The sequence below is a fragment of the Gavia stellata genome, chromosome 18, assembly GCF_030936135.1.
Source record: "Gavia stellata isolate bGavSte3 chromosome 18, bGavSte3.hap2, whole genome shotgun sequence".
In the NCBI taxonomy this organism is placed as follows: Eukaryota; Metazoa; Chordata; class Aves; order Gaviiformes; family Gaviidae; genus Gavia; species Gavia stellata.
This window is the reverse complement of record NC_082611.1, coordinates 424,326-568,504: the sequence shown is the minus strand read 5'-3', so window position 1 is coordinate 568,504 and position 144,179 is coordinate 424,326. Positions and strand designations below refer to the sequence as shown.

Here is a 144,179-nt window from a genome sequence, read left to right as displayed (position 1 = left end):
TCCAGGACGGGAAGGCAGAATGTTCCCCCACCCCCAGGAGATGATCACAGCTCCAGATCTGAGCCAAATCCAACACAGCAAAGCCTTTATATCTTGGCTCATATCACGCAGTGTGCTTTGAGAGGTGACTATACCCTGTGCTGTGCTTCTGTGGGTGTTTTCATCTGAAGGCCTTGCAGAACTTTGCAGCCATTCATTAGCAAAGAACTTCCTGGCACCATCAGCTAATGAGATAAGGGAGCCAGATGAAAAAGCTATTCCTGAAAACCTGGATCAATCCTGAATTCAGAGCAAAGCTTTTTTTGCTTGTTAGGGTTGGAACTAAAACAATCTGGCCAACTATTGTGCTACTTTGCACATCTAATAAAGAGATATTTGTCTATTTGGATACAATTACAAAATGAACCCTCGGTTGTACAGCGAGGAATCTGGAGTCTTTGCTTATTTAACTTTTCATTGAAATCCGTATAATATTGTGTGCCGTACTTTATCATGCGTTTAAACACCATAGTTAAAACCCCAGTATGACATTTTACACCTGACTTAACCAGCACTAGATTATCAGCTGTTGGCCTGAGAGTGCATTTTTTACAGCTTGCTTTTCTGTGAACTTGCATTAAAGGGCCCTGGAAACCTACCGGGACTGAGAAGGCTCAAGACAGTAGCAATGTAACCTTACAGCTCTCGGCGTGCTAGTACAGACCATTAGCTGCAGATGTCCTTCTGAAGATGAAGAGCACTTCAAAGCCTCCTAAATTCCTTCCTAAGCTCCAGAGGCTTGGAACATTTGCACTGCTTACGCCAGCTGACCTTGATTCATAAGGCAGCACTCAGATTCAGACTAAGACTTCTCCTGAAAGTAGTTTAAATGTCTCCCATCCTCTGCCATGAAATAATCAGTAGACCCATTTGCACAAATTTGCAAAGTTACATTTCCAGTAGTCTGTCTTGTAGCAAAAGCAAAGCCTTGATGCTCTATCTGTAAAACTGTATGTCTATAAAACACTGTGAGAGACAGAAAGTGCTATATGCAGTAAGAGTTAAGAATTGTAAAGATTAGGGGAATTTGTTGCGCACAGGCTAACTGAACAGCTGTAAGTGGCCCAAATGTGCCTGTCCCTCTGCATCTTTAATGCAGTAGCTGGTTGGAACACCCAGATCCCAGGACTGGAACGATTCCCCTTCTTGTCCCCAGTTCCAGCCATCCTTCCTCCTGCTGACGTACAGACCCTATGGCCCAACTCTCCAGCCTGTCCTACGCAAGCCCAGAGAAGGTCCTAGCAAAGGCAGAAGCTCGGCTGAGCTGCCAGTGGAGATCACACCAGTCGTTCAACACTTGCATGCCACAGGGTGGACTGTGGGACTGCAGAGGAACAGGGGCTGCTCTACATATCCTCAGGAAGAGGCACAGGTCAAGACTCAAGATAAGAATCAAGGCAGTAACACAATGGTCAAAGTAACAACGCAGCTGTTCTACTGATTTATCTTCCAGTGGGGAAATGACATTTCATTCCTGCACTGAAACACTTTTCAAGACAAAACAGATTCATCCAACTCTCAACCTATTGAATGACCAGGTTTTTCTAAGAGGAAAGCAGCAAGGTTGAAAATTCAAAGTTGCTGTTTGTTCTGCCATGAAAGCTTGAAAATTAATTTATCTGGTGAGAATTTTCTGTGTGCTGAAGGACTTTTTTTTAAACCTCTTACAGCCTAGAAAAAGTAATGACTGCTTCCTTTTGTGTTAAAGTTCCTTTGCATCTTCACGTGCAAAGACAGGAGAGGCGCAAGTGTGTTTCATGTGCCAGAACACTGCGCTGTAACAAAGGGATTCTTCTCTTCTACCACCAGTGCATTAATGCAAAGAACTCAGAAGACGAAAGCCATATGTCACAGCATTTAATGCCTCAGGCTTCTTCTGGACAGTTATCTTTACAATAAACTTGGGGGAGACTCCCCACTCATTCTGTCTGTAAGACAGCAGTGGAGATGTTTCTGTTCTTCCTGACACTCTTGGGACCAGACAGCAACTTACATTAGTATTTGTAAGTTCAAAAGAAACACTGAAAATAGTTACTGATTTCTGTGGGCTATCATTAGCTAGTTTGCAAATATTCCAGTGAGTGACAAGTGCTTTGGAATTTGAGCATCACTGACAGTTCCTTTTGTCAGTGCTCACTGTTGTAATACTGGTAGCAAAATACTTGTAATTCACATAATTTAAATGCTTCATGAAAGAAAACACAATCCCATTGCATCTGCATGGTCAAAGGTCCAGGGCTACTGACTTTCCCCAGGGAGGTAAACACTTAATCCATGCTTGTGAATTTGGAAGGACAGGAATCCCTGGCACACCAAGCTCATGCTACCTCTTTCCACCGTGGATCTCCTGATTTACTGGAGTGACAACAAGGATAATTCATTTCACTGTTTTTAAGCAAGTGAACCAGCCATTGCACAAACAGGACAGTCCAAAATCCAAGAAGCAAACACCAGAACAACAACAAATATCAGACGACTTGAGCAGCGCAAGTGGCACAATGGTGTTCTGTTCCAAAGATGGAAAACCAGCACAAATAGCAATGAGTTTTCATCCCCTGGACACTCCTGCCAGTTACAAGTTCATAGAAGGGCATCGGTCTAACATGAGTTTGTTCAGTGTCAGCTGTGATGGTGCTGTATGGGAAATTGATTTCTTCTTTAGTACATTCTCCTCCAATGGAAGCCAGCTCTCTCCATGGTGATGGGATGTGCTGATCAGTTTAACAAGCTGATTATAACAAGGGATTATGCAGAATCATTTCATCAGTTTTCAGTAGCTGTGTGAAATGGCATTTGCTGGAAACACAAGTCTGCGTGGACTGAACTGAAAAGGCAATGAGATCTGAGCCCCAAAGCCTTACGCTGAGGAGGAAAAGACACACAGAGCCTGAAGCTCTTCAGTATTTCAGAGTGGAAAAGTCCAGCTTCCACAGAAGGTGGGCATCCCTGGAGCAGCTAGGCTTTCTAGGACGGGGAGGGATTTTTAGCAGCATGCATAACAGAAACTAATAGCAACACACCAACAAGCAACTACTGCAGCAGCTCTGGAAAGGGGGTCAGTCCACCTGCACCAAACGCTGTGCTCTCTCCTGCAAAGACATGTGTCTGCACCGCACCACGCACAAGCAAAGGAAAGTTGCTTATTGACCTTCACTACTGTCAGGAGCCTAAGAAAAGAGCTCAGGCCCTCCTAGTGAAAGGTGAACAGCTCACCTAACTTCATTAAAAAATAGCAACATTAGTTATTTCAGCCTTCCAGGGCAGGCATAAAGATAGATGAAAGGTATAAGGCAAGCTGGGAACATCAATAAGTTACTGCAGCCTCTTATTGGCTGCAGTATTCAATAGTTTAAAATGTTTTCTAGTGCCTTAGGCAAGCAGAAGATTTGCAGAAATGCTGAGCCCGTCGCCTGTGATGTATCATTGTCACTCATCAGCTGCTAAGTTGCATTTCCTCTTCCTTTCCATGCAGTCGGTGTAACTCTGAACGGCTGCAGCAGTGAATTAGAGATGATATCTCTAGGCTAGCACGGGCTGCTTGTGACTAAATGTCAGGAGGACAGTCCCATTTCTCCTATTCAGACAGATGGGTGAAAGCAACAAAGACCTGGGTGCAAAGAAAGGGACATACTTCAACTGAAGAGTCACTGACTACCCAAAAAGGATTGGATGTCTTCACGTGTGAGATGACCCGCCTGCCCCCACACAGACCTCCCCAACCTGCCAGGGGACAAGAGGGTCCCTGCTCCCCCTGAAAACTCACACATCCCCAAGCAATGACGTGCCCTGCAGCCATGTCCAGAGTCCCCTTACTCTGCGACTGCATGGGAAAGCAGAGGTGAAGGCTCAGGTCTTCATTAGTAATGAGCAGCTGCTAGTGAGTCACAGATTGCATTTCCATGACTTGACTTGCCAAGCTCCGCAGCCCCCTGAGCAGTTTAGGGGTGGCTCAGATGAGGGCAGCGGGGCCGTGCTGCAGTCGGGGATGGCAACAGTTTCCAGGCGCTTCAGGAGCGCCAGGCTGGGAAGTACCTTCTATCCAGGGGATGGTATCTTCTGCCCGGTGCAGCGTCCCCAGCGACATCCAACACCAGGGGCCAAGGCATTGGCAGGGGGATGCTGGCCTGTCCCGCGGGTCCTCGCTCCAGAGGAGAGTGCAAGGCAGAGCAGGGATTGGGGGACGGCTCTCCAAGAGAGGGATCTGCCCCATGGGGCGTTATAAATGGGGTGACTGCTGTGGGCAGGATGGCTGAGCCCTTGCAGCAGGGCCAAGAGGGAACCGGGTCCTCGCTGCCCTGTGGCGTCAAAGTGGGGCTTATTTTTCCGGGGAAGAACTGGGCCTCCCTTTGTACATAAAGAGCCCATGGAAACCCCGCTCCTGGCGAGGATGGTTTCTGAAGGACTTGGTCTGGCCTCAGAAGGCATATGGGATGTGACAGACCTGTGAGCCCGCTAATACAGAAAGCGCTCGAAAGCATCCTTGCAGCAGCCCAGGGAGAACCTGATCCAATTAAAAATTATTTTGGCTGGCCTGCTCCTAGCGAGTGCCATATATCTGCACAGATGATTTTCACAAATGTAGTGAACTACTCCATGTGGCTTTGACTGCTGTTGAAAATATTTAATAAACTCTGGAATATGAATCACTATCAAGGACCCTGAACATTAATTATAGTCACAGTTGGCCACACTGTATCACCCTATAAACACCTCTCCAGTTTCAATTAACATTTCTCTATCTCCTGTCTCACTGAATATTATATTTAACTAATTTAAGAGGATTGGTAAAGATAGTTTTCACACTTCACAGGAAAGCATAATGAAATAATTATACCTGTACCTACAAAAAGCATGAGGATATTGCATAAAGAGCTTTAAAGTCATCTGAAGCAAAAACTTCTCCAGGAGACTTTCATTCTAGCTTGGGCTGCTGAGGCTACCGGGCAGGTGTCTGCCACTCCCTGCTCAGGGTCTGCTTCTGGACAGCCGCACCGCAGCACCCACTGCCGGCTCAACCAGCAGCTTCCCCTGCAAAACGGGGACCTCCCACCGGCCGTGAGGACATCTCTGCTCCTCCCCACCAGGCCATCAACAGAGGTGCGTTGCACCCCTCCGCAGTAGACACTCCTTCATAGGAGGGGGGGCCCTTGCTCGCAGACAGGCTTGTCTCATCTGACACACGGTTGTGGCTCTGTGGTGGTGGAAGCAGATGTCTCTGGAGATGACGAGCTGAGGGTTTTTTGGGCCGTGGCTCCAGAGCGGGGCACTGTGGGACAGCAGACAGGGGGTTGGAGGCTTGCTGCTCCTGGCTGCACCCTCTGCTCTAAGGCTATGAGATGCCCAAACACCTCTGCATCCTGTCATGTCCTCTTGGTCGTGTTTTGGAACTTGTTGATAGTAGCACCTTTTTGATGTCCTGTACCACTGCTTCCCACATCTCCTGCCTTAAGGCAAGCTCTGGACCATGCAGCACGAGTCAGTGTTTTCTCCAGCAAAAACTGGCCTGCAAAGCACAGGTCATGCTCCCCAGCCACCACGGAGGGACCTCAAATCTGCCCTGAAATGAGGGACAGCCCTGCAACCTGAACTGGCTGTAGACCTGCAAAGTAACATTTCCAAGACAAACCAGGCATTTTGGCCATCTGGGTCCAGAAACAAAGTCCCTCAGGGAGAATGCATATAGCAAAACCTTATTCAGTCAGAGAGCAGATCACCAGGATAGGAGTCTATCTGAAACCCCAAACACACCATTTGAGGAAAGGAGTTTGTCCTTGTGTCCCATGAAGGAGCTAAATAAACATTGTCTTAGTCAACAAGACCTAAGCAATGCTAGGCAAGGCAACCAAGCACAAGTACCATTTCCCAGACCTCTGTCTTTCATTCCAGGGCCAGGCTTTAACCTGTACATTCCCCTAGGAAAAATACTTAAAAAGCAGCGAAACCAAGTCATAGCACTGAACGTGCACATATAACTAAATATTCCTCCATACTCCACACATCACTAAGGCTTCTCCTGGAAGCAACACACAGGATGTGTTTTCCAGGACACAGAGGTAACAATAACAACAGCACAAGGTGACGAAGCAAATTGCAAACTGCAATTCCATGAAGCTCTCAGGAACAGACAGCATCACTCAGGAGCTTTGGAGAAAAGAATAGTGAAAATAACCTGGCTGCTAACAAGCAAGCAAAATTCATTACTAAAGCAGCTCCTCCTTCCTCAGGATGGGAGAGCAGCCAAGAATACAGCAGCCTTTAGCTACGTGGGTAAAGAGGGTGCCTGTGTCGATTACAAACTGCTAAGGTCCATCCTGACAACAAAGAACGGAGCTGGAGGAGGTCCACTAGCTGGAATCAGAGTTACAGGGGACCGAGCATGATGTCCCACAGGACATGCACCTTGTCAGTTCAAGGACAGTAATGTCTGCTCCCTGGGGCAGCGGCAGCAACCAGCTGCCTGCTCCGTCAGCATCACAGCCAGGCTGGGATCCGTGCCAGGGCAGGAGAAGGGGAAACAAACACCCACCCGCCCAACAGCAGTCAGGGAGCCAGGGAAGCACAGCTCCGGCCAACAGCTCTCTGGGTACCTCTGTTAACTCCCGCTGACCACCTTATGCACCTCTCGCTCACTTGATTCACAGGTGCACATCAGACATTTCCAACCCGTAACCAGGGCACAACGGACTGAACAAATCATTGGTCAGCTTCAAAATGCATGCCTGGCCAGGGCATGTTGGGGGCGGGAGGTGAGACTAAGTCTAGTCCCAAGTAAAACCTCCAGACTGCACACGCAGGAGGTGTAAGGGCCTTGGCAACAACTGCTTCAACCTACTGATCCACTCCTGTCATGCGCAGTAGTTTACTGGTGTAGACAGACCCCTGAACATGCCGAAGCCAAACCTACCTATCCAGCTGGCATCCCCAGGCACTTCGGATAAAGAGTCTCCTGGTAGTCACCTTAGCCTTCCCCCAAATCCAGCTGTAATTTCATCTTTCCCTTAGCCCTGCCGTGTATCTGACGGTGCTGTACAACCCTGTCTGGCTTTGGTCTGCTGATGTCATCCACAGATCTCCTAAGCTTCTTCCTTCTTGTTTCTCATGTTGTAACAAATGCCTTCAGAACAAACAGGTTTTTCCCATGGCAGACTCGGAGAAAAATTGATTATTGTTTGTCCTCACTTATAATCTCATTTGCAATAAACCAGTAGCCCAGTTTTTCAAAATCACAGAAATTTAAGACTGTAAAGGACAGAAGACAACTGAGTGTTGTCCTTCATGTAATAACCTTTCCTGTATTTGAAGACGATCACATTCACCCCTCTGGTTACCACATTTAAGACCAACAAGATTCAATTCTTTCAGCCTTTCCTTGTGAGACACATTTTTTGGATCTCTCAGATTTCTCTTGAAATTCTCCAGCACTTCACCAATTTCTCTATATTTTTCTTAGAACAAATGTATATTTATTATCTTTTAAAATAAAGTATTTTTATTCCCCAACATCACATACAAGGGGAACAATTATAGCCAGGCCCATACAGGCAACAATCATATTAATGCATCCTAAATTGATAACGCTCTGCTTTTTGGCAACAGCAGGGCATTATCACACCCACATCCTTTCCTGCAAAAATGTTGCCTTGCCAGATATTTCCTATATATGTATTTCTGCTTTTGATTTCTCCTTCCTGTACAGAATTTGGACTTTTCTATATTGACTTTCTTTCTGCTAGTGTAGGCCCCCCTTTCCGATTATAATTGTGCCCTGAGGACTGCTTAGACTCTCACCTACATGACATGGGCCAGAGTTACAAGATTTATAAGCATATAAGCTCTGCCCTCATCCACATCAGTGTTTGGCAGAGCTCCCAATTTCTTGTATTAAACAAACCAATTTTCCAGTAATTTGCTTTTCTTATCTTTGTCTCATCTCCACTTGCGTAAAGTAGTCCACCGAGCAGAAGTAGCATTATCTTTGCTGAGCACAACTTTATTTTGTCGCCATGTGGCCGAGTGCCATGGGAAACTCCATGACTGGAGGAAGCTGCGGAAGACGGCTTCACGCAGCAACACTCCAAAAACAGCATCCATCAGCCTCCTTGTTGCAACTGCCCACCCCGTTACTGCCGTGGCTTAGCACCTCTCCGAAATGCACACACACAGGATCATTAAGGTTGGAAAAGACCTGTAAGATCGTTAAGTCCAACCATCAACCCAACACCACCATGCCCATTAAACCATGTCCCACAAGTCATGCCCCCAGCTGCAGCTGGGCCAGACCGTGCTGGGAGGGGCCCTGCCTGGGCGATGAGGCAGAGCCCGCTCCAGCCCACATGGCCCGGGGATGCTCCACGCCCCGGGCAGTCACACCAGGGCTTTTGCTGCAGCAGGAATCAGACTCATGAGCACTTCTGTGGAGCTGAAAGACCTAGATGAGTCAAAAATTGTCACCGTGTCCCTTGTTTCTGCCACCAATAAGTCATACTTCCCCTTGCAAAGGTGGCAGTGGACGTACATTACATGCATCATCACTGCAGCTATTTTTACTGCACAGAAATTAGCCCAGCAGGAATTCAATTCCATTAAATTCCATTATTCTGAGAAGGGAAACTCAGTGCTGACTTCAGAGAACAGCAGCCACAAAACCTGCAGAAAGGCTCGGAAAGGACAGACGAGGAAACAGCCACTGGGGAGGGGTGGGAGGATGCTGGGCGCCAGCGGGCGAGCTGCCCCCAGCCACCCCAACACCATTGCCCGGGAAAGCAGCTCCCTGCAGTGGGGCTGGGCTGCATCCTTCCTGCTTACCTCACACAGCTCTTTACCCGCTGCGTCAATATCCAAGTGATTTGGAGGCGATCTGTGGGTCTGAGCTGCCAACGTTAATGGGTCTGTAACGGCACTGGAGAGGCCAGTGCCCAAGAGGGCGGGCAGCCTGGAGAACAGCGCCAGCACTTGGGGGGCCCCGAGCCCCTCCAGCAGCTGCTGGGCCAGGGACAGCCAGCTCCCTGTCCCTCCCACACAGACCCCAACCATCAAAACCTTGGACACCAGTCTTCCCACAGCACTTGCCAACATCCCCACCCTGGGCTCCAGCAGCAGCATGCTGGATCAGGCCAAGGAGGGCAGGCAGCTCCAGCAGCCGGGGCAGCTCCCAGCCCCAAGGCAAGGGGCAGCTCCAGCACCGCGGAGGAGCAGGCACCCGGGAGCCCTTCCTGCCTCATTCCTCCCACAAGGAAAGCAGTGCACAGGGCAGAGGGGCAACAGGTCCTCAACCCCCACTGAGGGATGTGGGCAGCACAGGGCTTGTGTAACACTGCCATACCCTGAACCTCTGGAGATGGGGATACATGGGGATCCGCGCCTCCACCCCCCATAGTCATCGTGCTGCACACTGAGAACTGGTGGTAGCTCCCCCATGTATTAGCAGCAGTGAGACTAATATACTGAGACATGCAGATCTGAGACCATCTGCATGCAGAATCACATGGGGAGGAAAGGCTCTTCTTGCTCAGCTTTTCAAAGGGCTGCAGCTTCTGCAGGGCTGTGGAGCTACCTGCATAAGCTAACAGCTCAGGGACCCTGGCAAGAGCCATCCCTTCCCAGCCTGACCTCAGTCTGGGTCAAGGCTGCAGCCCTGTGGATCCACAGAAGTTTGCTTAGTAATTCAGACACTACCAAAAAATAAAATTGTAGTCTGGCACTTTGCAGCAGCTCACTAATGGTAATGATCTGAACCTGAGGCACTGGCAGAACAAAATCATAAGGAGGAGGCTCAGCCGCAGCATTTTTCAGGCACACTTGACTTTGCTGGAGTCATGATATACTTGCGACTTCCTCCCCCAACAAAAACCCCAAAGAAGTGGAAGTCTTTGCTCTGGTGTTTACATTTCCTCATCCAGCATTGCTATGAATTTCCCAATTTAAAAACATCATCCTTGAATGAGGGTCATTGGATTTCCACTCTCCACTGCTTGACAGACTTTACTGTTGTCCTTAAAAACAGCTTCAGAGTGCCAGATAACAAGTACTAACCATATGTGGTCACCTAGGAGACAAGGGGGATTTCCAAAAATCAGTGCCAGAAAATGTGGTAATCCACAACTAATTAAGAAAAAAGGAAAAGAATTAGACAAGCCCTGTGTGTTTGCAATTGTGTTATTAATAGCACAGTCATCTGCTTGTGAGCTTTTGTAGGGGCAAAATGCACAGGATAATGGCACAGGATTCCCATAGCCCACAGGGACGGCCCTGCTGTCACCCTGGGCCCATACACCAAAGGAAACGGGTTCTCAACCACAGCCAAGCTTTAGGTTTAGTTCCTAATATGCAAGAGGCTATTCTTGTTGATGAATGTCAAATGAATCCAGTTACATGGAGCTACAGTTGTGGTTTCTGTGCACTACACAAAACATTGTTCACTGGGAGGAACTGCTGGAGTTGGAGATCATTAAAAGAGAGAAAGATTGCATCCATCCTACCCGAGACACTTCCATCCTTACACATTTCTGATTAGAAGCAAAAAGTTCAGAGGCAAAAGGCTACAGAGCCACGCTGGTCCACATGTCCAGCACACAGTGTCAAGAGCATCACTACGCCTGCGCTGCTCTGACCAGCACAGAAATGTTAGTACAGCTCCTTCTGCGAGGTGTAATGGCAAATGCCTGCAAGTCTCAGGGAAGATCTATTGCTTGGAGGCCCTGAGCAGCTCAGAGCACATGTGTTAAAGAGATAAATAGTATTTTCCTCATTAGCTCCAACGCTTTATTGAATAAGTTTAAAATCTTCACCCTGACTCAATCCATCTGCGCAGGTGTCATAATACCTTCTCATTTTTAGTTTGGAGAGGAAGAAAATGCAGGGTGAGCAGATAAAGCAGTTGCCTGATTTGAATTTCACTTGTATCGCGCAACTCTTCACAGAGGTCAAGGAGAAAATGACAGGTGGAAAAAGTGTATCTTGGAATCGCCAGCTGGAGGTTTAAGAAGATTCATTTCCAAAGCACATCACTGCAGACAGCGAGAGGAGAAGAGCAGGACTCACCAGCTGAATCGATAGCGCAGGATGCTAACAGCAAGCATAGCCTGCCAGGACAGGAGCGGGTGGCACAGCACTCCTATTGCCAGGCTGAAAATGCTGTGGTTTAAACCTGCTTTTTAACATCATGGAGAAAGTTCAGTTTCACTGTCCAAACAGACCATCCCAGTGAGCAGTGTCCAAGGCAAAACTCAGTCCTGTAGCAAGCCCAGGGCTCACCCATGGTCCCTACTGACAGCCTGTGCAGACCCATGCTGGGACCTGCTCACTGCCCCCAAGTATCCAGGCTGGAGGACATGCAGGCAGAGGTGGCTGGGGAGCTGTGCTGCAGGGCTGCTGCCTGGCACCCAGGTGACATTTGTTTTCTGTGTGAGCAGAGCAGTATTTTGCAGTTCAAGTTTTGGGAACTGTAAATAAACTTGAGTTTGAACTGTCAATAAACTTGAATTCACTTGTCATCTATCTCAGAGATTTACCAAGCTCATAAGTTTTAATTTCAGTAATTAGATAAAACTTCCTCCCTGCACAGGACTGTGGGCTGTGTTATTAATAGAACTTCTTCAAAACAAATGAGAAGTAACTGAAAGCATCACAAAACGAGGACAACAACAACCAATCATTCCCCCACACCAACAAGATTCATGATTTAACTATGCAAACATATTGTCGTTGCTCTGTAATCACAGTATCTCCAAATCAGTGATTTGTAAGGGGAGGAAGTGCAGGGAGCCAGCCCACACTGCCATCTCGGGAGCACACTGCCAGCCCTTTGATAATTTCAAGGAGGACATGGCACACTGACCTCCCGTGCAGATCTGTGGGAGGGAATCCTGAGGCACTGTGCCTCATGAACACCAGGCAGCACGCAGCATCCCCTGAGCACGCGGCAGACTCCTCTGTTACAGTGAAGATACATGAAAGGACCTGGCTTGCCAGGCCTGCAGACCACCCAGGGTAAATTCACATGGCCCCCAGGTCTGTCCCAGCCCCAGCACTCTGGAGCTGATACACTGCCGCTTTCATCTCGACACAACCCAAACCCTTTCCTGTGGCAGAAAGAGCAGAAGCCTTTGAAGCCACTGCACCACATATCTGCTGAACAGGTAGGTACACCCTTTGGGCATGTGGAGACAAATACAAGGAGGGAGCATGTCGCTGAGGCCATGGGGTTAGTGTGTCCTGAAGCCTTAACAGAGGCATCCTGACCCTGAAAAGAGCGGTGCCACCACTGGGATTGTCCAAAGGAGAGACGCTGGGGAGAACCATGCTAATGGTGCTTGCATGCATCAGGTGCTACATCCCCTCAGAGGTCCTGGGCTCCTCGCGGCCAAGAGTGCCTGCGGGCCTCATCCTCTCCTGTGCTGGTATGGCTCGGAGACATGCGGGCTCTTGGAAAGCAAGTGCATTTCTCTGCTCAGTTGGAAGCAGTTAGCAGCAGCAGCTCCCTTCTGCCTTTTGGAGACAGCAAATTTTCCCATTGGCTGTGACAGGTTTCAGAGCTGCAGCTCAGCACAAGGACAGAATTCCTCTCACATTTCAATACCATCGACCTGCTTATGCAGCCCTGTCACCAGCATGTCCCAGAGCCTCCCCAGGATTTAGAAATAGCAACCACAAGGCTTTTTTTTTCTTCTTCTTGTACAGGAGCTCCCTGAGACTGTGCATACAGATACACATACACCTTGCTGGGGGGAGGAAATTGTGCTAAGGATGTTTTGCATCTACTTTTGAGTGCAGCCCTGACACCAGTCCAGTGACAGCTCTGACCCCTGCATGCAGCAGAGTCCTGCTGGCTGCATTAGTGCTGCTGTTCTTAGGAAGATCACAGAATCACCAAGGTTGGAAAAGACCTGTAAGATCATCAAGTCCAACCATCAACTAACCCCACCATGCCCATTAAACCATGTCCCGCAGTGCCACGTCCACACGTTCCTTGAACACCTCCAGGGATGGTGACTCCACCACCTCCCTGGGCAGCCTCTGCCAGTGCTTCACCACTCTCTTTGCAAAGACATTTTTCCTAATATCCATTCTAAACCTCCCCTGGCGCAACTTGAGGCCATTTCCTCTTGTCCTGTCACTTGTCACTTGGGAGAAGAGACCAACACCCACCTCTCTGCAACGCCCTTTCAGGTAATTGTAGAGAGCGATAAGGTCTCCCCTCAGCCTCCTCTTCTCCAGACTGAACAACCCCAGCTCCCTCAGCCGCTCCTCATCAGACTTGTGCTCCAGACCCCTCACCAGCTCCGTCGCCCTTCTCTGGACACGCTCCAGCACCTCAATGTCCTTCTTGGAGTGAGGGGCCCAAAACTGAACACAGCATTTGAGGTGCAGCCTCACCAGCACCGAGTACAGGGGCGCGATCACCTCCCTACTCCCGCTGGCCACACTGTTTCTGATACAGGCCAGGATGCTGTTGGCCTTTGTGGCCACCTGGGCACACTGCTGGCTCATATCCAGCCAGCTGTCAACCAGCACCCCCAGGTCCTTTTCTGCAGGGCAGCTTTCCAGCCACTCGTCCCCAGGATGTAGCAGGTGAGCTGTTGGCAAGGTGGGGCCACTGCCACTGCTGTCTCGGAGCATCAGAAGGGAGCCCCGGAGGAGCTGCACAGATAAGCAGCTCTAGCAGAGGAGAGGGGCACTTCACACCCAGCCACCTGCCACCCCAGGTGCCATCGCACCTTTGAGATTTTCAGTCTGCTCTTGGACACTCCATGGCACTATTCAGTCCTTTCCTGGCAGCACATAACTATGTAACTACACCACTCACCATCACCTGTTTTAGTCAAATGCAGGAACTGTGGTGGCACATTTGTCTGCAGAGACAGGTCAGGCCTTCCCCGGCTTTTGCAGGGCTATAACACAGCACACGCTCAGATGCACACACTGGGCATTGCTCCATCAGCAGGCATCAGCCTCTCCAGTACAGCTCGGAGCGCCCCATCCCACCTCACCTGAGGCTCCTACTCAAACCTCCAGCAGCCCCATCCTTGTGCAAGTGCATGCACTGCCAGCGGTGTGCATCCGCATAGACACACCTCGCCGCCTGACTGTCACCCCGGTGCTCTTGGTCCTGGTCACCTCACCAGCACCGCCAGCTCCTCCCTCATTTCCACAGAACGCATTTAGCTTTGGTTTATTTGTGGTCACTGAGCCCTTATTTTGGGGTAAGTCACAACCATACCACTGTTAACAAATCCTAAGTGCTCCATTCCTGAAAGGTGCAATAGCTACACAGGTTTGGGTCCCTGCAGAAAGTCTCCCACTAGCATAGCTCAACCTGTGAGGGTTTTTGCCCTGTCCTTCCCTGAGCACTGACCATAGAGGCCAATGGTTTAATAATGTAATTTCTTTTAGATTATAATGCTCTCATTTTAGCACAGCAACTTATTTTTAATAGAGTTTGGAAAGATCTTTTGTATGTCTTCACTTCTACTCCAAGGATGTTTGCTCTCAATTTATTTCTACTCTTCTTATCGTCTCAACAACTGCATCTCTTGTTCCAAGTCCTGCTCATTTTCTGCTCCTTATTGTGATTTTTCTTTAATTTCATCTTGTTCCCACACTTCCCAATCACACATTTCATCACTTCTGCTTCCCTATTGCCAACAATATATGATTTCTTTATCTTAATTGTATCACCCAGTCATCTGGTTCCAGGATGGCATCTCTTTACCTCACAGTGCAGTCCCTTTAATCATTACTGCTTCTAGCATGTATAATAATAGCCAAGACAAGCTGTTAGCTGTCACCTCCCAGTTACAGTCACAAGTTTTTTTCATGTAAGTCCTAATGACAACACAAACTGAAAACCCTCCAGACATCACCTCATACAGACTGCAGAAGAAACCCACCACTCCATGAGCTCCTCTCCTCAGCTCCCAGCTGAGCAGCAGGGTGATGGGCAAGACCAGTCCTTGGGGAAGAGAAGCCTTCCTGAAGGATCACACCCAACTCCTTGCAAGGAGCCCGTGAGCAGAAGTCCCTGTGCACCACCCTGGCCAGCCACGCAGCTGATTTCTGCTGTCTGCTCCCCTAGTCGCTCGTGGGGGTGTCTCCTTCCCACAGAGCCTGGGCTTTACCCAGTCCCCTGCCACAGGGTCTGGCGATGGTCAGAGCTCTCCACGTGCCTTCCCCCACAGCAGCTGGGACACCCTTTTTCCTCCAATCCGCCAGGCTCTGCCTCTCTGATGCCCACCTACCCACAAAGAGACGAAGCTCCGCGTGCTTGGCAGCTAGCCCCTCACCCAGCAGAGAGGGCTCCTCACCACTGCTTCCCTTGTCTGGAGGGTCCTTCTCCCACCAGACTGTGGGACTTAGTGCCGAGTGTCGTTGCTCAGTGTGTGGCAGAAGTTAGTTACGGACTAGCTGCACCATCTGGGGCGATAGGTCTTCACCTGGCTGTCTCTGAATACACCAAGGTCCTGGCACCACCAGGTACTCTGGATAACTGGCTATGCAGACTGCTATGTGCAGTGCCTTCCATGTCTCAAGTCTCCATCCAGCTCCTCAGTTTATAGCAGCCAAAGCCCCCACACAAAGTTTTCAAATGGCTTATTCTGTTTAGAGCATCTTCAGCATTTGGGGGGTCCTGCTCAATGCAGGCAGTAACAGCTCCTCTCCAGGGAAGCAGGAGGAGGACCAGCCTCACCAGGCCAGGTTTGGAGGAGACACCTTTGCAGGGCTCCCCAACAGCCTAAGAGGGGACATAGTCACAGGAGTCTGATAGCTGTGTGCCCACTCCAACCCCTATACTAGCAGTTTTCTGGATGAAAACTTTGCTGTCTGGAACTACTAAGGCTGTAGAAGTAGATCCAGGAAAAGGCAAAGCGCTGTGAACGCATTGCAATTTATCAGCAATAAGAAGTTGTACATGTGGGTAGAAATAATACTGATACTAAGAACAGCTTAAATGCCACTGCAGAAGCTAGCACAGTGTAGACAGAGTTGCTGTATGTGTCAGACTCAGCACCTCTGTTTGTATTCTGATCTGCAAGCACTGTGCAGAAGGTTAGCAAGATCCTGGCTCATACAGAGAGGAGCATTTTACATATGTCAGAGGGTAATGTGGTGCCAGCTATGAATCAGCAGAGGAGAATATCTGGTCACCTGATTTGCACAATGGTGGAATTGAATTGGAGCTTGAATAATATAGGTCAAACAAAAAGAGAATGGAGTGTGGGGGATTATACAGCAGGAAAATCTGACAAAAGGAATTATTTAGTCTGGAGAAAAGCCATTTACACAAGGTACCATATTTTGTATTTGTCAATGTAAAGCAATCCTTGCTGATCTATCAGAGGTCTCTAGACAGGCCCATGCTAAAGGTCAGCAGCTCAAGTGGAGGAGGAACGTGCCCCATCAGCTCTCCAGGGTGAGGACTGTGCTCATGCTCTGTGCTCCTGTCCTACCCTGTGCAACAAGGCTGCGACCACAGCATTCAGGAATGATGGTGCTGCAGGTCAACAAAATTAACTGTATGTTACAGAAAGAAGTAGTCAGAAAAGAACCACTCTCTGTCCCTTGGCATTGCTATAGGGTTGATTTATCCTCTAGAGCAACTGTACTTTTAGGGTTCAAAAGTTTATCGTATCATAGGTGTAACCACTCAGAAACCTGGGCAGAGCCAGAGCATGGAGCAAGTGCCAAGCATTTCCAGAACTAACAAGTCTGTCAGCTGATTCAGGATGAAGAACTGCATGTAGGAGACAAAAAGAGAGGAAGTTTTTATTAAGTGGTAAGAAAACAAGCAGATGCTGTGCAGTAGCTGGAACAGAAGGACGGCACTGAGTGACCCAGATGTCTGTGCATTTATGAACAGGGAGGGAAAATGCACAAAGAACTAAACAAGGCTCTAGAGTAGTGGCACATTTGTTTAATGGCCCTGTAAGTCTCACTGCCTCTGCTCCTGCCAAAGCAAGAGGAGAAGAATGCACAGGATGCACAGTTTCGAAAGACAGTGCCACAAGCTGGTACTAAGCCTCTGTCTGAAAGGTTTTTACAAACCAAGGCAAGTATAATCTAACATGAGTGAAAAGGCAGAATGCGCAAATAGTAACAAAGAAGTACAAGAGGACTGTCAAAAGAGACTGTCAGCAACTGGCGCCAGCAGAGACAAGGGGAAGTTGCTGGACCAGTCCCCTGGGAAGCACTAGCTCTGCAGACACCCGGCCAAGTGCCAAACCCAACTCTCCACAGGTTGCTCTAGAGGGCTCAGCTTCATGGTGCTGAGACAGGGGAATCCTGGGTCAAGGCATGTCCTGACCCAGAGGGCAAGACCAGGGTGTAATTTATTTAGTATGCATGATCACAGCAAGCAGAAGGGTCATGCAAGCAGGAAAGTACTGCTTTCCAAAGCTTAAGACCAATGCTGAAATGATCATCCTTTGTGGTCTTTCTGATGCATCAAGGAACTGCCAGGAGAGACAGTAAGAGCCTGCAGGACTTTTGGGGGGCAAGGCACAACACAGCTGTTGATGTGACAGCCCCTGCTCCAGCATCCCCCCCCCTTGCGACCCTGGACTCTGCTTCCTACTGCATTAGAGAAAACCCCTGTGTTTCCTCTGCTGGGACCTGCAAAGGCAGGAGCAGCCGACAGGCCACTTGGAGCTCCAGCTGTTCCGGATAGCAGGCGAGAGGCAGCAGGCAGCAAGAACACATGGGAACCTTCCATTCAGAAGTCCCTGAGGCTTGACTCTGCTGAACGTGACTAAAAGAGCTGTGTGGCAATAACACTACTTTCATCGCTCCTTATTCCCACACATTGAACCTGCATACTCATGTTGTTTAAACCTTAAGCATTCAAGGCATGTTGATGTATTCAAATATATCCTCCATGCAAATAAGACTCTATAATCCATTCTAGGCAGCCATAACTTAAACTGACAACTACTCAAAACTGGGGGAGACTGCCATGGGCATGAGAAACACAGACAACAATACTTAAATGCAAAGTGAAATGCACCAGTAGTCAGCCATGGAAACAGATGGGGAAAGTTCTCCCGGGCACTCAAAGGTAAATGAAATGGCAATTCACCTGCACAGGTCTAGGGCTTAGTGAACAGGTCAGAGTGTTGGCACTTTAGTTTCTCCCCTTAAAAAGGAGTTGCCAGAGGAAAAACAAAATCAACAAGGATGCCGTCTGAAGCAAAGTTAGAGTCCTATCAGAGAGGAGCTCTTTAAGGGCACACTTTGCCTGAGGAAGAGCTGCCTTCCCAGCAGGCACCCCGCAGCCAGATGAGCTGTCCCCACGCATCGCCCCAAGAGCACACATGCTGCATCACCCCAGAGAGGCTGCATGGGCAGAGACCACCGCTCTCCCCCTCTTTGCACTGCTTGAAGACCCTCACACCTGGCTTTGACCTTGCGCTTGTCCTCTGCCCTCCCTGCTTCCCCAGACCCCCTGTCCCTGCCAAGCACACCACCAGCACTGGCGCGGCTCTCTGCTGTGGTCCCTGAGCCATTTCATTCTGACACAGCCCTACTCCAGCTGCCTATCCGGAGCTTCCCCTGTGCTCAGGCCTGGCCAAGCTGATTTTTTTAAACAACCATCTGTATCCTATCTGCATATACATTTGTGGGTAATAAGGCTAGGAGGGACCTGATGATCACCCAGCTTGACTTTGTGCCAAGCACAGGCCATCAGACTGCCCTGGATTAATTCCAGTTTGAACAACCACAAGTCTTTTTAGAAGGAAAACATTTGATCTTCACTGCAGCATTTCTAGTGAGGAAGAGATCCTAGGTGCATTGCTCCAGTGCTTAATTACACTCACAGTTTCCATTGTGTAGCTTCTTTCTAATCTGAACTTGTCTGTCTTCAGCTGCATCTAGTTAGACAGACCTTTGTCTGCCAGACAACAGAGCTGTCTGCTATCAGCACTCCATTCCCTGCATAAGTACTTATGGGCAGAAGTAAGTTGCTTCCACAGCCTGCCTCTGATAGAAAATAAGAGATCTCTGTCCTGCAGGCTCTCACCTTACAGCATGATTTCATTCTGTGTAATCATCTCGCAGCTCTTCCTAACTCTACTCTTACATGTCAGCTTCCATCTTAGCAGAGCTAGCAGAACTGGGCACGTTGCTCCAGCCACACCAGGAGGAGATAACCTCTGATTTCAACCTATTCTCTACTGCATCCATGAAAAGAGTTAGCTCTCCCAACCCAGCTGGAAGCATCCCTTCCTCCCTTGCAGGGTCACCAGTTCCCAGCAAAGCTTTCTCCTCCCTTTATCAACATCCTGTAATACTTGGCTTCTCATTTACATTCTCTTTACATTTACATTTTCATTTTCTTTCACTTGTTTACATCTTTCTCCTAAAAACCTTGCTCCCAATTGATATGCTTCATAATTATTTTCAACTTTGTGAAATTAGCCCTTTTAAAGCACCAGGTGTACATCTATACATGGATTTGGATTTTATTGTGTTCAGACATAAGAAACATAGTTGAGTCATGACCCCCTGCATCAAAGGTACCTTGAAGGTTTAGTTCAGTGACCAGTCCCTCTCTGTCCAAAGAAGGGCTAATGCAGAACTCTTGGATGCAACTCCTGAGTCAGGGAACTATCACATACGGTTTTTGGAAATGTCAAGGCCATTTTAGTTCTGGTAGCATGGGACCTCCAGCACACATCACTCCAAGCAAAATATCCCATGCAAACCCAGTCTTTTCTCCCTCTTTCTGTAGATTTGCATGGAGCTGATCCTCCTGCTCTATCACACATTCCGTCTTTCACAGCAAACACCCGCTAACATCCCACCTCATGCTCTGCATACCAAGACATCCATCGCCACTTATCTGAGAGCACTTGCTGCTGAGTTGTCAGCGGCAGGAGTGCCGCTTATGGTGGAGACTGACCTTCCACCACCTTTACCCCCAATCTCTCCCAGAGAGGTATAGTCCAACAGTTTCCTGCTTATAGGTTTTCCAGTGTTAACTTTCCAGTTAACTTTCCCAGCAGGTCTCAGCAACAACCAATAGTTCAAACAGGCTCTCATAAATGAGCAATTCTGAATCTTCTTGTTTAGTACCCAAGCTCCTGGCACTGATAAATAGCAATTAAATAACTTTGTTAATGTATCTTTCCTAATTCCTTACTGCACAGACAGGAACGCCTTGAGATCTTATCACCCCTGCTCACAGTCAGGGATTTATAAGCACAGGCAGTGACTCAGATAAAGATACTCCAACTGGTGCATGAAATCATACCAAAGCTCTCCCCAGTATCCCCACAACAGGCTACTGCAGCCTTTGGGATAGAAAACCGCTGCTTCAGAGAGAGACGTTGCCCCTAGCTAGATCTCTTTGAGAACCAAAGTTTCCTTCTAATCAAATTGTCATGCCAATGACTGTCTTTAACATCATTGTAATTAACCTTCTCACGCATAAAATGCAAATGATCAAAATGTTTCTCTTCTCCAGGGCTCTGTGTGACTCACGCATCTGTGAGGAGCTGTGGCTGGTCCATCCCTGCTGCTGGATGTTTCCATATCTTCTCCTAGTTCTAGCAGGACACTCTTCTTGCATTCATCTCCTCTCCATGTGCACTGGCTGATCACCAGCACCACCTAAGCCTGAACTCTCCAGCCCTCCCTTTTATCTCTTCTGATGGAAGGAAGAAAGGGGAAAAAAAAAAAGCAACCCCTGACAAACAGACTTGGTCACTGGTCCTAGGAAGGGCGGGGAGAGCACACTGGTGAGGCCACTGATGAGGACATCAGCAGCATCACCTGCCCCCAATGAAGCCTGCAGAGTGGGCACACGCCAGGTGAAGCCCAAGAGCTGCTCTGGGGCAGACCCAAGTGCAAGGGGACAGGCATGCACCCTGCCGATGGGTGCTACCCACACCTCGCTGTGGGCAGGGTTTGCCAGGGGGCAAAGCAGATCTCCCCTTCGGCCTCTGTGCTTTTGATAAAGCTCCCCTTTGGCATGATACCTCCTGAAGTTACTCTGAGCCTTGCTTATCCAGACAGCCCAAAGATTTTTTTCTGGCTGATGCTGCTTTGCTTTCCCCCAGGAACACTGTCCCTTGCCTGGGATGGTGGATAGCCCCAGAGAGAACTGCTGAGGAAAAGAGAGAGAAATGTGGTTTCTTTTTTTGAACCCAGACCAAGGCTCCAACACTGCCACATGAGGTAGAGAAAATTAACTCTGAATCTGCCTAGTGAAAGCTATTTGTTTCCAGGTGACATCTACCCAGAGATCAGCCTACATGGTCAGCTTTCAGTTTTGGTGTCTGGAAAAGAAAACATACAAAATACTCATGCTTTTCTCTAGCACCTAGCAACAGCACTCAGTGCTGCGAACAAAACCAGCCCGGAGCGCTGCAGGAAGTACAGGAGGAGGACAAGCCCTTGGGTTAATTTGCAAGGAATGAAAACACTTTCTACACAATGTCCTGACACTGTGGTAGCCATTTTCTCTACACAAAACAAATCCAGTATTTGTTTTTCTTTCAGCCAGGTCTTTCCTGCCCTAGAAACAGTTCTGAAGTGCTCTTAAACATCCCCTGTGCTGCTAAATTACTCATGGCTGCTGAAGCGTCCCCTCCACAGGGACATGTAGGTGGAGGTCCCTGCTGGGCCCCGAGCAGGGTGCTGGCCAGGCCGCGCAGGAGGTGCCAGCCTCACGGGGCCGCGTGGCACACATTTGCCTGCTGAGCCTCAACAGCCGCTCCTGGCGACCGCAAGCCCCAGCCAGCAGATTTCCCTGAGACGCCGCTTCAGCATCCCGGGCAGAGCCGCGACCGGGTGGACAAGGGGCACTGCTGGCTCTGACGAGGCAGACACGGGCTGCTGCTGGCTGCAGGGCGTGCGGCGAGGCAGCACCTCGCCTGCCCACCTCACCTGCCCACCGGGCACTGCCAGCTGCGCATTCCGCCCAGTCGGGGTCTCACAGGGTGGGTCCCGGCTGCGGAGGCAGCTCCCGGGAGCTCCAGCCTCCCCGTCCCAGCCCGACTTCTGGCCCTGCTCTCCTCTTCTGGCCAGGGCCCCGCAGGGACCGAGGAGGGCGTGAGGCCACATCTGCAGGAGGCAGCTGCCTCGCAAAGCCATGAGAGCCGCTGGAGTATCCGTTTAGCCTCGGTACTGGTGACCCATTAAGAGAGGATCAAAACAGCCCTTCCCTCACGCACCGGCTGGCAGCAGTTACCGTCTCTGCCCCGGGCTCAGAGCTGCAGCCCAGCGCACCCACCAGTCCAGCCTCACCAGCACCTTCCAGCATCCCCCCTCGCTCATGGCAGCTCGCAGCTCTTGTGCACATCCCTGAGGAGCCAGGCACCCCCTGTACACCAGCGCTTCTTGGACAAGGGACTGTCAGAGGCTGCGGGGCCCCGGCTCAGCGAGCTGACATCATGCGCCTGATGTTGCCAAACAAGGATGAGCTGTTGCTAGAACAATCAATTTTTAAATCTCTCTCTGCCTGTTACCCTCAGCCCTGCAGTAACTATAGTAACAGTGCTGCTGGCTTCCCCTCTTCAAAGGCGCCGCAGCTGCGCCCGGGGCTGGGGGGGCTCCGGGGGTTACGGGGGGCTGCTGCCTCCTGGGCTCTGCCCTGGGGTGCACTGTAGGTCACCTCAGAGCAGCTCACCTTCCCTGCCCCAGCAGCACTGTCCTGGGCTGCCGGCTGCCACCTCCGGGCCCCGGCACAGGGACTCTGCAGACACCAGGCAGCTCCGGCCTCTCTGACTGCAGGGGAAGCGTTCCCGTGCTGCCGGTGGCCTGCCCCAGCACCCTGGGAATACAGAATCCCCCGGGAGGGGCCATGCTGCCCACCCACGGGCTTTCACCCTACCCCGACAAGGGGGTCCAGCACGGCCCTGCAAAGCGGATTTCCTCTGGCACACATGGCTTTTGGCAGTAACTCCAACAGCCCTGGCACCCTGGCAGAGCCTGTGTGTCTCACTCCCCGAGCCTCAGAGGAGCGTTGGCAGGTGGGGGCTGCGCAGGTGCCCCACCCATCCTGAGCAGCGCTGCCTCCCGCGGGTGCTCACAGAGAGACTGCGCACGTCACAAGGTAAGACTGAAGAGTAAACCACACACCTTGTTTGCTGAGCTGAATTAAAGGCTCAAGCAATTGACACCAGGATCAGAAGCCCAAAAAGAAGGAACAGTGACATGCATTGCCAGTATCGGACACGCCGGTGGCTGCCAGATGAACTCTGGGCTCCCCTCTGACATGCACGGTGCTGCAGCAGCTGGCACCAGTGCAGCAGACCTCTCTTTCCAGAGTGGGTGCAGAGACACAACTCTCAGGGTGCAGTCCTGTCCGTTAAAAGCCTGGTTTGGATGGTGATCCCATCCTCAAAGCCCTGCTTGCACACAGCCTGGTCTGGAGCGCAGCCTCCCACCACCCGCACAGCAGGATCACGTTTCCCTGGCAGTGCGTGAGGGGGCCCGCTCCAGGAACCCCCTGCCCCCGCGTAGGAAAGCACGTCATGCTATGGTCCAGGTTACCTGGCACACACGGGAAAATACAGAAGATATCCTTAGGCTTCTGAGGGGATGTTGATCTTCTTTCTCGCCCTACCTCCATTCTGCTCAGTTAAAATGCAAATGAAGTGTTGTCATTAAGTTCACTCTTTCTGCAACGCAAATGATACGTGTGTTCCCCCTGTACCTGCCTGCCTCCCAGATTTAGGAGGTGGAGAACAAGGAGGGAGGTGGGTTGGCTGAATTGCAACCTTAATTGGACTCCTCCCCAGACAACAAACACTGTGAATTTTTCAAAATCATATAAATCATGTAATATCAATTATTCAATCATTCTGCTTATCTCAAGGCTTCCAGAAGACCTCTAGCTTTGTATAAAAGCTATACATGAAGTCTCAATTATTGACAGCCTTGTCATCAGAGGATTAACACCCAAGAACATGACCCTTCTGAACGCAAGTGGAGCATGCAGTGCTCCCCTGGGAGCTTTTACCTCTACTAGTCAACGTGCTCTTGGAGAGACTTCATCACACCAAATTCCATCACTGCATTTTATAAATCCTGTACTATTAGATGCATTTATCCTGCAAACAACTTTGTAGTATAATTCCTAGGTTTTTTTCCTGATATTACTGAGGTCTATATAACCAAGGTACATAAGACATTAACAGAGAGCACATTTGACAATTACATATGCAGACAATTCCTGGAGTGTCCCATGGGATTAGCCTCTCTATATACAAACGCCGTATCGAGAAGCATCACATCTTTTGCACACAGTGGAAGTTGAGAGGGGCAGCCCGTATCACACGTTAGGGTAACCCTGTGCTCTGCCAGCCTCTTGCTTCCCTTCCCCCAGCCCAAAAACGCACAGTTGCATCCTCCACCTGAGCAGAGCAGGTGTCAAACTTTAATCCTCTCCCATAAACCGGGTTTTCCCTGCACGACCCTTCCCACACACTGCTGGGCACCCTGCTCACAAAGGGCAGTTTGTCCAGCAGCCATTTCCCCAGACGGGAATGCTCTCCTGGCCCTCTGCTGCTGTCAGGACATTTGGCTGCGGAGGCAGCCCTGCAGCTGGGCAGGCACCTTCCCCAGCGCAGGGTGCACGGCAGAGAGGGGCTAAAGCAGAGGTTTTTCCCCTCGCAGTTCTGAAAGCATTTGATGCAGCTGCTGCAGGCTGCGAAAAGCTAGGAGCCTGCCAGCACCATGCAGAGGGTTTGGATGCCTCCCACAGGCAGGAGGGGCAGAGAGAGTTAATTAAAATGCACTGAGCAAGTGTAAAGTTTTATTACAAGACACAAAGGTAGGCTGGTTTCTTTCTCTGACAGACCCATCTGCATAATCCAGCCTGGGCTCCTGCAGCTGCACTGCGCTGTGCATGCTGCTGCCACCGATACCGTTTTCATCTATTTTATTGAAAAAACACAATCCAAGGTTTAAGCTGCATAACAAGCCCTGCTGCGCAGTAATGTCTTTGCTTTCTTTCTGCAGACAAATCTAACTGGGAACTCTCAGGTAGTAAGTGACCATCCTGCAGACAAGCATGCCCATCTTCTGCCACCACCTTTTCTGCAAAATGGGGAAGCCTCAGGAACAGGCAATGTGATGGCAGGAGGGGAATTCCAGCTCCATGGCAGGCTGCAGTTACACCCCATGCTCCCAAGCCATGCCAGCACTGTGTTTGCTGAGCATGGGAGAGTCGCCAGCAGAAGTGAGGTGGGTACAACTCTCCTGCACAGGTGACTGGGTGCATGTGCCCTGGGGACAGGCACCAATTCCTGCAGGGAAATGAGCGGCCCATGAGCTCCTGATGAGATGGAGCCAAGAAAATATGTCAGCACCAGCAGGCTGAGACCTGCTCCAGCCCAGCCAGGCACAGGAGCCGGTGTGTACCCGAGGGCTGTCTGGTAGCCCCATCAGCACTGCTGAGCGGGTGCCTGTCCCTCTGCCCCGGCCAGGGCAGATGGCAGGGGTGTTCTGCAGCAGGGGCAAATGCCAGCTGGGAGGATCAAAGGGCACTGGCATGAGCAAGGAGCAACTCAAGCTCTGGAAGCGTGAGCGGTGTGGAGTTTGGGGCAACACTCAGCCCTGAACTCCGCTCAAGCCTTTACTGCCAAGCAGGGAGGAGAGAACCAGTGGGAGGCAGGACCGTGGATCCCGCTCTGGCAGGACAGACATAAAGGGGGAAAGAGATGGTGCTGCCTCATTAATCATGATAAAGAACAGGCTTAAAGAGAACCTGGCTTTCAGCATAGTAATTAATGAGCTCTTTAATTTTAGGCTGTAACATCCAAACTACCCCATTAGGCAAAGAGCAGCTCAATGTGTCCTTCCCTGTGATGTCAGGGAGATGCATGGGGAGCTCTGGAGTGCAGAGCACAAGGGACTTCTCCTGCAGCACCAGAGGTGCCCTGGGCCACGGTCTCAGCACGATGGAGATTTAAAGCCCTCTTTACCAGGTCAGCCATTCTGCTGGCATGGAAGAAGCCAGGGATGCCCAGTGCCTTCCCACACTGAGCTGCCAGCCTGCCCTGTCCTTCTGCAGGGGCTCTGAGAGTCCGCACCTCAGGGGAGTGCCGGACTGCAGGGATCAAGATGGGAGTGCAGGAGTAAGGAGGCAACTGTTGTCTCTGCCTCTGGTCCCAAACAGAGCTTGGTGGCGTTGACACCGCTCTGAAGGGAGGATGCTAGCCCCGCGTCTGAAGGCAGCCCAGAAGACATGCGTACAGCACAGGGGACTGAGCATCTACAGGTACAACCTGCATGTAGGCTGGTGGCATGGCTGAGTCCAGCAAACCTCCGAAACCTCTAGTGGTGGCAGGGATTGCAGCAGACTGGAGAGCATCCAGGATCAATGCTCCCACTGTGGCTCGTTTCCCCAGGAAAGTATTTGCAAAAATATTTCTGGTTCCCTGGTTGAAACCCAGCCAGTCTGTCCTGTTCTGGAGTGTGAATATACTGTATGTGTGAACTGGAGATTTGTCCCACATATTTTCCTCAAAGACTGTATGTCTTGTCTTTTTTTTTCATAATGCCAGTCATAAATGTCACATGTTGGAGCCCAGATCTCATTATTGTGAGCAGAGGAATGTATGCCATGCAGTAAATTCTTTTGTGGAAAATAACCCTGGTAACTAGAGGAATTTATGAATTTATTACCCTTTCCTCCTATGACTTAAGGAGAGATCTATCATCCTACAGGATACCTTGCTGGTTCTCTGTTTGGAAACCTTTATAAGGCTCTATGTCATATTCCCTGCCTTCATCCCCTAAGGATTCATTCAACATGAATCACTCATAAACAAGGCGTTCTGAACCTGGGCATCAGCACGTCAGCACCGCCGGGGCCAGCTGTGCTGACACCGCTCCCGCACAGACTTCCCGCTGTGGCCATGGCGGCGCGACTCAGTTGTCAACTGAGGCTCTTCCCTTGGCGCCCACAACCACTGCGCTTGGAATGGCTGAAAGGGGGCAAGAGCCCTCAGCAGGGCAGAGCGCGCGCAGCCCCACCGCTGCAGAGGGAGCAATCCGGGCAGCACAGAATGGATTTCCCAGGTAAGCATGGCCCTGCGCGTCCAGGCCCTGCCATGCAGAGCTCGTGCGTGAGGCTCCCAGAAACTCACTTAGGAGATAAAAAAGGCAGAGAAAATCTCACTTCTTGCTGCAAGGAATCTTTGGCGGTGGCGATGGCCGTGGGCAAGGGTCACACAACCCCTGTCTTGTCTCACTGTGAGCTGAGGACAGGTAGACATGTCACACTTCACCATCCATCACCCTCGAGCAGCCTGAGGAGAGGAGCTCAGCTGCAGCCCCAGCAGTTCTTCAGGGCCTCGTTGGCTCCGGAGAGGAAGCCCCTGGAATAATGCAAACAGTATCATCTCTGCCCCCTTCTCCTAAAACCTCCCTGGCCTGCACCCTGCCTCTCCCTGTGCCCTCCTCCACTGCTGCACGCTGCCTCCCAGACCTGCTCGCCGGAGGAAAGCCAGACATACTCAGCTCTTCCGGCGCTGCACGACAGCATGTGCTGTGCAGACTCCTGGGCAGAGACCCCCCCAGCCCAAGAAGCACAATCCAGATCCTGAACTGGACCTACATGTGCTGCAAGGCACCCTGCCCGTGGTGGGGGCTGCCTCTGCCCAGCGCCATGGTCCTGCCTTGGCGTGGAGGGGTCCGGAGCTGCCAGTGCCGCACTTCGGAGCTGGGTCCCCGCAGCCCCTCCAGATGCCCAGGGACTGAGCTGTGCAGCTGGGACTGGGCTCAGGCTACCTCCCTCCACCCACCGAGGCGACACCATCCCAGAAAGACAGGACTCCTGGCAGAGATTTACGTCATTTTGATCTTCTGGGAAATCACCGGCTTCCCAGGGACACAGGGCTCACCTCCTGAGCAGGGACCAAAGCCACCGGCGCTGGCTCCACACCACAACCAGGGCAGGCGCTGGGCAGTCATGGCATGTGCTAATGAAGCTTTGCCCCAGTGCCGGCCCTCGGTAGTGCCGCAGCCTCCTCTCCCTCCCGAAGTCAACCGCTGCAGCACCGCAGGGCACGATGGAACTGGCTTCCCACCAGGGCTCAAGAGAGTGGGCTGCCACCCACGGCGCTGGGGCTGCACGGCTCACATGCTTTCTCTGGGGAGCTGCCCCACAGGGGCCTGCGGCCCCCTTGTCCCGCCCGAGCATTAGATATTCTGCCGACTTCGTGGCGAACGGGCGAGCATACCATGGCAGTGGCGAGATAGGGCTAGCAAATGTGGAACATCAGAGGAGTAAATTGCATCGGTTCGGCTCCAGATTGCGCATTAGAGAGATAACACTCCCAGCAGGACACCGCCCCAGCGCACAGGTATGGGTGCGTGATTGCTTAATGACAGAGCCGCTGTAAAATGATGCCTTGTTATCTCATTGCCAGTTTTATTTTAATATACGTTTGAAATACTCAGAATACAAACCCTTTCTGTACGATTACAAAACGCTCGAGCACTTCTGCAATTTGGATGGCAGGGGATCAATTATTCGGGCATGGTTTTGCATATAATGGCCTGCAACAGATTGTAAAGTTTCTCAGTTAGCGAAGCAATTATGAATACTGAATACAAACTAATGGCTAGAGAGTGGTGGAACGGGGCCATCTGGACTCGGAGTCACGCTTCTGGCTACGAGGGGAAGGAGCGCGGGGAGGGGACTCCTTCAGCTGAATGCCGTAAGCACTCGGTTAAGTGTGTGATCTTCACCGAGCCTGCTGTAGCAGAAAAGATGTGGTGTAAGAAATGGCATCCAAGAACAAAAATAAACATAAACACAAAAACAAATGTAAAAATAAGAAAGAGAGAGAAGTGTTGGAAATTGTTTTGCCAAGAAAGAAATTCAGACTTCACTTCCATGTGATGACTGTTTATTCCAGAAGACCAGATCACTTCGTTCGTTTAATGATTCAAAACAGAGTATTTTGAAAAATCCTTGAAAGCTTTCACAAACAGACTCTCATCCAGCCAAAACCCAGCTGGCAAAGCTCCTGGGTGTGACGACAGATTTATTTATCACTTCTCAGCAGTGAGTATTTGGGTTTATTTCATTGAAAAGGGAAATAAGTCAGGGTTTTGACCATGCAAAGTGGCAATCACCGCCCTAGAACAACAGAACTGAGAGTGATTGCCATGAAGTGCTCCAGAAACTGCCTCCTTTACAGCACGTTCCCAACACGGCTCCGGCGCGCACCTTCCCAGGCTGCCTCCTGCAGCTCCGGCTGTTAGCTGGTGGGTCCCAGGCTCCCCAGCACGTCCAGGCTCCCATCCTGCTCCCCGCCACGGTGCCCAGGGCTTCGTGCCACCTGCGCCCCTCCAGTGCCGTGCAGACCCACCGGTCTCGTGCTGCTCTGCAGCGTTTTACCACCATCACGCCTGCACCAGAACCTGGCACAGCTGGAAGCATCTCTGCATGACAGCCCCCTGCAAACCGGAGTGCCTCGTGCCCAGGGGCCTTGCCCCGCTCCCTGGGGCTGCCCGCGCTGGCTGAGCAGCCCTGCTCTGCACACAGCGACACGACTTGGAGCTACAGGCTTTATTTCTTGTGTTTTTCAATCCATTCATAAAAAATGCATGTGGGATGAAAGGTTTTACACAGCAAACTGAACCAAGATTTAGGGCCACAAATGTCAGATATCACAACGCTCCGTCCGTAAAACTGCTCGGAAGAAAGTCATGTCACCAGTGGCATGAAACGGGGAATGGGACGGCAGTTTTCCTGAAAGTAAATGAAAATGACACCAGGAGTTATTTTTCTCCTACTTTTAAAAATCAGCCTAGCAGGAACATCAAAGTAATCCATGAGTCTGGTCATTCCTGTAACACATTGGTATAAATCAAAACCAAAACGGTGGTCAGGTTAGGTAGAAAATCATCTTGCAGAGACATCCGACTGAGCTCAGCAAAGGAGAAAAGGCTGACGCAACATCTTTAAACATTTTTAATTACCCTGTCAAACTGACAATTATAGAGCTAATTGTTAGGAAGACAATACCAGTTATACTGAATAGCACATCAACAGTGTTTTTATGTAATTATGCAATTTAATGAATTGAAGGCTACAGTAATGGACTATATCTGGTTAATTAGGGACTCCCTTTCTGCTAATAATGCCATTTATTTTCAATTCTCCATATTTGTTTTTCTGTAAAACTGGGCATATTTCCACAGATAATGAAGGATTCTTCACAGCAGCTTGTCTGCCCCTTCCGTTATATATGGTATGCAGATTTTTTTCATGGGGTGGGCGATGAACTCCAGCTGGCTTCTCTTTCATTTCCACTTTGCCATATTCCCTAAGGGTTAATTACATCCCGGGGCTGAGCTCCTGCCGCTTTGCTGCTGTTGGCATCCAGCCTGCCCAAAGCCATGCAGCGCCCTGGGAATGGCACCCTCCTCCCCTGAGAGCCCAGGTCCGAGCCCGCGCTGCAAACCCAGCCCTGTGCCAAGGTGCGGGCAGAGGGACAGACGCCTCCCTGGGCCAGGACGTCCCCAGTGGCACGCGGGTGGGTCGAGGCCGCCCATCTCCAGAGCTCTTGCAGGACGTGTGGGGGGCCGGCGGGCAGATTCCCAGGTGAACCCTGCCCAGCAGCACCCTCCAGTCCCTGCAGCCACACCCGCGGCAGCATCACGCCTCGGCCAGCACCGCTCCCAGAGCCGCTGGGAAACGTGCACAGGCATGCAGGGCTGGCCGGTGGGGCTGCTCCCCTGGCATGAGCCACAGGTAGGAAAATAAATAATTTAAACATTTTCCCTTGCAGATAAAATTTTGGAGCATTTGAAGCCTCCTAATTCCTCATTGTTGAACAAAAATTGTCTGATAAATTATTGATTATATTTTAAAAGTACCCACAGAAACCATTTTAATTCTTTTCTCTTTTTTTGAAATAATTGACCTGTTTAAATTTTTTTAATCACTTGAAGATGTTTCCTGTTAATTGTTACCTGGAGGAGAGGGGCCCTGCCTGCCACACAAGCCCACCAGCTTTAGGAGACTCCGAACGAAGGAATGGGCTGCGGGAAACCTTGTGGCCGTACTCCACCACTGGGCCAGACCCTCACATCCCAGCTTCCCGCAGCATTCCCTGGGTGGGGTCTGCCGCGCCAGCCTGTCCCTGAAGAGAAGATGCTCTGAAGAACAGGACTGTTTCCCTTATTTGTACCTGTCAGCGTGTACTCACATCGCCTCCCTCCTTTCACAGGCCCTTATCACTGAGGCTGCTCCCCATTAGCTTGCATCCCGTTTTCCTCCCCCAAAGCAGGGCCGCCCGGCAGGAGAACAGAGGCCGGAGCGCTGTGGCTGGAGAGGTGCCAGCGGGAGCCGGGCAGGTCGGGCGGCCGTGCTGCCAGCGCGGCAGAAGCACCGGGGAGCAGCTGGCGGAGGGCAACCTGCCACCCCCCAGAGCCCCTGAGCACAGGCAGGTCGGGCGTGAAGGGCAGAGGGGCCCTCTGGGACCAAAGCAGAGTGGAAATGGGTCTCTTCTGCACTGAAGCAAACCCTCAGCCCCATTGCTGCTGGCTTGGCTCTGCTCCACCCGTCCCCAGGGCACGTTGTTCATTTACACCCAGCACAGGAACCAGGCAGCCTCTCTCTCTCTCACCCGCTCCTCCGCAGCTAGCTGGGAGATGCTGAGCAGACCCAGCCTGACTGTTCAGCAGTACAGATGAGAAGCACCGGGAACGTTATTCTTGCCATAAACGCGAGCTGGGATGTGCAGCCTGCAGTGTGTGATAACCCCTGGTAGCTGGCTCCGGTGGGGAGCACAATGCAGCAGTAAAGGAAAACACAAGAGGAAAATACTGCTATAAAAGCCCTGTAACATTTAAGAAGGAAAAAGGAAAACCACACTATCTTAGTAACCCTGTCCCTAATCAGAACAGCAACAGTAATGGCAGTGCAGGACCCCTCCCGAGTCCTGGCCCAGCTTCAGTCAAAGATTGTCGCCTGGCTGCCCCAAGGGAAGGGGGATTTGTGTGGAGAGATGTCCCCGGGCTGGGAGGGGGCCAGGTCGCCGCACGTCCTGTCAGCCGCTCCTCATTACCCAGGCACTGATGCTCAGACGCTCAGGACCGAGGGCAGGCCCCAGCCAGCTGCACCAGCCCATCGCAGCACCAACCACCAGCAGAAAGCAACACTTAGGATTAACAAGCAGCTCTACGGAGAGCCACCTCAGGGGACAGGACAAGTAGTCCTGAACACACACCACGGCAGGATGGACCACTACCCTTGGCTGCAGCGTGGGGAGGACACTGTGCATGCAAAGTGAGGCAGCCTGTGAAGGCACTAACTGTCCTTGCAGGCTTGTTGCAGAACATAGCATCTGACTGAGAGCACCACCGGGGATGGATGTGCTGTAAAAAAAGTGCTCCAGGAAAAGACAGCGGTGGTGGAGGAGGCCACGACCAGGAAAAAGTGAGGTCTGGAGAAGGTATTCCTTAAGGACAAGAAAAGGTAAATTAGACACTAAGAATGAAAAAGATGCATCTGGGACAGCAGCTCTTGATGGATAGAAAACAGCTTAAAAATTGCACTTGCCCCATCACTTTTGCAGAAAAAGTTGTTGAGCCGCATCTGCTGCCCCTTGCTCTCCTGCAGATGCACAGCAGCGGGAGCTGCAGCTGACACAATGCCCATGACCAAGGAGCAGCGGGGGCCGAGCAGTCTCCTTCAGGCTGTGCACAGGGGAGACCTACCATGGCTGAGGGGCCCCAGATGGGAACACAGACAAGCTAGATTTGGGCAGTATCATTGCCCACTTGACTAAGTGGGCAATAGAAAGAAACTCAGTTAAAGGCAGTGGGTAAAGCTTCTAGCAAAGGGCGTGCTTGGATCATAGGCGCAAAAGCGCAGTGCTGCTCACTGCAAGGGACAGAGCAACCCACCGAAGATGGGTTTGAAAACGTGGGTGGTGAAGCTCCTGCTGTCTCTCTGAGTCAGACAGAGCCGCTGTCACCACAGGTTACGGCAGGCACTGCTTTGTGTGCTGCCCACCTCTGAGGGGAAAGCTCAGCTCCTGGCTTTTAACCCCTCCTTAAGGCAGAGGTGCACCTGCACAGGCAGGGACTGTAATCCTGAGTGTCAGCCCACACACACCATCTGCCAGTCTAAACCACCCCTGCTCTTTTGCTTTGGTGTCAGTAGCTTATTTAACTCTTGTTACGGAATGGCTTGGCAGGTCCCAAAACATAGATAAAAATAGCAGTGTTTCACCCCAGAAGCAGTGGGAAATGTAGTAATGTATCAGCTTGCTCAGGTTCTGGGGACACCTGGGTCCTTTCAACGGAGGTGGCAGTATGTATTTGAAGCAGGTCATACTATTGAGTTGGAAAAGGTGAAGATGCCAAATTAACTTCTCTAGTGGCCAGAAACACAAAGAACTTAAAGAGAACGGGCTGAAGGAAGAGCCTCTTTTTGCACTAAGAGTTGGTGGAACCCAGGGCCGGGTCCTCCAGGGTGTGGGGGAGGCAGGCAGTCCCTCTTCTACAAAGCACTCCAAGACGTGGCAAATGAAAGCACCAAATCCGTCTCATCCCATTTGCTGTTGACTGGCATTAATGGCACAAATATTTGGCAGGTGACTTCCTTGAGGAGTTTTACTCACCCAATACTCACCCAAACACACTAAAGGAGTCCCCATCTAAGTGAAAACTGTTGTTAGGAAGGAAGAAATTCAATAATGTACTTGTAAATTAATAAAGTCCTGGCAATTGTGAAAACATCCTGGGCTTTTGTTGGCCTGGTGATTTATTCAGTCCTGCTGGCTTTCCAGCTGAGGCAGAAAAGATCATAAACTGCCAAGAGAAATGCCTGTGCAAAATGTTCCAGGCTGAGCTATAACATTCCTCTACCTGCTGGCACACCAGCCAAGGTGCCCCCAAAAGGCCAAGAGCTGAACTTGCAAACCCCATCCCCTTTGTCCTTGCCAGCGGCTGCTCAGTGGCATTAATGCTGGTGAGAGTTGACCGTTCCACGGTTTGGATTTGGTTCGGGGGGATCTCTCAAAGCATCATTCTTTCTAGGAATACAATAAGCCTCAAACTGTGTTATGTGCCCACCAAAATCAGCACGGTGCACGAGGGAGTGCTGGGACAGCTGTTATAGGGATCTGGGCTGTGCACCAGCTGCTGTTCGCAGCCAGTCCAGGTTCCTCGCTGTGCTAATTCACCATGCGCTCAGGCAGCAGGAGCTTTTGTCAAGCGCTTCCAGGATGCACCTACCTCGTCCCCAAGCTGCCATTTGGCTCCTGGTTTCACTTCATGTTGCACCTTCAGATGGCCAGAGGGCTGTGTGAGCTGGGACTGCTGGCAGTATCCCACTTCCCTATCATCAGCCCTGCATCAGAAACAAGGGAACTATGGAGACTTGGCCAAACAAAGCTTCTTCTCTGAGCTGCCCCGTCCCAGCTGTGTGTGAGAACCCTTCGTAAGTTTAGGTAGAATCAAAGCATTGTATCTCTGAAGACACATCAGCATGGAAGTCAGACCGTGAGGAGGGTAATGGTATCAGGCACCCGTGCCACTGCGGTGCACCGTTGTCTCCTTGGCAATGGGGTCCAGGAGCGAAAGCTGCACCCAGCTGCCTCTTGGAGGACCACTGGCAGCAATCGCAGCTTCGAGCTTCCCCGAGAGGAGCCTCTGCTGAGTCGCAGCGAAAGCAGCACAGGGATAAGCAACACCACATGCCCCGTTAAGAGCAGGGGCACACAGGGCAGGAAGACCAGACTCACGCCCGCAGCGCTGGGAGCTCACAGTCAGGGCAGGCGGGGAAGGGAATGGTTGCACTCTGCGAGAGCTCAGCAGCAGCAGGAGCGGCTGTATGAAGTGACATCCACGTCCCTGCTCCTGCCTGTTAAACGGGCCAGACACGGCTCTCTTGCCCTTGCTCCCCCAGTGCTGCTTTGAGACAGCAGGACATTTTGCTCCTGCAGAATGAGTCAAACACATTAACTCCAACCCTCCAGGGAGTCTCTGAGCACTGTACCTACCTCTGCCACTTCCCCAGGGGTCAGCAGCTGTTCCAACATCTTTCTGACTATCTGTCAAGGCAGCAGAATTCACAGCATTTTCCTTGGGTTTATAAACGCCCTGGAGCCCCCGAGCCCAGACACAGGAGATCAATGCTCTCTATGAGTAGCATCATTACAGGATGGACCACAGTCGAGATGAGAGGGCCGCTGACAGGATCTCTGCAGTGCAGACTTGCATCCCACATCCCAATGGACAACGAGAACCCTGCTGCCCTGCCCCATGCCAGGCTGGCTCTGCAGACTCCCCGCTTCGATGAAACAACACATAGCTCTGCCCCTGCAAAGCCAAACACATCCACCAGCACAAATTCAACTGCCCAGCTCTGGCAGCAAGAAAGATCAATCCATACCTGGTAGCACAAACCTCGAGCACGGGATGCTTTGCCTTCTAGGTGCAGGAACGAGGCTGCGTCCAGGCACTGGCCAGGGTGAGCCGTGAGAGGAGGACACTAAGACTGCAGTCAGACTTTGCCAAATATTTAAGAGACAAATGATCCAGAACCAGCACTTCTTCTGAGGAGCAGCAGCATTTCATTTTCATTGGGGAATGCTCAGCTAGCTGATTTTATGACAGTATGTCTTTTTTATATATATATAAAATTTGTGAGTGAATTTAGTGCTTGTGAAACCAAAGGAGTAATAGCACTGGCAAGAGCCAGGGATAAGGTGGAAAGATAGGCCAGTATCCTGTGGCCATGAGGCAGCACAGCACCATGTGCACTACCACCTGTACCACATTCAGGAAAGCAGCTGCCCTGCTCTTCCAGCTCTCCAGACCAGATACCAGTCATTTCCTGGGGCTCAAGTGCTCAGTCCCTCAGGAGGAAACTCTCCACCAGTCTCAGTGTGATATTCATGAAAGTAGAAGTTGCTTGTGCCAGTCCTTGTGTGGTGTAAGGGATACCAACGAAGCTTCGTGCAGCTCTGCCTGCTAGAGATTCATACCAGTAGTCTCCAGAGTGGTTACCCGAAATGTCCCAAGAGGCAATAAAAGAGAAAGGAGTAACTCATTTAATTTCCTTTCAAGCTAGGCATAAAAAGAAGAACCGAGCTTCTCCTTCTCCTGCACTGCAGAGCACCTTCCCTGCTGTGGTCTCTGTCCTCCCACTGCTTCTCATTTCCAGGGGGGGTCCGGTACTGGGGAGCCCTGGGAAGCGTCTGAGGCACACCACCCCTTCCCACAGCATCACTCCCTGCTTCCAACTCGGTCCTCAGCCTCCACTGTCTTTGTATGCATTAATGGCAAACTGTCTGCAAAACTGCCCAGGCCTTTTGTAATGTCTCGCTATCTGTACAACCAGTGATGACCATGTTGATGCAACATGTACTTTCCTCTGCAGTATGAAAATGCGCTGCCTCAGCCCTGGGCCCCCATCCCTCTTGCTTTACTCAGCTTCTCTCCTGCATTCTTTCACTACCTTATCAGCTGCGCTGACATTCGATCTTCATCTCTCTTCATCTCCCTTTCATGCAATGACACAGGCAGATTTTTTTTCCAGTCATTTACACATTTTTGCTATTACAGTCTAAGATTTTCTGGCTGATAATGGAAGAATCATCATGAGGGACATCCCCATCACTTTGCTCAACTGACTGCCTCTTGCATCTGCTGGGCTTTTGAATATCTAGGGTGCACTTGAAGAACCACCTGCACTTTCCTTTCTAGCTCTTTCTGCTGCAGACCCTCCTGGGCAGCTGCTTCCTCCTGCCCCTTCTGCTCTGGCAGGTCTTTGGCAGGAGGTCAGACTGGATAAGCAGAGCCATCCCCTCTGGTCTGCAACCTTTGAAATGCCAGATTTTGCATCTAAGCTCAGTTTCCATCTAGTGATCAACCATCCATTCGCTAGCGGTACAGACTGAGTGGGTCTGCACAGAGCCCGTGGGGGAAGGCAAGGAGCCAGTAGAGCTGTGAGGGCAGGAGAGATGGTCATGGGACAGCAAGGCAGAAACTGCTTAGGCACAAAAGCAGCACCAGTCTACAACAAATACCCGTTTTTCTTCTGACACCGTCATCCCATCGTCCCTGGAGCACAACCCCCTGATGCCAAAAAGAGACGGGTGTGCTGGAGGACACTCACAGAAAGGACGAGGGGGGATCCTGGTGTTGAGGAGCTGACAAAGCAAAAGGTGATCCCCCTGCTCATTCTGCAAGCCAAGGGGAGGGAGAGGGGAGGCAGAAAGCAGGGTGGCACCGTAGGCTTCAGGGAAACGGTGCTGGTATGCAGGAACTGCCCCAGAGTCCCCAGGGCCAGAGCAAGAGCTGGGAGGCATGGCCAGAGCAGGGAGCACAGCACTGGTCCCAGGGCTGCTCCGCTGGCAGAGCGCAGCCCAGTCCCAGCGGCTCCCAGCACCGGCTCCTCTGCCGACCCCGCTCAGCAGCAGGTGCCCCCCAGCCGTCACCCATGGGGCAGGCTGCCTCGCTGCGCCCAGCCGGCTCTCAGCCCTCCGAGGGGGCCTGGCTGCCCCATCCCACTCCTGCCTGCTGCCCCGGGGATTAGCTCCTTCCCAGCCCAGCACAAAGGTCAAACCCAAGATTTTTCTGCTGACGGGGCGAGGGGGCTGCAGGGCAAACGGAGACTTCTGCTTTCTTGCTTTCAAATGCTTTTACAGAGCTCCATCTAGGGGGGGATGTTGCTGGACAAGGCTGCAGAGCAAGATAGGTACCAGTAAACAAGTAAATGGCTCCTTCCCCTGCCCAAGGCCTCTTGTCACACACTTAGGGTGCTCATTAAAAAGGGAGGGAACAGCCCATAAATTTTACAGTTTATTCTAACTTCAGTTCCAGCTGGTTTTAAAAGAGCTGATGGAGGTAAGTGCGTCTGTAGAGATCACTGGTGCATCACAGACAGAGAGCCAGAGTGCTTAATTAAATGTTATTCTAGGAATAAAATTTAGCCCTCATTGGACAAGACAGAATATTAAAGCATCAGTTTCCTGAAGGAGACCGGCTGTAATCAGAGTCTTCTGCTATGGGAAAGCAAAAATAAACCAGCTACTGACACCAACATCCCTCAGACAATGGTGGAAAGATGTCGCATGGCCCTGGAGACACACAGAGCTCTGCAAAGGACAGAGCTGCCCCATGGAGACAGCAGCCTCCTTGCGCGGTCCCACGGGCACGCTCTGCGCGCGGCTGCCGGAGCAACAGGGAGGCCCAAGTCCTGCAGGAAACGGTGGCTCCAAAAGTGTTCCTCCTCCTGGCACCATGGAGCAGTCCCCCAGCGCAGCACGGGGGGCTCCCAGGAGCGGCTTTTCAGGCAATTGTACGTTTCAGGCAGTTCTGGGGCTCTTCACGGGCACGGGAAATCTCTGCCTACCCAGTGCTGAAGGAAGGGGCATCAGTCCCTCTTCTGCAACCATGCCAGCCTCAGGCTGGCAGAAATGCTGCTGCTGGGCTGTGTCCGCAGGCTGGTACCCATATGCAGACGTGAAGTAACGTGTACCTTCACTCTGATCTATCTGCTCTCTGCACCCATCCGGGCACCCTGAGCTTCTCCCACAGCCTTTCCAGCAATGGCTGACAGTTGCTCTTCCTTTCTGCTGGCACTCGAGGCACTGCTCCCTGCAGCTCCCCCCTGCCACCCTCCCTCCTTTGCTGGAGTCCCAGACCACCCTGAGACCTACAAGTGAGAGGAGCACAGGCTGCTAAAAGCAAATCAAGCACCTCCCCAGCCCTGCTGCACCCTGAGCTACCAGACACTGTGCTGGGCAAAGATCCCAGTGTCAGAGGTGCAGCAACAAACAGCAGTTCAGGTAGCTGGCGATCCCGCTGGGGAGGGGATACAACAGATCTACCCACATCCTCCATGTATTTTTATTTCCAAGTGTGTCGTGGTGTCTCATGTTATGGTGTCAGCCCCGGGATGAAAGAACAGTGTTAAACTTCACAAATCCTCTAATATTGTTGCGCCTACAGTTGGAGGCCTTCATATATGCAGATATTACTTCTCCTTTGCTCAGAGGTCTCTTTCTAATTTAATACTTCCCCAATATTGCAAAAGTCATAACATGGACTTCTCCAGAGGAACACAGCTTATCTCCCAGGAAAGGGCAGTCTATCATTGCAGCCGATTCTCCGCAATTCCGCCACATTCCCACATCAGGACAGCAAGGCAATGACCCCTGCCGCACTTGGGCCAGGAAGTCCGTGCCTGGTCCAGCCCCAAAGGAAGCCGCAGCAAGGACAGGGCAGAGGCTCTGCCTGCAGGTCCCTCCCCTCCTCTGACGGTGCCCACCATCTCCCCACCCAGAGCCTTGACAAATGTCAAATCTTAACGATATTAGCCAAGGGGGCTGGCAGCTGGGTCTGCCCTTTGCAGGTACTGTCAGATCCCATAGTTGCTAATTGACCAATGTGTCTCCTTTTGCTGAGCTATTAGCAACGGCAGCATGGCAGCTTTCTGACATTAATTATCTGTGAGTTAGCAGTATCTGAAAGAATAAATAATAGTTTGCCATGATGGCAGGGTGAGGTCACTGCTCTAGGCACGCCAGGGCAGGCTGACGTGGCCACCGTGCCCTGGTGCAGCCCAGCTCCTGAGCTGTGGATGCCATCGCTGGGCCCTGCAGCCAGGAAGGTGTCAGGCAGCACGCAGGAGCAGCCAGTTCTCCCCCAAAAGCACTCAGAGTTTGGTCGGACTGTCACAGCCCAGGGACGCCCTGTTTCTCGGGCTACTTTCATCAGTGACAACTGTGCAAGAGACAGCAGCACGCTGGCATGAGCTAGACTGGCTGGGCTTAGCCCTGGTTTTGAAGCATTGTCTTAAAGCCAACGCAAACACGACATGCAGCAAGAGAACAGCCTGTGCGAAGCCCACAAGGGATATTCCTCCAGCAGACCATCACCACAGAGAGAAAAGGATCAAACATAGCAAAACCTCAGTGCACATTCCCTTTCCTGGCAGCTCTAAGAGGTTCCTATTAACCCAATCACCCTTGGTTTGAGGGGCTGACTGTCCCCACAACAGCTACCTCTGAGATTAGCAGAGCTTAACAGTTAGCAAGTAAAGGAGCCACAGCAAAGCAAACAGGCTCCAGGCACTCCACACTGCTGAGAGGGCTGAGAGAGGTTTAATACACACTTATCTGCATTTCACACATGCATTTGCATCTAGCAAACAGTCATCTGAAAGACTCTGAACCCTTGTTGCCTCATTGTGACACAGCTCCTGCACAAATCCCTCAGGCTGCCCCTTCTGACTCCTCTCAAGGGCTCCGACACTTGCACGGCTGCCTCCCCCAGAGTCCAGGCACCCCTGGAAGAGGTTTCCTCCAGCCTGGCCATCTGAGGATGGAAGTGGCCCTGATCAGTGCTTCAGGATGCAGAATCCTGCGGTCTCAGGGAGGCAGACCAAGCCCCCTCATCTGGAGCCGCACCTACCTGCCCCTACATCCAGAAAGGGATCAACACGGGCGTTTGTGTTGATGAGAGATCAACACGGGGGTTCGTGTTGATGAGGGACAGGGGCTCTCTCTGAGGGCATCTCCCTGGGCCAGGAGGAGCCAGATTACCTCCCTCCCTCCAGAAGTGACTGATTTGAGACTATGTCATCATGCCCTTTTTGAATAATGTAATTGATACACAATACAAAGGCTGAGATTGTGAGGACTAATAAATTGATTTTCACGGGTTAATCCAAAGGCTGGGCCCCAAATTATCTGTCTGCAGTGACCATTGTGGACATTGCATGAGATCCAGCCAGAGGAGTACAGAAATGTGCCTAGTGAAGGCTCACTCTGTCACTCACCCGGGAGCTCGTTTGTATAACGCCAGCTCAGAATCAGCTGACATTTATGCCAAAGTCAATTTTTTATGTAATAAGACAGAGCCACGCAGGACACAATCATCTAAGTGAGGAGTGCACCGCCTGCCCTGGTGTCACCAGTGTGTTCCCACTGACCCGGGCGCCCGTACCTAAACCTCCCGTCCGGGACCATCAGCACCATCTCGCTGTGCCCCCTTTCCTCTGCCTCGAGCAGGCTCAGCCTCTTGGCACCAGCCAGCCCAGCCTGCGCCCGCCTGTGCTTCCAGCCTGGGGCTGCCAGTGCCCCTCACTTCTCCCATCTCGTCCCAGCTCTCTGTGCCAAGCCACATGGCAGGCACTTTGGGAAGTCACATCCAGGAGGAAATGCAAGCAGTCTCAAACCCACACTTCACTCCTGCCAGTGCCAAGCTCATACACGGAAAGGATCTGGCTGTCATCCATCCCCCTGCTCTTTGCCTGCATCTGCTCTGTCCCAGGGAGTCTAGAGACTCTGCAGCCTGCCGAGGACAGACAAGGCCTGCAGCATCCACAACTTTTCTCCTACTTCCCTGTGGGTTCTGACATCTTTGGTGTCCCCGAGCTTTGCCACGGTACCTGTCCCAGGCAGCTTTTCTCTAGCAGCTTTTTCTAATTCCTGTGGTGGTGAATCAGGCTGTCACAGCCCACGGGGCTGGCTCTGACCGTGGATGACACACAGGCAGGGAAGAACAGCCCCTTGCCATGTGCCCCCGTCACCCTGCCCACAGCTCCCCTCCTAGCCTGTTTCTGTGGGCTCCTCTCTCTTCCTGGCTTTTCTGCCAGCGGAGAAGAGTGTCCCCAGTCCACGGTTTCAGGCCTGCCATGAGCCTGCTCCGCCAGCTGTGGCTGTCCCACAGCTGTGGCTCTCCCGCAGCGTCGCAAGCAGGATCGCAGCACCGGCTCCCGGTGTGCTCACCCCTGCATTAGCAGAGGGTAAAGCGAGCAGCAGGAGCCAGTCCCTGGCACAGCTGTGCCCTCCACTGTGCGCGCGGCAAGCGTGCCACGGCATGAAGGTCACAGCTGGACCCAGTGACACTTGCTTTCCAGCCCGTCCATCTCTGTGATGCTTGTCAGCTCCTCTCCTCACGTCCGGGACATGTCACTGTGCCCAGTGGGTGCCACAGCTTGGGAAGGGTCGGTGGGCAGCGGAGTCCGCTGCCCCTGCTGCAGTGGTGCAGTGCTTTGACTGCAGCACCAGGCAGGCTCTGCAGCGATCGTCTCTGCCCAGAAAACGTGTGAGAGGCTCCAGCATCTGGGCTGGCACTGTGTTGCCACATGTATGTGTGCTACACGGTCACAAGGAGTGAGCAGTTCCTAAGGCTTTTTAACCGGGACTAACCTTGGATTTCTAACTGGGAACATACTGCCAAAAATACAACCAGCCAAAAGAGCATTTCCCTGGGAAAGAGACCGGTGCACCCACTTTCTGTCATGCTCAAGCCATGACAGAAGCAACCAGATCTCTTACAAAACCACTACCATGAACTGTTTGTATATCCGGTTTTCCCTAGTGCCACCACCCAGCTGCGTCCTGTGAGCGCTAGCAAGACAAGGATATTGCTAAAGAAGAGGGAGAAGTGGAGAAAAATCACCTTCCAACTACGAAAGAAGGTCCCAGGAAGCCCAGCTGGGCTGTGAAATCACAGTCTGAGCAGCTGCTCTGGGGCAGAGCGCAGCGGCACGGGGTGCAGAGCTGGGTGCTGGCCCCTGGGCAGCTGCAGGGATGAGGCGGGGGGACAGTCTGCAGGAGACTTCTGGAAGTTTCCACTAACATGGAGTGAATCATTCTGGCTGTGGGGACATGTGAGCTTCCTCTGTCCCCACTCTGCTTGTGTATTTAACCCTGTCCTTGGGAGCCGTTAAATTCCCGCTCTGTTGAAATAACCAGTGGGTTCAGATGTGAGAAAACGGAGCATGGTCGGTTTTTGTCCCCGCGGGGCAAGCTGATACCCACCAGCCAATGGCCAGTGCCATGAGACACAATATCCTCCCTGGTATTTCACCAATTACCCATCTGGGCAAGGTGTGCAGCAAGTTAAACCAGCTGGGCTCATCTCCCGCTGGATGGTGGTAGCTTTGAGGGAATTCAGACCTTTAGCCAAAGGTAAATGGATATGACCTTCTGGAGTGTAATTGTAACAATCTTGCCATTTTTATTCCCTAGTAGTTGAAATATTTCAAAAACTAAATGACCCAAGGTCATTAAACTTTGTAAAGAAACCGCTGCAGGTATTTCCAGGCATCTATCAAAAACTAAGTCACCATGACTGCCTATGACTAGAGGAGAGCACAGATCGGCAAACAGTAAATTGCCCTGTTTTATATCCCTTCGGAATTTTTGCTGAGGTTTCCTAATTTTTAATATCCAATTTGATGACCATATTAATTAAAATTAGGGTTGAATAAGAGGTACCTCTATCCTCTTACCACCCTATCTGATATGAAGAATGAGTCTAACTGTTGAAAAATAGCATGAAGAGAGATACCTATATAACGCAGGTTCTTTAAACCAGTTTCTGATTCAAGGCATGTTACTTTTGGGGACTACTTCTGTTCGCCTGTGATGTCTGAAAGAGACATGCAAAAAGTTGCCACGTTTTTGCTTTCTCTGTTCACAGCTGCGCAAGCTGTGCCTCTATAAATATGCAGAGATGCAGGTCTGGGATACCTTCATCTCATTTCTGGTGCTCTTAGTGTCTATCATAATATTCATTGTAAGAATAAAAGCAATGCAAACAATGAGATGCTTTTAAGCAAAGGTACTGAGGAAACTCCCTCGAGCTCGGAGAGCCAGTGGGCCCGCGGCCACCTGCCCCCCCGGGCGGGCCCGTCAGCGGCAGGTGAAGTGCAGTGCCCAGCTCCTGCCCCAGCGCCATGCCGCTCCACAGAGCTGGGCTCACCCTGCCCTGCCTCTAGCAGGGTCAGACCAGGCCACTCTCTGCGATTCAGTGATACGCCCACCTCGCCACAGGCGCCGGTTGTTGGCAGACGAAAGTCAAAATTGTTTAAAAAGTTGTACGTTGCACGAGTACATCATACATTACTTCATGCAAGGGCCACTACAGAGGATCCCTGCTACCTCCTTTGGACATCAGTAGCGTCACTGACATGCTCTGAGCAATGGACACAATGCAGGAAATAAAATCCTTGTTGGCCAGTGGCCCATGGGAGCTTCCCAAGCCAGCAGCTCATGTGGTGTGCAGGACGAGGCCAGCACATTCAATGCAGGAGTGAGCATCCGCTCCCAGGAGGACTCTGCAAAGGCGATAGAGCAGCACCAGGTACTCCACTGCTCATTTTAAAAGTGTGACACAAACTTTTATCGCAAGATTAGATTAGTTTTTCTTGCCATTCTTTTTGCTTTGTTTCAGGAGGGAGAGAAAAAAATAAATCAAGCCACAGCTAACATGATCAGGGTGTGCACGATGAGTAGCCCAGAATGCTGTGAAATCACATAAAAGACTTGATCAGAGTCAATATCAGCTGCTGAGCTATAATAGCTTTTGTGATTCTCCTAACAGGACTTTAATTTTATGTTTATTATTTGGGGATTAGCAAAGCACAGGAAATGCCTGTGTGGTGGTATGAGCCCCCTTCCCCTCTGTTCTCTGGAAGACTCAGAAGACGCCAATGCAAAGCAAGCTGACTTTCAGTGTTTTTAATTTTTGCTTGTGTTCCCCAGGCTTGGCAGGAGAGAGTGAACTTAATTAAAATCAATGGAGAAAAAGAATGGGATAACTCGCAATATGAATATTCTCAGTGTCTGTATGCAAGCGCAACACACAGCTCCTGCCGGCATTCAGTCAGTGACTCCTTCCAGGCACAAGCAGCCTCCCTGCCCTCCATTGTCTCCAACAACAACAGCTCTTCGGAGCATTGCAGCTCCACTTCGGAGGCTGCTCCCTCCCTCCCTTGCTCACTCTTTGCCAGAATGGGAGATGGAAAGCAGACGGGAAGACACTCCCGCAGAGTCTGCCGGCGTGCGCTGTGCAGGGCAAACAGTGCGTTCCCCTGGCAGTCCCTCGGGCCGGCAGAGCCAGTTGACCCTCGCTGGCCAGCACTGGCCCCATGCAGAGGGGGTACCGCTTCCTGCCCGACAGACCCCAGCTCTGCCGTGGAGGCAGTCTCACAAGCCATTTTTCCTTTTGTTCTGGTTTTGGCATTTTCCAGGGGTGAAGGGGAGTTGTCTGATTCTTTTTCTCAATCAGAAAACTTAGTTTGGAAGTGTGTGCTTCCCACAACAACATACAGCATCGTCCTTCGCTCCCCTGCAACGCCTGGGGCTCCCTTGCCGCGGAGCACGAGCTGGGGACAAGCCTGTGATACAACTGGCAGGGGCAGGAGAGGGGCTGCTCCCCATGACGGTTCAGCTTTTGTGAGACCCATCACGGACCATGAACCATCACAGGTCAGAAAATGGGAGCAAAAGAATAGGGGAGAGGAGCAGCAGAAGAGGGGATGCCAGGAGGGAAACTGCCAGACCCAGCACCCTGCTCATTCCCAAATGGGCTGTTAAGGGTAATCTCTGATTGCTTTTCTGAAGCAAATAACAGCTTTTTAGAGCCACCTGCCAGCTGACGTTGATGGACTTTAAAGCTTTTATCATGTCTGTCAGAATTTAATTGCCATTTGTAGTACGCTAAGCTCTCCAACAGGTTAATGCTGTGCCAGGAGTGCCTTACTCCAGACTTGCTGGGCTCCACAGCCCCGCATCGGTGGCCACAGCACCCACCAGCCCTCGCACCCTCCAGGGCCAGGGGGGTACCGGGCTGTGCCGGCAGTGCGGCTGCCCTGGAGCGTAGCAGGGACAGCCATCCTGGGCAGCCCCGATCCTGCGCCCAGTGGCAGCGCTGCGCAGGAGATTTGATGGGGGCACCCAGGTGTTCCTCCCCTGGAGAGCAGACACTGCACCACTGCTCTGCAGCCTCCTGAAGTGCCAATTTTTCAAGCCTCTTTGGACGTTACAAGCATTATATGGGGCCACAAGCAGAGGGATGACCTGTTGGCGACCGGAGCCCTGCAGGGCTGGCAGAGTCTCCGCAGCAGCTGGAGAGTGCGGAGGGCAGAGAGTGCCCGCAGCCGGTGGAGAGCCCTCATCTCGGCACCGACCTGCCGCAGGGAGCCCTGCAACACCACAGTGGGCCAGGGCAGCCCATCCTCCTCCCCAGCTTCTGCGGAGTCTCTGCTGTCCTGACGCACCTCCTTTGCTCCCTGTGAACCCATGACTGCACCGTACCGGGGCTCGGTCCTCCCACCACGTTGAGCTGCCACCATAGCCATCATGCAAGAGCTACAGGGCTTCCTCTCTCCATGCAGCCATTAAGGGTTCAGCCTTAATAAAAAAAAAAGCATTATCCCATTGTTTAGCACCGCATGCCAATCCCTTCCAGATGAATTAATTTCTTAATCACACTTTTAATGGGGGAGACTGTTAGAGCCCATGCGGGAGTGGTTAATATTAGTACTATTTAACTGTAGAAAGCTTTTCGTATCGTAAACCAGGCTCACGGTTGAACAATAAAACTCACGGTTTAATTGGTGGGTAACAGGCCTCCAGGCACTCGTAGCTTCTGATGGCTGACAGCAGCAGTGCCGCATGCCGGACCAGGGCAGCCGGCTGAGAGCAGCTCTGCCATGTCCCCCGTCCCACCAGCGCCCCAGCCCCGCTCCCGCCAGCGCAGCGCAGCGGGGCAGCCCCCAGAATGACTGCGGGGGGCATCCACCCTCCCCCAGGCTGGATCGCTGCCTGCAGCGGGTACGCATGAGTGGGTGTATGGCGCGAGCAAGCACTCAGCGTGTATGTGGGCTGTTCATGACTGCATTTTTCTTCCAGTCAATCTTTCACAGATTTATGCCAGAGAAATGGGAGCATTAAATATCCCCTTGCTGTAATTCAGCATGCAGCAAGAGATACAGATTTAAATATTTAGTAGCACATAACTGGCTAAAAGCCTCAGCAACATTTTTAAAAATCACTTCTTAATAAAACTGGACTGAAATATTCCCCACAGTTAGAATTTATGGTTGGTAATTGGTGTTCTTGTGATAAATAGGAGTGAATATATATTTATGAACAACAAATATTAATGAAGAAATAATACGGGAGCCCAACTTCAGGCTGTGCAGCTTGCTATTACTCTACAGTATTCTCCGAAGAATGCTGACATTAAGCAAACACAAAGGCCAGATCAACAGTGCTGTTTGACTGAAAAATCCAGGAGAAAGGGAGTGTAGTCCTGGGGCACAGGGGCCGGCTCCAGAGGTGGCTGGATTCAATGAGAGCCTCTGCATGCAGCCATATAGGCACGCTTGCATCCAGTGTGAACTCTGCTCCCTTGGCTATGTATCAGATACATTGAGTATCTGAGTTGCAGCCTGCAAACACTCCAGCACTATTGATTCTTATCATGGGTGAGCCATTAATTTGCATGTGTTCCCCCATGATTAAAAACCTGGAGGCAAAGCCCATAGTAACTGCTCCTCTTCTTCTGTGTGATGGCAGGAAGAGATTTGTTCTCCAGGTGATGATCTCGATTACTGCTTAGGCACAGCACAAGCGGGAGCAGCATGTTGATTTCTCTTTGCTTTTCACCCAGTAGGAGTGGTTTTTAATGCCTGCTGCCTTCTGCACCAGAATCTCAAATTAACGCATGAGCCAGACAGAGGAATCCCAGAGAACACCATCCACCAGCTGATGGGTCCTCACCTGAGCACAACATTGCTCCGAGCCAGCGAGAGGCTCTGCCTGAGCCCAAGCTAGGCAGGGAGACAGAGGGAAGCCTGGCTGGCGTACGCAGCATGCTGGGCACTGCTGATCCGGCTTCCCAAGGTTCGTAGAGGGTACCAGAGCCCACGGGCAAGGCAGGCAGAAACAAGGCACTGACACAATCCCAGGGGACCGGCTTCAGGGAATTAACTCTGCAGCATGAGCAGCTGGAGCAGCTGTCACTCCCCAAGCCGGGCTGTTCCCCTGCCCGATGCCGTAACTGCCCGCCCGTGGAGGCTGGCACTCTCCACCATGCTCCGACAGCGCAGAAGAGCCACACTGTCTGTGAAAGCCGCAGCAGCCAAAGGAAACATTTCTAGCATTAAATAAAAGAGACATTTTTATTCTGCAATAGAAGCTCTGTGATCTTGGAACACGATTTGCATAAACAGACAATTTGTCTATAAACAATTTCAACATTAACTGGTATTTACATATAGAACAACTCACTCAAAATACAATTAAAAGCCTTGATGGATTGGAAAATGTCAAAACATTTAAAAGGCTTCAACACACGTGTTTGATTTACATCTCCTTGGTCAGACATAAAGCTGGAGTTTGTTTACATTTTCTCTGCCAGAGCCCGGAGCACATGGAGATTCTGGCTCCCTGCATCAACAACATGGCTTATCAGCATCAGCACGTGCAGGGATCGATTTACCGGTTATTCCTCCACGTTGGGAATCATCTGTGTTTTCTCTAAGAACAAATTTAAAATGAGGTGGCTATGGCTCAGATCCCTAGGCTCACCTGACAGTTGTCTCCGCTCAGGAATCTGCAGGGCCACTACGTCCAGAAAACAGAGGCTGGGAGGATGCCGTTCATACTTTAGAAAGACTGAGCTATTCCAGCAGAAGACAAGACCTGGATCTCACCCCAGCTGCCTGAAAACAGAAGCATCCCAAATTAGCAGCTGCTTTTGCCAGTTTGGGCCATAACTTCTGCCTGTCCAGTGAAGGCATCTGACTCCTCAGCATCCACTGAAACAAAACCCGAAACCCACCTCTCCCTACTCCCAACTGAGTCCCCTGCTCACGAGCTCTTTCCTTCTCCCCACCAAAAAGCTCACTACCCTACACAAAGTGGAACAGCTCCAGTAACAGAAGAAAGCCCATCTCACCCCAAACAGGCTGCTACTGCAGACAGGGCACTGACACAGAGGTGGGAGGTGTGTGTTCAACCGCCCTGGGAGGGGAGGTCAAGCACAGCCCAGACCCCCACATCCTAGAAGGTGCTCTGCCAGAACGAGGGGCAAAGGAAGGAGCCTTGCTGGCACTGCGCACCTGCACAGCGGAGCTTGCTGGGCAAAAGCTTTGCAGCACACAAGGGCCAAGCGAGATGGTGGGAACCAGGCTGCGTGCTTCTGTCTGGTTCCGTTTCGTACCATCAGAGCTTGTCTGTCCAGGACCAGCACATGAAGCAACCCAGCAGAGACTGTCTTGACTGCCAGGAGTTAAGTATCCCTGGAAATTTCACCAGACACTTGGTCGTTTTACCCCAAGTTCTCTGTGTCTGACTGCACATGGAGGTTATCCGATAGTGAGAGGAGTGCTGGAGCTTGAGTTGCTTCCCCAAACCACACCAGCCTAACAAGGCTCATCTACTGCTGAAATAATTAGCAAGAGCGCTTGTCCTGTCTGTCCATTCCCAGAACATTTCGAAGGCTGCTCATAGCTGTATTTCTTCCCTTCAAGGTCAGATTCTTTAGGGGCTACAGGCTGAACAATTCCACATACATCCTAAAAATACAGAGCTTTATTTATGAACCGCCTAATACATTTTAAAGGGCAGGCACCCACATTTTACTTTTCATTGCCACTTATCTTCCATCTCTGCCACTGTGTTTATCCTCTGCTATGCAAAGGCGCATATCCGCAGCCCTCTGTTGCTGTAAGGCTGACACGGCAGAACACCGCGAGCTCAGTCAAGTACAGCCCTTGTAATCTGTCAGAGAGCTCACGGAGGAGATCCGCACGCCTTCCAAAATGCCACTGAGCATATAAAGCAAAGCAAAAACCCATAAGCGATCATTGACCATGGAGCTCAAAGGAGGCAAAGACTGAGCGCTACACTCGTGAAAACCACAAAATCAGCCTGGGGACGTGGTGCATGAGCAGCTCCGGAAGGGAACACGCTTCGCTGCTGGCAGAGCAATGCCTTTGGCACTGGGAGCTTGTTCAGCTCACAGGGAGCCGTTTGCCTCATAACGCTCTTCTACGCCTCCCTCCAGGCTATAGCAACAACCCCACCTCTGGGCCCGCCTGCGGGGACAGGCGCTTGCTGCCCGCTCCAGCCTCAGCCAGGCACTCGCAGCCGCTCCGCCAGCTCCAGCAGCTCCAGCCTGTCCGGGGGCCATGCTTGCCCCACTGTGCCGGCAGTCAGCCAGCCCCACGGCCAGCGTGGGGCAAGCGGCAGGACGAAGCGCTCGTTTACTCCACCGAGGTGCTCAGTACTGTGTTAGCTGGGCTTGCAGAGGGCTCTCGTCCCTCCTTAGTCTGCCACCCGATAACCAGTAGCTCCTGGCAAGGCCTTCTCATAGGAAATCCTCAGCTTGAGCCCTCCTTCCCAGGCCATGGTGGAGCTCTTCGTTAGAGCTGCTGCTGCTATTGCCCAGCAAGTTGCAAGCCATAATTTATTACAACGCAGCATATGGATGCGCTCTTTTTCCATTTGTCTGCATTAAATAATTATTTAAGCTATATTAGGTATTTATCAAGTAAACTGTCAGCATCTGAAGTTTCCTTATTGTAGCCGGAGATTTAGAGCAGCAATTTGTATGCATCCTGGCCCTTGCATGGAAAGGGCTTTCTGCAGGCTGAAATTATGATATGAACATGATGTTTTATGAGATACTAAAACTTAACTCCAAAATTGTGGGAGGAGGGAGAAAGGAGGCGAGGGGAAGCAGGCTTGCCAGGTTGCCTGGCATAGCGAGAGGCTTCCAGGTGTGCTGGAAACTCAGGGGCAGCAGCTGATGGCGGGGCCGCGCAGACAAACCAGCGCGCCTGCCACCCCAGGTTAAGGGCACTGAATGTGACTCCGCAGGGCTCCTCTGCTTCTCCCTCCCGTGCAGGAGGGAGACTATCCCTGGCGCAGCGCCAGGGGAGTCATCCCCATACTGACGCCAGTCCTCCCGTCCCCCATCTCTCCTGGGATCTCAGAGGCCTCTACCAGAGTGCCACAGCAGTGACCTTGAAGCTCACTGCAAGCCAAGTGCTTCCTCCACAGGTCCTGCCCAGAGCCCCCACCCGTGGGGCAGGAGGGGGGTCCTGGGTCACCAAACCGCCCTGGGCAGGGCTGCCTCCAGCCCCATGCAGGGATAGTGCATGCCCACCCCAGAGGCGCCCAGCACCACTGGGATTCAGTGTTCCCATAGGGTGCTCCAACACTCCGGACCTGGGAGCCGAAACGGGGAGGGAGGCTGTGTGCAGTGGCAGTCACTCCTGCCCTCCTGAGCGTGCGTGCCCCCTGAAGCCCCAGGAAGGCCAGTGAAGAGGCCCTGGCTGGGAGAAGTGCTGCAACAGCTCCTCTTCCTCACCTCCAGCATCGGCATTTCTCTCTGCCACCCCAGCTCTGACAACTTCCACAGCAGGAACTCTGCGTGCATCCTTTAATTTACCAGATGTCTCAGGCTGCTCCTTTCCTTTCCCTCCCTCTCCGTCTCTCCTCTCTGCCAAGCTGTGGGTGCCTTCCTCCACGTCTTGTCCAAGCTGGACATCCACATGGGGAAACTGAGGAGATGCAACCTGCGTATTTTGAGGGATTTAGCAGCTCTCCGCATGAGCAGCAGCTGCAGCAACCCCAGCCACACTCCAGCCATCACCGTAACTACAGCCTGTGTCAGCCTCCCACAGCAGGTCTTTCAACAGATTAATTTAAAAGGTTTCAGTTTGGCTGATTGCATCTAATTTGACTCAAACCACCGTCAGGATGCTGTGGCAGGGCTGTGGCTCTTGTCCTGGCACCCCCTCTCACTTCACCAGATGGCTGCCTTGGCAGTCGCAAATCAACTGAAGGGGCTCAACACACAGGGTGCACACCAGGCGAGCCCCAGGAGACGGCACAGTGCTCCTTCCCATCCCCAGCTGAAGCTTTTGTCTGTATGGGAGTCAGGGAGCTCTGGGCAGTGCCTCAGCCCCCTGACGAGGCCTGGCAGGGCCATGAAGTCAGCTCTTCTGGCGAAATCATCAGCGGGTGGCTGTTCTGGGAGCAGAGCGGTACGGAGAGCCCAGAGGAGGGGGGCTCGTGTGGGTGAGGATACCAGGTTCCAGCAGTGCCACCGCTCCCTGGTGGGAAGGGAAGGGTGCAGGGGTGCAGCAGAAGTCCTGGTGCTTTGCATGCACCCCCAAGCCTGGCATCAGCTCTGGGACAGGGTCCATGCTTGGGCCTCTGGGAGGTGCCAGTTGCCCCTTTGCTGTAGGAGAGCCTGCACAGGCAAGGGCTGTTGGCCTGCATCTTGCTCGGTGTGTTTCATCTGGTTTGTGTGTTAAGCATAGCATCCACAAGAGTCACGTATCATTCCGCCAACAGCTTCAAGCCATGAAAAAACAGAAACCACAAAGGCTGAGGGACAAGTTACTTCCGACACACACAGCACGCAGCACAGATGCCAGCACTTGGTATGTTGGGACTGGGACCGCATCGTGAGATGATTAGTACAGAGATGGACACCCATCCAGTTTTCAATTCCTGCAAGAAAGCACATAAGCCATTTTTTCCTTTATAGATTCTTGACACTTAACCTACTCAATGCTTTTTATTTGCATTGATCACATTTTATAGTATGATTAAATTTGTATGGAAGAGAACCAATTAGTTTTGTTTTACACTTATTGAATCCACTTTATGGTCAGACAAATTAACTCTCAGCAGTTAGTTTGATTTATCCAACAGCATAAAGCTTGACAATCTGTACTCTCAGATAATCAGTTTTAAAAGAATTATCTTTACTGTTATTTTTCCTGCTTGGGAGAAACCATTAAACCTGGAGGCATGTATAAAGAGGAAGCAAACACTGTCAGCAGACTGGTCCTATCTGGAGATTTCAAAACCGAACAAGCCTGTTTGCCTCCGGACAAAGCCTTTGCCGAGAGGCACCACCGTGTTCTGCACAGTGACTGCCTCTTGGCAAAGAGCGAGTGCTGGCACAGTGACTTTCTCTTGAGGAGGGAGGGTGGGTCTGTTTTAGAAAGGTTGCTTTATCCACCGTCATGGAATTGCATGTAGGCACAGGACATAACAGAGGAGCGGGCATCCAAGCTGCTGCCCTGGGGAGCAGCTGGAAATGCTGAGCTTAGAGGGTGCTACCCAGGGAAAATTACCAACAGGAGAGCTAGCAGAAGGGCTTCAGGAAAGCGAGCAGCCTGGGCACCCTGTCTAGACCTGCCAAGACACCCCTTCCCCCTCAGCCTCCACATGGGGTCTGCCGGTCGTGGCTGAGCTGTGGTCTGTCCTGAGGACGGGATCCGTCCCCGCTGCTGCAGCAGGCACTGTGCCACAGCTGGGTGGTGCGCAAGGCAGAGCGCAGCAGAGCCGCAGGGCTCACCACTCTGCTCCATGTGGGTGGCTGGAGTCAGAGGGGACACTGGCAACTCTTTCCCAGCTCCTACAGACTCCACTTAGTGAGCTGCCCTGTCAAGGGCAAGCCAGCTCTGGCTACAAGTGACCCAAGCAGCCCTCCTCTGGATGCATAGGCAGCTGGCTCCACTAGCCTGGGCACCGGCAGACCTGGATGCCAGGACGCCTAGAACAACCCCAGCGCTGCAGCAAGAACTCTGCTTCCTCCTGATACCCCCTGGGCTGGGGAAGGGCTCCCAAAGGGAGTGGGGGAACGCAGGGGAAGACATGGCTGTGAGTGCTGCAGGAGGAGGAATAAGTGGCCACAAACTCTGAAAACCTCTCCTGAGAAAGGGGTGGAAGTGCTGTTGCTCGGATCAGGAGCAGTAGAGCGGGTGGCCCTTGTCAGAAGCACGTGTAACTGGGGCAGTCCTTGCCGCGCCCAGCGTACAGCTCAAAGAGCATCGCTCTTTTCCATTGCTATGTCATTACAGATATGCCTGTCAGGAGTGGGCACAGGGCGTGGCTGATGGCTGCCCTTAGGAAGTTGCTGTCCCTTTTCTCTCTGCTCCTTGGGCAGGGCACACAGTTTGGAAGAAATGATTGGCAGTGGTGGTAACGGGTTCCTCCGAGCTGGAACAGACTGCTTCCAACTCAGCACAGAGGGATAGGTCTCCCAGTGAGCCTGCTCTTCCTCTTGTGGAAGCATTCATTAGGTTGGGCTCAGCAACCCGCTCACGTCTAGCAGGGTCCATCAGAAGAGAGGTTTATTACTGGCAGAGTGACACTGCCATTGACACAAGGACAAATGGGCCAAGGAAGCTGCCTGGCACCTGGGCAGCTCTGAAGCCCAACCTCATTTGTATTTGGCAGCTACAAGTAAAAAGAATTTGTTCCCAGTTAGTGAATGAGATCTAGTTAATAAATTAGCTCATGTGAGCCGGCTGCCAGTTGTTCTCATGCAATGCAATAAATGAAAAGATGAAAGCTTATTATTTTATAAGAAGGAGCTGTTTTCTTACAGGACTAGGTGCTGGAGAGATGTTATTTTTTGGCAGACAGCGGCCATGTTTGATGATTATTCATTTCAAGGACATTCACAAGGCAGTCAGGATGCTTCCTAAGTCCGCTGAACTGTTGAGGGGGAGACCCTTCCTGACAGCTCTGTCACCACCAGACCTTCCCTGCCTCCTCGGCATCTTCAGCCAGGAGGGCACAGAGGGCTCCTGTCACTGATGCAAGTCCCGCATACGGCAGGGGCAGAAGGAGCCCAGTCAAGTTACCCTGTACAGCAGCTAGAGATCCACTTAGGGCTGCGGGTCCAACACGGGTAGATATGAAAACCTGATATGGTAGAACTGAAAACTGCCCCAGGAAAAAGGAGATCTGGAAATCCAGGGAGAAAATCCATTATCAGGCCTCTGTAGGCTCCCCATTCCTTTGCCCTTTTGCTCACAACCTCTAACCAACTCTAGTCCCTTGCTAAATCCATGCAGATAGGCACCAACATAGCCTAGCATTTGTTAGTAAACATGGAACGATTCTTCTCTTCATGATAAAAAAATTATCTCCTTGTCTGGTTCTTACAAAGGTCTTGTGGTTGTCTGTTCTGCAAACATATAGTGTGTTGATCCAATAACATAAAATCTGAAAGTAACATCTCTTACCAGCCATAACACTACTTGTTCTCTAAAATACAGAGCCTAAATATGATACTGACAGCATATCAGCAACAGGCTTATAAGCTGGGGAACAAAACTGTAGTTTGAAGGACTGCATCCAACAAATAAAACAATCCCAGCACTCCTCTAAAGTGGATACTAACTTTTCAGGGTCCTTAGAGAACCCAGTTGCTCCTCTCCCTTTGCAAGGATCCCCTTGAGAAGCTTCACATGTGCAGACTACACAACTGCCATTTGGCCAAGCCATGAAGTACTATGAAAGTCAAAGCTTGCACTGGGAGTAGCATGCCATCTGTTCAGGCTTGAAAGACAGGAAACAACTATCAAAACTACAGTCTAATCATAATCAGCTGGCTGGCAGCTAACAAGTGCACACGCTGTCTGGCGAAGAGTTGAGATGCTTATCAGCTGAGCATCTTGCAAGATAGAAATGAAGTATCTGATGGGCTGAGGGAGAAATACAACAAGAGCAGGCAGCTAAAACAGGGCTAATTAAAGAGGGGAGTCATGTGGTCCACTGAAAATTAGGGAGCATCTACATAAGGTTCCTCTACTTGCACCTATACACCTCTGGTTAAATTTATATGCACTACTAAACAGTAGGGAAAATGTGTAGGCCAGGAAGCAGTCAAATATATCTGCATGAACAGAACTAAAGCCTACAACAGAGACAGGAACTGAGTACTGTGTGTGAACTAAAATATGCACTGAATAGAAAAGCTTAATCTATGGGAAAGCATGGAAGATGTGCTGTGAAAAAGGACGCTGACAGCTCATGATCAGTGAAGTTGGGTTGCTGGTCTGCTTGACCCCAGGCGGGTTGTCACAGTAACTGGTAGTAATGCATTCTTGCTTCGTATTCACTATTCAGCCCAATAAGGAAATGACAAATTCATTATGGAATTAAATCTTTGCTCAGAGAACTGTTCTGGGGTCAGTTCCCCAGTACGTCTGGAGCATCTACATCACTAATGGCTGGTGGGTGGACAGACGCTCCTGGGATAACAAGGCTCTGGAAGGAGATAAACACAGAAAACGCATTTGAACCCAAGGAGATGCCAAATTTTAAATGTCAGCAATGAGAGATAGTCTCATCCTCACAAACCTGTCTGAATTTCCAGGCAATTGGCAGTCACCAGGGAGCACACACCCATTCACATTCTGTGCATCTAAACCAGCAGACCACAATTGTCTATCTGAAGACACGTCAAAGGATTTTGCATGGACAAACCACTCAGCAGCCTGAAAAAAATGAAAGTGAAGAACACCAGACTCATCCTTCAACAAAGCACACTCGGGACAGACAGTAAATCTTCAGAAACAGCAACATGCTACCTGCTTTCCCCATGAGCTGCAGCAAGTCATCACTATCAGCCATGAGAAGAGGGACCAGGCAGGACTTTTGGAACATGTCCAGCACACCAACATGGATGTAGAAGGAAGAGAAAGAAATATGTGATTATTACAAAAACCATGAGGCCTCATAGTACCCATGGATAGCGATGTTGTGGAAAGGAGAATGATAAATTGACCTGCTGCAGAGCTGTCCTCTTTCAACACCTTGTTGAAAGCCCCACCTGAATAACACCAATATTTAATTTTGGGTAAACTGGAAGATGAAGAAAGTGAATAACTTAACAGAGACATATTCACCGTAACAGCTGTGACAGCTATTCCTCAAGCACCACAACGCACAGCCCTGCCTGTGCCCAGCTCTGCAGAGTAAATGGTAATTAGAGTTTGCCAATCATTGTTGCTTCCTTATTGATGACAACGGGGAGATGAAGGATCTGTGATAGACAGAGATTCTCCTGAAGCTTCTCTCTCCCATTTGTCATTTCAAGGTTGCAGTTTGAATCAAAGGATTTGCTCAAAATGTGTTTCAAGGATTTTTCTACATTTCTGTTCTGTATGTAAAAAGCTTGAATTGTTTCTGAAATGGCCTTCAGTCGACTTCAGCGCACAGCAAAGTGCAGCAATGCAGATGCCATAAAATAATTGGTGCTGGATCACACCTAGAGCATCCTACCAGCAAACTTCAAAACTCCTGCCCTGGTCTTCATTAAGACCTACTTTTAGGCGCAGTCTGACACAACCTGTCCTTACAGAAAGAGAAAGCAAGTTGCATTTGATTAAGATGAAGGGCAAACTCCAGAATCACAGAACATCCCGCATGAACCCACAGCAAATGGGAAGGAGTACCAGGGAGGACAGGCAGGAAAAATCCCTCTTCATTTGGCCCAGAGCTGCGGCCTGTTAGAGCTGCTGCTCCTGCAGACTGCATGTGTGCTTAGGGTCTGAAATACAAGGCAGTATTGATCTCCCTGTCACTTGTTAATCGAAACAACTCAGTAAGCCGAAGGTAGCTCAGCGCAGTCAAGGCTGGGAACATGGGAGAGGACGTGCACAGTGTCTGTGCAGCGCAGTGCAAGTAGCTGGGGGTCCGGGGGCCAGAGGCAGGGCCAGTCCCCGCTCCCCATCTCCCGCAGGCGGATGGAAGCGGAGCCCAGGCTGGGAGGGTGCTCGGCAGAGAAGGCGGTGGTGAGGTGACAGCCCTGTTTTCACGTCAGATGGAGGGAACAGGCAGCCCCTTCCCTAAACTGAGGCACTTTCTTCAAGAGCTGCAGTTCCAAAACCACTCCTCCGCGGTTGAAACAATCTAGGGCATGCACCTCTCTAACCATGAATAACTGCAGCCAGGGAGCAGCTCAAAGCCCTGACCCGGGACAAGTGCTCCGGTAGCCACAGCGCTCACAGAGGAGGAAACGCACAGTGCCCAGGGCAACACAGCCTGCAGCTCCACCACCCCAGGGGAGGCCTTCTTCCAGGTGTGGGGAACCCATCTCAGAGAAGGAACTAAACTCAGGAAGTTTTCAGGCTGCTATGATACACCCAGTTTTGCTTTTTAACACATGCTTTTCTTTTTCTCCCGTCTTTGGTCTTTCACTTCTTTCTGGAGCAATAACCGGAGCAGATAAGCATGCTTTAATCTGCTCCCAGTGAAAAGGTGGAATGCTGATTGCTTGCTCTGCCTCTTTTGCCCAAGCATTTTTATCCTGCATTGCTACGGGGAAAGGTCTTGGCTCTTCAGGCTCCAGCATTTGTCTTTTTGTGAGCTGAAGAGTTTTTCCCAAAGTGAGTACTGAAAAGCTTCAATGATCTTTAAAAACAAGTTGTGCAGATTTTGTGAGATTTTGGACTGCAGTAAAAGAAAAATCTAACAAGCTGAATGTCATTTTTTTTAAGGAGATAAGAAAAAGGCTACTGGAGCTGTCAGAGTTTAAGCTTCAACCTTTATGTTTACAAAGCAAAAAAGGGCAATTAAATGTGGAAAAATACATCTTTCCAGGACTCTGTCAGTGGTTCTTCTGGTTTGTACTCCGACTGCTGAATGACAGGCTAGTTTAGTGCCTTAGGCTGGCACTCAGAAGAGAGCAGCCCTGACATTTCTTTGATGCTAAGTAGTGTACCCTAATAAAGATGTTCTTTAAAGCCATTCTGTCTTGCCTGGCAACCAGGCGTTACAGAGCATCCCCACTGCAACAGGACTGCCTGCCTGCTCCGTACCTCCCCGAGCCTGGCACTCTTCTTCCCTCCCTGCTGAATTGCGGCTGCTTCAGACCTCCTGTACATCTTTGCCACTGAATCTGAGGAAGAAACTATTGGAATGAACCAAGGATATAGCTAACAGGCAAATTCTGTGCTTTCACCTCCTGGCTATTTCACAAAGCCTATTTTCACAAAGGTGTTGATGGACAGAAAACATCATAGTCCTACAAGCACAGAGTCAATAAACAAGCACAGACCACCGTATGGCAAGGACGTCTGCCCATACGTGCAACAAGCCACAGCCCTCCAAGCATCTAAAAGAGCAGCTGAAGAAAGACCTATTTTCTCCGTACAAGTAGTACGGAGATCTCTGTCAGATCTCTGCCCCTGCACCCTGTCAGTCACGAGCGCATGGGCATATCAGCACAGCTCCCTGGTGCAGGGCAGGGCATGGGCTGCAGGCAGGAGCAGCCTTGATGCCGGCTGTGAGGTGCTGGCTGCCATTCAGTGAAGGACTGCATTCCCTTTCCATTCCCTTCCCATAAGCCTCCAGCTCTTCACACATTTCTACTCTCTGCAAAGACCAAAATGCAAAAAGAAAGATGAACAGAAGTGGGGGAAAGGCACTGGGAAGCCCATCTCCAAGTGTTAAGTGACAGCAGATGGTAGAGGCACTGCTCTATGACAGATGAAGAAATCAGTAATATATGTGTCAAAGGCAATGTCATTATCAGCAGCCTGCCTGGCTGCCTTAGCTCCCAGAGTTGCCAGCTCCTGTTGGACTTGGATCTCCCGGGGACACAGCACGTCCTTGCGCCTTCTCCCACAAAGTTGCATGCACTGACACTAGCACAGTCTGCAAGGGCAGCTCCTCACCCCATTGGGAAGGATGCAGCAGTGTGGGGTCAAAGGATGTCCCTGCAGCACAAATTTGCTCAGCATTGCCTGGGTGCTAACTGTTCCTCATGTGCTCAGCAAAGTAACGTTGTTCCCTCTGCCAGTTAACCACCCAGAACATCAGTGACAAAGCGAAGAATGGCTTTTTGCATGCCTCCATATACAGACTGATGCCTGGACATGCAGTGCTGGGAGAGAGACAGCCAGAGCAATGACAGTACACAGCTTCCAGATGAACAGAAGATCAAGGTCCTACCTCCAGAGCTGGAGTAGGGCATCCCAGGGTCTCTGCATGCCCTGCTCTGCAGAGAGCTGTAGTCCTACACATCAGGACCAGCACAATGCATAGCAAGGAAAGATGATCAGAGTAAACGGAATGGAGCAGGCTGGGCAGTGAACCCTGGAAGGCTCCAGACTTCCTATTCATTTAAGGCCAGATTAATCTTCCTTGGTTTTGTGCTCCTGCACTCACACAGCAGTCAGTGGTGATATGACGCAGCCCTGGTGTTCCTCCGCTAAAGCTGTTCCCTTACATGGCCGCAGGCTCGACACTCCAAGCCTCACCTTCCCTGCATCTCCTGGCTTGCCTGCCACTTCAGCGCATTAAAGGTTGGGTGTGATTAACACACACTCTCGCAGTTGCTTCTGCAGAAAAGCATCAGGCTTGCAGTGTTTGTGAGGAGGTCTCCAGCAGTGACAGATACCACGTCATCACCTCCCCGCCAAGTTCATAAGCCTGGAAAGAAGAGTGCCTTCTGCTTACTGACCCAGAGCATTATAAACAGTGCAAGAGCATACGTCTGGGAGACAAAATTCAAGTTGAATTAACTTGTTGAAGAAGCATGGGAAATCCTGGTCTCATTATTTACCCAAATAAATATACAGACCAGAGAAATTTCTATCTGCTAATAAATACAGAGTTAGCTTCATATGTCCCTGCTCTTTTGCAGAGCAGGAGTACACCGAGGTTGCAATGTCCTTGTTGGAAGTGGTTGCATGGCAAGCTCACAAGCCTGCCAGGCTTTAAAAAAACCCCTTGGATCCTGCAGGAAACACCAGGCATATGTAGAAGACTGGGGAATAGTAAAATACCAGCTTTTTAATGAATGGATGGCTAGTAATTTGCCTCTTTTGCTATTTAAAAAAGTAAGAATCTGGAGAAGATATTCTAAGCATAATACAGGAACTCCTGAATTGGTTTTAAGCTCCACAGACAAGACAGGGTAAAGAAAATTATAAAGATGAAAGGCAGCTTTTAATTGTTTGCAGTATTTATTAGTCACAGGGGGTGGTATGGATTTCTTATTGCATTAAACTGTATGTAAATAAAGAGGTCATCATAGTTCCTAGGAGTTGCTTCAGCCTTTTCAAGCTATTTACATTGCTCCACAGGAAATACATGTATTAAAGAGTTTCACATACTGCAGATTTGCACAGGAACTACTGCATCTAAATGACACCTAAGTGCAGACTCCACATGTGCCCTTCTTAACAGCTGCCAAAGACAGCTAAAAGAAACAAATGAGACAGCAATTGCTGTTTTCATGTTGGGCCCTCTGACAGCGCAACGTGTGTTTACATTTATATATAGTTGACTGCATCAGGCAATAATCGTAAGTTTTCCACGCCCAAATAGCCCGAGTGCATATACAAACCACCCTAGGACGCAAGCCAAAAGCAGGGTTTCCTGGAGCCCCGAGGAAAGAGCTCATGTGGTCTTCCAGGCAATTAAGCATGAGAGCAGCAACGGGACTACTGTGCGGCGAGTGGAGCCCGCTGCAAGGCCGGTGACCTGCTCCATGGTCGTGACCATGTCACTCATGGTCTCCGCGGCCTGGCCCATCTGCGGGGAGGAGGTAGCGTCCTCGGAAGACAGGCATGGTCACATCACAGCCCTCCACCAGCCCCCAAAGCCCATGGTGGGACCCGCACGTCATTCACTCCTGTGGAGCTTGTGAGCCAGGATACATTCAGTAAAACTGGAAAACTAAATATTTGGTGTTGTTGTTGCCTGTAATGAATCTTACAAATAGTGAAAACTTAATTAATAATAACACTTAGCACTGCCATGCTGCCTTTATATTTACAAAGCACTGTGTAAACATTAACTAATTAATCTACTGTACTTAGCAATTATGTAGTGCTTTATATTTTCCAGGTCCTGTGCAAACATTAGCTAATTAATCTACTTAATTATTTCCACGTTTTGTATTCAGGAGCACTGCGTACCGGCAGCACAAGGAGGAGGCCTTAGCAGGGATACTCCTGCGTGGCTCTTCTGTACTCTCAGTGTTTACAGTGCCTGCCATAGTTTGGGGAGACACTGCCAGCCGGCGCAAATACTGCCAGCGGGGCCAAGGATACCGAAGCCTCCAGGGAGCGGAAGCAGAGCCTTCTCCAGGTATTTAAAACTGAAAGGGGTTCAGTGAACAGCAAGAATCATTTCACATCTACAAAACCTGCTGTGCAGTGAAAGACCGAAGTCACTGCACAGATTCAGCACATCAAAGGGAAATTTAAGAGATTACTTGATGACAGCCCATAAGCCCTCGTACAGGGCCAACACATGAGATATTGAAATAATGTCTAATTAGATTTGACACCTGGAAGAGAAAGGTAGGAAAACTGGAAATGACATTCACTTTTCTAAAAGTGACTCTGAGCGACACCTGGCCAGGAAAGACCGTGCTGAGGGGCAGCTGGGATGAAATTTGGGATTTGTGATTTGCTGCACTTCTCTAATTCCTGTGGGCTTTACCGTTGCCTCAAGATTGACCACTTACAGAATGCACACTGATCGAGGTAAAGCACCCAGGTTTAAAAAAAACCATGCGCAGGTATGAAGCATTACCCTCCTGGGGAAAGGAGGGCCGATCCCCAGCCACACAGTGTGGGTGGCAGCAGCCACTGCCTCTCCCGCTGCACTGACTGGGTAGCTGGACTGCCCTGCTGCCACAGGGGGCCCAGGAAAGTAGACAATGCACCCCAATAGCCAAACTACAGAAATATGTAGCATTTTCCATCAGAAAGATCCTAAAACAACTAGGTGTGCCAATCAAACACTCTCTAAACAAGTATTAATGTACACCCACTCATGCAGAGCTGCATCTCTCTGCTGTTTATTGCATTTTAACATTGCCAACACAGCTTGCTGAAGCACTCACAGTGCTCTGCTGACCTCCATCATTTATGATAGCATGTGAAATTGATTGTGGTTGAAAATCCTTACTGGAATAAAATGAGCTTCTCAATTATTGCCACACAAATAAATCTCTGTTTTCCAGTGATCCCCCTTAGGGAGCACTTGCATAACCCTGAGTTCATGACAACAGGTGTCTCCAGCTGGCAAAATACAGGCAACTGCATTGTAATCATTGTCAAGTTACAGGACGGCAGAGGTCAAGTGATTCTCCGTATGACCACAGGGAAGGGAGACTGTGGGGGCGATGTAGGGCTTACTGGTGTTTCTAGATGGATAAATGATAAACTCTCCAGCAAAGCAAGTTGTGATCATTTTTGATACTTCCTGTCAACGCAGTGCAGGAAATACACACTAAGTATTAATGGGATTATGAACAGATGAACAAGATGAACAAGCCTTTCAGAGACCCAACCTCCTACTTGCCTTTCCTCTCAGAAAATCCTCAGCTAGATGTAATTTAATAAAATAACTTAACCCGTGACAGCAATCCTAAGAGAAATCTTACCGCTGGTTTTCTCTGTCTCTTCCCCAAGAGATCCAGAGCTCTACACATGCAATGGCAAGATTGCACGGAGCATCCCCACCTGTCTGCCTCCTCCATCTCCTGCTGCAGCCACACCATGGGACTGCAGGGCAGACCCTGGCCCCGTGCCTGCACGGGCTCCCAACACGTGCTGTCCTGCCCAGAAACACCAGCTTCTCCGCAAGGCTGAGCCCTGGCGGAGCTGACTTCAAGCTACTGGGCTTCCCTCCTGGCACGGGATGTCAATAGGTCACCAAAATGGGAAGAGGTAGGCATGGAAGAAAAAGGGGCGTGGAGGGTCCTGCCCACACCAACCTGCAACAGGACTGGGAGCAGAGCCGAGAGAGGGAAGCCCAGCCTGGGAAACCACACACAGGCAAGCCTTGGGGAGACATGGCCTCTGCCGCTCAGGAGAACTTCATGGGAACAGAGATCCGCTGGGGAGGGGGCTTGACCCCCCACTTCCTCAATTCCAGCAACACCACAGTGACCCAAGGATCTCTCTTGCACCAGTTAGCACTGTTTTTCTGTTTTTCCAGTTCTTTTACAATCCCTTGTTCCAAGTCTCCTGGGGGGATTTGCTGTTCAGAACATTCAGTTGTACTTTCTTGGTGACCTTTAATATTAAGGAACATTATTCATTCTTGATTTATTTAAAACAGTCTATTTTGACAAGATTGCAGGAAAAGACACCTCTCTGTTGAAGAATTACAAACCGTCTATTAATTAAATGCCAATGACAGAGCACTGAAAGCTTTCCAAACATCCACTGAGGAGTCTCTCTCCCTGCTCCCTTCTCTCCCTTCTTGTTAAGAGACCTTTATAGGAAGTCTGGAAACCCGACACACTCGAAGGAGACAGGAGCTCTCTCCTCTCTGCGCTGACCTCCCTGAGCGTTCACTCTCTGCTTAGCTGGGCACCGAGCAGCCTCTCATTACATGCTCACCTACATCCATTTATAAATGGACAAGGCCTGCTTTCAGTCTCAAAACTGTCTTCACAAGGATCAGCAGAGCGGGTCAGCCCAAGTCCTGTCTCTGGACATCAGTTTGGACACCGCAGTGTGCACACTCCTGGAAATTCATCCTTCCTGTTCCTTCACCTGCTCAACACTCCTCCCCCAGGTAGCGTAGCACAACCCTTGGGTGCAAGAACACACAGCAAAACAGAAATCCTGTTTAACCCTCATCCGTACTGATAGGGCAACTCTGTATGCTGGGAGCATCCATGTTACAGTAACTCAAGAACTAGTTATTTCCTAACTGTGCTTCTTTATGGCACTGTCACACAGGCATGTGTGCACAATTATTAAAAAAACACAATTTGGCTGGAAAGAACATTGTTTCTCTATAAAAAAAAGGGCATGCGTTACAAATGAACTCCAAATCTCCTGCAGAATTATCCTGAAGAGGCTCCATGTACACATTTGCTTCTAGCAAGACACATCTTGTACTGCAATGGAGGTAACTTTACGTCTTTCATTAGCTGTTGAAAGCACACATACACTCTCTGAATATGCAAACCAATAGAGCATTGCAGCGACAATATCTACTATCAAACAGCATCCTCAGGTGGAAAGGAAAACAGTGAGGTTCCCCTCTTTATTCAAGATGTGCTTGCTATACTCACTGGGAAGTAGACTGAGATTAGGACTCTGCCAGCCTTCCTGAAAGGGATTTCCTGTGTTCATCAGCCAAGATGATGAAAAACTAGTGCAATATTTTGCTGGTGTTGTCATAAAAGTGATTGATAATACTGAAAATGAGGCATCTCGCTGTGACAAAGTAAATGGCAACAACTTTTTACAAGTCTGGTCTTGAATAGGATATTACATTTTGCTCCAGTTTTCTTGGAGGAATCATGGACTCCATGTAGAGAAGGTGTGGGTGCATTTTCCCCTGGCTATGAGAAGTTTTCAGTTTGATAGCAGAGGAGAAGAATGAAGAGCATCAGATAAACTGGCTACATGTCCTGACGGATGAGACAATGTTTGGACAGCAGTTTGCAAAAGCTTTATGTTCCTAGAGCAGATTTCATTGCTTAGAAATAACTGGTGCCTTTCAGAGGCCAGTTTCTCTTTCGACAGTGTATCTAGGAAAAACCTGCTAAATACAGTATCTATATCGTGTGGTATTGTGATGCTAGGACATCATATCCTCTGAACAGAGATGCTTGTCTCTCCTCTCATGTCCCCTTTTATACTTGTCCCTGCCCAAGTCAGCCAAAATGCATTTATCTTGCATTGATTTTGATGTCCATCTCTCCCTCTTCGCTCTACCTGCAGTGCCTTTTGGAGAGGGAAATGATCAAGGACTCAGAGTTTGCAAAGCAAGAGTGGAGGAGCCATTTACATGAAGGTGTGATGCTCCGAATATTGCTTCTTATCACATTTCCTGTGAATTCTTGCATAATGTTTTGTATTTTGACTACCGGTACACATTGAACAGAGAGTTTCCTTGGCTTGCCTGCAACAATGCTACACTTAATTCAGAACCTGTAAGATACATGAATAATTCAGATTGTTCGTTCCAGTGTGCCTTGCTCAACATTTGTCAGTAGTGGATAACACTCCACTTCACGTTGCTCTCAGCTGCCATTTCCATGAGGAGAACTACATACACAAACTCCTGGCTGAAGTCTCTGCTGCACATACTTATCCATTGCTGGATGCACTGGCTTTGTTGGGGCAACCCTCACCACGCATCACCTCTCAGGCTGACACTCCAGGAGATGGATATGCAGCCAAGGAAGCAGGGCACATGTCTTGCAATTCAAATGTTATCCCATTTTCAGATGGTCTTCACCAGCCTGGATCACTGAGTCACCTTCTCATGTGTCTCAGACTGTTCTGCTGCAGACGAGGTCATCCCCCACCAGCTGCTGCACATGAGGTGCTGCACCATTGCTGCTTCTTTCTGAGCAGGGTTTTCCATGAGGAAGGGCTCCTCTCTCCTTGAAAAAATATGGGAGGGGGAGCAGGCCCCTGAGCACTACAACCTTGACCTCTATAAACTGCTAAACCAAGCACCTAGTCTACTCCTTGCACACTCAGACAGTGGTTTATATCTCCATTCAATGGGAAAATGTTTTTAATAGTCCTGGCCTGGCCCCTCTGCCTGAAGACTGGCAGCGTGCACACCCCTTCCTCCCAAAGCATGTCCAGGAGGCCTGGTCCCTCCCTGGGGGTTACAGACTGGGGTGCCAGCCAGCTGCATCATCATGCTGCGCCATCCTGTCCTGGCAGCTTGGCTCTTCCAAAACCAGTCCTCTGGGAACACTGGAAGTGTCCCATTGTAAAGCTGAGGACCTCCACATGCAACACGGCCATTGCAAGCCAGCAGACCTTGAGACCTCATGAGAAGCAGGCAGCCACTCAAACCCTTGTGGTTAGGGGAAGGGAGGTGAGGGGCTGCTGGAGGCACTGACCACAAGCTGCCTGCCCCAGGCAACCCAGCCTGAGCACGGTACCCTGAGCACATGGTGCCAAGGGCAGCTCTGGGGTCTGGGCACATTTCCAGACAGTGGAGCAGCAGCCCCTCCCTATATTGGCCTTAGTCTGAAGGGGTCATATAAATCATCAAAAATCACCTCAGATGCATGTGGAACATTCCCAGCTTTGCAGGAAGAGCCATGTGTCCAGCATGGAGTGCCTGGCTCACCAGTGAAGCTGTCATGGGCCAAAGAAGGAAATTCTTCCCTTGTCAGAGTCACTTTTTTAATATTCCTTTTCTGTGCAGTCATGATTAATTCAGCTTCATGTCTATGTCTCTTGCAAATTAATTGGTTAGAAGAATGGAAACCATTAAACACATTAGTTTCTTCCATGTTCCCCTGAAGCAAAACACTGCAATGCTGTCTGGGCCTGCTGTGCTCCTCATGAGCAGGACAAAGCATGGCCCAAGGCCTGGACTGTACCAGGTGCTCACGGGTATATGGGCAACAGCCTTGTTCTTAAGCTTACTGGTGTTTTCTTACTTACTTCTGGCATTTCTTGGTGAAATGCACTTTAAAATTGCACAGAACATAAGGGCACGCACCGTTTAAGAACTTGGAGCCAAAGCATGCATACAGCTGAACTCCCCAAGGGGCTGCAGGGATTTTTCTCTAGCGAGCCAGATCCTGCTAGAAGCAAGTGCAGTGCTTGGGGTGCTTCCCTGGCGGCAGAGACAGCCCCACACTCCGTGGGGAGTCCAGCCCAGGCCAGCTGCCCAAGGGACACGGTGAGGAAGGAGCTGATCACGCAAGCTATGCCACTAGTGAGCAGCGCCAGTGCTATAGTGGGGAGCTAAGCCCAGGACAGGTAAGGAACCCTGCACTGTTGCACATGAAGCAGCACGGGGTACCAAGTCAGCACAGAAACAGGCACTGGGGCCGCGTATCGGCATTCTTCCCAGACCGGTCACTGCCTGTGTGGGGGAGATGCAGCACTGAGGGCTTGGGACTGCAGCCCATGTAGCAGGCTGGCAGGAGTTCACATCTGGGTTTTGCAGTTCTCCATGCAGACAGGCATTTCTTTGGGAATGGCTGACCTTGCCCCAATTAACTCAAGGGTCTCCTCACTACAATAACTGTGGAGGGCCAGATTGCAATGGCAGCAATCAGCATTGCTCCCTTCACAGAGCAGAGCTCACAAGCTGCAGGTGAAACCAACACAGGCTGCCCCACCACCATGCAAAACTTGCGGGCAGGGTTGCAGATCTAGGGTTAATTGCCAAAGACGGGGACAAGGGGGATCATGTAGACGAGGAGTCACGATGGCCAGAAAATGGCTATTTACAGCCTGTGCACCTTGAGCTGCTGGGAACCCTCAGGGGGACTTGCCAACCTTGACGGGGGCTCCCAGGTGGGGATCACTGCAGCAAGCCTGCACGCACCCTTCCAGGGTACCATGAGAGACGTTACAGCAGCGGTGTTACAATTTAAGGTGGTTTCATTCACATGGATCTCCTGGGATTTCATTCCCTTTGCCTACTTCGTATGTAATAGAGAAGCTCATGCCGGTAAGCAAGGTAAGTACCTTTCCCATGTATCTGGCAATTATTTACAGTTACATTAACAGACAGATCTAGCAGACTGCTTAATATACAAAACATTTAAATTTTCATTATACACTATTAAAGATGGATTCTCTCAAGTTGCTGTGATAGAAGAAAGATTTTTGAAAAGCTGATTTAAATATGGCTACTCAAAGGGACAAAAGCCAGGCATTCAGCAAGCTGTTTCTGTTTACCTGAAAAGATATCTGACTGATACAGCAAACACTGCCCGTGGTCACTGGTAGTTGGAATTCTGATGGAGTTTGCATTGGCATTTTAACACCAACTAAGAACCGTTTTTTAAAATTTGCATTTATTAGAAGATTTTATGTGTTTGGGAGGAAAAAAAACCCAAACCCTAAAATGTTCATGAAACAGTTACCCATGCTTGTACTCGCAAGCCACGGATGTATTCTGAAGAATAATGAGTATTCATTTGCATCCTGACTCTGTCCCACAAGGGACAGCAGTGTTGCTCTCAGATGAGCACTCAAGCCTGGTGGACAAGTACCCAGGTGCCACAATTCTACCAAAAGCTGCATCCACCTCCGTCCCTGGAAAATGAGGGCATGGGAACCCTGCAGAAGGGAGCAAGCGGGGTGGGGCGGAGCTGGGATGAGGAACCCTTATTTGCCATGCCATCCCACTTAGAGCAAGAGATTGAAAAAGGAGAAAAGCAACAGAGTGTGGCTGGCTACAGCTCTGACTGGGAAGCACCAGTTGGCAGGGTGCTAGTGCCACAGAGCTCCAGAGCATCTCAGCACTGCCCTCCCCCCAGCAGGGAAAAGAACTCAGGACACAGGGTAAGTAAACAGGTTTTGGAGAAAGCTTTGTTCCTAGGGGAAGACTTAAGAGGACATTTTAACCAGCAAGTGTAAACAGATGACTAAAACAGTGCTGACATTGTCAAACAGCAGTGCAAGCGGCAGTATGCACAGAGGGTTCTGCTCCCTGTCATGCATGGTCTTCCCAGCAGCAGCAGCATCCCCACCACCCCACTTCACCCCCAGACTCCACTCACGCAGGGTGAAGATGCTGCACTTCTTCCTGCAAGAAGGAGTGGAGGAGCAAGAAGCAGGATGGCTCCAAGCAGCAGCAGCACTGCTCCATCCCACTGTAAAATGCCAGCACAGAGGAGAGCCACACGCTCGCAGAATCAAGTAGGTCTAGCAGAGGAGAGAGGAGCTGTGTTGCAGTGAGGGGCAGCGTCTGAAGGAAGACAAGGCCAGAGGAGGAAGATGGGCATCCTGTGCTTCTCTGCGTGTCTGCTTGGTCGAGAGTCAGGGAGATTTTCAGGATCAGTCACAGCCCCTTGGTAGGATCAAATCAGATAGGGAGGCGAGCAAGGGGCAAAGAGACACGCTCTTTCCCAAGGCCTCCTGAGCCTTCACTGCAGCTGCATACATTCAGCACAAGATTTGAAGGCATCCACGTGTCCTCTGCCCTGGGCAGCACCAGCACGAGCAGCAGCTGTGATGTGCCACAGCAGAAAACTACTGTGTGGTCCTGGGGACAAAGGCTGCTGGGCTGCAGCACCTGCCAAGGACCAATGCTCACAGCAGCCCGTTTTCAGCATCACCCTGCAGCTGAATCTGCTATGTCAACCCCAGCCTGCTTGCCTGCACCAGCACCCTATGAACCTGTGCAGTCCTGCAGTCCCACTGCTTGTTCACACAGCAAGTCCAGGGTTAAAACCATGCCTAGCAGCTGCTCCCTGCCCTCTGTTTTTGGGGCTTCCCTTCTGCCTGTGCCAGGTGGAAAGAAAAGCAAGTGAGTGCAGCTGGATGAGAGATAAGCAACCCATGGTGCTCTGACTGCTGCTCTTGGGGGGGTCAGGGGTGAATCATAACTTCACCAGACTACAAGGAAAAGAATCAATTATGTGGCAATTGTATGCAGTCCATTTCAGTGGGAGGCTCGTAACCTAACCAGCCCTTGTAGTCAAGGGGAATAAAATATATGCTGACATCAGTACACAGAGGTTCCCATTGGAAGCCACTTTCACTGCAATGTCGTGAATCTTTTCAGAAACAGCTTGAGAAGATTCATTCTGTATATCAATCTTCCTGGGTAGCAGAGCTGATGATGGTCATACATAATAATGCTTAAGTCAATTCACATGCACAGTCAGTGGCTGTCTACAATTCTTGGCCCTAATCAGTACATTAAATAGAAACTTATGACTAATAACTCTGAAAGGGCCTCTCCAGGGGCAGTGAAATGCTCTGCTTTGGCCACGGTCAGCTCCTCGGCTGTGTGCTATAGTGGCACACTCTCCCCTTGGCTCTAGGAAGGGAGAATGGAAAATCATAACTCTTCTGCTATTTGTTTGGGTGACACATTTTTTATGAGCCAAATTCTTTACTTTAGGTTTTGACAGTGATTCTGTGACTTTACGTCCATCCTGTAATCACAGTGCCACTCTGGAGCAGGAACTGAGCCCATAAAAGCTGCTGGCTTAGCCAGCTCCATGCTGGAGGGGAAGCAGATGCCCCACCGCAGCCCCTCCGAAACTGCTCCGGCTGCCCTCTGCTCAGGCACCACGTGTGCCAGGGGTGGCTAGCTCTTGCATACAGGCTGCTCTCCCCTGGCAGCAATCCAGCCTGGGCAGGTGGACCTGCACCATGCTGCTCCTGATGCCACGAGGACCATGGGAGCCATAAGCTGAGCAGCAGTCCAGGCTGGGAAAGGACTGAGCTATCAGGAAGTGGGACACATTCATTTTCTCAGCTCCGGGCATGCTGCTTGCTTCCAGCTCAGCTGTGTTCACGAAAGATGCACCTGCCGGCAGCCTCTGCATCCACAGCTTTGCATGGAAAGCACCACATAGCTTCTCTGCTTCCAACAGAGTCTGCTGGACTAGCTCATCCTTCCTTAGCAGGCAGAGGCAACCTCGCCGCTCTTCAGGAGCAGGTGTATGGAGCATTCCTTCAGCTCCCCCACCAGCCGGGAAGGCTCCAACCAGCCCAGTCCTCTGCAAAGCTGACTTCCATACATGCCCTACGGAGCTGCTGCTGAGCTGAGCTCAGTCAGGGCAGAGCGGGTCCCAGAGTCCAAACAACCTGAGCAATTGCTGGGGGTGAAGAAGGAAAGGGCACAACAGAAGACCATACCATGTGCAGGTGAGAGGAGCTGAGACCTTCACTTGCCCAGGGCCCCTGCAGCTCCAGCGCACCTGGAAACATACTGCCCTTCAGAAACCATTCTCTGCCTCGTTCTTGAGTTGAGCTGCCAGCGACAAGCAACTGGGCTCCCGATGCACTCAGATTTTTCTCTGGGAAAGGTTCGTCTTCCCCGTGTTGCTCTCTGCTCCTTCAAGCAAGAAGCTGGGGGAGAACTGCAGCTTTCACACTGACCTTCCCGACACCTGCTACGGGAGACTCTGCAAGTGAATCCATGCCTGGAAACCTGACTCACAAGTTGAAAACCTTTCAGGGGAAATGAGGTGGAAAGAAAAAGAGAAAGAGAGAAATGCAGACAAAGAGGAGGGAGAGCTGAGGCAGCAAGGAGCAAAAAGGGACTAGACATTCATCGACTTTGTTTATTTACTTACTTCATTGAAGGTTATTTTAACTTCCCTGTCCTTGACAGCAGAATAAAACCTCTCCGAATTCCCTAAGGGCCAACCCATCACTCCCCGCAGAAACAGCATGCACAACAGGTCATTTTTAAAACACGCTGTGCCAAAACGTGAGTGAGAGCTGTAGCATCACCACCACTTCGGCACAGCTTCAGAGCAGCTGCACCAGCCAGCGAGGCAAGGGCCCCTTGGCCGAGCCGGCTGCCTGAGCCAGCCCTGAGCGAGCGTCTGGAGGCCGATGCCCGATGTCCGTGGGCACCGCTCCCCCAGGGAGCCCTGCGCAGCTCTGCCGGCTGCAACTGCACTTCGGGATGCAGCATCTCTGCTAGGGGCAGTTCTCCAATGCCTTGGAGTGTAACAACGTTATCTCAGCCGCTCCTGGTCCACCATGCAACATGCTGCCTGTAGCCTCAGGCCTTCCGCTACACAAACGGCAGGGAGGAGCATTTGTAGCCTTTCTGCTGAAGGCATGGAACAAACCAACCTACCTCCCTAGGCCCTCCCATCACTGCTGCCATCCTCCACCTCTTTCTTCCGCATGACAATGAAAGCAGTTGTGAAGAGAAGTACTTGCAAAATTCCCACGGAAGCATCTCAAGCCAGCACCTCCTCAGAAGGCAGAGTTCCTGCAGGGGAAGAAGACTCACCACAGCCCAAGGCAACAGCCAAGGCAAAGCCAGAGGTATAAACATGGAAATGCACGCTTGCACATCATACACAGGCACAAGGAGGAGACTGCAAATCTGGCACCTGATCCCAGCACAAGCAGGGTTCAGTCCTCTGTACATGCAGTGTACCATGGGAAACGACCGCCTGCATGGCATCACCAAAGCACTGAGGAAGCACAGGTTGATGTTTAGCAGAAATTTTGTCTGTTTTTAGAAAACCTCCCACCTCTGAGGTCTCTAGGTGCTTCCCTAGAAAGTCGCAGAAATACAGCTAGATAGTGGCAGGTCTTAAAATAAAACCAAATAGCTCTTGCCTGCTTTTCCACAGCACTCCCTCCTGTCTAACATCTCACTTCCCACCTCATCTGTGACATTTCATCCCTTTCTCTCACATAGGAGGTGCACCAGGAATGGGCTTGCTAAATGCATTTGCTCTTCCTTTACCTGTCTTTCTCCACTGCTACACATAACAGTATTTTCTGCTCCTCAAGGTGCAGCGACAGGGTAGAAATTTACACTGAGATTGCACTGCAAGGCAAAACATGAGAACCAGTGAAACCCTGCACTGTACTTCCCTGAGGACCACAGTTCCTTCTTGGGGCTACTGACATGACACACGCTCTGTAACAAGCACCCTGACCTCTGTCCACCCTGCAGCTCAAGAACAGCTGCCCACCTGAGAATATCCTGTTTTCCCATGCAGTACCTGGGCAGTCCTGGAGTGTGTGAGGGCAAGAGCAGGGGCAGTTCATCATGGGAAGAGTTTCCCTAGGAAGGCAGGGACCACTCCAACACCAGACAATTTTTCCCCTTTGGCTATAAAGCTCTCCAATTTTTGTAGGAAGACCTATGACCAGGTCTATGCAAGACATCAGGCTAGGCAATTGCTGTGTCTTCTTCTGGCCTCAAAGTCCATAACCTGGGCCTCATGGTTTTTCATAATCATGGCACCGCAAAGAGACACGCTGCGATCCCTGCAAGGAGCAGGTGGCTCGAAGCTTTCCGGTTCAGGGCCAACCATGCAGTCAGGATTTCTGGAGCAGTATTTGTAATGTCATAGCAGTTACAACCCATCCCCCTTGGAGGTGGCACATGAGCAAGGATGGAATAACCTTAAATCCCACATCTTCTGCAGAAAGCATCTATTGCATCCTCACCAGACATCCAAGTGGGCATCATATGCTCCAGTACTGCTGGGAGTGTTCATTACACATGCAGAAAAATCCATCTAGAAGAAACATACTGCTGTTGGTAGATTTCCCCACGTAAACAGCTCTTGTGTCTTTTTCTCCTTTTGAGATTCTAGTGGGTTTTTTTTAACAGGTAGCAGACTCCCCTTTTTCATCAAGACACAGAGAAAATCTGACCATTCATCTCCTGTTCACCCCCTGTGCACAGACACCACTCATCACAGTGGCTGTGGGAGTCACCCATTTCATTAATGAAGTAAGTGAGTGTTTATTTTCTGCTGCCAGAGGAACGTAGCATTTGAGAGAGAACCTAGTATTCACCCTTCTTTACCTTGGTGTGTGCTTTACTGCATGACTGACAGGTGGGCACTGCATAGCGGGCCCACTGATGAGGTTACGCAGGATCCTCGAGAGGTAGGCAGCACTGGAGCAAGCCGTCAGCTTGACTCAGGGAGACTGCCATGCCTTGCTGGCAGGTTTGTAGGAGTGAAGTGTCATCCTAGATCAAAGTCTTATGAATGATTCCCTGTGAAGAAGGGGGATAGAAAGGAAAGCATCTTATGAAGCAGATCCTGGCTGCCTCCACTAGCCCCACCTTTGTACGGCTCCTGGTGCAAGCACAGGGGAGATTGCCGGCTATGCCCAGCTCATGTGGACAGCAGCTCTGAGCTAGGAGCCTCTTTGGCATCCTCCGTGACGCCACAGCAAGGACAGGAGAGCCCAGAAGGGGTGTCCAGGATAGACTATGTCCAAGGCCAATGTTAAGAGCTCTCTATATGTTGTTTTCTACAACAGCTGAATCACAGATGGTGCTTCATTAAGCTTGAGATTCATCAGCCATTGTTAGTCTAGTGCTCAGTAATAAAATAATCATTTAAAGAAAACAGTTATCAGAACTAAGCAAGCCCACTGGCTGCTGAGTTTGACTTCCCTCACCAAGGCCTGGCAGACAGCCTGCTGTCTGCCAGTTCTGACAGGCAGGGCAGTGATGAGAAAACCCCGGATGGCTCTTTTTATTGTGAAAGCACTATATGAAGCTGCAAACATATCTGTCACCTTCCAGCACATTGTTTACCAGCTCTCCTCAACATTCCCCAAACAATATTTTCTAGAGACTGTAATTCAATACCTCACACCCCAGAGCTGTAGCATCAGCCCAGAGAGCAACATGATGAATGTATCATGTTCCTCCAGGGCTTGGGCTAGGGAACTGGTTTGCGGTGTTCCAGCTGTTAATTATCCCTCTGCTTTTGCTATTCTCATCCCAGCTGTGCCTCTGTATTTATCATAGAAGCCTACATGCACTAAAAACATTCTGATTGTTTTAAAGTATAAGGAGCAATTTACCCCTTTTGTGCAACACTAGGCAGCTCGGGATCAAATGGCAAGACTTGATCAATAAGGCGCTCGCTAGATTAGAGGCACCGGGGCTCAGACCTCAAAGTGCTTGTTTAGAAGAAATGCAAGCAAGAGAACGCACCATGAATGTTAAGCACAGATAGATACAAATACGATTTCCATCACTGTCCCTTCCCCACCCCTTCCCCAGCCTGCGTCCCAGAGACATCTTCAGATTAATGCCCGCGCCGAGATGAATGCTGAAGAGACCATCCAGAGCCAGCATGGCCCAGGCCAGGCTGTTCGCTGGGAAGAGCTGTTCCTGCTTTTCCAGCCACAGCAGCGTTGGCTTCACTGGCAGCTAGCACACAGTGGGCGATGCCCAGGCAGCACCCGCACTTTTCTGCTGGGCAGCACCATGCCAGCCCTGATCTGCTCCAGCTCCCCAGCACCTGCACGGCACAGGGCAGTGCCTGTGGCACCTCCTGCCACAGCACCATATCATCCCCAGGCCACCCAGGCTTTCCCCCAGGAGAGCTGGGGCAGCAGCCTCCTGCTCCACCGCTCTTTCAGCTGTTACCCTGGTCTCACACAGGGAGCCTCAGCCATTCCCCGGGACACTTCTGCTCACTCCGTACTCCCACCACTGCTCACTCGCACTCCCAAACCTTTTGTCAGTGCGGAGTACAAATGTTAAGGGCTGGACGCATGCATTTTCACAGCATGCATTCCAGATGACTAACCAGCAATACTGACATGTAACTTAAAGACGCAAACACCAGCCCGTCATGTATTTCTAGTGAGCGTGTCTTATACCTTCATATACACTATAGTGCACCCCCCTTCTCACCTCTCCATTACTGCTGCAGGACTTTTTCACACCTGCATTGAAGTCTTTTTTTTGTTTACAAAGACAGCTTGGGTTCCCTATGAAACCTGCCGCCTGCCCAAACAGCCGTGATGTACCCAGCTGGGGATCCCTGAGGGATCTGTCGTGCTCTCCTCCAGTGGCCGGGACGCTTCCTCTTGCTGAGGCACCACACAGCATTTTGCTCCTTCCAGAAGTGAGGGGCAGTTGCTGCCCGCAGGGACAGCACAGGGTCCTGATGCTCTCAGCATTGTGGAAACATTACTCCTCGCAGCCCCCCAGGAAACAGCAAAGCAAATACAATTATCCCCACTTTGCTTCCAAGGACCTCATACAGGTAATTAAGACCCATGCTGGCACTTCCTGAGCTGTGAATTGCTGATATTTAATGACATTTTCCAAATATTTTTAATAGAAATTTCAGGTCTTGTTCCTAATCTGACATTTATCTTCTATTAGCATGAAAACAAATAGAAGGGCCTGAGAATCATTGCTTATATTATAAATGACTTTATTGTTGGTTTTATTACCTTCCCCATTAAGCTGTCACAATCTGTGCCTCTTCCCATTTTTGTGATGACCAGCCAGTGAAATCTGTCATCTTTTCCACATAATTTATACAGGACCCTGGTGATAACTTTATTCATGTGGAGGATAATTATCAGCTATATTATTAAGGTTGCTCAGTTGCCCTAGGGGATAATGTGTCAGAAAGGTTAAAATATTGACAAGCAATAAAGCATGTATTATAATTATACAAGCACCAGGATAGATAACTGGCTGTGAGCAAGGAGCTGAGCTACAGTTTTGCATTTGGCCAGCAAAGACAGTAATGACATGGTCACTTCTTATACCTCCCACTAGGACTGCAGAAGTCTAGGCCAATTATTTGGAGGGGACTCCAGCAAAGAATATACCCTATTCCATTAATATATATTCATCACTTAAACCCTGACGACCATGCCCTACAGTGACCTGGTCTGTTATTCATAATTGAACAGGATGAGGTAGCTAAAGTAGACAAGGTTTTTCCACAATCCTGTATTTCTTTCCACGCCCCCTAAAAAAGTTTGTCTTCATAAGAACGGCAAAAGGAGGGGGAGAATGAATTGGCATCTCTGAAATGAAACATTGATTTCTTCTGGGATTGGAGCAGCAGGTGCATGCCTTATTGGTAAAATGGTATATAGGTATAATCTGAAGGACATTGCTGAGATAAATTGCCCTTTGGTTCAGGCACTAACAGAATGAAACACTGAATAACTTGGCACTACATCTGAAGTGAGACTATAAACCTAACCTTGGTCATTCCTCCAGATCTACTATTGTTACATCAAGAAGAGTAGGTGAGGGACTCAGGAGCTCATAAATAATTTCTCATGGAAAGCACGTACACGAGCCAGACAAAATCTCTCTCTGAGAAAATGTGGAAAAGTGGTAGATTTAACCTACTTCAAAATGTCATTTTTTGAAGAAAAAACCCCCGATCCACATCTCTTTCTTGATCCTTAAAGGATGTGTCTGTACTGCAGCAGCATGTTAAGCACCAAGCCCTAGATTGAGCTTTGGGCAGCTGAAGGAATTTGCTGCAGCAAACCCTGCCAGTTCCCTGCAGTATAATCATACTGAAAATAGATGGTCTCCTATGGATAAACATGACCAAGCAAGAGCTGTAAGACATTTAATAAACTACATTGGTTAACTTTCTTCTGCTAAGGAAGTGCCAAGGACTATAGAAACCATATTTATCTCAGGTTCATCTACATCTCACTAGATTTGTCCAGGGAAACATAATTCATGTAGAGGACTGAGGTCCTGCAGACAAGGGTCGGAGCTCTACCCCAGCCAGCATGAGACACCTAGCAGCGTTTTCCTGGAATATGGGCTTGTGCCGTTCTTTCACTGGCCCCTTGAATGAGTCATGGACACTGGAGAAAGCATCTAAGTGCTATTAAAATTAATTCTATAAAATATCCTTTCTTTGCTTGCCACAAGTACACAAGTGAGATCATATGGCTTCATTCTCTTACTCAGAACCAAGAAGCCTGATGCTGTAGATGCAGCCTTGTGCTCATGAGCAAGTCTTCCAATGCAAGAAGTGCAAGACACTCCCCTGGGGCAATAAGCAGATTTAGGAGCCTCCTCTGCCCTACTGTCATTACAAATCGTGCCAAGAATTAGCTATAGCAAGTCTGTGAGGCACTCCAGCTCCCCTCTGCAGTCTCTCTGGAGTCCCACAGGTGATGCTTAATGCAGTTCTGGAGGAGAAGCTCCTTGGGTACCCACAACAACATCTATCTCCAAGCTTAACAGTTACCCTAGAGTTGGACAGCCTATTTGTGCAGCACACTGCCCTAGTCCTCGGATGACAAGACCTCTGCAAGGGCCACCTGGGAGCTTGCCTTCCTGCCTGCTCCCCACATTTTTCTTCCTCCTTCCAAGGAGCTGGCTGGCACTTAGCAAAGTGGCAGACCTAAGCCTGACTTGACTTAAGGACCTAGTTGTGTCATCCACAATGCCAGCTCCAGCACAAACACGTGAAAGTCCTCAGAGCATGCAGTCTGTTCCCCATGCAAATGGGTTCCCAGGAAGAGGCATTACTGAAGTCAGTGCTTTCATCACATGGGAGGGCAGTCCGACCCGCTGGAAAGGCTCCTTTTCTCTGAAAACTTGTTGATAACTTCCCCAGTGACCCCTGCAGCTTATGCTTCAGGAGGTGTAAGAACACGGCTAGATGACCAAGATTTTCCTCAGATGACAGGTTTGCGGAACTGGTTTGGAACGTCTGATTCTCTCAAGGAAAGGTCCATAGAGGAGCTCAACGTTGCTGCAGATGGTGCTGCCCAACATGCTGTAAAAGGATGAGTGGGACACAAGCAGGAAGAGCTGGAACAGGACCTCATTTGGTCCATAGGCACCTTGGGAGCTGAGCACATTTTAGAGTGTCACACCGGCACACAGGGAAGAGACAACATAAACAGAGGTGAATTAAAACCCATGATCTCAGGAGGGCAATGGCTGTAGCACACAGCATCTGCTCAGCCTCCAGCTTCAAAGCAGCAGGAATGTTAAGTGTTACCATTTACAAAAGGTTCATCTCCACCTTTTGTTTGACTGTAAATCTCTGAAACTCACTTTGTTAAGGAATGGCATGAGACGTCAGGAGGAGTACTGTACCTTTGTCACACCCCTCCAAGTATGTTCCCCTCTGATGCATTACAGATCATTTCCATGAAAGAATACATCTGCATTACAAAGCATGAATACTCTGTTCAGACAAGTAACAGAAGACGGGTATCCGGCAGCAGGACGGGTATCCTTGATCTGCAGTCACCTGCTCCAACCATTAGCTGAGCCTGCCACATTTTCCCTGCAGTCCCCCTTAATGGTCCTGCAAAGTCCTGGCAGAGTGGCCTGTGCTGAGCAGCCAGGGAGTCTGGATGTGTTCACTCCGCACTGTGGGTGAACTTGTGCAGTAGCAAGGGAAGAGACGCTAGCTAGAAGCTAACTGCCACAGTGCCCTCCCTGCCTTTGCTCGGGTGGTTGCCTCCTTCCCACCTTCCCCTCCAGCCCTAACAGCAGCAGTGTTTGGTCTTTTCTCTGAATGTGGCAGATGTCTCCTGAATTCCCGTCCTGGATTTGCTTCAGATCGGGCTGTCCCAGCTCCCTCGGGAATTTGCTTTATCAGCCCGGACAGTCTGGAGTGCCCTGTGCCTCTCAGGACAGCTCTCTCTGGTGTACAGACCTCCGAATGCTTTTCCGAAGACTTTGAAAGCCAGTGTTGCAAGGCCAACACTGTCTCCCCATAGGTCTTTGCTACGGAGCTGTAGCTGCTTCTTTAATACAATTGACTACCATTGCAGTCAAAGGGAAGACTTGCCTGAGTCTGCATATTCTGAAATATCTGCACACTCTAATTTACAGAAGCCAGGTTGAATGACGGTTCTAGAGAAGGGTTGGAAGACAGGCAGACACTAAACATGGAGTGCAGGCAAAGACCTGAGAACCTGTTTGGGGCTCCAGGCGGGTGCTTCCCATAGCCCACACAGGCAGGTGCTGTGTGCCATGTCCCCTCTTCCCATGGGGCAGCAGCTCTGCTGAGTCACCACTCCGTCTTGGGCAGCTCCAAGTAGAGCCTCGTGCAGGGATTCCCACTGCTGGGCTGCAGGAAAGGAGGCACAGAGAGCTCACACCATGCTTGGGGTACACAAGCATCCAGCAGGTTCATGGACCTCCTCAGGCAGGAGACAGCACGGAGACTGGATGGACCACAGTTAACTTAAACACAGAGGGAAAAGATGCCTCTTTAAGAAATGCATGGGAAATCATAAACGTCCAGTCAAATTAAGACGCTGTTCTCCTGGCCAACTGTACATGCTATTTCCACTTTCTTTCCAGCAATTTTTGGAATGGCATGCACACACTTCACACATAAATACACTCCTTTCCTCCCTCTGTCGTCTAACGGTGTTAACCCACAGCTGCAGTGCAAATGAAATGCACCTCCCGAGGCGCAGGCTGCCAGTGTGAGAATAGGGCAGCCGCAGGCTCCCAACCCACTGCCGCTGCAGAACTGGAGGGAGGTCTGAGGTGACAACTCAGCAAGACGCAGGGCAGCTGCTCGGGGAAGTGTTTGCTAGGTGGGCTACAGGGACCGAGAGCACAGGGCATACTACTCGGTAGGAGCTTTCCTGTACTTGTCTTTGCCCCATTATTAAAATGTCCAGACAAAAACTAGGAGTGAGACAGACTGGCATCAGCCTGGAGAAGGCACAGGGAGGTGGCCTATATAGCCTCTCTCCTACAGAGGCACTGAAGGGTGAACTCCCTCCTCAATTGGAAGAAACCCTTCTAAGACACATATTTACTGACAGAGAATTAGACAATACGGACTCTTAGAGGAAAGCATGTCTAAATAACATACCATTCCTTTCACAACGCATACAAATGCCTACTTCGGCTCTCTGAATGCTAACATCTAGCATCATAATACTTTGCAGAGCACCAGAAGACTTGTCTCCACAGGACTATTACCTTGAGCTCTTGATAAAACCTCTCCTGGAGTATTTTCTTCACATTGTGCCTTGCAGATGCTTCCCTTTTTAATTTGTCAGAGACAAGCAGTTGCACCTCTGAAAATAACATTCTTCAATAATGCTCTGTTTATTGCCAGATCTCCTTTCTCAGCTAGTACCAGTTATGTTTATCCTTGTTTATCAGAAGGGCAAACTGCAGCCCAGGCCCCTGGTTTAGGTTAATCTCACAAATATGTTCAAATAAAAATCGACTTTGCACTATTGAAAGCTCGGTAGCTATGAAAAGATGGGAAACATGAAGTCTTATTTTAGCTATGTATCAGAGCTTTCCAATTGTGATATCTTCTCTGAGCACAAAGGAGTTTTCTACTCCTTACCAATAAAAAACCAGATGGCACCAACTTTGATTGTCACCTTCTCAGAGCTAAGAATGCTTTTGTTGTGCTGGATCTATTGCAAGCTAGTTAGCTTCAAAGGTAATCAGATATTTAACATATCAGTAATTCAATGTGAAGTGCCTGGGATGAATGTAGTAATAAGCTTGATAATTGTCAGCTGTTCAGTCTAAAAACAGTGTGGGGAGCTACTTAAAAGAAGTTGTGAACACAGCATCTGCCATTCAGGGCAGAGTGTCATTATCAGAGGCAGGGCCCGTCCCCGTTTGCTCACAGCAGAGTGACCCCCAGCCCCTCCAGCCTGCCTCTCGCTGCTGAAAGTCATCCTGCCCGCCGCAGGGCCGCCCCACGGAGGCACAGCATGCCGGAGTGGGGCCCTTACGACGACCGTCGCTGGCTCGCCCACAGCTGGCTTGGGAATCAGCAAGCCTCCCGGCGCTACTCTGCACAGGCACCTGCCTCCCGCCGCCTGCCTTTGCACTGAACCATGCCAGGAGGCAGGACATATCCAGGGGCTGTCCCTGCATTACAGAACCAGGAATGCCATAAAAGCCTGAGGGCCCCTGAGAAGGGGCTACAGCAGAGGAAAACTAGAGAGCACTGAACATACAAAGCTGCTTCCCTGCCCAGCTTCTGCCATGGAAATGGCAGCCAGGACGTATCTGATAGCATGCAGGTCACAAGCCTTTGTCATTACGAGACCACAGCTGCTGGGAACATACAGATCACTCGGCACCTTCAGGGGACCCAATATAGCAAGGTTAGGAAATTCCTCCTACCACTTGCTGTCCATTTGTGTTACAGTCAGCACAGCCCTAGGAATCAATATTACTGCTCATAGAAATTAAAAGCATTAAGGATGTTAGATAGAATGTGAACCTGTCCTTTCTTAGAACTAAATGTCTTTTAATGGCACTTGAAGCAGCCTAGAAGCAATCTGCCCTTATTGGACATACAATTGCAGCTGCTCTCTCAGCACACTATGAATGGATAGCAGAGCCAGCGCTACAGAAAGCAGCGCAGCAGCAGGGCAGGTGCAGATGTGACCAAAGGAAGCCTGAGAAAAGGAGCTCCATTGCCTAGAGTCTAACACAGAGCCAGGCTCCACAGGGACACAGCGAAGCAGAGATGGTGCTGAGCCGTATCAGAGGAGATGCGGTTTGCTACGTCACCATTAGCAGTGAGCACCTGCATCTTCTCTAAGGACTACTGCTAGCCGGGACACAAGCACCTTCATGGCAGGACCAGGCAGGGATGAGCTATGACAGCTCTTATGTCTACCAGCACGGCTGGCTGCAGCTGGGCTAGCCAGACAAGATTCCTATCCCAGTGTGCTCTGTACCCAGTACAGATTCTTTCAACAAGAAAGAGAAAGGCATCTCAAAGGCTTAGCACTCCCTTGCACCAGAGCCCCTACTTCCTCGTCTTCCTGACAGCACACAAAATCTCCTGCTGCAGTCTCCAGAGGAATACAGCAAGGCCCTCTCCAAACCTCTTCCACCCACTGCTCTGGTTCCCAGGCCCAGCTCACCTACCCTCCTTTCCCAATCTCGACCCGTCCCTGCTGGTATGTATTCCTGTACCTCTCCTTAGCCAGTTCCGCTCCTGCTCCCTTGCCCCAAGGCAGGCAATGTTTAGGAAGTACTGCTCCACACTGCCTGCCCCACAACTCTTGCTGCAAACCCTCCTGCTGGCATCAGCCGCCCCTTACACCCCCTCGGACCTGGCTCCTGCTGCCCTGCTCCCATCCCATGGTCTTGGGCTGCCGCCTGGAGAGGATTTCTTCATGAAGACTACATGCAGCGTTCCCTTGAGATGCAGCCCAAACACACAAGGAAGAAGGAGTTCTTTAACACGCAATCTGTGGGGAAGCAACTTCTTTTTCTGCGTATTTTTCTGGGAACACTATCAGCCTCACCAGCCCACAGCTCCTGGCCTCCTCCTTTACCCTCCCAATATGCTGATAACAGTCACTGTTACTGGCCTTTCAAACTTCTCTAGTGCTCCACATTTTGTTCAAAACCAACATTAATTGTTCAAAGAACTCTTTCATATCATCTTCCAAATTTAAACATTCAACAGTCCCAGTTAATCATCCCCTCTAGTGTCCAGTAGAATAAAGTAGTCTGTGTTTAATGCAGGATGTGAGTGGCTCACCCATTTATTTCCAAATACAGATTAGGAATATTTCAGCCTTGCCTACACTGTGACTGCCGATCAGAACCCAGTCCTCAACATAATTATGGCTAAGATTTCATTTGTTCCTGGTACGTTTAAGCCTGGTCCTAACCCAAAGATTCTTCACTGATACCAGTGCCTTCTCTCAGATGAATGGCCAAATAGGTTTCATTTACTGAGTTTCTCATTTTCCCAATGAGATACATATTTGTATCTTTTTATGTTTTACTTGCTACTTTCATAAGCTCTCTCTTGATCAAGAGGCTTTTTAACTGGAGATGCCTTCTTCATGACTGTGAGATTATGAACATTTGGGGTATCTGCTAAAGTACCTTAAACAATCCCAGTGTTCATGTTTACATTTACATTCTTCCTTTCTCGCAGTTTTCTTATGATAGTATTCATTTTGTGAAATTGCCCCAGATGCATGTGCCACAACAGGAGCATATCCTTAGCAAAAGGGCCCTGATCTGTTTTTTCCTGCCTGGGCAGGACTGTGGTGTTATTATCAAAAAGGTGTTTCCTTTAGGCCACTTCACCCTTTCAGGGACAATCCTCTGTGGCCCCGGAGAGGTCAGCGGTCCCCATCCCCTTCCCTCAGCCAGTGCACCAAATTGTAATACCAGATCCGGTCTTGCGTAATGAACAAGTTGGATGCAGAAGCCTAATTAAACCTTTCCTGCTATTGCCGTCTCCAGCCAAGTCCCTCTGACAATCGAACACCAGAGCCTCAGATCTCTTCAAAGGAAGATGCACGGCTGTACAAGCCAGACAGCTCTCCTCTGTTCCCACGCTCTCTGCGGCCGCTGCTGTTCCCTCGCTGAACCCAGACATCACCTTAGTCCCCCTCCTCACATCTGTGATTCTGTGCATGAACTTCTGCCTTCATAATGCAGCAAGTGCTAATGTTTGATGACTCAGAATAGGGTGAGGAGACAGTCAGGCACCAGTCAGAAAGCTAATAAACCCCACACTCAGCGTGGCTCGTTATTTACTTTGGGAACACAAAGTTCAGGAGAGAGTATCTCGTGCTTCCTTCTAATAGCAATTTTGAGAATCCACCAGGGATCAGTTTAATGCTTTGGAAAAGGTTAATGTTTTTAGGGATTTACAGCTATATTTGAAACAGTTTAAACTATTATTTTTATTTCCTTGAGTAAAATGGAATCTCAGTGAATCGTGCAAAGTTAGATGGTCAGTTTGTGTCTGAAAGAGGTCATTAAAAGCTTGGGTGATTTTACATAGCACCTAATTCTGTCTGTTGGGCGGGAAGTGTGGAACTGCCATTAGCTCTGGGTTAGCTGCTATGAATTGCTCCAACCATGTCCTGAAAGTGCCTTCCTGCGCTCTCAGAGCAATGAGACTGTGCACGGTCAGGAGTGAACGGCCACCCCTGTCCCTCTCGCAAACCAGCTGGCCTCTCCCATCCACAGCAAGGAGCTGTCAGGAAAGCAGGAGCTGCTCCCTGCATCCCAGCAGCTGTTCCCGCGCAGGGGGAGCTCAGTGTGCTCAGCCGCCAGCCCCGCCGCAAGCTGCCACCCACAGCTCTGGAGCCGGCTGGTGCCCTGCCAAGCGTTCCTGCCAGCCGCTGCCTGCTTTTCTGCGCGAGAGCCGGCATTTGCTGTCCCATGGACATCTTGCCTCCTGGAGCTGTACACTCCAAGGAGAAGAAATTTCCACCCCCGTTTTAAGTTTCGTGCCTGGTGAATGTTCCATGTGCCTGTGCCATGAGTGAGCACAGGAGTCCCCAATGCCTCCGCTGCTCTTCCCACTGCTTAACTCACATCCGAGGTGTTTCCTCTCCCTCCCTGCACAGCACCCCACTCGAGGTGCCCCTTCATAGAGAAGCGTTTGCAAGCACGCTGACAGCCTGCCACTCTCCCACAGTAAATACCCAGGGAGTGACAGAGTGTTCCTTTTCTGCGAGGACATGCATCTCTGGAGAACCTGGCTTTGATGGCTGGGGTAGTCCCCAGTTCTTCACTGCTCTGCACCTCACAGTGGCTGCTGGCACTTGTATCCAGGGGCACAGAGGCGGCAAAGCACTTCAAGCACTCCTCAGTCATCTCAAACTCTGATGTCTACTACCAATGCAGTTACTCTCAGCAGTTGCAGGTGGTGTGTCATGGCCAAAAACGCTGACAGGGAAAGTCCACCTGCAGGCTGTGCAAGAGTGGAGTAATAACACTGCTTCTTGCACACAACCAGCAGAAAAGCGTTTGCTTGAAAAACTTGACACTGGCCACACGTTACCCTGAGAGCCAGCAACTCTTTCCTGTGGAGGAAGTTTAGGGCATTGATGTCTCCTGCCGCTCATTTCAGGGGTCATCTGCTAGCCTGCAATTGAAGGCATTTGTGCAAAATCCTGTGACAATGTCAGCTATAATTGCATCAGTCATGCCATACAACAAGACAAATGTGACTGGAGATGGCGTGTCAACCTCAGAAATTGCTTAAGACTGAAAAGCAAGTGGAGGAAACAGCAAGTGTTCAGAAACAATTATGTCACTATAGTAGGAATAATAACAGCTCTCATTTCCTACACACAGTTCTCCTGGGAGATGGTGCAGAAAGCTGCCAGAGTCTCCTCCCTTCCCCATGGGATACTATCGGACTGAAATAAAAAACACAGAGCAAAGGTGTCCCGTTTTCTTAAGGGAGGCTGAAATTACAAGATTCACCAACTCTGGACACAGAGGCATCCCTTTTGCAATCTCCAGTCTTCACAGCCCGCAGACATCTGCCTCTACAGAAAGTCTAGTTCTGCTAAGATATAGTGAGGCATTTTGTCCTGCCAAACTCAGCTGTAAGAGAGAACACAATGACTTGTCCCTGTTTCCTTCAGTGAGCTGTGGACACACCTCTGATACAGTCCTGTGACAATGGCATCCTGACTGCACATGAAAATGGCAAGCCTGTGCTAAAATGACCTCACATTGTCCCCGTGGGAAAGGACAGGGCAGGTTTCCACCTCAACAGACTGTTAACCTTGTACCAGCATTGCCTCGACCAAGCAGAAGGTGTGGGAGGGATTCTTCCTCCTCAAATTAAATAAACAGTATGTGAAAAATGCCATTTTCAATGTCTTGAGCTGTCAATTGCAGGAGAAAGAGATATTGATTTCTACAGAAACTTTATTTAAGCGAGTGACCTATTAAATGAAACTTATTTGACACCAGATGACTCTTGAAATTTAATTCCTGAATGAAGTCATGTCTCCAAGGCTTTGTGATGTTCTTTATCTTGAACGATGAAAGGCATTTTCCTCACAGCCATTTCCTCACAGCCAGGGTCTTTGCAAACAAAGTCCTCCAAAGAATCCAGAACACTTATACCTTCATTAGCAAACTCCAGCTGATAAACAGATAGCCCAGCACATGCCAGTCCTTAAAAGCTAAAAGGTGCAAAGAGCCCAAGAAGAACAGCCAGGCTCTCTAGCCTGCCCCATTAACGAAGGTGCTAAGGAAAGCAGGAGGATCCAGGACCTCAGCTGCCGCAGGCTCTGCAGTCCTGCTCCTGGCCAACACTGGCGCCAGGGAAGTCCAGCTCGGTGCTGAAGGGCCAGGGTGACCTCTCAGCGCAGGCACAGAGCTCTTCGGGTCAACAGCACCCCGAGGGGATGGAGCCTGCTGCTCTCACCACAGGCGTTCCCAAGAGAAGTGTGCAAGGGGCAGTGGGGGCTGCCTGGCCCCACCGAGCTCCCTTCTCCCGCCCTGTGGGGGCACGGCAAGGCATCCAGCCCTCTGAGCCCCATCCTGACAGACACAGTCCTTATCATCACTGCTCCAGATGCAGCCCCTGCACTTTCTGCCAGCTTGTTTAATGTCAAGGCAATTGCTCTCCTGGCTCTTCTGTCTGCATCGAGATTAATTCCTTGGGAATGGTCTGCCAGCAAGCAGCTCCGGGGCACGTGCACCAAACCCTTCCTTTGCAGGCAGACTGCACCCGGGGGCCTGGTGGTCACCCTGCCCTTCCCCAGCACCCACTGCCAGCCCCGGCTTGGGCACAGCATCCCCCATCACCACCCCAGGCTTGGCAGTCTGCAGAGGCTACCAGTCCTGAGGAGATGTCAGCAGGACTCTGCCTGGAGGGCAATGACAGGCCTGTGATTTATAAAAGCAGCAGAGAAACCTCCTAAGCCAGCAATTCCTTCTAAATGCAAACCAAATGCATCATAGCACCTGTGGATGTGCTGCTCCCTAGATGCGTTGCATTTGTGGAAAGCAGTCTCACAAAGGGGATGGGGGTCCAGGCGGCATCCAAACAGATCCACGCTGCCACCAATTCCAGCACCCTGGAAAAAGCAAGTCTGCTACAGGCAGCCCCAGGAATGCCAGCACCCACGGAGAGCCCCTCCAGGGACAGTCAGCTCACACAGCCCCACGCCTGCCCTCGAGAGGGAGGCACCCCAGCAGTGAAGAACCCACCCTTGGAAGGGCCAAGGAATTCATCCATCGCAGGCAGGCAAGGCCACTGCCTCCTTGCTTGTTCCTTGCAGTCTCACCCCAAGGCTGTCAGCCCTGCAGGGCAGGAACCATGTCTCCCAGAATGTTTGGTCAGCAGCTACACTTGATCTTGTTTGGCCTCCTGCACCCACTGCAACAGAAATGGCAGAGACCGTGCCAGCCTCACACAGGTTTTCACTGCTTCTTCTGCAAGAAGCACCCTGCCACTGGGGCGGGGGGACATTGGCAGGAGCTCACTAGTGCCAGCAACGTGCTGTCTGCAGTGCTGTTGTGGTGGCGGTGGGGCTGAGCCTGCCTTATGGGGGATGCTCAGACTCTAAAACCACCTCCGCTTCCTCCCCTGCACTTCTTTCCCCAAGTGCTTCAAGGCAAAGCTAGAGCTGAGAAGAGGCATTTGCTTTTCAGGCCAGCCCCCTCTGCACTGGGCCTTGAAGAGCTTGTTAGCCGGCTGTGAATACAGAGCTGTCTGCCATGCTTCAGAGACCACTCGCTTCTGCTTACAAAAGCTTTGCCACAGTTTGTTCTTTTAAAATAAGCCAATTTATTTTTGTTTGAAATCTATAAGAAACAATTGAATAGTAAAACTGTCAGATTCCATCTCTTCCACGAAAACGGCTTAGTCATGTCTGGAACGTCAGACATGCTACGAGCATCAGACAAGCCTTGCAGAGCACTGAGCTCTGCAGCACACCCTGCGAAGTGCCACTGTGCAAAGAGAGCTGAGTCCTAGTGGTCCTTCTCACTCAGGAGCCCTTCCCAAGGGCCCTTCATGGGCAGAGACCCACAGTTACTTTGCGATTTTAACCTCTCCGTTCCCAAAGATCAGGAACTAAGGCTGCCCAAGTTTCAGGAAGCCTTTTCCAGCCATGTGCCGCACAGCATTCACAGGAGGACGAGGCAGAGCACCTTGCCTGTGTACAGGAGGATCCTTCTATGGTGCTCTGAACCACATGTGGGACAGGCAAAGCCACAACTTGGTTGTGCATGTGCTCAAGGGACTGCTCCGGGAAGTTTTGGAGCTCAGCAAACACCTCAAGCAAGGCTAAGGAGAGGGACAGAAGAAATGCCCATGGGTCTGGGCTAGATGGCAAAATCTCTCACTGGTACTTCTCCCTCCTGGGAGGCCTCAGACCACAGCACTGGATGCTGAGCAGCCCTAGGAAGGTAAGTTGCTACCAACAAGCCAACAACACATTTAAAACGAGAACCGTGCTCCAAGCAAGAAGCCATCTGATGAGCTGCTCCTTCCCAGTAGCTCTCAGCAAACATGCCAGGGGCAGGAACAGCAAGCAGAGGCCACTGTGCACTCAGGTCCCCCAGGGACCATCAGTGCAGCATTATGGCTCCAAGAGCATGCAGCTGTGTCCTCCCTTCTTACCACAAGCACGCTGTTGTCCCATCTCTGTCCCGTTCAAGGGACAGTACAGCCCAGGCACCAAGTGCTTCCCCCAGCGGGCAGCCATCCAAATGGTTTCTATAAAACTACTTTGTATATATCCCCTAATTTCTCTTCAGTCACGGCAGAGCCGCCCACAGGATTTGAATGCAATTGTCTCATTGACTTATACTAAATCCTTCAGGGAAGGAGACAAAATTATGTAGAACCCATAAAAACTAAAGCAACATTTCCATTCCGCATTTTAACTTTTTATTGTTATTTAGAGTTAACCTTTTCTACTTCCAAATCATAAACTCATTTTACATTCCACCATCAGATATGGGCCATAAGCTACAGGAAACATGAGATGAAACATGAGCTAAAAGATAATGGGGCATCCAGTGGTCATTGCTTCTCAGAACAAGACCCAGAGCAATAAATTCAGTCAGACACACTAAACTGTAGTCCTCATGTTAAAAGATGAAGAAATTATGCAGATGAGACATGGATTATATTGCAACTCACCCAGCTCAGCTCTGAGTGCTTCACTGGCAGTGGACAGCCAAAGCAATTTCACCCCAGCAGAGATTCTCCCTCTGCTCCCAGGGTCATCTCCATCAGATTTAAACACAACAGCTGGAAATCTGGGACATAAGAACTTGGACAGTAAACACTACAGCACAGAAAAATCAGAAGACCACATTTAAATCAGATCTGCTCTCTGCTAAGCTGCACAGGGCAACACTGCCTATAAGCAGCATTAGAGGCTGGAAGGAACTGCTCTCTTCGAAAGCATCATGTACGAGTTGTCGTTCCAGGGACAGAAACTGGGCTTGACGGATAGAGAGTTAAATTAATTATGACCCTTTCCATGTTAGCCACCTGCAGGGCCAAGTTACTGAGGGCTGGCAAGCAGCTGCCAGGGTCACCGCTCTCATGCCCAGCCTGTCTGCTGGAGAGCAGTGGGGCATTTCCTGCACTCAGGCTACTCAGACCCAGCACCACTGCTCCAGACCACGGCACCTATCCAGCTCTGGGGTTGTGCTCCCATGACTTCTCATACCACAAGAGTTAATGTAAGATCATTCCAGCCTTCTGGAGAGAGGAACTGAAATGCTAACTATAGCCTCAGATGGAAGAACAAAGGGGACCAGTTTGTCAATGTATGCTGGTGGTGGTTTGATTTTCCCAGGAACCACAGCCTCGCCTGCCCTGCTGGTAGTGCAGCTGCACAGACAGTGCAGACATGGCAGTGCAGGATCCTTTTCAGTTAAGCTCTGGTGGTATCAGCATCTAAACTGCTCTGAAGCAGAATGAGGTTTCCCTAGTAGCGCACAGGGCGTGCACTCTCTCACAGAAAGGAGCAACCAGTTTAATCACCCTGTCAGTTCAAAGCAGCAGCTCGTGCCACAGACCAGCAATTTGCCACTGAAACCAATTCCTGCCAAAGGTGTTGGTATGCTGCTGGAGTCTATTACACCCTCCACATACAGCTGATGGGCTGCCACACCAACCTCCACAGCTGTCTACTGATAGCTGACAGAGTACATTCTTAAAGACAAGTTTCCCTCATCTAGTATGTTTGTTTTCTGTTTCTGGTGCCTTTCCAAATGCCAAGCCTGCTTTAAAAAGAAAGCATACAAAGCAGAGTTTAATTTATAAAACACTACTTTCTTTCTGAAATTTCAGCAAAGCTGAAACTTGACTTGAAAATTAACATCAGCTGCATTCACTCTGCATGTAATTAATTCACTTCATGCCAAGTGCTACCTTGGGAAAATATGCATAAACGTATTCACCTGTCATTAAAAAAAGGCAGACAAAGTAAATAATTCAAGAAATTTAAAAATAAATTCATACTTTCATAGAAACAGACTTCCAAGCTTCTTTTCATCTCCCCTCTGCAGCACCTTGCTGTAATAGAACAGTGATACAAATACAAAGGGAGAGAACACAGAGCAGGTCCTGGGCCTGACTAGCTTGAAAACCAACAGAGTCGGTTTGCAGGGACAGACCTCTGTGAAATATACACAAAGGCCTCCTGGATTTGCAGTCAGGTCCAAAGAAACCAACCCCTTGATAGTCTGGAAAAAATACAGGCTTTCAAAGCAGACAGCGCTCCTTTGAATGGGATGGGGAAGGGAACCTGCAGTGCCTCCTCAGCGCTCTATGAAATGGTATATACATCTGAGTCGTTTAACAGGGAACCACATCAGCTTTGCTGCTGCATTTATGATGTAATTTCATTACTATTTTGGTCCCGACTGGCACTTTCAAGCCCTACATTTATTAACAGCATCCTTACTAGAATGGGATATTACTGCAGGTGCAGGACACTCCCAGTATGAAGAAGGAAGCTGGCTGCATCTGCTCTTCACGAGGTTCTGTGTGCGTCTGAAGGAGGCCAGGAGAGGGACACAGCGCCCAGCTCCACTGCTGTGGACCTCTGTTCACTGGGCAGTCGTGGACAGAATGAGTCCCAAGGTATTCACAAGCAGCTGACCCAGGGCGGTTAGCTGTGTTGCCTTAACACAGAAATAGGGGGGAGCCCCCCACATGTATGCTATAAAATGCTAATTAATCTCTATCGACAATAAGGCAAAGATGACTGTGGCCACAGGCAGGCACAGTGGCATGGCACTGACATGTCTTTGCACGAATGCCACCTCTTGCACCCGCCGTAGGTGGACGTGGTGCACTCCCTGCCGAGCTGCATTAACTGGTGTTGGACTGCAATGACAAGGGCAGCCCCAGTGCTGTGCCAGCCACATCTCCCAAGGCAGGATGGTCCAGTGCCAAGCGTGGTACACACTTCCCGTCCTTCTGGCTAGATGTAAAAGCAGGTGGCTGGCTGGTGTAGCCACTAAAGCCTCCCCCAGCCATGGAACCGTGGGCTAAGGCTGCTGAGGTCCTGACCAAGCCACCAGGTAGAGCCTGGGGCTGTCCAGGACCTGGGTGCTGGCAGAGCTCATCACAGTCCAGTGCCCAGGAGGACACCTCTCAGGGACTTGACCCAGACAGAACTGGCCCTGCAGCAATTAAAAGGTATTTAAGAAATTACGGGCTTGGAGATAATCCCTCTGTGTTCCTCAAAAGGAGGAGGAAGAGTCTTTCCTGACTCCGCTATGCTCAGGATATTCTGAACCAAGGCACTAAGGCTACATAGGATTGCTGCTGCTTCCACCTACCAGCATGTGCCTGACTTTTCTACACAGAATTAGGAAAAATAACTCCTAACACCAGGTAATAATGATCCATCCCTTTTAGTATCTTCAAAATCTGTAGAAATTTATTTCCTGGAGTATTTGCAAATTACTCTTTGCTATTGGCTAGCTAAATAATGTCTTTGATGACAAACAGCTTTCCAGGGGCGTTGCAGGTAGTTCAGATCAGCAATTACCCTTTGGGGTAGCAGTCACATCATTAAGCATTGCTCTGCAGCTCTCAGTCTCAGACTGGAGGAGTCCCTGGTTCAACACTCACAGACTGAGGCAGGGAGTTGTGCAGAGGCAGAGTGCCACTGTTCCCAGTAAAGAACTGGTTTTTAAGTAGACAGAAATCAGGTGGCATTTTGCCTGTATCTTTCCCAGTGCCTGGTCCCTCATTTCCTCCCTTGCCATCTGCCAAGCTACACTCTCTGCTTACAGGTCAAATGTGGTTTATTTTTGAGAAATTCTTTTCTTCTTTTTCATAGGAGCAGCAACAAGAGTGGGAAGTTCTTTGGCCTCTAAGCCAGAGTTGTCTGCAGTGCCTTCTTGCTGATGTCAAGAGGCTTCCTGTCAAGTGAACTTAAACATACCTACCTCATACAACAAAAAAGAGTGAAGCCACCTTGCAGCCAAGAGCAAGATGCAGCAATTCCTGGCAGCTCCATCCAGAGCAATGATAGCATAATGTTCTTTATAGCAGTTTCTGTGCTCAAAAAAGCATCCCAGTCTCACTGACTGAGACAAAGTCAGATACTTCCATGGCACAAAGGAGCCACGTGGATGTTATTAAATGCTGCCTGACTTTGTGCCGAGTCCCCTAGTTGGGCAGTTCTCTGGCAAGGTGCTCTCAACTCCTCATCAACTACAGGAGCATGTGGCTTCCTGAAAAGGCTGCATTTCATTCCTCACTACATTAAGAGCTCCTGTTATCTCTTAGTTCAGCACAGAGTACACATATCTATATTGAACAGCACTTTCCTCAAATGCTACATCAGCCAAACCTCCCCATAGCTTGCCTGCTTTCCCCAAATCTTTCAAAAAGTGCTTCCACCATGTGCTGGCAAGAGGCAGGTTCACAGCAGGCCTGCAGCATCAAACACTTGGACTTCGTGACGCAGGCCTGGCAGAGCAGACGGCCAGCATTCGGACTGGCCCACAAAGGGATCCTGCCAGCATCTCCTGCTGGGGCTGTGTGGGATATCAGTGTTCTTTGGGCCCATGAAAACTAGCTCACTGCTGGCTGTGGCAGGGAGGGAAAAACTGTCCTACAGTCCCAGTTCCTTGAAAGTGTTTCTCCTTGCAGTCGTTCTTGGGGGAAGGAGGCAAGGAGACCAGGCAACAGCAGGTGCAAGCTACTGCTACACCTCCTGGGGTGTGCTGCAGGAGGAGAGCTCAGACCATACTCCTGCATGTCCTGTAATGGCATGCTGAATTCTGGAGATCCCCCAGGAGCTGACTCAGCAAAGACTGAAGAGGGGTTGGGAAAGATGTGCTCAGGATCTAGCATGGAGGCAAGATGGATGCGGATCTTGGAGCCTGGCCCGGAGCACTTTGGTTATCTGCTGGGGATGAGGGAATAGGAGCCCCATCTCAGCACAGCTTCTGTTAGAGCTGTGCTCGGCCTGCCTCAGGAGCTGCCACTCCTCTGCTTGGGAGGAGGGAGAAGAGCTTCTCTTTGATAGAATTTCATTTGTTCTCTTTTGCAATCTCAACAGCAGGATGGAAGCAGATAATGTGCAATTTGTTTTAACTCAGCTTTATCTTGTCAGTCCTAGCTATAATATTGCAGCAAGCATTATTCTGAAGAATAAAGATGCGATGGTGCAGGGTGAGATTCTGCAAACCATATTGATTACATCACAAGTCATCACTATAAATATTTGAAGGAGAGAAAAATCCTTGTTCTATCTAAACATGTTCATGTAACAAAATGTGCAATTGAGAGTGAGTGAGAGATGGCTCTAACAGGACACAGATGCTAGAAAGCAAAGCATTTAAGCTGCTTACCTTTCAACCTAAATAACATCCATTAAATGGAGCATCGTGGGACTCACACTGTGAAGAGAGGAATACAAAGGGCTCAGTGTGCAGGAGCCTCCGATGCCCAGACAGTATGTCATGAAGGAAGCACTGTGTTCCTAATCACTACAGAGAAATTAAAGCACTTTCTACAGCTCCTTTTGGGGCCAAGAACTGCTGCAAAAATGGGACAATGAAGCCTAGAATTTCTGGGCACATCTGCGCTGAGTGGAGGAGCACGCTGACAGCATTTACCGACACGAGGGCACCAGTGCAGCAGAGCAGCTTGTTTACACCCTGCTCATTATTCCAGCTTTGTCATTGTGCCAAGACTGTGTCCTCACTGTGGAGGAAGCAGAGAGAACAGGGTTGTCTAGCAGTCCCTGGCCTGTCAGCTCTCGGGAAGGACCCTGGGCTCCTGCTCTTCTCCAGAATAAAAGTCAAATCCTGGCAGAAGACAATGCATGCAGTCAACACTGGCATTTAGCAGCTGAGGGCTCCTGCCAAGTCTGTCAGGGTCATTTCATGGCCAGTGGCTTGCCCTCCCAAAGCCAGCACCTGTGGCTGAAAACGCTGTTTCTCTCCTTATCTATAGGAAGCAACCCTGATTCATTCGTTCAGCTTGTATTGATCCTCTTTTCTTTATTTTTACGAGAAATGAATTGTGAGGAGCTTTTTCTCTGTTTAAACTTGAGGAGATATTGTTCAAGGACTTGCTGTGATGTTTCTCTATCTGACAGCTTTATTGGGTAATAGCCACTGATGGTATATGTGTGCACAGACAGTCAGACCTTTTATACTCTGCGTGTTCCCATAAAAATGATTGGTTTTAAGGTGTTATTCTAGCATTGTTGTGATCGTACCACAGGACCAAGCAGCCTAAAAGGCAGAAGTGAACTGAAGGCAGATTAGCAGGCATGCATTGATTCCCCCTGTCCCCCGTGCCTCAGCAGGGAGAAGCCAGGCCGCTATCTGCCTGCAAAAGACAGACAGCACAGAAGGGGAAAGCACAGCTCTGTTGAAGTTCAATCAGCAAATAGTATTCAGAAATCCCAGTTCCCCTGGGGAGTGGCCACATCGTATATTCCTGTTGTCAGGAGCCAAGCTGGAGGGATTGGTTTGGGCCTAATGAGCCAGACGTGGCTCTTCTGTCACCTGAGGCACGTTCTGCTCTTGACAGTGTCTCTGGCACAAGCTGCAGAAGTGCCCGGGGCAGACAGTGCGGGGGCTGTTCTTCAGCAGGGAAACAACCAGAGCTCACTGCCCTGCAGGGCCTTGGGAAGCCCATGTCTTCCCCTGGCTCTCCCGAAGCAGTGTTCGAGTAGCCCGTGTGCTGCTGCAACGAGAGCTGCTATTTATGCAGACAGCTAGCTCTGCTTGTGGTGTGGCTTGACTGGATGGTCACCAGGGGCTCTCATATTTGTTAGCATGTTTTAAAAGACTATCCACTGTGCTCAGCTTGTTGGAGGGGTTTCAATCCTACTGTTCCTAAAGCAAAAGACAGTACCTCTTAAAAGCAAGACTGAAGGCATAATTGATGCTACTAGCATCCCTGTTATGCTAACTCCAAAAGAGAACCTGTGCTTTTGTTAATTTATTAGCCAGTGCCATTAACTACCATTAGTTAATTATCACACATTAATTGTAACTGGGATTTCAGGTAGTTTATAGTTTTGATTGCTTATTTTCTTGTCAGTGGTTTCAAAACCCCATCCAGCCATAAGTTAAAAAGTTTAAATGCTATGCCAGGGATGGCTGGCTCACTTTGGCACTGGTAAATGAAGGTAATGAGGAAGAGTCACTGATTATTTCAAAAATGAAGAACAGATGTTCCACATATTAAGGAGCTATTATGCTAAGTGTCATTCCAGGGACTTGTGGGAGTGGCACGCTCATTTGACTAAGATAAGCTGTTCCAACAAGGTCATTTATGCTTTAACGTAATTAGTTATGCCAGTATTGATAAAGAAGAAAAAAAAAAAACAACCTGGCAATGAAGCATCATTACCTCATCACAAGACTATTGCCTTCAGTTCAAGCTTCCTCAAAAATCCCAGTAGAGTCCAGTTCGTACATAACACAAGATTTTGTTCCTGCATTTCTGTGGACAAAAGGGGTTGTGCCTGTTGAACCTAAGATCCCAATAAGAAACCAGAGAGTTTCAGAAAAAATGTTGGCATGCTGCCCTCCTGGGAAGCAGCAGAATGGCTAGAGAGCCCAAGAGATCCTTACCCAAAACAGCATCTAGGAGAAACAGCTCCAGGCACTTAGTGACTGCAATTATATTGATTCCAGTTACCGCTACTGTAACTTGGTTAACTTTTCCTTGGGCTGCACCAGGCAGGACTTTGGTCCAGTAACTAAAAAATAAAATCTCATCAGATTTGGCACTGGTTTTCTGGGCTTGACATGATATAGCTGTCATGATAAGGGGCCTGAAGTTCCTGGGAGCTGATGAAAGGACACAGAGATTTTTTTCTACGTACATGTAATTATTAAGGTTGAACCAGAAGCCTGGTGCTGGTATCAGTGTTTGTAAGCCGTGCCAGCTGCCTATGCTCCAGAGGCATGTTTTTGTTGGTGTCAGCAGGTCACCATAGGAAATACTGATGCAAAGTCTCGACATCTGTAGACCGTGCAACCGGGCAGCTCCCGAGCACTGCCTCCTCTGCAGTCTGCCGCGGCAGCCTCACCCCCCTCCACTTCTCAGCCTCTGCCTTGCAGTAGCACCTTGAGCAGCAGAGAGTGAGGAGGCCTCTGCCTGTCCCGCCCTGCTCTGCACAGAGTGAGTGGCCTTTGGGCTGTCGCCCTGGAAAGGCTTTCTGTCCCAAAAATGTGCCAGATGAAGGCCCAGGGCCTTCTGGCCGCAGTGGGAAGAGTCAGTCTTGTAACCCGGGGTGGCAAGTGGCGGGCAGTACCTCACCGGGCTGAGGCAGCCCAGCTCTGCAGGCAGGAACCGCGGGAAGCTGCTGCTGGAGCAGAACAGAGCCACCGGGAAGGAGCGCGGCGCCCAGGCGCGGGCCCCTGTGCTCCAGGCCCTCCTGCCACCACCTGCATGCTGCCACTGGCTGCAGGGCCCCGTCCGCCGCCCCCCGCCCCGTGCCCCTCAGCGGCACACCCCCTGCCCCGCCAGCCCGTGGCCCTGGCGAGCCCCCGGGCGCCAGCCCCGCAGCCAGCCACGAGCGGGGCGGCCCAGGGCTGGCAGAGCCCCCGGGCCTGGGCCCCTCACCGGGCGGACGGGCAATGCCAGCCCCTGCCCCACCTTGAGTGCGCTGTCACTGGCCGCCCCAGCCAACAGCGCGTGCTGGCGGGCAGAAAACTGGCTGCGCATCCCCTCTCTCACGCTCAAGGAGAGCAACACAATGGAAAGAAGAAATGAGCCTTCTAAGTGCATGCAAATGGCTTGTGAAATCTGCAGGAAACCCATTTTAAAAGCTTGCAACGTATTCAAATAGTCTAGCAGTAAGTTTTCAAACAAACAGCTGTTTCAAGAAACCCAGCTCCGAGTCCGCCCTCTCTTCTCCACAACGCGTGTCAAATCTCCATCAAACGCTTGCCACCTGTTTCTACTTTGCAGGCGACCAATCCTTGTTCATCAAAGTAACAAAGCTGTTTTCAATTTGAAAGCAACAAATCAAAGTTTAATTATTTTGTCCTTCAGAGCTTTATGCTATCTTTTACGAAAGCTTTTTCCGATATGAAGAACTATCATTGGCTGGCTTAAAAAGGGAATAATTGACTGACAGCTGAAAAAACACTTCTAAGGACAATAGTATTTGTCAGTCTGGTATTTTTCACTCCGAAGACAAAACGCATTTTATCAACACCCTGAAATTATTTTGTCAACAAAATTCATTTTGTAGCATTACCTTCATCTGTCAAGCTGACAGAACATTCACCGCAGTGTTCTAAAAACCATTTTGCTAGCACAATTAATTTCTGAAAAATTAAGTTTTGTCTTTTAATCGTATGTGTGGGAAGGTGTTGCAATACACGCACAGGAAGTGTGAAGAGCAGCACCATTAGCTCACGCACAACCGGAAAGAGGCCGTGTGTGCAAAATAGGTGCCAGCAAAACATTACACCAGCCCAACACACGTCGAGAAGAGGAGGTGCAACAAATCATCAGCTACACGTAGACAAGAATCCTGCTTGAGTAAATCACAGAATCACAGAATCCCTAAGGTTGGAAAAGACTTGTAAGGTCATCGAGTCCAACCATCAACCAACAAACACCACCATGCCCATTAAACCTAAACCATGTCCCACAATGCTTCATCCACACGTTCCTTGAACACCTCCAGGGATGGTGACTCCACCACTTCCCTGGGCAGTTTATTCCAGTGTCTCACCACTCTCTCAGCAAAGAAATTTTTCCTAATATCCAATCTGAACCTCCCCTGGCACAACTTGAGGCCAATTTCTCTTGTTCTGTCACTCGTCACTTGGGAGAAGAGGCCAACACCCATTTCTCTGCAACCCCCTTTCAGGTAATTGTAGAGAGCAATGAGGTCTCCCCTCAGCCTCCTCTTCTCCAGCTCCCTCAGCCGTTCCTCATGAGACTCGTGCTCCAGACCCCTCACCAGCTTCGTTGCCCTTCTCTGGACACGCTCCAGCACCTCAATGACCTTCTGGTAGTGAGGGGCCCAAAGCTGAACACAGTATTCGAGGTGCGGCCTCACCAGAGCCGAGTACAGGGGCACGATCACCTCCCTACTTTTGCTGGCCACACTATTTTTGATACAGGCCAGGATGCCATTGGCCTTCTTGGCCACCTGGGCACACTGCTGGCTCATCTTCAGCCGGCTGTTGACCAACACCCCCAGGTCTTTTTCTGCAGGGCAGCTTTCCAGCCACTCATCCCCAAGCCTGTAGCGTTGCATGGGGTTGTTATCATGCTTTTGCAAGTTACTTGATCTCACTGAAACCATTTCAAGGAACTTTATGTATAAAATTGCACAGCAATTAGAGAAATGTGTGTGTGCATACACAAAACAAAGCATTATCACCCTAAAACAAGTAGAATCTACAAGACTGTTCTATCACCCCGTGACACGGGCAACATGGAAGATGTGCCAGTACACCACACAGAAGCAGTACGTGCAGCTAGTGGAGAAGGACCTTTTATACATCAATGCCAGTAGCAAACAACTGCTGTGGTTCTATGCCATATAGGGAATTTTCAACAGGGATTTTTCCAAATGCCTTGGACATGACTCGGACACCAAATTCTCAAACATTTTCTACATTTCCTCTCAGAATCTCTTGACTACCTTTCTACTTGAATTTAGATTTCTAGTGGATATATGAGTGGACAATTTCCCTTGTGGCCATTTTGTTTTTTGAGAAAATGATCCACAAAGAGGTCAAATAACTTTCCCAAGGCCATGCACTCAATCAGCACCAGGTAACAGAATAAAACCTTAGCTCTCTGCCTCACAGTGCATCCCCCTAGGCAACAATACCAGGGAAAGTTACTCACGCATTGCCAGAATTACACATGCATGTGCCTAGATGAATAATGAATAAGCTCAGATGTTCTCAAACATGATTGTGCCTGCGTTTGTAGGGACAGAAAGCATCCCCTTCTTCACAGATCACACATGTTGCATTTTGGAACACTGAAAAGGTTAAAGGAAAAGGCATTTCCGAAGCTTTATAAATTAATTTATGGGCAACTGAAATACATTTCCCAAGAGCTGTATGACTGTGGGACATTCTCTGAAAGCAGCTGGTAACTGGAGAAAAGGCTTGAACTGGAGTATGGGTCTCCACAGACTTCTGGCCCTCTATTCAGCAGCACAAACCCACAGATGCTCACACATATAAATATGAGAGTTGTTCAACAAAGTCAGACATGCAAATTTATACTGTATGCTAAGAAATGCTGATAACTATTATTCCTGGAAACAAAACGTTCCATCCAAAGTCTCTCTTTAACTTGTTTCTACATCTTTTACCTTTTATCTTAAGACTCAGCCTCAAAAGGCGAATTCAGGGTGTAAGTTTCTGCCTCACACCTTGGTTTCATTTTTCTAGTCTTCTGCAATGCACTTTCTGATTTCCTGGATGCAGATTCAGGCTGAAGCAAGGAAAAACTGCCCAGCTTCAGTAAGGAAAATCCAGAACACCTGCACAGGTTTCAGAGCAAATACAAATTCTTTCCAGGTGTGGCAGTGTCTATGCAGTTCCTTCTTTATGACTTGCCATCCCTGTTGTATTGGGTTTACGTGGCAAGGTTTTGGTAGCGGGGGAGCTGCAGGGGTGGCCTCGGTGAGAAGAGACCAGGAGCTGCCCCCGTGTTGGACAGAGCCACTTCCAGCCAGCTCCAGAACTGACCCGCTGCTGCCCAAAGCTGAGCCCACCAGCAACACTGGTGGTGCCTCTGTGATAACGTATTTAAGAAAGGGGAAAAAACGCTGCACAAAAGCTGGGGAGAGAGGAGTGAGAAAATGTGAAAGAAACAGCCCTGCAGACACCAAGGCCAGAGGCGAAGGAGGGGAGGAGGTGCTCCAGGCATCAGAGCAGAGATTCCCCGGCAGCCCCTGGTGAAGACCATGGTGAGGCAGGCTGTGCCCCTGCAGTCCATGGAGGTCCACGGTGGAGCAGATATCCACCTACAGCCCAAGGAGGACCCCACGCCGGAGCAGGTGGATGTGCCTGAAGGAAGCTGTGACTTGTGTAGAGCCCATGCCAGAGCAGCCTCCTGGAAGGACCTGCAGCCATGGGGGACCCACACTGGAGCACTCTGTTCCTGAAGGACTGTGTCCCATGGGAGGGACCCCACGCTGGAGCAGGGGAAGAGCGTGACGGGGAAGGAGCAGCAAAACAAAGCGTAATGAACCAACCGCAACCCCCATTCGCTGTCCCCCTGCACCGCTTGGAGGGAGGAGAGAGAGGAGTTGGGAGTGAAGGAGTGAAGTTGAGCCTACGAAGAAGGGAGGGTGGGGGGAAGGTGTTTTTAGTGGTGTTGTTCTTTCTCACTATCCTATTCTATTTTTAATTTGCAATATATTAAATTAACCTTCCCCAACTCGAGTCTGTTTTGCCTGTGATGGTAACTGGCAAGCGATTTTCCTGTCCTTATCTTGACACAGGAGCTTTTTAATCCTATTTTCTCCCCCTTTCTTGCTGAGAGGGGGGCAGTGAGAGAGCGGCTTTGTGGGTGCCTGGCAGCCAGCCAGGGTTAACCCACCACAACTGTTAATGGCTGAGCTGGAAAACTTGAATCTCAACCCAGTGGATGATACAGCTGGTTGTCTCTTACCTCTGTTCTGCCTGCTGCATGCCCCAGGAACCCCGACCTTCAATGCCTATTCACTGCCATGAAGTTAAAATCTGACATGGTTTAGTGGGCATGGTGGTGTTAGTTGATGGTTGGACTTGATGATCTTACAGGTCTTTTCCAACCTTAATGATTCTGTGAGACACATCCCTTCCCTGTCCTGTTTGTGCTGGGATTTTGTAACCACTGCTACTCAGACCCTCTCCCATTGCTGTCTTCTTACCAGCTCCCGACAGTGCCGAGGTTTTTACAGTCACAGTCACATGACTTAAACAGACTTGCTCCCTCTGGGCCCCTTTTTGATACTGAATCATTAATCTGTGTTTCATATTTCTAAATAGAAACAGACATGACTGCTGTGGATGATCAATACTGTGTTCTCTCATTCCTCTCAGTTCCCATCATTTTAGAATCTACTCTGCTTTTAATCTTAGGTCTTTTTAATAGGAATTGGTTTTGTGAAGAATTTGACACTTCATTATGGCAGCTCCATGCTAATAGACTTAATAATTCATATCTGCATTGGTCACTTTTAACTGATATTACACATTCCAGGGCTGCTTCATGAGACTGTGTTCTTGTGAGCCAGTAACAGCTTTGGCCTTCCCCAGTGATCTCCCATTGAGTAACCAACACACAGGGACCACATCTGTCAACACCAAGAACTCCAAATATGGCCTGGAAAAAGAGTGAAGATCTCCTTACACTGGTCTTGAGAGCATTAGAAAATAAACTGTAGGTAAAGAGTGAAATCCAGCAGACTGCTAGAGCAAGAAGTAACAGACCTACCAACACAATCAAGCAATAAAGCGCACAGACGTATCAGGAACACAGACAGTGCTGTGCCAGAGCACCATGGCTATAATGCACCTACTGAGTCCCTAGAAATGTCCAGCATGGCACACTGCAGGGCCTTCTGCTGAAAAAACGATGGTAATCCTGAGACTAGCTAGTCACAGCAGGAGAAGAGGCAAATGCATGTCCCACCTTCAGAAGAGACTGAACAGGCTATATTTCTGGCTGAGAATTAACATTAACAGCATCTTTATTAAATCATTACTATTATTTAATTTATAGAACATTTTCTGCAAGTCTGACGCCCTTTACAGCATTACTGTTGGTGTGGGATCACTTCACCCACATCTGAGACAGGACGAAGCAGCTGCATGAGGCTAGCAGATTGGGGAGGCACTGGAAAGGCATATCCTATTCATCAAAACTGCAGCAGAGCTTCAGACAGAATGTAAAGCACTGTCGTGGCACCCAGCCTGGACACCACACCTCGCAGCCTGACTTGTCTAAGAAGCGGAAGAGAAGCCCTAATGGCTGTGACTGGTCAGCATTTTGCATATCAGCTCCATCCAGAGCCTGGAGCTTCTGCTGCAGCAATGCACACACAAGGAGCACTCACGGGGTTCCTGATCACAGATCTCCGCTGGGTAAGTGTACCCAGCTCTCCAGCTTGTGAGGTCAGAGCGATTGCGGAGTTAAGGCAACAAAGCCCAAAGCTACCAGTGCTGTAGACGTAATGCGCTTGCACATGCTGAGAGCGTATGTCAGCATGGCACTCAAATAGCAATGGCCAGTGCTTTGTCATGGAAGGAGAAGCACTTTCATTTTTTATAAGAAGTTTGGATATCAACTGTGAGGTGGACTTGACTTAAAGGAGCAATTCAAAGGGGTCCCAGTGGTACTCAAGAAATAAGGACGCCCATGTATGATTAAGGACAAAAAGAAGAGCACCGGGTGTTGTTTGCATCTCAGGAATAGCACTTCCACAAAGACAAACCTTCACATGGTACTTTACAAGTTGTTCTTCAGCACCTCTCCACAGTCTCTGCAACCTGGAAAGGCAAAGAGGCCCAAAGGCTACAGAGGAACAAGAAGGAGAGCTCTGAGGCTGCCAGGAACACTATCCACTTGACAAAGAGGTTCCTGATGCCAAGAGGAGGATTCAGTGGAATTAGGCAACAAGCATACCAAAACACGGATACAAGACAAAAAGCAACAGCACTAAGAGAAAATAGCTTCAACAGCTGCGTAGCACTAATTAGTTCGAAGGCAAAAACTACAGAAGGCCACAGGACTCAATGCGTGTCTGTGGGGTGACTCACTGCACTGACTTCGAGGGTTTGCCCAATGGCAATTCTGGCCACGTTGCATGCACACATCAATAGCACAAGAAGCCACCAGAGTCCAGAGTGCTTTCTCTCGTGATCTATTTGTTCATTTTGCAAGACAGTCTTGTGTTTTTGTATGTACCACTACAAGTCCTGTTAGGCCTGTGAGATGAGAGCAGTCTGGGAACAAAGCCCAGAGGAGTGATCAAACCTTAGAGGTCAAAAGTATGGACTGCACTGGGTGTCAGCAGATGTGCTCAGCAATGCTGACCTGCCCAGGTGCTGGGTGGCCGAACCAACAGATGCCATCAAAGGGAAAAGGGACTTAAAAACCATTGAAAGCCTGAAGCCCCATCACTGCTCTCTGGACACACACATATTGTGACCCTAAAGCACCTCTGCACTCCAGAATTATTGCTCACAAAGGAAATACCGGGCCACAAGCACAGAGATACTTCTGTTGGAACTGGAAAAGAGGGCACCAAGCTCTCAGAAACGGAGTGCCAATCTGCTCTCTTCCTTCACTGTGAAGATTCATCTGAGCCAGCACTACTTCCATTACTGCCACGCAGGGGCCAGATATGCGCACAATTCATCATGGGCACAGGTATGCAAAGGGCTTAGGTCTGTTACAAGGGCTGTGAAATATTCCCCACACTCACCCAGAGGTAGCCCAGGTCTGCTAGCCCAGCAGTGTAACATGCTTGCCCTGGCCAAAAAAGCCATGCTAAAGCCTGCTTACTACAAGCATCTGCAGTGTGCTGTATAATTAGCCTGTGATGTGGAGCCTGATGAAAGCTCCTACCTGCCAGGCATGGCAGGGCGGAGGAGGTTCAGAGTCACTTGAATGCATAAAAGCAGCAGGAAACAGTGGGATGACACGCTGGAATGAAGTTCACAGTCCCTGTCTTTGAGGTGAAACCCCATGCCTTTATAAGGGAGGCATCTTTTCCTGGCAGGCAGCCTAACTCTTGCACAGATCCTCAGCGCAACAGCTCTCAGTTTTACCCCTTGTAAGTGTAGAGAGCTCTCTTTTACCCCTGAACTTTGATTTCTCTTCAAACCAATTGTCCTTTCTGTTAGCATCATGTGCCCCGGGGCAGGGCTTCTAATAGAAAAGAGTTTGATTTATTTAAAACATGGAAGTTCACAAAATTGACTTCATACAGCCCAGACAAAAAAGGCAGATGACATATTTGCTACAAATTCCAAAGAGAGAGAAGACCACATCTCTTGCTTTTATAGTAGCAGGAAAACCTGAAAGAGACATTAACAGCTCCTTTAATCATGATTACAGATGTCATTCTCTTTTCCTGAAATGAATGAACACATTGGTGGTTGGCCCTCAAACCCTCCTTAGCTGAATGACAATCGCTCTACACTGGATTTCAAATCAGACTGAACAAAGCCTGTGTTTCCTTTTGTTGTTGCTATAGTAAAAGCCTAATGACCAGGGCTGCTCCTCTTGGCACAGGAATTTGCTTTGTATAAAAGGTTATAAACCAGCCCAGGTTCAGCTCACCCAACAAGAAAGCAGCAAAAGATGAGCTGGACAGTCCTACCCTGCACCTCTCACTCTGTCCTGAGGGGAATATATGGTAATCTAAGAGGTCTTTCCCAGCTTTTACTTTGGTAGCTTTGGAAAGGGAATATTTTGCCCTAAGTCATGAAGAAGCTAGTCTATTTGTATGAGTAAAATGGCAGAACATTATACCAACTTCTGCTCAGCCACTCCTGCCTGTGTTTTCAGGGAGTACAAGTCACCCCAGACTCTGCACCACTGCCTTTGCGGTGTAACAAGCTCCCTACGGTACCATGATAAGACGAGGGCAGTGAACCAGGGCTGGCACACAGAGCTGCTGCACCCAGCAGGGATTTCTGCGTGTCAGCCAGAGGCCGAGAAGAAGCAGCATCCACCTCCCTGGCACTGAAGGGCATATGCCTTCCTGCAGCATGACACTGTGGTAGGTCAACCTTGGCTGGCAACCAGGTGCCCACCCAGCCACCCCATCACTCCCCTCCTCAACAGGAACAGGGGGAGAAAATACAACAAAAGGCTTATGGATTGAGGTAAGGACAGGGAGATCACTCAGCAATTACTGTCACGGGCAAAAGAGATTCGACTTGGGGAAATTAATTTAATTTCTTGCCAATCAAAATAGAATAGGATAATGAGAGATAAGAACAAATCTAAAAACCCCTTCCCCCCGCCCCCTTCTTCCTGGGCTCAATTTCACTTCCAATTTCTCCACCTCCTCCCCTGCAACCGGCACAGAGGGATGGGGAATAGGGCTTGCAGTCAGTTCATCCCACGTTGTTTTTGCTGCTCCTTCCTCCTCACGCTCCTCCTCTGCTCCAGCATGGGGTCCCTCCCACGGGAGACAGTTCTCCACGAACTTCTCCAATGTGAGTCCTTCCCACAGGCTGCAGTTCTTCATGAACTGGTCCAGCGCAGGTCCTTTCCACGTGTCCTTTCCACGCGGTGCAGTCCTTCAGGAATGGACTGCTCCAGTGTGGGTCCCCATGGGGTCACAGGTCCTGCCCCCAAACCTGCTCCAGTGTGGGCTCCTCTCTCCACGGGTCCACAGCTCCTGCCAGGAGCCTGCTCCAGACCGTGTTTCCCACGGGGTCACAGTCTCCTTCAGGCACATCCACCTGCTCCGGCGTGGGGTCCTCCTTGGGCTGCAGGGTAGAATCTGCTCCACTGTGGATGTCCATGGGCTGTAGGGGCACAGCCTGCCTCACCACGGTCTTCACCAGGGGCTGCCGGGGAATCTCTGCTCCGGCGCCTGGAGCACCTCCTCCCCTCCTTCTCCACTGACCTTGGTGTCTGCAGAGTGGTTTCTCTCACATGTTCTCACCCCTCTCTCCCGGCTGCTGTTGTGCAGCAGTTTTTACCCCTTCTTAAATACGTTATCACAGAGGCGCTACCACCGTCGCTGATGGTCTCAGCTTTGGCCTGTGGCAGGTCTGTCTTAGAGCCAGCTAGAACTGTCTCTGTCCAGCATAGGGGCAGCTTCTGGCATCTTCTCACAGAAGCCACCCTCACAGCACCCCCACTACCAAAACCTTGCCATGTAAACCCAATACAGATACCAACAGCGCAACACAGCCCAAGCTGTCTGCTCCTTTGCTCTTTCTGGCCCCTGCCCCCTCCACGGCAGATCATGGAGGAGAATATGGGACCTACCAGGTAAGCAAAGGGGCTAAGAGGTGGATCACACAGGATAAGTGCCTTTAACTGACATACACACCTCTGGCACTATCTCCCTTGTCATCTAACCCCAGCAAGTATTTATTAATGAAACTGTCCTGATTGTTGATTCATTTGATTGTTAAAGCTTGTGGAACTCGTACTGTTATTATTCATTGTTATTAATGTTCACAGCTCAGCCTCTCTCTTTCCAATATGCTCCACAAAGGAAATCGAAGGCTGAAGCCAATCGTTACAGTAAATGAATGATGGAGCCGCTTGAGGAAAGGAGTAAGCCTGCTGCTCTGGGACTGTTGCAAGTTATTGGGAGTAAGTTAATCTTCACACAAAAGGACTGCAAAATGAAAGGGTGTTTCAGGTGGATTCTCTGGTCTGTGCAGTGCTTCCTCAGTCAAGTCATCACTGAGCATCACCCTAACAAAGCTGTCTGTGCACAGGACCAGTGACCCAGGCCAGGTGTTGGTCTATATGCAGAAACAGGTCTGAGCTCAGCAGGAGCATGGCCCCTGCTGGACAGGTTCGACACAAAGACTCAGACAGATGCTACAGGCAAATCGGCACAGCCTTGCAGAAAACACCTCGCCATATGACTGCACATACTGAAGAAAAGCAGAGCTGGCTATCCTCTCCACCCCTCTGCAACTGCTCATTCCTCATAAACGGCCTAGGACAACACCAGCAGGGCACAGCAGGTGGTAGACCCGAGCTCAGGAGTGACACCTGAATGTGCTGTGTAGAGGGGAACAGCATGCTGCTTGCTTCAGCACTTTCCCTCTCTTCCCCTTCTCCAAGCCCCCTCCACCTTTCCACAGCCTCTTTGCTACATGATGCTTGCCAATTCTTGCACCATATATCAACGCCCCGGGCCAGAATGGTAGGGCTCCTACCTGTCTGGTAGTTGAGATGCTTCTAAATCCTCAGAGCGTTCTTATGCCAGCTTTCCAGAATAATATATTTGTTCATGTTCTATCTTCGGAGTCTACAGTGCCGTCACATACCGTATTCGACCTATTATTCATCTCAAACAGAGAATTCTGCAAAGCAAGAGGAAATAAAAGAGAGCTTAATACAGCTTTGCTGAAATGGAATTTGCCAAAGACTCATAGAAAAATGGATTTAATTAGGGCTGCTAATGGGGAACAGTTTGTTCCTGTGATTTAAAGCAGAAGTTAGATAGTCTCTATAATTTCAACATTTTAAATTATATATAGGGGGTTATTTCTCATTTCTACCTTAATTATAAAAATCCATCTTTATGAATCACAATTTTGAGGCAAATAAAGCAAAGGCAGCAAAAATGATGTTTTATTTAATAAAACTTGTAAGAACTCACAAAAGAAGCAAAAGACACTTCAGCATGGATAAAATAGACTTACTATAGCAAATATTAGTTGCAGGCAGTCCTCCATACGCTACTTAAAGAGAGCACAACAAGGTTAATTTTTTTACTTGGGAAAAGGTGTGTAAAGGAAGAAGGTGTGTTCTGTTATAAAAAATGAAACTGGGTATGGTTTTTATGCAATAATGGGAATGTCCTCCATTCAATTTTGCAGCTAAACAGTCTATTAGAGTTGTAGGCATTAATTGGTGTAATGTGCATCAGCTAGTAATCCCATATTCTAGAAGTCTCTGCTGCCCCTTCTTACATTGATTACTGTCAGAATCTCTGAATTGCCTGAAAATTGCTTCTCCAGATAAAACGGCCAATAGATCTTGTTAGAACCACCCCTCCCGAGCCTCCTCCTTTGATTTTATTTAAAACTAACACATGTTGCTTTTGTGAAATTCCTCCTGTTAGCTGGCTCTGACCAGATGACCTAAGTAAATGAGTCCCAGCATTGTAAAGCACTGATTAATCTAATAACAAATAGCCCAGACAACTGACTAGCAAGCTAGGCCTAGCTGCTGGCACTGCTGCAGATTCTGCACCCTGTAATGCATTTTAATACTGCACCTTGGATCAGAACGGAATCAATGAGTGAAGTTCAAATGTGGCACATTTCCTATTTCCCTGACAGCTTATTTCATGGATCACAGGGACCAAAGTACAGCTGCTTATTCAACAGAGGAAAGAATGAACCAATTTTCATTCTTTAATACACTGTGTGACCTATTCTCTGATGCTCTATCCTTTGCAATGGCTCTAGTCTTTTCAAGGCCTTCAATTTTGTCAGAGAAAATTTAAAATAATGACAAAATGCCCTGCCCTAGGTCTGCTTCCAACTGACTACCTGCTCTGCTAGTAATAAGTCCAAATGAAAGATATTATGTCACTCAGGTTGAATTAAACAGACAAACTATAATCCTATATCATTAAAAATGAACCAATCTCCTGGAAGATTTCTGTGATTTCACTCCAGGTTCACCACAAAAGGTGCTGGACACCACAAAGATTTTGATCCTCATCTGCTCCAGTTTTTTCCCCTACTTCAAAACATGAAGGAATAATATAACAAAACGGCAGCCGCAGCAGCAGCAGCTGGCTGAAAGAGCAGGCACTTCGCTGGGGAAACCCTGTGCCCACCCGCTCCCTTCCTACCTGCGCAGATTGCTCAGGACCCGATGCAGGGAGCGGCAGGCCAGCAGGGAAGCCAGGCGCAGAAATGCAGTGCCTTCTCCCCAGCCGTGGTCCCGAAGACTGAATGGGGAGACCAAAAGACTGAACGGGGAGACCAAAGTTCTGTTGCTCTGCTCAACCCACCAGACTCCCCGAAGCTAGCAGATAATGTCAGCAGTTCTTTAGGCACTGCTAATTTGGGCAGAATTAATACACTGAGATGCATCATTTTGCAACTTCAGTGTGAAGATTATTTTTTTCATTTAGAAATATCCCTAGGTATTGTGGGTTTAATAACCCTCTGTGTGCCTAGTGTTTGTCTTCCCTTATTTTTTATCCCCAGTTCACAGGTGATACTCATATTGTTCTTGTCACTGATAACTTGGTTTCAGCTTGGGCTTTCTTACCATAATAATTTGTCAAAGAAGGAGGGTTGGAGGGTGAGTGCTACGGCCGCCCTGGGCAGCCGTGGGCACCACGCCCTGGGGGCGCTGGCACCCGGAGCCAAGGCAGCAGTCCTGACTGCAGCCGTGCCGCAGGCAGCGTGCATGAGCCCGGCACCGGGACACAGAGCGACAGCTGATGTGCCAGCTAACCGATGAACTAGACAGCACTGTGTGTATTGGAAAGCTTGGAAAGGAAGCACTGGGAGACCTCCACGGGCAAACAGGATTTCTGGCTCTCCTTTCTCAAACTCTTCTCCTGCCGCCTCATTGTACTTCATCACTGGGACGAAGGTGAGACCCCATGAGGCTTGCCTGGCCTTAAGACATAAATGTAATAAATCAGGCCTTATCAGAATATTATCTAGATGAAACGAACATATAATGCCTGGCTTTATTTGCTTTTCTCTCCACATATCCAGTAGTTCAATTCTAGGGCTTTCGAAGCATGTGGATTTAACAAGTATCAGTACTGCAGGGCACGTGGGCAGACAAATTGCTTCTTCCAGTTCATAAGATGAATCTGGGAAGAGCATGGGTCACAACAAATGTTCTAGTCCAGACCTGTGTTTAAGCAGGCTACGAGCTGTAGCAGATGTTGACGGTTTGATTTGTTTGCCCCTGAGAGATTAATTTTCCTTTTTTATTTTTCTGCCTTTCGTGAGGGAAGTCCAGAGACATGTCACAGCTCAGGACACCCCATCAGCAGCGGCTGTTCCACTTGCTGCTTTGGTCTAGAAGCAAACAGGACACTCGGCTCATGGGAGCTGGCAGCTGGACTGTGACCTCCAGTATTTGCCATCCTCCTTCCCAGAGCTCTCTGTGGGCAGCTGTTCAGAGGATGAAAGGTAACTCGGAAGAGCTGAGAATAGCAAGTGCCCTGGCTCAGACATACAGCCCTACTTCTTCCCCTCTCCCAGATGACCCATTTTTAATACAAAGAAGATCTGCTCTAGTTGTTCAATAATAGAGCAGTTCTGAATGTTAATCAATTCTCCTTTCCATCGTTAAGCCACCCTTGAAGAAAACAGTCCTCTGGCCCGAGGAGACATGGGGTGACAGACCAGAGTGTGCTGCCTGACCCGCTTTCTCCAAACTCCAGAAGAAGCCAGCTCTGCACGGGCACAGCACACCTCCCGCTTCGCGCTTTGCACATGCGGAATTGAGGTGCACTGCGTCTCAGCAAGAACATTACTGCAGAAGGTCCTCGTCCCAGCACTCCTCAGTGGTGGGGACACAACAGGAACCTTATAGCTGGCGTGAAATGGTCCCCCCTTCTCACCACCAATATGTTCCCTCCACACCAACCTGCAGACTTGTGGCTATCTTCACCTTTTTCATATAAGAACAACTTTTCCTCCCCAGTTTTACCAGATTTATCTCTCTTATCTCCCATCCCTCTCCTGAGCAGAGCAGCTGCCCATGGACTGGCTACTAACAGTGCTCAGTTCATTGTGGCACTAGCCTGGTGCTTTTCTCACCCAGCCGGGATTGTACTGCAGCTAAACAAAATATCTGAACTTCTCATTGATCAAATTTTGGCAGACAGTTCTGGAGGACAATGATGAGGGATGGAGGCTGAGCAGCCACCAGCTATTGTAGAGTCAGCTGCTGAACAAGTGGATTTTGATGAGGGTCACCTGATTAGCTTTGAGTGCACGAACAAGAACCGTGTATGCGGCGCTGGGCACATACTGCCACAAGGGTTAGTGCTCTGTATCCCTGTTACCAGCACCCGTTTGTCCCCTAGCTATCAGAGAGGATGTGAAAACTGCCCACTATGCTCTGCCAAAGTAATGTTCAAAATGGAGTTCTAACAAGACCTTTTCCCTTCAAACAGTGTACAAATTAACAGTCAGCAGCATTTGAAAAATGGCTCTAATCCCTGTCCGCATGGGGAGTTTGTTCCCAGTGCAATGTGCCATATTATGACAACGATATATTCTTCAAGTGAGTGAAAACTAATGAATAACTAACACCCTGACAGTCTTGCTATTACTGAGTGCTTAGGACTTGGGTAAAACTGACAGTGCAAGATGAATATGGCACTAAGACAAGAAGTTTCTTTGCATAAATGGTCAGGAGAATCCAGACTTAATGGACATTACAGATGGGTTAATTCTAAAGGGTGAATTTGATTCTGAACCATAGTTGCTCTCTGAGCAAATAGGGAAGGCTTAATCACTTGGACGACTGAGTCACAGGTGGTAGTCCCATTTGTGAAGGAAGCATTGGGAGCGTGGTCCTAGGAACAAAGGATGCGAGTTTACCTGTTGTCTCTGCCTCTGTCACCAAGGAAGGCTTCGTTTGCAGCAGCAGGCAAATATCATGCATTCCTTGAGACTTGACAGGGCTGCATCTTGTTTCCACTCTCTTTGCCTTCAGTTTAAATGCAACCAAGGACAGATCATCTCTGTCCTCAGAAGATATGGAGCAGGTCCCAGTCTGTACCTCTTTCCAGGAGCAGAGATTTCAGATGATGCTAACCTCGCAGTGTGTCAGCCTGGTGAAATGGTGGTCACAGTGATGTCAGGATGGTCTCTGAGCCTCTTACCCCAGGCACAAACCAGGAGGAGCCAGTTTCTGTAATTACAAAGTTGAGCCATATCAGAGGAAAACTAATCAGCTTGCTGGGTGCCAGCAAATTAAATATTAATCTAAATATTGTGAACACAAAAATGTTCCTCTTCAGATATTTTCTGGCACAAGTGTCAAAAGCAGAGTGGAACTAAGGCTTTATTCATTTTCTATTATCAACTGAAATAAAAACACTCAGAAAAATGGGCAATGATGTGCAGAAGCCACTCAGCACGGATAATTACAGTGTAAGTTTAGGCAGCTAATCACTCCTAGAATATGCTTCAGATCGAGATAACTCTGACTGGCTTGTTTCCCTGCTTTGTTAAATCAGACAGACTCTCAGTTTTGCCTGACGGGGATGAGGATCCCAGAGTCAGCATCTTTAAATAACGATAGGGCTGTCTGGCAGGCATGGAGGCTCATCCTGCCAGCCAGCAGCAGGACGTACAGAAGGCCTCTACACCAGGAAAGCAAAGCAGCAAGAGGGAGGGACGCAGCAGAAGCAAGGCTGGGAGGTGGGGCAGGCAGTGCCAGGCAGGAGCAGGGAGAGAGGTGGAGGAATGCAGGGCAGAGGGTACAGAGCAGGGCGGGAGTGGAAGCAGGAGAACAGAGAGCCACAGGCAAGGACACAGGGAAGAACTGCGGAACAGCTCAGCGGCAGCCGCGGGATGGGGAGGCACGCCTACGGGACGGCACAGCCTTGCAGCCAGCCTCTTCCTGCAGGGCAGCAGCTCTGGTCTTCAAGGTGCTCAGCTGGAAGAGGTCCCAAGCAGCCCTCCCACACGGCGCCCACCGCCCATCCTGAGCACCGCAGCCGGCTGCGCGTGGCTCTTCCCTGTGGCCTCCCCGTTGCTGTGCTGTAACCGAGGTGCTGCCCGTTTTCCCATCTGAGCCCCAACAGGGGCCGGGGGAGCCGTACTGGAGAGAGAACGGCGATGCAATCAAGAGGAAATAACGGCCCTGAAACCAAAGGATTCTTCTTCAAGGGAATCCGCTTCTCTGACTATGGGCAAGAGGTGATTTTCCACAACCCTTTCTCCGGCATGTCAGGCCCAACCTTCCCAGTGGGTGCCAGCCCACATGCTTTACGTTCCGGTTTCAGCAAGGGCCTGACTTTGCTGCTGGTGGTCACAGCAGCAGGCAGGAACGGTGAGCTCTCGCTTAGCACGGGGCAGATGCAATGAATGCGGTCCGTGTACTGGCAGATGGTGCAAGGGGCGTCTACCTGAGACAGAACACGCTCAGCTGCAGTCTGGATAATTTTGCACTCACTAATGTCTGACCACTGTATTTACTTTATCCAGAATGGAAAAAATGAACCCCCCTTTATAGTTCTAGTGGATTACCCTTATGTTCTCAATCACTAATTTACATGGGCTTTTTGCTTGGAACTAGGGCAAGAATTATTTTTATAACAGCATTCATGGATATTCTCTCTTCTGCTTAATTATTAACTTTGCTGTAGTAAATAAGGGGTGTTTATGAATTCCATCAATCTCAACAAACCTTTTGCATGTAAAGCACTGAGACATTTGTAATGAAGCAGCAGCATTCACTTTTGCTTTATTTAAAGGAATGAAATGATAAATATAGTTCTGTGGATGCTCTTGTGCAGTTTCTTAAATTTGAATGCCTGCCAGCAATTATGCCTGACTTACTAGCTGCTTCATTATAACAACCTAAAAGATAGGAGTGGACTGGAATAAATCGGGACTTTAAAGAGCTTGTACGCCCTTCAGCAACACACAGGTTTTCAGAGATGGCAGAAGCTCTATTAGTTAACACGGTGCTCAGTATTCTGTTTTGAAACTATGGTGTCTCTCCACGTAGGAACCATGCATCAGCTCAACTCTTCAGCCACGTCTCTGAATGCTGCTTCTCACAGGCTCTGCTCACAGCGGTGGTAGAGAGCTGGTTTGAAGGCAAATGCTGAAATTCCGTATTTACTTCCTTTAGCACATTCTATGTCCAGCCTTTCTTTAGTCGTGTATTCTGTGGAATGCTGGGTTGCTCTTTTCTTGTCCTTTAGATCCCCATCAGATAGAATGCACAGCGGAAGTGCCAGCCACTGAATTATTCAGTGTAGTCCCCGAGATTGGCCTCACCATTGAAAATGCATCTCTCTAGAGACATACAAACTAAAGCAGTAGCTTGTGCCTGGGTGTTACACATCCCGAGACACCTCTCCCAGCTATTTATACATCATATTGCTAAACAGGCATTGCCAGGGTTTCTTCTTCTGATCCAGCCTGACCCTGACAAACAGTAGTTTCCCTGAAACAGACATGTTCTCGTCTGTCTTCTAAATAATCATCCGTCTTTTTTCCCTCTTGATTTAAGAAAGCCATGATCTTTGGGTATGCGCTACTTAGGATCCTAGGGGCTCAGCCCAAGCAACTGGCAGAGAAGCCAGTAAATTATTCCAGCTGAGCAGCATAAACAACTAGAGCTATTGTCAATATAAAATGAAAATGACCATGCTCTCATTCTGGAAGAAACTGTGGTATTAGAAAGCATAGGTTTGACATGACAAGCTAAAACCTACACTCTTCAGATTCCAGTAGACCTATGCCATATTAATTATTTATCAAGATGTTTTCTTAAAGTAGTGTCTTTGTGCCTTTAATTTTCAATTCCCTTAATGCTATGAGGATCTCTGCTGGCAACGCATCAATTATTAATAGAGTTAAAACAATATTTGTTTTCCCCAAATACATTTTTGAATGCTGTCCTCATGCCAGTTAGGTTTTTCTGAAACTTTAATGAGGGTCTCTGATTTCCTCCAGACTCGTAGCTGAGGCACAGACTTGGCTGGGCCTTTGATTTGGCTGCCGGAGCATGCATGGCACTGCATCCTTCACACTGTTCGTCCCACTGGGGTTGGGGGAGTGATCAAGCTAAACAGCTGTGATGAGGGAGGAGAAACAGCAGCACGTCTGTAATTGGGAATTTCAGTTGCTGAGTTCAGAGGTTCTGTTGTTCTAGGGACTGTTTTGCATTTTTTTATTCCAGCAGCTGTCCCCAGGCTCAGTAGAGAAAGCCTGAGCTTTTCTCAGTTTGGAATACTTTTCTCCTAATAAAGAAAACAACAATGCAGTTCCTTTAATCTACAAGAAAGCCATATCAATTCAGCAAAAGGATACTTGAAACATCATGGTTTGAAGAATTTTATGCAATCTCAGCCACTTCTCTCTCTGCCAGGGAGCATATAAAAAATTAAAACCTCAAATACTGCTTCTTGCTTTTCTAGGCCCTAATTATAAATACATTTTCACAAGGAGGAGTCAACTTAAGCCTAATATTGTGTGAAATCTCATAATTTCAATACAGTCTTCACTTGATGTGGATTGGTAATTGGAGCTGTGGAATCAATTTTTCCCATACTTGAAACACCCAAATGAGTATGAAATGTGTTGCATTTGTTCCATGCACGTCTACAGTTCTGCACTTTGCTTGGAGTGGAATGATCATTCTGATGTATTTTTTATAACAGAGCAACGTTTCCTCAGACTTTGATGTTTCACGTATGGAGCTATTATAACCATTTGCCATTTAGATGCATGATCCGTGGCTAATCTCCAAAGCTTTGATGCATGCAATAATTATTACTATTGATGTCATTGCACCATATTTAAAATATGAACACCTCTTTGTAAGTCTACAGCTAACAGAAGAGGGAGGCAACCAGCCCACCCCAAGGCTGGAAATTTCCTGTTGGTAAAGAGTAAGCCTCTGAAACACTGTAAGATGACATCTTTTAACCTTCAGTGAGGCACTGACTATGATGAATGCAAGGGCTCAGAGAGCAGGAAAGTGATGCAATGTGTGCTCTGGTCTCCGTGCATGGAGAACAGCTCTAGGAAATTGAGCCCTGGGTCTCCAGATGCCACATTCTGACCATCTGCTCTTGATGCTTGACCCTGAACTCAGCCACATGGCGCATTTCAGGCAACTCCTCCACCTAGGGCTCTGAGTAATTTTATCTGTGCAGCGTGTCACTGGCATTCAGGAACCTGGTGTTCATTCAAACCATGGTTTTCAGACCTGGCTAAGCAGAACAGCTGGAAGCTCCCCAGATCTCTCCACTGCCCTGTCATGAAACCTGGGGCTGGATAGATTGATTGTTAATTGGGGCATTGTCATGAGGGTTTTTCATGAGGGCTGCAAAGCAGTGTGAGTCAAACAGCATATCTGTTGGTCTAGTTGCATTCACACATTGACATTTAACCAGAACTGCCTGTCCTGCACAGATGCACAGAAACATGGGCATGGGGAGAAAGTGAAAATCCCCAGAGAAGTTTGCTACTTGTGCATAAATTTGGGGTGTGGGTTTAGCCTTGGAGAAACAAATGTCATGTTTGTAAAGTTTAAAAGATGCCTTGACCTGCCTTTGGTATGCTGCAGTGGAGTCAAGGCTTCTCACGAATTTCATCAAAAAGTTCAATTCTGTTCTCCTGGAAACTGTTCTTACTCTTTGTCTGCTTCTTCAGCTTTTTGGGGACCATCTTCACAACAACAAAAGCCAAAATGGTCAATGGCAGCATGCCTGGAGAGAAAGAAGCAGCCACTGGATTACGACAGAGGAAACAGACCCTGGAGAATCTTTCTGGTGGAGGAGGCAGAGGGAGAAAGTTGGAGTCCCAAAAGATTGTGATGCACAAGTAGCAGAGGAGTTCAGGACAATCTGTCAGGCCAGTACCACACAGTGCAGAAAGCTGCGTTTCCAAGCATGAACATCTCTAGGCAGGGAGCAGTCTGACAGATTTGCATTGGAGAAGTCACTGAGAAGGGAACGCTTTAATGAACACCTTCTCCAGTACCTTGATTAGACTGTGCAGAATTATGTCTCGCAGAGAGGTGCATACTGCTGCCCCAGTGGGCATGGGTAGGGTACACTAGCAGCCTGGACACCTACTGTGCAGTTGTGGCTGCGAGGCCAGTCTCCCACAGATCCCTTGGGGATGGTTTGCTCTTCCATGCGAGTTGTGGCAGGAGTAGATGTTTTTCATGGAGATGAAGATAAAACTACACTTTGGGAAGCAGTTACTGTGACACACACCTGCAGAGGAAAAGCCAGAGAGCCTCCTCCACCAGATTCCTGTGCATAGCCTCTGTGCAGAGCCCCTGGCTGTGCTGAAACATCTTCTGGAGAGGGACCTCCAGCCCCGCCAGGCAGACGCTTGCTGCCAAGCCACACCACATTCCTCAGCCTGGTGTCTCAGGGAGAGACCCTACTGCTGTAAAAGCATCTCATGTAAAAGTCAGCCAGTTTTAGCAGGCTGAGTCTGAAAAGCAGAAATGCAGTCACCTCTTCCACCTAAGCCCTGTTATCCTCTGTCCCTCCCACACAGTCTCACAGCAGAAGTGCTCATCTGCTCACAAGTCTGGGAGTATTTCTTACCCCTGAGACAGTAACAACCAGTCAGGGCCAACCAGATAACTAACTGGCCCACTAACTAAACAGCCCTTGCATCCCCCCGCCACAGACACTGGGTGGATGTGCCATGTCCGAGGTTCCACAGAGCACTGACCGTGCAGGCAGACCCAGCCCCATAACAAACACTAACTCTTTTTTCAAGTTTCAGCTGAATTACAAGATAAGGAAAACTAACAATGCTCACAGTTCCTGTGGTCTCATTTGCTGCGGTAGCCTGAATGTATGTTTATCATCAGAATATACCTAGAGCTCTTCTACTCTTGCAGGGGAAGTGCAGTGTAAACCAACCACATTTAACAGGCTGCAGGAAAACACCACAGCTGACTGGGGAAGCTGAGTCCCTGCTGGGGGAACAAATGCGAGGCAGCCATGCAACTTGCTGCCTAGTTACTTCCAATGCAAAACTGGCTCCGCGTCACTGCCACAGCCAGGCACAACTTCAGCCAACTCGGCACTCTGGGAGTGCCCAGTGCTTGCACCAACCATGAGTTCAGCCCACAGTGGGGTTCATCTTCTAAACCAACCAACAGTTCACCAACATGGATTACAAAGTGGTTGGAACCTGCACAGCTTAAATCATTCAGTACTTTATTTGCTATGTTAAAGCATAACTTGCCCCACCAACCCTGGCAAAACAGGTGTGATTCCTTGGTTTGTTATAAGAGCGCCGGGAGGTTTAGCCCTGGTCTCCATACTCCAGCAGCCTAGGTAATATTACAAAGCTGAAAATGTGCAAATGTACTTTATAGGTCTCTAATTACACTGAACCAAACTGCATTAATACATTTAGTTAACTGTTCAATTATGCTACTGGCAACCATTTCTGGAAAGTCAAATTTAACAACTGTGAACTAGTAGGAAAAAAGTTATGTTTTGATTGCACATGAATGTTAATGGTTAATAAATTCTCAGAGCTTCTGTATCAGAATAATTTTGGTGTGCAAAGATTCATTTTCATTCATCAAGTGGACAGCTTAAGCGTCTAAACTCAGCCTCTTCCCAAGGACACCTGGAAGTAGCCTGCAGTCTAGTTTGGCTTAAAACAGCCAGCTGACACCAAGCTAAAGTTGTTACCCTGCATCTCCTTACAAAGACAGACATGCAACCAACAAAAACTCTGGCTCCTCCAAGTCAAGCCAAGTGACAGGGAGACAGCGTGTCTGGATGGGGCATGCCCTTGTGCCTCTGTGCAATGAGACAACCTTTCTGCACTGCCGTAAGAGGTGTTAATTATAGGGTGCCTTTGCCTTGCTCAGACTCCACTGGTTGGTCTGACGTGTCATGTCTGAGTAGAAATTTCATTGATTTTATTACGTACAGCCGGTGTTTTACATAGTGGGATCAAGAGACAGAAGACAGAGAGTGATTAGCTGAAAAAGAGAACAAAAGCAGAAGGCTAGCAAGAGCAAGACGCAAGGATCAGGAGTCGAGGGCAGATGAGAGCATCAGCAGTTAGGGAAGAGAAGAGGCTCTTTGGAGCCACAAGCCAATTACACATAGCAAAGACATTCACTGTTCACTGGCTGGACAGCCTCATCTTGCCTCCCAGCCGTACCCAGCCATTATGATCAGAGCCATGGCCTTTACTACCTCTACCTCTTAGGAGGTGCATGTGGTTGCCCTGCTGATGTGGTCCTGACCTGCTCTGATGGCTGCAGAACCTCTCCTCTCCAGGCCCCTGGTGACTTAGGCAGCTGCCAGTAATTCAGGAGCTGAGCCCTGCTGTGCAAACAGGCTATAAAAATTGCTCCCAAAGACATTGGATGTAGTCAACTATCTGGAAGAAAACATGAATTGATGCAAAGAAGTGGAACCAGAACTCTATGCAGGACCTGACCAAGGCAAACCTCTTCCCTGGCAGGCAGAAATTCCTTTGTTGGCCTCCAAAGGCAGAGCTCTGCATAGCTCCTGGAGACCCCAGTGGACACTCTGGTGTTCCCAGTATATCGTCTCCTTCTCAACTGCTTTTAAGATGATCACTGTACATGCCTTTCCTTTCCTCTTCTTTAATCTACCAAACTAGAAAGCTTGTCAGTGTCACCGTTAGTCCAGCTGTGCTGTATTGTCATTTCATCCCAGGGGCACAAAACAGGGAGAGACAAGTGTAACTTGTTCCTGTATGAACACTGTCTAATGTCAATGCCTGACAAACTAACAGCACAGAAGACAGACATAACAAGAGCTTTCTTTACAGATCACTTTATCCCCTTTCTAGTTAATGGGGTTCTGATGGCAAAAATATTGAACTCTCCAGTTCCAGCTTCTAGGTAGTACTGCTGCTCTTCTGATCCAAGACTGAGCAAAATTAGCAAGTTTGACATACTCCCTAGCAAAAGCTCAACTGCTCATCTTACCAGTGTGCACAGCACAAAAAAAGTGAGTGCAGGGAACTAGATTCACAGCTGGTATAAATCATACTAACTCCACTCTTGCCTGGGGGGCTGCTCACTGTGGAGCTAGCCCAGCACCATGAAAAGCACTTGGCAGTGTTCATGTATTCTATTTTACTTCCAAAACAAATGAGCTGAATGCAGCATCCTGATCTTTAGCTGGTGACAAGAGGCCTAACATGCTTCAGCAAGACGACACAAAATGTTCCTGGATGTCTTTATCACCTGCCAGGGCACTCCATTTGATTTCCCCAGCAGAGATCCTTGGTAAATCTACATTGTGAAGAAGAGACCAAGTTAATCTAGAACTGAATCAGGCACTTCATTCTGCAATACAGCAACACAGAGCAGAAAGCACTAGGAATGAGGTTAAGCAAAGACAGAATCTCTCTGAAAGGGCAGTATCAAGCCCCAAGCCTGTCAAGACCAAGTGTTGCCTGTTCAGGACACCCTGTGCTCCAGCTGGGAACAACCACCTCACAGAAGCTCTCCTTCGGTGTGAAGCTACTTCCCAGCCTGACATTTGCGTATCAGTGAGATATCTGCAAAGTCTAATCTCAGTTTTAAAAACAGATTAATTCAAGCATCAAACAGAGTAAGTTCAGAACACAGGTAATTAGTAATCGAGTCTGGCGTGCATTCCGTCCCATTCTGGAGCTGGCCAAGAGACCCTCAGAGCTGCACGTAAAGATGACACTGTCACCTGAGCAAATCTGCAAAAGAACCTCTGGGGTATTTAAGCATTCAAGTGGCAACATAGCACAGCACAGTCTTGCTTTAATGTAGATTACCAGCTGCCCTTCATGAGTCGGGTTGTTTAAAATAAAACAGAAGGACTGATGGGGAGCATTTTTCATAAAAATATGTTTGTGTATCTGAACAGCATGTAATAAAGTTCGCTGGTATAACACTGATAACACATTAACCCTAGGTGTATGTGCCTAGGGTTACATACATTTCCAAACTAACATTTCCAAACCAACACTTCATGCAGATTGCTTTGAATTCACTGAAATGAGAAGCACAACCAGCACAAGGTCATACCTGTCCCATCGCCTCATGCTCAATCCTCGTGCATGTATCATCCGGAGAGAGGGGTGGGTGGGCAAGAAGCTCTGGCTTGGGACACTACCTCTCTGCCAGATTATGATCTGAACACAGCAGCTCTCCTGGACAGGGCTCTAACAAGCCCACATTGTCACTTGAGGGTTGAGGATTATTGAGACAGGAAAGGAATTGCAGCATTTCCAAAGAAAAAAAGAGCCTATTAACCTGCTGCAGAGCACAGAGCCCTTTCCTGTGGCAGAAGGTGCTGTCCCTGCTTAGGAATCACAAAAATGATGGAAAAATCCCAGGAATTTTTTGGCTGCTTTCATCTGGAAACTTGTCCCAAAGTCATTTCTCAATGTGAAAACAAAAGGACTCACAGGACTTTATCACCTGAAAGATGCTGCCTCGGATCTCATTCTACCCCAAAACAAGTACAGTTGAAACATACGACAATTTTTAGGCAGCAGTGTCAGCCTTGGCTTTTTAACTCACTATTCAACCTTAACCTGCTGCAGGAATCAGAATGAACAACGCGTGCTCAGCGTCTGTGGCACTCTCCCACTTAGTAGCTGCCCAGGTCTTAGTGTGCAAAGCACACAGCAGTAGGAACAAATGAACAATCCTCACTGAGAGGGAAGCAGCTGAAATACCCATAATGAAAATTCAATATTGAAAATGCTCTAAACTTATTTTCATTTTTTCAGGCTTACATTGAAAATCAATATTATTATTATTACTAAACATTTGATTTAATTTTTAAAAGTTATTATAAAACTGAGAATAATGGTGATATTGTGTTACCTTCCCCAAGGGGGGCATCGAAGGTAGAAAGCTGTGTATTTAACTAATGAGGCTGCATATGGGATGCAGGTACCCACATGCTTCTAAAGTCCAAAATGGGACTCTGGAAAGGATCCAGGTATCCCTCAACTCAAGAGGAGAGAGGAGAAAAAAGAATTTCAGCTGTTGCTGCCCTGGTCACTCTGTTCACAAATGAATAAAAGAGCTTCAATATCTACCATGAGAGCTTCAAATGTGGCATCATTTCTGCATCCTCAACAAGCTACTGGGTAATTTCTCTGTCCTCTGGTTTCCGTTCCAGAGAAGAAATTTCTTCCCAACAATTTGACAACACATTGGCAGAACAGGCTTTGCACAAGAATACCTTGTCTCTTGCCGGCCTACAGAGACGGTGGAAAGTCTATGGAGCAGTGTCTATGCATCCTAGACGGCAACAACTACAGTCAGTGCTTAGCAAAGACACAGAAAAAATAGTGAAGGTTTAAATGCCATGCATGGAAAATTGCAACTACCTTTTCTTACTACCTCAGGTTCCTCTTTTTTTCTGCGCAATCACTATTACATGACAATGACTCCTAGCACAATTAGATCACGGCCTTCTGTGGCCAAACACTGTACACATATACACCATGTGAAAATGTCTTTACCCCTGAGGTTTATATTCCACTGGATATATTTATTCTGAATACCAGAACAGAAAATGGCAGCTGATGCCTGTATAGCAGAAAGGTAGAGATTGATGATAAAACAGCAGTCAGACCTTCATCACTTTACTGCCTATGAGCACTCCGGTGCTTGTAAAACCGTCCCTGCGTCACATCTCCAGACAGAGCTCTCATTTTTCCCAGTGAGGCCAGAAAACATCTCAGTACTAGGTTCACAACAGCTCTCTCCAAGCAGTTAAGGAATGAAACACCAGCATCCTTTTCCTCTACCCAGCCCTCCCTCCCTTCCCGCCCAGGATCTTTCTGGCCAACTAACTAGTTGCCACATTCTGGGCTACTTCAGGAATAAGGAAAAGTCCCAACTTCTTGCAGCAAAGTGCCAGAGTTGCTTATCATCTGGATACACAGAAGAAATACCTGCACAGTATATAAATCACCTGTCATCATCCTCCCTGGAAAACTCATTATTATAATAGTCTAATCATTGTGATATCCACTGGTATTACTCCCACTAGCATTAATCCTGATTAGTTCATCTGGTATTAATGTGGATGTCACAAGTACTTCCACGTGATTTTCCAGACTTGTTGTGTGCTTAAGACCATCCTGATTTCTGCTTCAAGGAAAAAAACTGTTCATTCATCACCTGTAAGGCAGGCAGGCACCAAAGTCCCAGGATTCATTAACTAAGCTGATCCCTCCCCTTAGCTCTCCCAGTGTCTTCCTCTTAGTAAAAAAAGTACTTCATACCCCACCATTGTGCAAGCTCCTTGTTGTAGGGGATTTGTATTTTCATTTTGCTATTTCGTGCATATTCTACAGAGCTGGGTGCAACATCAGTGCTCAACAATTAACAACCACCTGTCCACAACTCCGGAGTCTCAAAATCCATCCAACATGTAGGGTCAGTCTTTTCAAGAAAGGGGACCAGCTGGTGTTCCTGCATGTGCTCTTCTGCGTCTGTGCTCTCCCCTGGACAGCGGAGCGGAGGCAGCCTGCAGGCAGGTCCCACAGGCACCAGGCACTTCATGCCAGCCTGTGGCAGGGAGCACAACTGCTGGTGAGAGGCATATTCTCCTGTAGTAACAGGAATGGAGATAACTCTGTCTGCTTAGCCCAGGCATCTTATCACAGAGCCATGAGTTTTACTACCAATTCCTTCAATGCTCTTTTACATTTCACTAGCTCTGCCTTAGACATGGCTGGAATATCAAGTATAATTCCACGTGAAGGATCATCAGCTAACCCATGCTGCCCTCTTCAGGAGCTGATATTAAATCATTACCAGGGTGCAGCACAACCCTGCTGGGCAGGGAATAATTTGGACTGGTTTTTGTGAACAGGCATATCCAGAACTTCATTTTAGCAAAGATAAAGTGCTTCTCAAAAGGAAGGGGGTTTTTACGGTACTAAACGTGCTCATCTTCGGCTCAGGCTCACAGGAGCAAGAATCAGCTTTTCTTCAGCAAGAACATGCACCCAGGAGATGCAAAGGAAGATGAACAGTAGGGCAGTAGCGGCAGTAGCTATACCCACTGCCTGTAACTGGGGGAGCGAACAGATGGAAGGAGATGAAGGGCAGCAAAACCCATACTCCCTGCTTCACGTTCTGATGCAGCGGACAGGACACGCATGGGGACTCCCTGACGGCGCATGCCATCACACCTGCACCACAATGAGCTCAGCTGCTTGATCACAGTCACAGACTTGAAACACTGGCACCATCCTACTTCGACAGAGGACTTTATAGCTCAGGAAGCAAAGCATCCAGTGACAGGAATATGTTGCCCCAGAACCAAAAGGATGGGCACGTCATGCACAGGAAGGGAAGAATGCCAGGAGCCAATGTGCACACTTCTCTGGGGCTTGTCCAGTCATAAACTCCTGAAGCAGGTGTGGAGAAGGGGTGAGTATCAAACAACAGGGATATAGCAATCAAAATGCAGATATTAATAGATCACGTGAAGTGGGAACAAGGGAGGATTTTAGCATTACATCAGTATGGGGAAAGACCAGAAAGTCCTTGAGAGAATTTCAACTAGTTTTATTTCACTAAAGAGAATTCAGCACAATGAGGCTGTGCTTGAAAGGTGCAACTCCCTCTGGGAAGGTCATGGTCTAGCATGTGCTGCAAAGGCCTGCCAGTAATGCTACCTCAGTAAAAGGCTTTTAGCTTCTTTCCATTACACAAGACGAAAAAACTAGACCCATCATATCCAAAGCAGCTAGCTGGAGGCAAGCTATGGCACATTTCAGAGATCGTGTGTTTATAGTCCAGCGATGTTTAAATCTTTTGCTCCCATCTGCCACCCAGGGACATCTTTGCATTTTGCTTTTATTTATCATCAAAGTCTATTTTCATTCCAGCCCACAGAGGCTAGCAAACAGTGTTTCTTTATTTTTCATTCCAGAGGATTATTACTTATGTTGAACCCATTTGTCCCTAACAGAGATGTAAGATGTAGTTCCCTAGGAATTCATATGTTATTTAAAGTTCTTTTCCAATATCCAATTTGCCTTTTATTTATTTAGGGAGCTATTTCAGCAGGAACCTTGCTGTTGAGAGACACCATGACTTGTTACAGCACTGGTCCTGAAGACGACCAGGAGCTGGGGGAGTTGGGCAGGCAGCAACATTACAGATTAAAGAAGTAATTACAACAGCGAATACAACATTAAATAAAAGCAAAAATAGCAAAGACAAGGGAGGAAAAGGAAACATAAATTGGGAAAAATACACTGGTGCTTAGGATAATCACAGTGCAGGGACTGGAGTGTGCTCCTGAGCAAGTGCTTCCCAGCCAGACATCATCTCACTTCAGAGTAGTTCTCCCTGTGCATGCTGTGATTGTGTATGTGGCTGCTAGCTGGGCAGGCATGTCACCCTCCCAGAGGCTACCAGCCAGGTCTGCACTGACAGGGTGGCTCCTGGACCACTGTTCAGCAGAAGGGCTTGTCTAGCTGCAACGGAGCGTGGAGCTGGTAACTCCCAGCCACAGACACGTGAATTCCTGACTCTGCTCTGTTGCAGACGTACTGTGCAGCCCTGGGCAAGCCTCTTCACCTTCTCTTTTGTCAAAGGTGCTGGGTGACAATGACACTCCCCTTCTCACTGTCTCACAAGAAAGTGATATACTTGTGACCGTCTGGAGCTGCTTTGAACCTGCCCGAAAGGAGGAGAGGGACTGAAAAAAATCTTGCAGCCAGGCATTCCCCAACCCCCTTGCAATACAGTTTGCATCCAGACGTGCAGCGAGGAAAGGGACTAGACTTGGTCAGGTACCAGGGGCTGAGTAGCCTCATTCGCATGGAACTTCTCTGGGCATAAGGCTCCTTGCATGGAGAACTAGCCAGGTCCCTGTGCACAGCACCACACTGCCAACCAGACAACCCTCTGTGGCACTCGCTTGGCAGCACCAAAAAACTGCATTCTCCTTAACTGTAGGGGCTTCTGAACAAGCGTTAAGAAGGTACATCCGTGCCCCAGACACAAAGTAGCTGCTAATTATTCCTGCTGCTGTTAGTTTCCTTTGGTCTCACTCTCTGATCATTTAATGGGAAGTAGATTATGCAATAATTGAATGTTGGAACCAGCAGACACCCCCCCCCAGCAGGCGATACACATTATTTACCCATAAAAAATATTCCAAGGGTTATTACCATGTAAACTGTGATTAATTAAACTCACAGGAATTATTTCTGAGGCATGTAAATGGGAAGATTCCTGCAAAGGAAAAGCTGGGGAGCTGGCTCCATCCTGACAGCAACACAGCCATGGAGTGAGAGGGAGCCCTGAACTTACCCCCATGACTCTTGTGCTACACAGTGAGCAACAAAGCATGCAAAGGAATGGGAATGGTGGAGACTGGAGTTAGTGTCTGCTTAACCCATTCAAAATTTCCATCTAGAAAGGCCACAACCTCCTGACCATCTGGGTTCCTCTGTGCTAGCAGGCTGCTGTCCCCTTGCAGAGGCATTAAGAACACTCACCAAAATGTGCATAGACTTAGATCACCATCCACTGCACGGAAGTCTCCATAAACATTTCCAGGGCCTTACTGTCTCACAGAGAATTCAGAATGGATCCTAGATGCTGACTGAACCTCTTCGTCCCCTTTCTTCCTCCACCCCTATCAGTCAGCAAAACATCACCAGATGAGGGGCTCGCCTACTGATCTCCAGTGGAATCTGACATCCACGCAACAAGGCGCTTGTCTCCTCTCTTTAGATCTGACTTCCACTGCTGGCAATACAACTTTCACTGCAAGAACCAAACACATCGCAGCCTACGGTTGCAGTTATCTCTGACGAGCCAGAGGGAAATTTTAGAGGTAAACAAAACAACAGTAAAAAATATTGGCTCTAAGTGTAAACCTACGTCATACGCAATTTCTTACCTAAAATATGTCAAATTTAGGATAACATAGACATGTAAGAGTGGCCACAGGAGCTCAAACCTAAAGTCCATTCAGCCCAAGATCCTGCTTTTGGCAACAGACAGGAGAAGAATGTCTAGAGAATATAAGAATTAGGAAAGCATGCAGCAGCATGTCCCCAACCTCTAGTGATGTGCATACAGTTTGGAAACTTTCTGAGTCAGAGTGGGGTCGGTCCTTGGTATTTAATATTCATAGATGGATTTTTCTTCCACAATTTTATGCTTTCATTTTGTGAAAGTTTTATCACCTACAACATGCTGGCACAAGGAGTTCCACAGCTCCAGTGTGCACAGTGTGAATAAGTATGTCCCTTTTTTTCTATGCTTTGAATTTGACATATGTATTGTCACGTCCTTCCCTCCACCCCCAGCTCCTTCATGAACAGAGGCAGTGAACAATCATTCCTTCCTCATCCTTCCTATTCCACATGATTTTACACACATATATTCCATTTAATCGTCTCTTTTCCAAGGCAAAGCTGTCCTCATAAAGAAGCCATTCCAGATCTCTGATCATCTTTGCCTTTCTTGTCTAGCGTTTTCTAGTTCAATTCTTTGCTTTCTGAAATGGGGGAACAGCACTGCATAAAGTATCCAAGGTGCGCAGCACCAGGAATTTATGCAAGGACATAATCTCATTACTTGTTTTCTTCCTTCTCCAAGAACTCCTGTTATTTACTTTTATGACTGAGTGCTATGCCAGCACTTCCATATAAGTATTTATTACAATCCCAGGTCTCATTCATGACTTAACAATCACCTCTGTACTCATCACTGTATACACAAAATTAGGATTGTTTCTCCCTCTGCTCATCTCTTTCTATTTCTCTACACTGAATTACATCACTCACTATATAGAAGAGTTTTCACAGCGCTCTGCAGTGAACTCCTATTTTAACTACCTTGAATAGCTGAGAATTGTCAGCAGACATAGTCATTGTTTGTCCTTTTCTCCAGACCGGGTACGAGTATGTCGAACAGCTGAAGCACGGATCCTGACAGGATTCCTCTGGTGACCTCCCTTCATCATGAAAACTGGCCATTTACCCCATATGCGCTTTTTAAGTTATGTGTCCCTCTGGGGACCTGTCCTCTCATCCCATAGCTGCCTGCTTTATTTAGAAGTCTTTCACAAGGGACCTTGCTCACGTCTTTTTGGAAATCCAAGCGGAACATATAAATCCAGTTCTTCTGTCCCACGTGTTTGCTGCCTTCTCCAGAGAACTCCAAGAGATTAGTGAGGCATGCCCTTCTCTACAGGAGTCCTAAGTCTTCAGTGTGTCACATTTACTCACGTGCTACTGACTTCAGGCATTCCTAAAAGAACAAAACACCAATTCCTCCTGCACCCCATGCTGTCTCCAGGTTTTCCCTGATTAGGTTACAATCACTGGTGCACAGGGAGTTTTCCCAAGTGCTAGCATTGACATACCCCGGGAATATTCAGCAAACGTTCCCCTGAAATCCTGCCGGAAGCTGCACTGAGCGGCACAGGACAGCCGGGAGAGGTGCCCCACTGCGGAGGTGTGTATCAGAGCGGTCAGAGGTGGTGCAGTGAGGGGAAGGTGAGCACTCTCCTCCCGTTTGCCTGGTGGTGCTCCTTCTCCAGGGGCACAGGAAAGCTCCCTGGCTCTAGGGTGCCAGCCCACCACTCTGCCATTGGCAATGGGCTATTCATCTGTGTCCGCTCACAGCTCTTAACACGCCCCACCACAGGGACTCCTAAAACCAGCTTCGAAACAAGGGGGTCGGTTCCACACTGGGAACAGCGCACAGGTGCAGCAGACAGCAGACTGAAAGAGCGTGTGTAACGTGGGAGCTATTTGTCACAGGCTTTGTTTAATTTCTTAGAGTGAAGAAGACAGAAGAATATAGGATTCATCACTTTAAATTCTATAAAGTGACAAACCAGCAAGTGCATTTAACAACCAAAACATACTTTATAGACAGTAATAGATACTGTTAAAGTGTAACCTGGTATTTCGATTATCAAAGGCAGAGTCTATCAATTTTGGGGTTTTTATTAAAGTTGTTTTTTCCATCTGTTGAAAATGGCTCTTTGTGATTTCACAGGGCATTACACTTTATGGGTCTCATTTGCTGCACCCAAAGGAATTTCATTCTGCTACATTAAAAAATACCATGGGACGCTGGCTAAGCTTTTAACTTCCAGAACATGCTGTTCCATGTCCGTCTCCATCACAGCAGTTACCTTCTCCGAATGTCTAATTTATACATACATATATGTATATAATGTAATTCACATGTCATATTGCCTTTGGCACAACGAGGATTCTCTCTCTACCCCATTGTGCCAATCCATTATCAGCAGCCCAGCTTCTACCACACTTGTCTGGAAGGGATACACCTTATCTCTGAAGCACACTTAGATCTGTATCAGTGCTTTTGCTTTCCTGTGCACCACACACAGGTGGAGAAACAGGAAACTACATCAAAGTTCATTTTGCTGCAGATGTCATACAGGTGCATACTGCACACACAGATACACGCAGGTTTGCTTTCACTCTCATGTTAATCTTACTTGTTTCTTTTAAGGTAAAGTACAGGTCATTCTAGCTGAGTGTTACCATGCCAAAGCAAGACTACCTCTTAGTAGAGGATCATCCCAATCATATCACCATGACTACCATCCATTACGAGTGCCATCACAAAACCCACTTCCAAATGCATCATCTATCCTTCCTTTAAAACCACAACAACCAAACACCAGCAATTTTGCCTCAGTAGTAAGCCTGGTCTCCCATTTGCCTCAAGCTCTCAAAGCCTCTAGCTCCCTGCATGCTTGTCCCTCCTGTTATTGTCGCTATGTTGCGTTGGCTCAGACCTTGCGGTCCTTAGATCCTTATTCTGAAGGATCTTGCTACAAAGTAAATTTGGGGAAAGCTTACTACATTGCTGAATCTAAGCTTCCTACTGGGTCCTCCCCAGCTGCGTTATTGCCTCACGAAGCTGTTAACGGGAACTGATGATTTAGCTTGGTAGGTGGTTTGAACCTGCTGCGCAACACACCCTGGCAAAAGCAGAGGAGAGGCTAGGTCCTGCACAGCTGTGCGATCTGGTGGACAACCTTTTCAGAGCACCGCTACAGTCCACAGGTTCCAAACACAACCGGTGTGTAAAGCACAGCCAGGTGACTCACTGGGAAATGTAGCCCACTCCCATGATGACTCCTTTTACATTACATTCCTTTTAAAATCATTATGGAAAGAATTTCCAGGGCAGAGGAAGCTGCACAGCATTTTCATGGTTTGTTGCAACATGAAGGGATCCAGAGTGCATGCTGCTTCTCTTATTTTCACTGCAGTGACCCAGAAAGTTCTCTTCCCCAAGTGTGCCAGCCTGCTTGAACTGGAGAGTTGCTCACAAATAAATGGAGGATGTTCCTTCTCAGAATGTGGATGAAAACACACCCTTAATTTTTCTATTAATTCTCCTCACTATGGCAAGTAGCTGCTCATTTCCAGAGCACAACAGGAGCACCACCCCACTTTGCAGGATGCCAAGCACTCCGCCCCTGGCCAGCCTCACTGAATGCTCTGTGAGGAGCTTTGCTACCACTGGCACCATACAAGGTGGGTACACAGCTGCTCAAGAAGAGTCAAAACCAAAATTCCACTCTGTATTAAGTGCAACATCTTGGAACTACTCAGGAGGAGGCAGCAGAGCCGCAGGGCTTCTGCCACTGCAGCAAGCGTCCATCTACTATCTGCCTGTATGGAGAAAGAAAAAAACCTGTCCAGTTGAGAAGAACAACAGAGAACAATGCTCAGAAGCAGCCCCTGATTCCTGCTGGGCACACACAGAGCCACAACAGAGTGGAGCTTCAGTTTTTCTGCCACGACTCAAGCAGTGAGACCAAGCTATATACGGAACAGAGAGATGCTGGGCAGCACAGGCAAAACTGAGAAGTCTGAGCTTGATGTGTTTCTCTCCTGCATTTTCTCACACCCTCCAATATTATTATAGTGACGCACAACACCAGAGAATATAATTGCTGTAGTGATTACTTACAGCCATTACATTAAGCTTTAAAATGCTCCTTTCAAATTGAACAATGTTTTTTCAAAGTCAACAGCTGGTTCACAGCTTGAAAGCAACAGTTAAGATAAATTAAATAAAAAGGGTAATAAAATCACAGACTAAATTTAATTTCTGAAGCACATGCAAACTCCAGCAAAGCCTTTAAAATATCTTTTAAAAACATCCACAGAAACAAAAGTCAATACAACCAACAATTATACTGTGCTCATTAATAAGAATATGATGTATGAACACAAATAACTGTGTACACTTCTAAATATACTGAAAACAGAGCACAAAAACAAATTCATGCAGCATTTATAGCCCTAGTCTGGGGGATAAATCAAACAGAAGTTTCAAATGAGATGTGTAAATCTTGGGAGGAAGAAAAATATGGGGTTTTATATATTCTTCCTCTTAAGGTACATACATATATATAAGGTGTGGTTAATGAAAATTACACTTCCCTACCCTTAGGATAAAAAGGTGATCTGCTGTGCCCTCAAGATCAGTACAATGCCAGGAGCCTTTATCAGCTCTTGAAATGCACTACTGGAAAGACAGGCAAGACTTACAACTTCATTTAAATGCCAAAGGACTTTTCTCCAGCCTGATCTTCTGTTTGCATTGGGAGAACACTATTCAAATGGCCTCTGCTTGGCTAGCAATGAAGTGCCAAAGCTACACATCCATTCGGATGAGGCAGAGAAATGTAAAAGAGCCATGTCCTGGCTTTCTTCCACACTTCTGTCAGAAAAGCTTTCCACCTACCACACCGTTCCAAACAGGCCGACTAGCAAGCAAGCTGTCTCTTTGCCTCCATCCTTTATATTGTTCATCAGCTGTTCAGCATTTTACATCCTACTGCACTTGAAAATGACACAAGTTGGAGGGACAACACAGCAGGACATAAGCCATTGAAAGGCTCCTGGAATGCATCAATGATAACTTCCCTCTGCAAGTGATAGAGGAGCCAACAAGGAGAGGTGCTATGCTGGATCTTGTTCTCACCAACAAGGAGGGGCTGGTCAGGAATGTGAAGCTCAAGGGCAGCCTTGGCTGCAGTGACCATGAAATGGTGGAGTTTGAGTTCCTTAGGGCACCGAGGAGGGGGCACATCAAGCTCACTACCCTGGACTTCAGGAGAGCAGACTTTGGCCCCTTCAGGGGTCTGCTTGGTAGAGTACTATGCGATAAAGCCCTGGAGTGAACAAGGGCCCAAGAACGCTGGTTAATATTCAAGGATCACCTCCTCCAAGCTCAGGAGAGATGCATCCCAACAAAGAGGAAGTCAGGCAAAAATGCCAGGAGGCCTGCATGGATGAACAAGGAGCTTCTGGACAAACTCAAACACAAAAAGGAAGCCTACAGAGGGTGGAAGCAGGACGGGTAGCCTGGGAGGAATACAGAGAAATTGTCCCAGCAGCCAGGGATCAGGTTAGGAAAGCTAAAGCCCTGATAGAATTAAATCTGGCCAGGGACATCAAGGGCAACAAGAAAAGCTTCTAAAGGTACGTCGGTGATAAAAGGAAGACTAGGGAAAATGTGGGCCTTCTCCGGAAGGAAACGGGACACCTGGTTACCTGGGATATGGAGAAGGCTGAGGTACTCAACAACTTTTTTGCCTCAGTCTTTACCAGCAAGTGCTCAAGCCACACTGCCCAAGTTGCAGAAGGCAAAAGCAGGGACTGGGAGAATGAAGAACCACCCACTGCAGGAGAACACCAGGTTTGAGACCATCTAAGGAACCTGAAGGTGCACAAGTCCATAGGACCTGATGAGATGCATCCGTGGGTCCTGAGGGAACTGGTGGATGAAGTTGCTAAGCCACTATCCATCATATTTGAGAAGTCATGGCAGTCTGGTGAAGTTCCCACTGACTGGAAAAGGAGAAACATAACCCCCATTTTTAAAAAGGGAGAAAAGGAAGACCCAGGGAACTACAGGCCAGGCAGTTTCACCTCTGTGCCTGGCAAGATCATGGAGAAGATCCTCCTGGAAACTATGCTAAGGCACATGGAAAACAAGGAGGTGATTGGTGACAGCCAACACGTCTTCACTAAGGGCAAATCGTGCCTGACAAATTTGCTGGCTTTCTACAATGGGGTTACAGCATTGGTTGATAAGGCAAGAGCAACTGACGTCATCTACCTGGACTAGTGCAAACCATTTGACAATGCCCCACATGACATCCTTGTCTCTAAATTGGAGAGACATGGATTTGACAGATGGACCACTCAGTGGACAAGGAATTGGCTGACTGGTCACACTCAAAGAGTTGTGGTCAGTGGCTCAATGTCCAAGTGGAGACCAGTGATGAGTGGCGTTCCTCAGGGGTCGGTATTGAGACCAGCACTGTTTAACATCTTTGTCAGCGACTTGGACAGTGGGATTGAGTGCACCCTCAGCAAGTTTGCTGACGACACCAAGCTGTGTGGTGCGGTCGACAAGCTGGAGGGAAGGGATGCCATCCAGAGGGACTTTGACAGACTTGAGAGGTGGGCGCATGCGAACCTCATGAAGTTCAACAAGGCCAAGTGCAAGGTCCTGCCCATGGGTCAGGGCAATCCCAAGCACAAGTACAGGCTGGGCAGCGAATGGATTGAGAGCAGCCCTGAGGAGAAGGACTTGGGGTGTTGATTGACGAGAAGCTCAACATGAGCGGTAGTATGCACTTGCAGCCCAGAAAGCCAACCGTATCCTGGGCTGCATCAAAAGAAGTGTGACCAGCAGGTCGAGGGAGGTGATTCTCCCTTTCTACTCCTCTCTCATGAGACCCCACCTGGAGTACTGCTTTCATCTCTGGGGGCCCCAACATAAGAAGGACATGGACCTGTTGGACTGAGTCCAGAGGATGGCAACAAAGACAGTCAGAGGACTGGAGCACCTTTCCTATGAAGACAGGCTGAAAGAGTTGGGGTTGGTCAGCCTGGAGAAGAGAAGGCTCCAGGAAGACCTTATAGCAGCCTTTCAGTACCTGAAAGCAGCCTACAAGAAAGCTGGAGAGGGACTTTTTGCAAGGGCAGGTAGTGATAGGGCAAGGGGTAATGGTTTTAAACTGAAAGAGGGTAGATTTAGATTATATATAAGGAAGAAATTCTTCACTATGAGGGTGGTGAGGCACTGGAACAGGTTGCCCAGAGAAGCTGTGGATGCCCCAACCCTGGAAGTGTCCAAGGCCAGGTTGGATGGGGCTTTGAGCAACCTGATATAGCGGAAGGTGTCCCTGCCCATGGCAGGGGGGCTGGAACTTGATGATCTTTAAGGTCCCTTCCAACCCAAACCATTCTATGATTCTATGATTCTATGAATCAAGAATAAATATTCCACCTTCTTTATCACAACTGGTTTTTTTGCCACATCAGAAAGCCTGTTTCTCATCAATGCTCATTAGCAAGAAGAAATATCCCAAATCAGTTTTCCTTGTAACTCTTTCCAGTAGGCAGACAGATTTGGTGTCACACTTTACAACACACATATATGAGACAGGTATATTGCAACAGACAGGTATATTCTCTGAGTTACACACCATTTTCCTTCCTTCCTTGCTGTTCATCGCTAGCAAGTAGTAATAGGGACTATGACAGAAAGAGGAGATTAGCCAGCCACTTGCTCTAGAAATCACTGGGACTACGTGGGTACTAAAAACTGCACTAAGCACACATCCAAAAGAATGAGATGAATATGTAAAAGAGGATGTACTTCATTACTTTTAAGGAGACGCATCTCTGTGAAGGTGGATTACACCAATTTTTTTCCTACGCTTGGTGCACAAGCAAGATTTTGGCAGGCACTCAGAACAAGAGAACGTCTTGGCATATGTTCACTATGTGGTTCACCTCATCTACATTTATCCGCCGAAAAGGCAAGAAGGTCATCTAAGCTAGTCTTTTAGCTTCCTTCTGTAGTCTGAGGAGAGAAACAGACACCCACAGAGAGCAATTTATTCCACTTGCTTGCCTACCCTAAGTATCCCATCTCAGGCTGGGATGGATCCCTCTCTCTCAGACAACTCAAGAGAGCCCAGAGGATCAGCTTAGGCTGGACACCTAGTGGAATCTGGCCTAGACTAAAATTAACTCTCCTACCTAGGGTCCAGCTGAGACAACAGAAAGAGTACCGACTGATATAAAGATTTTTTTAAAGACTTGTTGTAAAGATTTTTTGTTTCTTTTCATGTTGAAGGAGCTGTCTGAACATGTTTGCAAATATGAAGGAGATTCAAGTTAATATAAGCAAAAAAAAGAAATAACTAAATTTTAAAAATAGTCTAACTTACATAATTTCCACCCAGCAAAGGTACATATGTAAGCAATACTAATACTGACTACGTCTCAGTTGCATCTCAGCACTGACACATATGTCCCAGATGGATGTTACATAATGGTTTTGGAAAAATAAGCGTTTTCCAGTGATTTCTGAAAGTAGAACTGGCTGTGCTGTTATAGCCTGCTCCAGAAAGAACACTGTGTGTCCTACACACACTGCAATGAAATACATTCCAAAGTGCCATGCAAAATGTCACCTTATCTCACTTAAAGTTATTCCAGCTAGTAATATCAGAGAAATTATGACAATGTGTTGTTCTACATGAAAGTACATGACAGCGCTATTTGTGAGACCTGGCAGCTGCCACTCTCGGCAGAGCAGATGGCAGTGATAAAAACACAATGCAGGAAACAGGTTGATAAAGACATTTCCGTCATTACACTTTCGCTGTACAAATACACTCAACTCCAAGATACAATCAAAATGCATAGTTGTGTCATTCTCAAGCAGGAAGACCTTGCTTATCTGGGGAAAATAACTCCTGTGTAACAATTAATTCTGTAGGTACTATTAATCAGAATCACAGAATCACAGAATCACTAAGGTTGGAAAAGACCTGTAAGATCATCAAGTCCAACCATCAACTAACCCCACCATGCCCATTAAACCATGTCCCGCAATGCCACGTCCACACGTTCCTTGAACACCTCCAGGGATGGTGACTCCACCACCTCCCTGGGCAGCCTCTGCCAGTGCTTCACCACTCTCTCAGGAAAGAAATTTTTCCTAATATCCATTCTAAACCTCCCCTGGCGCAACTTGAGGCCATTTCCTCTTGTCCTGTCACTTGTCACCTGGGAGAAGAGACCAGCACCCACCTCCCCACAACCCCCTTTCAGGTAGTTGTAGGGAGCGATGAGGTCTCCCCTCAGCCCCCTCTTCTCCAGACTGAACAACCCCAGCTCCCTCAGCCGCTCCTCATCAGACTTGTGCTCCAGACCCCTCACCAGCTCCATCGCCCTTCTCTGGACACGCTCCAGCACCTCAATGACCTTCTGGTAGTGAGGGGCCCAAAACTGAACACAGCATTCGAGGTGCCGCCTCACCAGAGCCGAGTACAGGGGCACGATCACTGCCCTACTCCCGCTGGCCACACTGTTTCTGATACAGGCCAGGATGCCGTTGGCCTTCTTGGCCACCTGGGCACACTGCTGGCTCATATCCAGCCAGCTGTCAACCAGCACCCCCAGGTCCTTTTCTGCGGGGCAGCTTTCCAGCCACTCGTCCCCAAACCCATAGCGTTGCATGGGGTTGTTATGACCCAAGCGCAGGACCTGGCACTTGGCCTTGTAGAATCTCATACAATTGGCCCCTTGGCCCACCGATCCAGCCTGTCCAGATCCCTCTGCAGAGCCTTCCTACCCTCCAGCAGATCAACACTCCTGCCCAACTTGGTGTCATCTGCAAACTTACTGAGGGAGCACTCAAACCCCTCATCCAGATCATCGATAAATACATTAAACAAGACCGGCCCCAAAACTGAGCCCTGGGGGACTCCGCTTGTGACCGGCCGCCAACTGCATTTGACTCCATTCACCACGATGCTCTGGGCTCGGCCATCCAGCCAGTTTTTTACCCAGCGAAGAGTGCACCTGTCTAAGCCACGAGTCGCCAGCTTCTCCAGGAGGATACTGTGGGAGACAGTGTTGAAGGCTTTACTAAAGCCCAGACAGACAACATCCACAGCCTTTCCCTCACCCACTAGGTGGGTCACCTGGTCATAGAAGGAGATCAGGTTGGTCAAGCAGGACCTGCCCTTCATGAACCCGTGCTGGCTGGGCCTGATCCCTTGGTTGTCCTGCACGTGCCCTGTGAGCGCCCTCAAGATGAACCTCTCCATAATCTTCCCCGGCACCGAGGTCAGGCTGACAGCCCTGTAGTCCCTCGGATCCTCCTTCCAGCCCTTCTTGTAGATGGGCGTCACGTTGGCAAGCCTCCAGTCAGCTGGGACCTCCCCCGTTAACCAGGACTGTTGATAAATGATGGAGAGTGGCTTGGCAAGCGCCTCTGCCAGCTCCCTCACACCCTTGGGTGGATGCCATCAGGCCCCATAGGCTTGTGAGTGTCCACGTGGCATAGCAGGTCGTTAACTGCTTCCTCCTGGATCATGGGGAGTTTATTTAGCTCTCCATCCTTGTCTTCCAGCGCAGGGAGCTGAATACCCTGAGGATACCTGGCCTGGCTATTAAAGGCTGAGGCAAAGAAGGCATGAAGTACCTCAGCCTTTTCCTCACCCTTGGTGACAATGTTACCCCCGCATCCAGTAAAGGATGGAGATTCTCCTTGACTTTCTTTTTGTTGTTAATATATTTTTAAAAACATTTTTTGTTATCCCTTATGACTGTGGCCAGATAGAGCTCTAGCTGGGCTTTTGATCATTCATCTCCTGTCCACAGGAGCAGACAAAGCAGCCAGGAAAGACATCCAAAGTCTTTAAAGTCTTATGTGTTCATACTTCTGCTCTTGCAGAGGGAGAGACAACCATTCATCCCCTGTAATGGAAAATCAGAGTCAGCCATGATGACTAACACTGTCATGGCAATCATCAATTTACACTCCCATCTCAGGACCAGAGGGCATGTTATCTCCCGTTTTCACTTTTTCCCCCCTTTTTTTTGGAGGGGGCAGACCGGGGGTTAAAATGAGTTCAATGCTCATGGAAGGTACCAGCCAACCACTCCTGGAAGCAGAAACAGTCTACTTTTACCCTAAGGCACACATGGCAGGGCAGCAGCAGTACCAGCCTTTCCACCCCTTCATCCCTGCCCCAGGCAGAGAGGGCCATTGCTGACGCTGACAGGCACTTCTCTGCTGTGATGGCAGGTAAAGGCAGACACCACCCAGGCCAACCATGACAGGATCTTCCTGATGCAGATGGCTGGAGGGGAACTGATTGCCATCATCTCATAGAAGCACCACAACTGTAAGCAACAGTCACTACCAGCATGGAGCCAGTAACCCTGACGTGTCAGAGCTTCAGGTAGGTGCCCTCAGCAGCACAGCGGCTGGGCACCAGTGTTGCAGGGAGACCATCAGAGCACCAACATCAACCTGCACAGCTTTCTCTCACTTTGCAGAATGAAGAATCTACAGATGCCCGTTCTGCTTAGATCAACCACTGGAAATAGTGATTCAGAGAACAAGGATGCTAAACAATATACATAGCCTGTTAACTCATTAAGACACTTGGTTAAAGTAAGGCTTTCTTTTTAAATGGGCAAACTAATAAAATCGACTAGAATTTTAAGTTCTAGCTGAAAATCTGTTAGCTTTTGTAACAGAGAATCTAGACCTGGGGCACAAACATAAAATGCATATATAATGTTTACTTTAATATATGACCTCCAACCATGATACTTTTTTAAGGTTGATTTGCTTATTAAGTAATCAATTAACCTTGCAGTGCATGTGTACTAGTTTTGAAATGTCTGTAAAATAAACAGTAAGTGTTTTTAGTACTATATATGTTCTCACAAGACATTAGTGGCGACCACTTGTATTTTCCAAAATAAACAAAAATTAACCTCTAACAACACAATAATTAATTATATGCAATGTAAGACTAATGCACTGGTAATTAACATGATAAAATGTAACATGGCTGATACACAACCTATAGATACAGCTAAATGCATATATAATTGAAATAGTTAGGAATAAAGATTAGCAGGTTTTAAACCTTTGTATAGTCTGAGAAAGAGCTGCTTTTCTAGGAAAACAGTGCTCATATCTATCACTCATTTTGCTTCTACTAGAACAGAAGATAGTAAGCCTGATAAAAACCTGTTAAGATATTCTACTTGCAATTCTTACGTAAGATTTGCTATACTATTACATTTAAATTTTGTGTGGTTTACTGTGCAAGCATACATTGTATCCTGATAAAATTTCAAAAATTTGAGTTTAGGAAAGAAATAATGAAAAAATTGGCAGCTAACTAGTTTGTTTTATATAACAGTATACAAGCCTAGTAAAGAGAGCAGAGCTGAGAAGAGATGGAACCCCAAAAGACGGTTATGAGGTATAAATTATCAGAAGATGTTATTTAGCTGCCCCATTATTTAGTGGAAGGAAACACTAATTCTGGGGACAGGCCTCCCCCATCAAGCTGCAACGGTCACTTCAGGGCTGGTCTCATCAACGGTGAGGATCAGGGCCGAAGTCCCACAGAAAGCATCTTCCGATGACTCATTCGCAAAGCACAGGTAATGACGAAGCAGACCACCTCCCTTGGTAATTCCAGAGTGCTAGGGTCCCAAAAAGAACACAGAGTTCCTGAGGAGCTGAGTGGCAGCCTGAAGTCCTGAGGAGATGGAAAACCTTTGGTGCTGCTGTTGTGCTCCTGCAGCGGTTGTCCAAGAAACTACTCAGTATAAGAACACACCTCAAAAGAGCACCAGAAAGGACCAGAGTCACTGCACACTTGGGATTTGAGACAGGGTGGTCCAAGAGCAGAGTTTCCTCACACTCCCTTTTTGCCCATTCTGCTGATATATCGGAGCGGCAACTGATGGAAGCCACCAGACGGAGCTGCCGTGCTCTGCATGCTATTGCTCACACCGGCTGAGCACTGCCGAAGTGCTAGAATTGGACCCAGGGCGCTCTCCAGAAACTCCCTTGCAGGGCTGTATGTGACGCGATGGCGGAGAGGGTTTCATCTTCAATAAAAACTCCAGACAAAGTCAATGCATCTGACACAATTTTGCCCATCAGCAGTGCAAGTAATTTACAAGTCCCTGCTTGGGTTTATAAATTTGGGGCACCTGTTTAGTTTTTATTACTTCTGGCCTCGGCTCCCACACTCCTTCACAGATCAAATAACTGCTTTCCCTATTTGCTAATTCCAACAGCTGGTTATTACTCACCAGACTCCTGCTATACTCGCCTGGGGAAGAATCATAAATAAATGTGTACAAGCAAGCAGATGCTGTAATTTTAAAAATTGATCCACCTAGTAAAAATGTCCTACTTGGGACTCAAGTGGTGAATCACTGAGCATGTGTCTTGATGTCATTTTAATAAAATCCAAAAACAATCGCAGGACTTCGTTCATTAATTCAAATTAGTAAATGAGGAAAGAGTGTTATAAAAGAGAATATTACTACAAATAAATAATTCAATTCTGAACAGGCCAAACACCTGCTCTTTCCAATGAAGACAAAGGCAAGATAAGATACAGAGCATTTTTTTTTATATTTGGTGTAACTAATCACTTTTCCACCAGTGGCAGACAAGGTAACATCAAGCAACCGCAGGTCCTGGAATCTATGACTAAACAGAAGAGAGAAATACATATGGTTTACCAGTCTTTATTGTCTCTCTTAATTGAGTGCCTGTTTATTTGGGTTTATTTAAATAGGTAATTTCGTTCTGAATGTCAGTGCCAGGAGAAAGTAAGCTGCCTGGAGCATATTTAAAAAATACAAAGAATATAAAGGAGAACAAACGTGCTTTGTAGACTATACTGCAGGAAGCAGCAGGGAAAAAATCTTGGTACCAACTTTTCCTCCATGTTTTAAAAGGGAGATCTTTCTGCAAGGTTAGGCAGTTTGGCTGCCAAAATCTTTTAAAAATTTACTTCTGATGAAAGCAGCACAAGTTTCAGTGATGGTGGCATAATCCACAGGGAAATGGGACTCTTTTTCACATCAATTTCTGCAGGTTACACAGATGACAATAATCTTCGTTCATGGCAGCAGGAATTAAATCATCTCTTGTTGACTTAGAATGGAACCGTCTAGCACTGAAGGCACCCACTTCCTTGGTCAGAGAGCTCACAACAAAAAATATCTGCATTAGTTTACAGATGATTCAAAACTAGTATCCATGTACTGCAAGGTTAATTACTCTGATAGCAAAACTTCCCAATTCAGCTTTTGCAAATCTATTGGGTTTTTTTTCCAATAAAGACAATTTCAAGCAAATTGCTAAGATGCAGTATGATATTATGAGATTTTAGTGGATTTTCCTCCTAGACTAAAGGCCAAATACACTACGACAAGACTTAATACACACCTGAAAACCTATCTTTATTAGCTTAGCAGATATACAGCTCAGTCCTGTCGAGACTATTGATGCTATATCAGCATTCAAACCATTGTACCAAAATATGACTGACTAGAAAGAATTGTCTTCCAGTGTATACTCAAAGAGAAACACTGAACCTCCATGAATACCCAAAAACTAAAATCTACTCCCAGTTGGTTCTTCACCTACAGTCAAACTGATAAAGCTTATCATGGCCTTAATGACCCAGCATTGCACTAAAGATTACGCGCTCAGAACTTGGTGTAATTTAAAATCCCACAAAGAAAATCCGAATCTTCAAAATGTAATTTGTGAAAAATATTCCTAATATTTCAACTAGAAAAACTATGATTTAGTGAGAATTGTATTAACCAACTTAAAGAGGAATAGAAGTTAATATAAATGGCAATAAAAATTGGACAGTCCATAAGCACAAGACTAGCAATGCTTGCTAGCATCATAAATTACAAATATCAAACACAAGGTCTAACAAGAGGCTTTCCTTGCTGGTTAAATACTTTCTCTTATATCAGCATATGTTAACATTTAGCAATCAAGGAGGAGAAAATTCTAGATGAAGGTGCTAAAATCACACAGTCACAGGACGAATTTAAGGTGCTGAGAGAAAGGCAGTTAGAAGACAGAGAATAGATGGGCCAGCATGATACGCCAATGCAGCAAGTCTGAAGTGTGACAGAAGAAGAGGAACTGATTCAAACAAGACAGCTGGGGAATGGGGTAGAGCAGAGTCACAAGCAGCCGCAGCGACAGGAGGACTCAAATCAACTCTTTTTTTTCAAAAGCACTAGTGACTGAGCACGGAACAAAGAAGAACGAGTGTTCTGTCAGTACAAAAGGTGATGATTTTAACTTCTTCTGGAAACCTCATATTTTGCATCAAGTCTGAAGATTTCAACCCCAGACAAGTGACACTTTTAAAATTTTTCATGAGTTACAAATTCCTCATTTCTTATTATGTTGCTTTAGATTTTGGTTCATGATGTTAAGACATTCCTCAGAACTGCTGAATTATAAGTAAAATAATATTTTCTTTGCAGTCAAGTATTAAGTAGGTCAAGTATTATTAAGTCAAGTATTAAGTATTCGCCCAGGGAGGTGGTGGAGTCACCCTCACTGGAGGTGTTCAAGGAACGTGTGGATGTGGCATTGTGGGACATGGTTTAATGGTGTTAGTTGATGGTTGGACTTGATGATCTTGCAGGTCTTTTCCAACTGTAGCGATTCTGTGTGAAGTACTGAGAACATGTTCAGGGCACATTATCAAAGCAAGCTGGGGCTGAAAGATACCATGCAAAGCGTGTTAGAAGACTGAGGTGCATGTTCCATGAAGGCAGTACGTCTCAAGCACAGATTAAAAGCATGCAGCATAAACCACCAAAAGGACATCGCCTCACAGCAGTGTTCATCCCTGACACTTCTAGGCTCCTCTTACGTTACTCAGATCAGCATGCAAGGTCCCAGATCGGCTTTCTTTGTAATACTTAAGTTCAACATTGATTACAGTATCTCCCAGTCTTCCAGGAGTCATCTACTTGTAATAGCTGTCCCACTTTTGGAACAGAGAGATTTCTGAAGTAACCATCACTGTATGGTTAACATGTAAGCTACAGCAGAAAGAGAACTAGATTGGATATATATGCTCCCCTTCAATGCAAACAGCTGCATCAATCATACAATTACTAAATTCCAGTAGACTCGCTGGCCAAGGGCCCAAATGACACTATCTAGACTGAGTTTTGGTGATATTACACGGCTCATGGAGACCCAAGCAACAGTTTCACAGAGCCTTTAACCCAGCGAAAAACCAGCAAAGCCACCAAAAGGGATCGCTCCACTTTCTTCACCCGCGTAACCCCGCTATCGCTCCCTTCTTTACATCCGTAAAAGCTGACACAGTTACGCGATGAACCGGGCGATGAGACTGATCTGGGATAAAACTGCCCTAAGAAAACGAGTATTTTTTAATCTAAAGAGGTTTCCATTCCAGCTCGTTATGCAGCTGCGTAAAGACTTGTTGCAGCCTAAGGGCACAAACGCAAGGAGGAACGGCCCCCGTGAGCGGGGCCGCTCTTCCACCAGCGGCACCCCGGGCACCGGCTCACAGCCGCCGAGAAACTCCCGGCTGGAAGCGCGCTCTGAAGAACACCGTAAAGAGCAGCGCGACGCAACGCCCGCTCCGCCAGCCCACGGACCAGCTGCCGGCGGCAGGGCAGGAGGGGCAGGTACGAGGAAGAGGTAACGGCACCCGACGCCAACGCGCCTCCGCCAGCCGGCCACCGCCGACCTCGACGGGCCCCGCCGCGGCAGCGGCCGAAGCCGACGGCAGCCCCGCAGGGCCCACCCGCGGCAGGCGCGGGCAGCGCGCGGCGGGGGCCCCACGGGCCGCGAGGGCCCTCCGCCCCGGGCGT

At 48.9% G+C, this 144,179-nt stretch overlaps 1 long non-coding RNA gene across 1 annotated transcript; it reads right to left on the bottom strand.

Moving 5' to 3' along the window:
• Positions 1–48,359: 48,359 nt before the first annotated feature.
• Positions 48,360–112,520, bottom strand: LOC132318607 (uncharacterized). The gene is made up of 3 exons (XR_009484347.1): positions 112,263–112,520; positions 107,880–108,026; positions 48,360–48,487 (listed from the first exon to the last, which is right to left on the bottom strand). It is a non-coding gene; the product is annotated as an uncharacterized LOC132318607 (long non-coding RNA).
• Positions 112,521–144,179: the final 31,659 nt, after the last annotated feature.